Raw genomic sequence first — 141,069 nt, 5'->3', positions numbered from 1 at the left:
ACTTTCCCAGATGGGATCCATATTTTTGGAGCATTTTCTGCTGGCAGTGATGAAGGTTTTTCTTATGACTAGATCTCCGGGCTGGAATTGCCAGATCTTGGCCTTTTTGTTGTAGCTGGAGAGGAGCTAATGCTGGTAGGCTGCAATGCGAGTGATAGTCTGTTCGCGCCTCTCTTCTGCCAGATCTAAGCTTATGGCCATCTCTTTTCGGTTGCTCGTCTTTTGGTTGTGCGATATGCCCATAGACATCCTTGGAGTTCGTCTGGCCATTTTCTTTTCTTATTGGTGGGGGATTTCTTATGGCAGTCAAAGATCATCTTAGTGGATGCTTTGGCCCGTCTATTGCTTTGAGGATATCTTGGCGTAGACATGTGCTGCTTGATGCCATATTTTTGGAAGAACTTTGCCAAATCTTTACTCACGAATTGCTGGCCGTTGTCGGTGACGATGGATTAAGGGATGCCAAATCGGCAACTGATACTCCTTCATATGAAGCGCTCTATGTCCATCTGAACCATGATCGTCATGGGCTCTGCTTCTACTTATTTGGTGAAGTAGTCGGTTGCCACGATCATCATACCTTTGCCCCTAGTAGTCTGGCTGGTGATTAGCTAGGACTCGGAATTAATGGAAAGTTTTTTCACCACCAAGTCTTTTGTCATTTGAAGGCCTGCTAGTGGGGCTTCGTACTCTGCTTCGTTGTTAGATGCTTTAAAGCTTAAAGTGATCGCCTGCTTGAGCATTGAAACGTCTAGGGTGGCAAGAACCACAGCTGATCACGAGCCTTCGTAGTTGGATGCGCCGTCAACATGCAAACTCCAGAAATCTCCATTGAGGGAGCAGGTATGGCTAAAGTGTGCTCGGCTGCCTTCGGGGCGTCGTTGGGACAAGTTGTTACATTCGTCAGAAAAATTTACATCTGCCAGGGTCTACGCCTTTATCGTCGCCGGTTTGGATTCGGCGGAATAGTGCGTCATGATGATGACTGTTTGCGTTTGAAGGTAAAACTTAAGCTTTTGGGTTACAACAATTATCGCCAAAGTTAGCTTTTGAATTTTTAATAGCATCGAGGAAAGCTTTTGAACTGTAGAATACAGGTAGTCGGGCCCCCAGCTCTTCTCGCATGATGGTAGAGCTTATTGCTACTTTAGATACCGTCAAACATGCGAATAAGTCCTCCGCTGCTTCTAGGGAGGTGATGTCGGGTACTTTTTCAAGTCCTTGAATGTGCATTGGCGAGTTTCATCCCAAAGTGCATGCTTCTCTGCCAAAGCAAAAGAGTCTGCCAGAGTTAGATCTTCTTTCATGATCAATTTTTTGAATAATTGGTGGTCTGCTGGAAGTCATTTTTGGAAGGCTGCTCTAGCTATCGAGTCGTTGCATCCGACTATTTTTACCTTCTCTACTTTGAACCTCCTCACATAGTCGCGAAGTGACTTATTTGGGTTCTTCTTGACGTCGAACAAATGGTCAGACTTCTTTTTGATCGAGCGATAGGATGAATATTCTTTGGTGAAAACCAAAGAAAGTTCGTAGAAATTCCGAATGGATTGTGGCGGCAGGGTGTATAACCAATCTTGCGCCTCGCCTTGTATAGTGGTGGCGAATATCTTGCACATAAGATCATCGTTGTTTCGATAAAGGATCATTGCGCTTCAGTAGCGCTTTAAGTGTCTCTCCGGGTCTTCATCCCCTTTGAAAGATATGAAATGTGGCATGCTGAACTCGCGTGGAGGCTCTGCCTGCTCGATCTCGTCCGTGAAAGGTGACCTGCTTATGTTGGTCATGTTCCGTCGTAGTGCCTCGTCGGTGACCTTGTTGCGTTGGAAATCATGCAATCACTTGGTCAATAGTCTCTCTACTTCTTCCTGAATTTACCTTTGTTGGGGTAGCGGAGCTCTCGGCTGCCCCCAACCATGACTTGCTAGTCTAGGATGCTCTTCCATGTGTTTGGCTCGTCTATGCCGCGGATGCAGTGTATGTGGTGCGTTCTTAGCAGGTGAGCAAGTTCTTCGTAGGCTGCTGGTTGAACTTGAGCTGGATTGAGTGACTGCTTCTCTCTGTCCGTCGTGCTGCCTACTCTGATGTGAGGTGGATGATACTCCTTGTGGGCTTAGCTGCGAATGAACACTTTGCCCGGAAGGTTGCTCATGTTGACTATCGGAGTATGACCCCAACCATGAATGTATGCTCATCCGTGGGCCTAGTCGAGAGTGCATGCTCCTCCGCGCGCTAAGACGGGAATGTACACTGCCCAAACGTTCGGCTCGTGGCTGGTCGAGTGGCTGCTTGTCGGGACGCTGCTGGAAAGGTCCGTTTGCCCTTGTCCTACTTCGGGATACCTCATCCGGGGCACGTTGGATGCCGATGCGTTGCAAAAGTTGATTCACCAAGGTTGTCTGTTGTGCAAGGGCGCTCGTCAACTCTATGACTTGTCGAGACAAGTGTTGTTCGCCATTTGGATTGGAAGAGCTTGGAAGGAATGCGCCTCCTTGGGCAGTGGAAGGGTGGTAGACTCCGGGCGCAAGATTTGAGTTGGGAAATGTCAAATCCGCGAAAAAATATGGTGAGAATGCCCCCGACTCGATGGTAGGTTTAGACAGTTGAGATAGTCTTGGGCCGACTTGGGCTGCTTGGAAAGCCACGGGAGCAGGCTGGGCCTTGAGAGTGGGCTGCTCGACGGGAGTGGGCTGTTCGTCGGGAGCAGGCTAGGTCATGGGAGCAGGCTAGGTCATGAGAGCAGGCTGCTTGGCAGGAGCAGGCTGTGCCGCGAGAGCAGGTTGCTTGGCGGGAACAGGCTGGGCCACGGGAGTGGGCTGCTCGTCCGGAGCAGGCTGGACCACGGGAGTGGGCTGCTCGTCGGGAGCAGGTTGGGCCACGAGAGTAGGCTGCTCGTCGGGAGCATGCTGGACCACGGGAGTAGGCTGCTCGGAGTGTGATGCACATGGGTGCGAGACTTGGGCTTGGCTTGGAAACGCGTTGAATTCACGTTGGGCTTGGAGTGACATGGCTTGGGTTGTGGCTTTGGTGCTGTTAGCCTTGGATGACACGGCTCGAGCCGTGGTGAAGGCACCATGGACCTCGCCACCGTGGTGGTTCCCATGGTGGAAACTCGTGGTGGTGGTGCTGCTCCACTTATTGTCGCATTTAGCCTCACAGATCTCCGCAATCCCATTTCTTGAACATTAGAATTTTCACTTGTGGAATTTTCTAAATTTCTAGCCATTATATTTTGCTTATACGTTTTATCAAAGAACCCTTGCAAGTAAAAAATTCTAATAATAAGAACGTATGAAAAATATTCAAATGGACTAGAAAATAAATAAAAAACCTTTTTGTGCGAGAGTCTTCTACAAGTATAGATTTCAACTCTCAATGAAAGCACCAATTTGTGGATGCAAATTTCTTCCTCCTTGATCTTGGACAATTTTGCACCTACAAAACAATTAACCCCTTAGGTTAAGGCCAAGAGCCTCACGCGCCCACGATGAAAGAGGGGGCTTTGGCCGAAGAACCTCCGATGCCAAAGTTAGAATTTAGAGAGAAAGAGTGTTTAGAGAATTTTTGGATTTTTGCCAAAGTGTTGGAATTGATTTTTGGTGAGAATAGGTGCCTATTTATAGGGTTAGGCCTTGCCCAATTTTGAATAAAGGTAACCGACCACTAAAGGGTTTTTTTTTTTGGTTCAATTTCATGTTTAATTAGCCAATTTATTGGCTAATTAAATATGAAAAGAATAAATGGGTGGTTATAAAAATAAATTACTATTTTAATAAGGAAAATGGGAAAGGTGAGGATGGGAATGGTGGCCGGCTTTGACTATTAATTTGGGTGATTTTATTGACTATTAAGGATGATTTTAGGAGATATGGTAGGTATATATTATTTAGCTAATTGATTAGCTAAATAATGAAATAGAAAATACTAGGTTTTGGGAAATACCTTATAGAAAGGATTTGATGAAAGAGGTTTTTAATTGTTACCTTTTTTGGGCACTTTTGACTTGATTGAAAGATGATTGCCCACTGCTCGCGCGTAGGAATCCCGGTATGCCTCAATGGTATTTTTGTTATCTTTTGTCAAAAAAACCACGTAGCGCCTAGTGAATATTTTTGGCTCCACAAGTTCCACATTGACCCAGAATCAAATCATGCAAGGACTTATAAGAAGTTGAATTACTTCCTATATTATCAATAAGTTTATGATGAAACCCAACCTTCTTCACCGATACTATATTCAATTGTGAACAAGCAATTTAAAGTAATTGAATAATGACTCAAGAGATTCAAAGTTTTTATACACTCAAACAATACAAGACTTTCATTCTCGAATGTACGATACTTCGCCATTCAAATAACTTGTAATATTCTATAACTGATATGTGCACTGGGGTTCTTGTTCATTAAATCTTTAATCAACAGATATTTGACTCCCTTCATTATTCATCGGGATCATACACTGAAATATAATAGAATTTTTCAGATACATATAATCAAAGAAAAAATAATGAAAATTATTTGAAAACTTTAAGTTTTAACGAAAATGACAAAAATACGTTGTAAGTAAATAGTATCAGTGTTGACTTTTTAAAATTAAAATATAATTTTTTATTAAAATAAATAGTACCGGGAGTTTTTCGTTAAAACTATATGTAATCAAGAGGAAAGCTGGTTTACAATCACCCACGTCAAAGAATAGCTCAGTCATGGTGTCCGTTCTTTAGGGGCTATCTAACTAAACGATCGGACTGATGTCCCTGCATGAATGCCGACAATGACAGCGTACTTACAAACACAGTACAAAAATTCAGCAAGCTACTTTTACAGGATAAAAGATCCAGAAATGATCTCTTTCCTATATTTGGAAGGAAGGTAGATTGTCTGCTCTCCTATTTGGGTGTCTTTTCCGACTTCTCTTATTTGTACGGTCACAGTTAAGTTACGTTAATATTTTATATTCTTATTATTTTTTGTCTTATTATTTCTATAAAAAAAATTAATATAAAATATTGACGTAATTTAATCGGGATCGTACAAAATAAGATGGGATAAAAAAGACATCCAAACAGGAGGACATACAATCTGCCTCCATTTGTAAGTGTGGTTACAGGCTGAACACGAAGATATGGAACACGTGGCTTCAACTACAATGTCCCATGCAACTACATTTGAATTTGCTCAACTTGGATCAAGTTGTTCGAAGACAATTTATTTCAAAAGAAAAATAAAGATTGGGGTTTCAAAATTTTAAATTTTAATAAAAAATCATGTAAAATTTTTATTTAATAGTTAGAACAAAGTTCAATCTAAATCAGTCCAATCAATATACTCCAACCAAAATACCTTAATGAATTTTCAGTTTTATCCTTGACAATTTTTAATTCTTCTGTTGTTTTTTTATAAAAAAAAACGATATTATCTACTCTAACCGTTTGATACGTGGAACGGGACGGAACGGAGTGGGACGAGTTGTTCCATCCCACGTTTGGTGGGCTTAAAACGGGTGGAACACGCTATTCCACATGACGAATTTTGGATGAATTTTCGTTCCACCTCACCTCCCTGGAACGATTCGTTCCACATCCATGGAACATAAAATTATAACCTCTCCGTCTCCTTCTTCTTCATCCTTGTTTCCATTCGAGGGCATCTTTGCTCCATCTCCGTTCCGTTCCGTCTCGTCTTATCTCGTCCCGTCCCGTCTGCATACCAAACAATAGAAAGGGAATGGGCCTAGCAGTACAATGAGCTAGCAATATTGTGCTTCAAATTTGCCTTTTTGGTGAGAATCGAATTTAAAACCTCTCACTTATAAGTAAAGAAGAATATCACTAGACCGTAATACTAAATGATTTATATTATTAGTTTTCCGTACATTAGTCTTCCATTTTAGCTACTGCAGTAATCAGCACCATCTTCCACACAAAGGCCCAAAGGCCAACCCGACTCATATCAAACCCTTATTTTATATTTAAAAGCAGAGGATATGATTTGCGGGAAAAATATAGAGTTTTAACGAAACACTCTCATTACTGTTCATTTTTTAAGAAAATGATATTTTTACTCTAAAAAGTCACTCATGTTACTATTTACTTACAACACTTTTTGACATTTTGATTAAAACTCAAAGTTTTCAAACCCTTTTCATTAGTTTTCCTTAAAAAAAAATCAATCAATCATATTATACAATTGTTGCTTGCTACCTGGCATCTCATGAATGGCAAAGGCCAAAGTCATTAGATTATTAGGTTTCCCCTGTTAACCCAATAACATAATATATATATATATATATATATATATATATATATATATATATATATATAATCAATACAAAAATTTCATCCAACATGCCCTAACCAAAATCAATGTGAAGCATGCAACATTTTGTCAACGTTTAAACTAATAAGCTCGATTTTGATCCCTAAAACAACGAGGTTTCAAATTATAAACTCGGGTTTGAAACTTGAAAATTCTTATGATCTTGCACCAAAACACCCTGCCTCACTAATTTGGTATTTGTTTATTCAGAATTCAGTAGATTATAATTAACGAACTTTATTTAACCTTAGATTAGACCTACCTATAAGAATTGCTTTGTCTTTTGATTGTGTATCATATGAATTGGTGAAGAAGATCAATGAAATCTTGTTGTACATGTCAAGGTTTTGGAGGATGTAGTAGAAAACAACTTATATAAAATGAGTTTATTTTATCGTAGCTTATCATATTGTGGTTTTGTTTGGTTGCTACAGTCAATCAATTTTTTTTTTCAACTCGTGCATTAACCAATTGGTCCTTTCATATTCCAGTGTTCTTTAAACAATCAATTTTGTTTTTAGTTTGATCTGCATTTATAATTGTGAACTATGATGAGTATAGCTTTTTTTTTCTTAGTATACGGATGAGTATAGCTTGTGTAACTTAAAAAGTTAAGAGATTGATTGGTTTTTTCTTTGGTTAAGACTAGTGCTTTTATTTCATACATATATACATTGTTCTCAGTTTTTTTTGTAGTTTTTGAAAACAAGTTCGAAATATTCACACTATTTTTGAAACCGAACCACAATGACCTGCACTATTTCTATAACTACAACAAAATTACGCACTATTTCTGAAAATTGAACCAATATAGCCCAAACTATTTCTGAAACTGAACCAAAATAACTCACAAATTTGAAATTACTGCAAAATAACTCACACTATTTTTGGAATTATAGCAAAATAACTCACATTATTTCTGAAATTGAACCAAAATAACCTACACTATTTATAAAATGGAATAAAACAAACATTATTTTTTAAACTACAGCAAAATAACCAATGCTATTTCTGAAACTAAACCAAAATAACTCACATTATTTCTGGAATTACAATAGTGATAGTATGGTGTTTAGTTTAAAAAATAGTCATTTTTCAGTTCTACAAAAAGTCAATGTTAATTAGTTCTAGAAATAGTGGTAGTGTCAATGCTAAGTCTAAAAACAGTGGTAATGTTCAGTTCTAGAAATAATGTTCATTTTTAAGGTTTTACATTTTGGAGACATTTCATGTGTTTATAATTGATAACTTTATTTACTTATAGAAATATATTTAACTATTTGATTTTTTTTCTTGAAGAATTTCAAAGTATCAATTTTGTATAGTTAACCCAAGAAAAAATAAACATAATTATTCAAGATGATTAAATGGATAATCCTCATCACATCTCCACCACTTGGCCTCTTCCAGAATTTACTTGCACATAACCAAAAAAAATAAAAAATTGAAACAGAAATAAAATGGAAAAAGGAATCAGAAATAGAGACAACCATTAACAAGCATCAAATTTGTTGATGCTTTCTACTCATGAGGCTTTAATTTTTGTCTATCCATCTTGTATTTTGTCTTTTTCAATAACTTTCAAGTCCTTTACATTAAATAAAGTTATTAACTTATTAGATGGTTTTTTGTTAAAACAAACTTAAGCCAAGCTCTTTTCATTAAAACTCAATTCTTTTAATTGGTTATGAGGCTTCAACTACAACGTCTCAATGGAACCATTGTCTCTCCTTCGAAGGCATAGCTTGTATTCATGTGTTTTATATTTGTTTGGAGTTCGCTTGACTTAGTTTGATAGAGTTTTATTGAATAATCGTGTAGAGAGTTTGCTCTAAGATTTAGCAAACCCATTACGTTAGTTATTTAGGATGGTCGTATCAATCCTATAAAATATTTTTGGCTATAATCATGGTAGTTGTGGTAAAGTAGGCATGGGTTGAATGTACAAGCCCACAAAAAATAGATGATGTGCCCAAACAAGAAATCTAAGAACACCTGTAATGATCAAATGTTACTTATCACATATTACATATCTTATCTGTATCATTATAATAGAGATGAAGCCCACCAACGCATTTAAAGGATAAAGCTTAAAAGTTTAAGCCATAGAGGGTTATCTACATTTTTCATGACAATTTTGATCAAATCTAAAAACTCTACGCGGCAGAATATTAGATATTATGTAGCATTGGCAACTCATCTTCCTTCACTTATTTCTTCATGCTACTCTCGTGGGACCAAATCACTAGATATACAATTGACAAGAAAATAAACAATTCCTCTAGTGTTGTAATAATTGTGCGTATCAACTCGTTCAGTGTTATAATTAACACGTCAAGTATCCCGCTTGAAAAATACTTTCCCAAGAATAAAACTCAAAAGAATTAATGAAGCCACACATGTGGTGGAGCATTTGTTTATTAACTTATTTCTGCCATATGGAATTAATGAAATTAACTTGCTTCTAAATTTATTAATTTAATCAAATAAGGTCCCTTTATTGTGTTCAAGTGTGAAGAAATCCAGCTAAAAAAAGGTGGACTGCATATAACATAAATTTTAGCATACATTCTGACGAATCACATATGAATTTTAGTCGTTAAATCTTTGATCAAGTCCAATAACAAAAGGACATAACTAAATTTTGTCAAGTCCAATAACAAAAGATATAACGACTCAAAATTCCGGCCACATAAGATACACCGAAGCACAAAAAAAAAAAATCGTAAAGATTACGAATACAAAGTTTTTATTATACAAGAGAAACTCAAAAACAACACTCTTAAAACACTTGATGCCGGAACTGTTCTGCATTTTTCACTATCTTTTCACGAGTTTAAGACGGAAGGTTTACTCATCCATGTCAACATCTTCATCAATTTCCTCAATCTTCATCTTCTTAACAGCCTGTTCTGCATCAGACCTTGGCCCGTTGGCATTCGAGACCTGGATCAACACATCCGACTTCTGCCCTGTCGCCGCATTGACAAGCCCTCCGTTCTTCTCAACCCGGTACACCAGCCCAGTTCCCGTTGGCGCTACATCTACGAACACGGTCGAGTTTTCATCTATTTCTTCTCGCACAAGCATCCGCGACAACTCCGTCACCACCCTCTTCTCGAGCCATCTCCGAATAGGTCTAGCACCGTAAACCTGGAAGGGGAAATGGAGTACTTGGTTAGTATTACATATCATACAGGAGTGAAGCAGAAGAAAAGGTTTTGGATTCGCGAAGCTGATACTTACGGGATCATAACTCTCGTCCAGAATGTAATCCAATGCTGCGTCTGTAACTGCCATCGCGACGCCCCTCTCAGCCAGTCGGACTGCAACATCTTTCATTTGCAATCTGGCAACCTTCCTCAGTTGATCGCGAGAAAGAGGATCGAACACAACAATCTCATCGAGACGATTCAGCAGCTCAGGCCTGAAGTGCTTTCTCACCTATTCAGGAACCAAACTTGTTAAGTATTGAAAGAACGAAGCGAAGCACGATAATTCAGAATTATGGTAGCCAAAGATGATACCTCTTGCATAACTCGATCACGCGCAACCTGCATCGAACACTTGCCCATCAAACCGGAGAGGAGATGTTCTGCCCCCAAATTCGAAGTCATGATGATCACCGTGTTTCTGAAATCAACTGTACGGCCTTGTCCATCAGTTAGTCTTCCATCATCCAGGACTTGGAGGAGAGTGTTGAAAACGGCGGTGTGGGCCTTCTCCACTTCATCAAACAACACAACGCTGTAAGGCCTCCGCCTCACGGCCTCTGTGAGTTGCCCGCCTTCATCGTGACCAACATACCTGTAAAATATGAATGAGTCGGAGTTCATAATGCTGCAGCTGAGCTCACAAACATGCTTGAGTGAAGAAAACTACAAATGCACTTACCCAGGGGGAGCGCCAATTAAGCGCGAAACGGAATGTTGTTCCATATACTCGGACATGTCAATTCTGACGATCAGATTTTCGTCATCAAAAAGTTGTTCAGCAAGCGCCTTCGCAAGCTCGGTTTTACCAACACCAGTTGGACCCAAGAACAGGAAGGAGCCGGTAGGCTGTTCTGGCCTTCCTAGCCCCGCTCTTGACCTTAAAACCGCCTCGGCGACAGCTTCAACTGCCCTGTCTTGCCCCACTACTCTCTTATGCAACCTTTCCCCAAGTCCAATTAACCTTTCTTTATCATTCTGGCCAAGCCGCGTGACAGGTATGCCAGTCCAACGGCTTACTACCTCTGCAATTTGTTCTGGTCCAACCGTCTCCGTCAAAATCAAGTTCTCGTCGGTACTACCTTCAAGTTTTGCAATGGTGGTTTCCACCTCCTGAATAGCGCCATAACGCAAGTCTGCGGCCCTAGCTAAATCATATCTTCTTTCGGCCTCTGCTAACGCTACCAAGAGCTCTTCACGCTTCTGCTTAAGCTTTCGAAGCTCATCAACCCTTTCCTTCTCCTTTCTATACTTCATCACCAGCGGCTGTAGCTTGTCTCGCAGTTCATCGAGCTCTTTTCGCACCTGAGAATAAAATGGTAGAACAACCCACGTAAGAACAAAAACCATCAAGAAATTGAATAGAAAAAAATATCTGCGACTTCATCAGACAAATGTTCTCAAATCATTAAGTTATGGATGAAGTAATCACCTCGACAAGACGAGCTTTGCTAGCTTTGTCCTTCTCTTTCTCAAGTGCGTGAAGCTCAACTTCCAGCTGCATCCTCTTCCTTTCGAGGTTATCAATTTCTTCAGGCTGGCTGTCAAGTTGGACTCTCACATTCGCACAAGCTTCGTCAACTAGATCAATCGCCTTGTCAGGGAGATGTCGCCCTATAAAGCAAAAGGAAAAAGGAAAACTTCAGAACCAAGTAATTTTACACAAAATTAATGCTTCACAATCCCTAAACATAGAAAATTGACCACAATTATTAGCTATTTTTTATTCATACCTGTGATGTACCGGCTAGAAAGCTGTGCAGCAACAACAAGAGCTCTGTCCAGAATTCGAACACCGTGGTGACCCTCATACCTCTCTTTCAGTCCTCGAAGGATGCTAATTGTGTCCGGAACACTAGGCTCCGCCACGTAAACCTGCTGGAACCTTCTCTCAAATGCAGCATCCTTCTCCACATATTTTCTGTACTCCTCAAGAGTTGTTGCGCCAATGCACCTCAGCTGCCCCCGTGCGAGCATTGGCTTGAACAGGTTGGCTGCATCCATAGACCCCTCTGTCCTTCCAGCGCCAAGAACAAGGTGAATTTCATCAATAAACAGAATCACCTTCCCCTCAGCCTCTTCCACTTCCTTCAAAACTGCCTTCAACCGCTCCTCGAACTCCCCTCGATACTTAGCCCCGGCCACCAAAGCTCCCATATCCAATGCGATGAGCCTCACATCAGCCAGATTACTAGGGACATCACCACCGACTATCCTCTGAGCCAGTCCTTCCACCACAGCAGTTTTTCCAACTCCCGGCTCTCCGATCAGAACCGGATTGTTCTTAGTCCTCCTCGAAAGAATCCTCACCACCCTCCTTATCTCCTCATCACGGCCAATAACCGGGTCAAGCTTCCCAGCCTGCTCAACAAGGTCCCGTCCATAAGTCTTCAATGCCTGAAATGTAGTATCCCCTGAAGCACTCTCCACCTTCTTCCCTTCCTTCCCACGAAGCTTTTCGACTTCAGATTTCACTTTGGCCGTAGCAACGCCGGCTTCCTTCAGCAAGTCCCCAATCTGGGAATCCTCGAGCAGACCGAGAATCAACTGATCAACGGCCAGGTGTGTGTCCCCTCTTGTCTTCTGCGCCTTCTGTGCTCTCCTAATCACTTTGATGAGGGATGAACTGGCTGGGATTTCGTCCGGCGGAGGTGATTGAGATGGGAGCTTCTTCAGGGCCTGGTTGAACACCCTCTCCACGGACTTTGGAGCATCGGGATTACCAGCGCCATTGGCGATGGCTTGGCTGAAAATGCCGCTGGGATCAGATGCCAACGCGGTTGCAAGATGGAGTGGCGTGATCTGCGCGTGGCCGGCTTCCATGGCCAGGCCATGAGCTCCGGCAAGAGTCTCATTGGTCTTGTGAGTAAAGCTATCAGGATTCATTTTCCTTCACCAATTAATTGATACCTAACAAACACTGCAAAACATCATATGTGAGAAAATGAAAAAAATCGTCGTAAAAATTCAAACTTTTCATCTGGGTAACTTCCAATTCAAATAAAAATTAAAACTTTCAATCTGGATTTCTTTCATTTCAACTAAAAATTAAATTATTTCATCTGGGTTCTTTTCAATTCAACCCAGCAACACGTAGAATCATTGTTCATACTTTCCTCAATTTACGAAATTCAGATTTTCATCTGGGTAACTACGCAATTCAACTTAAAATTAAAACTCCCTATCTGGGTACCTTTCAATTCAACTCAACAATATTGAAATGCGAAAACAGAGCGTACAAATAAAACATAGAAACACTGATCATATTTTTCCCAGTTTACGAAATTCATCATCCTCTTCATTTCTTTTTCCAAAATTTAAGAAATGCAGAGGCTATGCAACTTAACAAATATAAATTCGTTCAAAACCCATGTGAAAATCAACTCTAAAAACTCAAAGATTCACAGAAAGAAAGAGAAATCTTGGACGTACCTTGTAAGGAGGAAGCTGAAGCTTTTCTGCAACAATGGCGGGTAAATATATACAATTGCGTTTGAAGAATTTGAATTGGTATTTCTTCTGGTTGATCGATTGCTTTGGCCTGTCTGTGTTGGTTGTAGATAAACAGAGACGGGAAGTCGAAACGTTCTGATTTTTCTGATGGATGCTTGGGAGAGTGTGGGAGAGATTTTAAGGACGACGAAACGACTGGCCGACACGAAAGTAACTAGAACATACCAGAGTCCAGACGAAGCGGGAAGCTTCCAAGGCGTTTTTCGTAACTTCCAGAATGTTCTCTTTTTATTTTATTTATTTTTTTTTTTTTTTAAATGTAAACGTCGGCATACGGCGGTGTGTTATGTGACCGCCGTATGCCACTGAAGCTCAAGGGAAAATTTTATAGGACGGCAATAAGGCCGGCGATGCTGTATGGCACAGAATGTTGGGCGGTGAAACATCAGCACGTACACAAAATGGGTGTAGCGGAGATGAGGATGCTTCGTTGGATGTGTGGGCACACGAGAAAGGATAAGATTAGGAATGAGGATATCCGGGGTAAAGTAGGAGTAGCCGAAATTGAAGGAAAGATGAGAGAAAATCGGTTACGGTGGTTTGGACATGTGCAAAGAAGGCCTACTGACGCTCCGATTAGAAGATGCGACTATGGGACAGAGGTTCAGGGCCGAAGGGGTAGAGGAAGACCTAGGAAAACTTTGGAAGAGACTCTAAGAAAAGACTTAGAGTACTTGGATCTAACGAAGGACATGACACATGATCGAGCACAATGGCGTTCTAAGATTCATATAGCCGATCCCACCCAGTGACTTGGATTTTCCAAGTCTCCAACCGAGAAGTTTTCCTCACTCGGAAAATTAAGGGAACACTACCCCAACCTACATGCTCCACTCAGAAAGCTTCAACATACAAGCTTCAACAAAAGAAAATTCAAAGAACTTAGCGAATAAGGCTTTGGTGTATTTAACACAATACGTTGAAATGAAGGAAAGCTTATTTATTGATATCCCCGATAAGCTACAAATATGTACATATACATGAGTCAAAATAAACACACAAGAGGGAGCCTTCACAAAGGTTGCTTAGGAGAAGTCTCAGCAGTCGGTAGAGCCTCAGAAAGAGAAGGCACCGGAGGGGGATCATTTGGAGCCTCAGTACTGGACAGAACCCTAGAAGGAGGAGGCATCAGAGGTTGATCATTTGGAGCTTCATTACGCGGTACAGCCCCAGAAGACGAAGGCAATAAATGCCTTTGGAACAAACCCACAAATCTCTGATGATCAAGTAAAACCTGACCATCAGTTTCCTTCATCTGGTCAAGCTTCCTCTTCATGTTTGTAGCATAGTCATGTGCGAGCCGGTGCAACTGTTTATTCTCATGCTTGAGCCCTCTAATCTCCTGTTTGAGACTCATCACTTCAGCCGCCAATGATTCAACTTGGCGGGTTCGAGCAAATAGGCGTTGGGCCATATTAGACACAGAACCTGCACACTGAACACTGAGAGCCAGCGAATCCTTAACAGCTAACTCATCAGACCGTTTGGAAAGTAGTCTGTTATCTTTGGGAGTGAGAAGGTTCCTGGCCACCACCGCAGCGGTCATATCATTCTTCATCACGGAATCCCCAACGGTAAGAGGACCAGTGGGGGAGACGAAGGATGGACGCCATATGTTGTCTGGAGAAGGCGGGGCTGCCTCTTCAACAAGGTTCAAGTCAAAACGACGGTCGGAGGGGCCAGACATTTTCAAAGGTGTTGAAGAGAGAAGAGGTCGGACAAATCAAGATCTTAGAAGTGCAAGAATGAAGCTTCTACTGGTGGAGATTCAAGTGTGCTTTGGAACTTAATGCCAGCCCCTATAAAAATCTGCACTCGACGGAGCTTCAGAAATCGAAGAGGCGCCTGCTCAGAAATCGAAGAGGCGTTTGCTTTCTCAAAAGCTGGGCTGCTTAGAGATCACGAGGGTTGATCTCAGAAATCGAAGAGGCGTTTGCTTTCTCAAAAGTTGGGCTGCTCAAAGACCACAAAGGCCGATCTCAGAAATCGAAGAGGCGCTCACTTTCTCAAAAGCTGGGCTCCCCAGAGACCACGAGGGCCGATCTCAGAAATCGAAGAGGCACCTACTTTTCCAGCCTTGTCAGCACCTGTCACACGCACACTCAGCTTTGCGGAAATTATGGGCATTCTATCGAAGACTTCTGGGGAAGTAGAAAACACATGAATCTTACTGTTCAATCACCCACTTGCCACACGCAACAATAGCTCATGGGTACCACAGAAAACTTTGCCAAAGTTCTCTGCCAAAGTTGAGCACGTGAAGCTTGCAGCTCCCACTACATCACTCTGACCAAGAAGGGTAAAAGAATAGCAAATAAACAGCACTAACAAAGTTTAAACCCATAAATTTTGAAGGTCTAGCTACCATATTATTACCCACAAGGGTAAAGGAACAGTACCACTGCTGGATAATTGGAAAGTCCCTGTGTGTCAACCTCTGTGCTTCGTGGCAAGGTAGACTAGCAAACATGCCCAACCTTTACTCACATTCGAGAAAACACTCCCAATAAGATTGCTTGCTCCAAAATCGAAGAGGCACCGTCCTCCGAATCTCGAGAGCCAGACTCCCAACATGACTACTTTCTTAAAAATCGAAGAGAAGCTTCGTGGCAAGGTAGACTAGCAAACATGCCCAACCTTTACTCACATTCGAGAAAACACTCCCAACAAGATTGCTTGCTCCAAAATCGAAGAGGCACCGCCCTCCGAATCTCGAGAGCCAGACTCCCAACATGATTACTTTCTCACAAATCGAAGAGACGCTGCTCCCCGAATCTTCGAGAGCCAGACCCCCAGCATGATTGCTTTCTCAAAAATCGATGAGGCATCGTTCTCCGAATCAATCGAAGAGGCGCTCGCTTTCTCAAAAGCTGGGCTGCTCAGAGACCACGAGGGCCAATCTCAGAAATCGAAGAGGCACCTACTTTTCTAGCCTTGTCAGCACCTGTCACACGCACACTCAGCTTTGCAGAAATTATGGGCATTCTGTCGAAGACTTCTGGTGAAGTAGAAAGCACATGAATCTTACTGTTCAATCACCCACTTCCCACACGCAACAATAGCTCATGGGTACCACATATAACTTTGCCAAAGTTGAGCACGTGAAGCTTGCAGCTCCCACTACATCGCTCTGACCAAGAAAGGTAAAAGAATAGCAAAGAAACAGCACTAACAAAGTTTAGACACATAAATTTTGAAGGTCTAGCTACCATATTATTACCCACAAGGGTAAAGGAACAGTACCACTGCTGGATAATTGGAAAGTCCCTGTGTGTCAACCTCTGTGCTTCGTGGCAAGGTAGACTAGCAAACATGCCCAACCTTTACTCACATTCGAGAAAACACTCCCAACAAGATTGCTTGCTCCAAAATCGAAGAGGCACCGTCCTCCGAATCTCGAGAGCCAGACTCCCAACATGACTACTTTCTCAAAATTGAAGAGAGGGTAAAGGAACAGTACCATTGCTGGATAATTGGAAAGTCCCTGTGTGTCAACCTTTGTGCTTCGTGGCAAGGTAGACTAGCAAACATGCCCAACCTTTACTCACATTCGAGACAACACTCCCAACAAGATTGCTTGCTCCAAAATCGAAGAGGCACCGCCCTTCGAATCTCGAGAGCCAGACTCCCAACATGATTACTTCCTCAAAAATCGAAGAGACACTGCTCTCCGAATCTCGAGAGTCAGACCCCCAACATGATTGCTTTCTCAAAAATCGAAGAGGCATCGTTTTCCGAATCTCGAGAGCCAGATACCACAGACCACTTTTTCAAAGTGCTCTGACAGAGTTAAAACATGTGAAACTGGCAGCTCCCACTACCGTGCTATGACCAAGCAGGGTAAAGGAATAGCATTACTACTTGTTGTTAGGGAGACTCCTATATATGTCGACCTCCATCCCCAACGGACAGGCAGACCTGCAAAAATGCTCAACCCTTCATCATATCTGAGAGGGCACTCCCAACGAAGCCTTTCGAAATATTCAGCTTTCTTTCCCCCCGATAATACCTCTGCAAACAAGCTATACTAGAGCAAGAATATCTCATATCATCAGGGTTAAAAGCAAGAGTATCCCATATCATGCTTTTTCCCTGTCTTTTCCTTTGGCCTTGTTTTTACCTGCAAGACAAGGAGAAAGAGAGCAATCAGTCAGCAGTTGGAATCAAGCTTCCAGCCAGGAACTGACTGCCTGGAACCCCTTACCTGATTACTTACCTGGCATTGCTCTCGAGTACTCATCTTCAACATCTTATGTTTCCAGGGAAGATTCCGCATCTGCTTGAGGAACAGATAGGGCAAGTGCGAAGGATACAAGGAAGCATGTGGAGACAAGCGTAACAGCACACGTGCCGATACATCCATTACTCTGTCAAAAGCAAAAGTATCCCATATCAGCAGGGTGGAACGTACTCTAGATTTGATGGACTTGTTTTGACCCTCAAATTCTTCAGTCGGCCTTATACTCTGGAGGAAACCAGAAAACCCTCCAGCTCAGTTCAAGAATAAGCCTGTGGAAAGTTACTTCTTCAAAAGCAAAAGTATCTCATATCATCTCTTCTCATTTTTCTTCTCTTTATCCTTCATGCTGCTGCAAGATGGGGAGAAGGTGAACAATCAGTCGGAGCTCTGATTGCTTACCTTGTCTGTCACCTCTTTCAGCAGACCCCCTAGCTCGGCGACTTGGGGGACTCCTACTACATGGTTTGTATCGCGCTTGACCAAGCCTGAAACTACAAGTAAGCTTCAAGTGAAATTGATACATTACCTTGTGCATCTCCACCAGTTAAAGATACCACCCCTGGATGGAGGAAGAGTACTTCCAGAGAAGATGCCACATCTACCTATGAGACAGATAAGGCAAGTCAAGACGACACCACACTCCGATACTTAGAAGTTTCGTGATTACGAGATCATTCTCCCACAATATTTCCTAATGTCATTTGTACTAAATCATTCACTTGTACTCACTAAAGGAGAGCTTGAACCTATGTACTTGTGTAAACCCTTCACAATTAATGAGAACTCTTCTATTCCGTGGACGTAGCCAATCTGGGTGAACCACGTACATCTTGTGTTTGCTTTCCTATCTCTATCCATTTATATACTTATCCACACTAATGACCGGAGCAATCTAGCGAAGATCACAAAAAGCGATCGTTTTCGCTACCTAGGATCTATCTTGCAAGAGAACGGAGAATTAGATGGAGATCTCAACCATAGAATACGAGCTGGATGGATGAAGTGTAAGAATGCATCCGGCGTGTTGTGTGACCGTCGTAGGCCACTGAAGCTCAAGGGAAAATTTTATAGGACGGCAATAAGGCCAGCGATGTTGTATGGCACAGAATGTTGGGCGGTGAAGCATCAACACGTACACAAAATGGGTGTAGCGGAGATGAGGATGCTTCGTGGGATGTGTGGGCACACGAGAAAGGATAAGATTGGGAATGAGGATATCCGAGGTAAAGTAGGAGTAGCCGAAATTGTAGGAAAGATGAGAGAAAATCGGCTCCGGTGATTTGGACATGTGCAAAGAAGGCCGACTGACGCTCAGGTTCGAAGATGTGACTACGGGACAGAGGTTCAGGGCCGAAGGGGTAGAGGAAGACCTAGGAAAACTTTGGAAGAGACTCTAAGAAAAGACTTAGAGTACTTGGATCTAACGGAGGACATGACACAAAACCGAGCGCAATGGCGTTCTAGGATTCATATAGCCGACCCCACTTAGTGGGAAAAGGCTTTGTTGTTGTTGTTGTTGTTGTTGTAATCAATTTTTTTAATTATTTTAATGTCCATGTAGATCCAGATTGGCATGTTACGCCTAGTCATTGTCCATGTTGACGCCACATCATAAGTTAACTGCCGTTTTAACATATTGTTTAATGAATATATGGAAGTGTTCTAGAATTATCACTTTAAATACTAAATTGAGATTAAAAGAACTTTATGTGTGTAATGTTGAAAATCAATAAATTTTGGGGTGTGATATCCACACACTTCATTTTACTTCTCACACACATTTTCAATTTTCGACCGTCAGATTTGATGAATTGAAGAAGATCAACGGACATAAATTATCAAGGGGTGTGTGAGAAGTAAAATGGGGTGTGTGGATAGCACACCCCTAAATTTTAAGGTAGTAAATTGAGAATTACTTTAGTTTTTATTTTTTAATTTTTAACTAGATGAAGCCCACTAAATAAAATAAAAATAAAAAGAGAAAATTTTGAAATGTCACATGAACATGTACACATTTTTCAATTTGTCATATAAACTAAAACTTTAAGTAATTTAGCTTTGAAATTATTAATTTGTCATCTTTCCCTAACTCCGTTAAGTTTTCCATTCAATATAAGTCATGTGTCTCGCACATGGCTTGTGTTTAGGGTTATTTCAATCATTTAATACCTTACTTCCCTTTTATTAAGTTGTATTCGACAAAGAAACTGTAATGTTTCGCAGGCCATGGAACAATATTTTTTATATGATAGCAATGAAATGATCATGCATAAAAACTCTCTTCTAGCTGTTTCAAATATGTAATGATACACAAGTGGGAGTTTGCATTTTAGCATGCCACGAAGACATAATTTCATACGGACTCTATAAATGAGAAATAAGTTGACGTTTTGTGTCATAAATGGAGTTGTAGATGCATATGTGCTAAAGAAAAGTAAAAAATTTAAGTGTTTGTACTAAATAAAAGTAAAAATAAAATAAATAAAAAAATAAAATAAAAACTTGTGAAAAGATGTTAAATGACCTAAATAACCCTAAACACAAGTCATATATTTGATAAAAAAAACTTAACGGAGTTAGAGTGAGATGACAAACTAATGATTTTGTAAAGTTGGTATGACAAATTGTTTAAAATTTGGGATGTGATATCCACACACCTTTTTTTACTTCTCACACACCCTTCTAATTTTCAGCCGTCGAATCGAATGAATTGAAGAAGATCAACGGACAAAAATTAACAAAGGGTGTGTGAGAAGTAAAAAGGGGTGTGTGGATAGCACACCCCTACAATTTTAGTTTATATGAAATTGAAAAATATGAACAAGTTCATATGACATTTCAAAAAATTTCCCAAAAAAAAATAGAGAAATGTGAGTTTTTTATGTTTATTTTTTAATTAGAGATGCTATGATGATATGTAGGTAAGGTTTGAGAAAAAAAAAATCAATAAAATTATGTTTGTGCGAGATTACATTCCTGCCAATAATTTTATTTTTGTGATTGAAGACCAAATTATCTTTTCACTCTTTTTTGTTTGACAAAAAAAAAATTTATTAATAGGCAATTTAGATTATTTTGTTTCATGTTTTTACTAACTATACTATTAACATTACGAAAGCGTCCTATTAAAAAAAAGTGTTTACTAATATAAAATACTTTTAGAGATGTTTAATTCAAATACTAATTTTAAGGAAATTTAGGCTAAGTATCATATTTTTAGTTTAGGTACCAATAAAAAAAATCAACTAGAAACAATTATATACTTACTACTATAATTCAAAATATTTACATGATTGACAATCCTATCACGCTTTTCGACTGGCCAACTTTTTCTTGCGACCGCTTGAACAAATTTTCTAATGACTGGCCAATCAAATTTTTCGATCTCAATGTTACTGTTCAATAGTGAACTCAAAAAAAAAAAAAGTAATGAGATCAAAATACAAAACATATTTATGTTTTTTTGTTACGCTGCGTTACGTATGTGTTACAGATGATGTAATCCAAATGTCCCTTTTTCTCAGGCTATCTCCAACCGAAGGGGTGACAAAGGGCTCCCTTTAGCTCTATAGCTTTACAAGAAATTATATTCTAATAAACAATGTTAGACTATATTTTATTCCATCTCCAACCTAAGAGGCCAAATGGTCATAGGCCAAATATAGCCCTTTGACAAAAAATCTTCTGCAACTGAGGGGGCCAAAGGTCATAGTCAAACATAATTTATTATTTTAATTAAATTAATATGGTTAATTAAATTAAACTACCATATTAAAATAAGGTTTTCGGACATATTTTGAGCGTCACTTATCACCAAATGAATAAGCCTCCGGATTTCTTATCTTTATATAATCTCAATAATTTTTTGGATAGAATTTCGAGTAACACGGGTCGGTAATGTGAGTAACTCTCCAGATTTCTTATCTTTATATAATCTTAATAATTTTTCGGATATGATTTCGAGTGATACGTATCGCTAAAGTGAGTAACTCTCTAGATATCATATCCTTATGTAATCTTAATAATTTTTCGGATAGAATTTCGAGTGCCACGTGTCAAGTTGTAATTGGTTGTGCAAATTTTATATAGGATTCTTATCTACGTGACACTTTTTATCTTTAGCTTTCAATGTTGTAGGAATGGTGGAGGTATTTATAAGAAAAAAAAATTAATTTTTTTTTAATTCGTCCAAAAAAAAAATCAAATTTCAATGGTAACCTGATGGCAGCATGACATTAGGTAGCCCTTGGCATTCAAATGGACTAAGCTGGAGGGTTGACAAATGTCAAGCTTGACATTCTGGAGCTGAAGGGCTGACAAAATGTCAAGCTTGACATTCTAGCACTAGAGGGCTAGCTGGCTAGAAATGGCCAGTTCGTTGGCCTGATTTGGGAGTTTGGGCCCGATGAGACCCACAAGCCCTTTGGTCTAGTCCTCAGTTAGAGACGGTTCTGAACTATTTTTAGCCCTATGACCCTTTGACTAGATCGGTTGGAGATGGCCTCAATGGGTCTACTTGATGGGCAAGGCTTAAAGCAAAACACAATTGGAAATTTCACGGCCATAATAATTCACCTCTTCTTTTTTCATGAAGCAATTTGCTATATATAATCAGATTATTCATTTCAAAGGGGCAAAAACTGTTTGACAGATCTCCCGAATTCACATCAATTTTGCCAATTTAGCAAACTACTTGTTGCTATATACACACAGACACAAAACAAAGTTCCGACACCAAAGCAAACATTTGAAGAAACATAAATCCGACCAACTACAAGTTTGGCTCCGAGGACCCAATTTGCGATGAACAATTCACATCATCTATGAACCTATGGCATTTTGGTTTCGTCTCTGGATCATCCACCCGGGATGACCAGGCTCAGCCTAGCCGAGTTCTCTGCAAAGTAATGTGAGATAGTTAAAAGAGCCAAAAAATTCATGATGTCTTAACGGTGGCGAAGAACTCACTGGAATCATCCAATCGAAGGTTTTATTCCTCATCACTATCATAAACAACAGCCATTCTGCGATGTGGTGCGGCCTTCCTAGGAGGAGAGTCTTCATCTGATTCAACTGCCTTGCGCTTGTGTCCAGAGTCCTTAACCTTTTGCTTGGGCGCCTACAAATATACCGAGAACCAGGTGTAAAAGTAGAAGTATATAGGTTGAAGAAGAGTAGACCAAGACCATAAAATTTGCCCTCGTGTCAAACGACATTATAGGCAAACGAATTCCACATAGTAACAACTAAAGAACCAAAGAAGCTTTTCCCCCCGTTTGAAGAATTAACAGCAAGTAGATATCCACTTAAAAATACGGAATGGTAATTGTCAAGGGGAAAATCCAACTCGGAAGCAAGATTAATGGTGCCATATTCTTCTATTTTATATCTTAGTGATATGTCACTATGATTCCTATCAACATAAATTGTAGACATATGATAGACCAAACTACGAGAAACACTTGCGTCTATGGTAACAACATAACAGATCCACATGATCAACAATATATATAAACATTTTTACTAAAAAGAAGAGGGACATACCTCAGCCTCCTCCTCTGATGCATCATTAACCTCGGCATCATGATGCTCTTCCTCATCTTCTTCTTCCGAATCTTCATACTCTGGCTCTGAATCCTCAGCCATCTTACGTGGAGGCTCCTCATCTTCCCCATCAGTCTCATACTCAGACTCGTCTGACAAACCCATTGAACGCCGATATGAATTGGCTGTTGGCAAGGATGACTTGCGAGGGATATCTTTAGGTCCCTGTGACTAAAATTCCAGGTGTGAACACTTTTGCCAGAAAAGATACAATAAAATTATGTGGAAAATGTAAGAAACAAGTTGTAGGACCTTCTTAGCATTCAAAATGCGTTTCTCTCTTCGAGCTTCCATTTCAAAATCCTCCTCCATATGGCGGCGAGAACGACGAGAGTCATGATAATTTGGTTCTTCATCCTGAAAATCAGAAGTGATCAGCTAAGACACTTAATACATAGGTAATAAATACAAAATTCCAGCATGTATTAGAAAATGACTATAGAGGCTTCCACACCCATAAAAAGGTGAAAAAGAGAATTTTCTTCAAATGTCATAAACAGGAAAGCTATATGTCTTAGCATTTGATTATGCTTTAAAGGAACAAAACCATGAAAAATAGAGAGAATACAAAGGAAATTCCCACCGTGCCCACCCTCCACTCCTACCCCAATAGCAAGACCATACCTCATCAAGAGCATCTTCCAAGAAACCAGGTGAAAGCTGGCGCCTCCTGTCCCCAGTTGTTGTATACTTTCGGCTCACCTTCTCCTTCTTCCGATTAAGAAGTAAATTAGCTCTGATATTTTGACTTTCAGCCTACAGAACCAAACATAAAATCAATCTACATGTTCCTTGAAGAAATAATAATAATAATAAACAGATACAACTAGATTGTGCAACAACTTACCCTTTCTTTCTCCTCCTTTTCCCTCTCAGGATCGATGTCAGTAACGCAGTTCTTGACCTTGTATACTTTTTTATGTCGAGAATCAACCAGAGCAGTCAGCAAACGATGTGAATTTGATGTCAAGGACGATGGCATGAACCTCATCTTCTTCAGAACCTTTCCTTGTGACTGGAGGATTCCCTGTAAGAACAATGCACAGGTATTTATGAACAATTTTTTGTGACGACCGAGCTTTTTTAGCTGCTTAGTAGACAGTTGAGAATTCTTTTCAACCACTTGTTTTTAGCTGTTTTTCCAGATTTATGATGGAAACAGACCGTTATGTATATATTAATGGATTCCACAACGCCAACAATATAGAATTTTACCTTTTCATGCCTGAGAAATAGGTGCGCTTGATCATGCTGTGCTTCTTGCACAGATATATCTAGAACTTCATTCCCAATTAATAGCTGCAAACTGCCATCAGACCATCTCACAAAGCGTGCATTGCTTTCACTCTACAATCATAGGAATTAATAGTTGAAGCACTGAGTGCATATATTTGTAAGCAATGCAATGTAAAATGGGTGTTGTGGTAAACTCAAATGGATAACCCACTACAACATTGATCCAACTCAGTGTCATAAGTAACACTTTGCAGACAAGGAAAAAAGTACACAAACACAAAGTCCACCCACTGCAATTCAATGACAAATATATGCAACCATGGATCTTTGGCACAATAATGACAAATAAAGTCTGCAGCAATCCATCGCATTGCACACATGCACGAATATATATAACAGAATATAATAAAGATGATGACTTACAGTTGTCGTGCCATCTGGATTTCTAACTCTCCTCCAGCGCACAATGTTGTTCTCCAAACGTATACGCTTCTTGGATCCTGATTCATCCGTCACAAATGTATCCTCTTCCACATATGTCTTTGGATCAAACGGTTTGGGGTCAATGCCCATGATATTTGAAACTTTGATCATGTTCATCTACATCAGGACAAAATTTGAATATTGATATAATTTTTCTTCTAACTATTTTATATCTGATGGTAAACAGACTCAAATCATTCATAAAGTATCCCAAACGATGCCCAAATGAAATAAATGAGGCTGGACAAATAGATCATCCCAAGGTACATAGACGATGTTTCTACTAGGTAGCCATATCATAGCTTACACATCCATTACTTCATTGATGACAGTATATGTTGGCAAATCCTCCTGTAACACATCCAACCGTTTGAAGAAATAGCACAGTGCATTCGCATCGTACTTTTGAGGTCCGTAAAAATAAATGGTACGTAAAATACGTATTTTATCTGGTTGCAGTCAGAAACTTATTGTTTCCATCAATAAAACTGACAAGCTATTTTCTGGAAGTCATTTGGAACCAAACTACAGTCCATGTTCCCAACAATTATGTCTCTTCAACATACGCATATGGGATTATTCTTTATACCCAAAATTAACTACAGTTTGTTACTGTTAATACAACAGCAATCTTAAACTCTATCACCACCAATTTATATGTCATCTTACACAATTAAATCAATTTTATATGGTCTTAGAAGCTGATACACAAAACAAACAAATAATATTTTAAAAAGAAATTCCACCATGTAGAACAAGAACTCAAACCTTTTCTGGACGAGCAGGAGGTGGACGTAGTGGAATCTCTAGCTCCAATGGGGGGCCAACCGGTTTATCTCTAGGTTTAGCCTCAATATTGTCCTCTTCTGAATCATACCTAGCATCTTCATCAGGCATCACATCCTCTAGTCTTGGACTCTTTCCATAGCTGCCTTCCTCCTCCATTGGTGATCTCTAAGACAGGAAACGACATCACATCATTTTAAACACCATGACCAACTGACAGCATTTACAAAAGAAAGATTTAAGGATATTGCTTTCCAAATTGGTACTAACATTTGATTCATGCTGGATGTCATTCCGAACAGCATAATCTGTCTCCTCTTCTTCTTCTTCTTCATCAGAGTCACCAAATACATTACGAACAGCAGAGTGTGCGATGTTATTATGGTCCTCTTCCTCCTCAGGGGATCTACTGTTGGCAATCAAGAGAATTGTCCTTAAAGTCAAACTAGGTAGTTGCTTGCTCTAAACAAGTCTATGTGCAAGAAGCATACAGTCATCTTTAAGTTCTTCTCTTTGGATACAAAAATAAAAAAGACTGGTGAACAAACCATCATGTGCCCCACTCCCATAAAAATCCAATAAGATATACGAGAATAAAAAATGTTGCTTCAGATACTGGACAAGAGTGTGTGTGAGAGAGAGAGATAGAGAGATGGACAGATGGAGACAGAGATTTACCTTGGACTTCTGGCCTGATTAACCTCATCTTCAATGTCAGGGTAATGGTTTTCCATAGACCTCTCAGACCCACTTTCAATCACATTTCGTCTCCGGCTGGTTAACTCTTCTTTTTCATCAGTATCTGTATATTTTCCTTCACTTTCTTCTCTATGATCACCAATATCTACTTCTTGGGAACTTTGTTCTCTTTCGCCCTCACTTTCTCCGGGATCAGGATCAGCATTACGCTGCTCACCATCACTCTCTGCTTCTACCTCCCCCTGGCCCTCTACTTCACCTTCACCCTCAGCCTCCAAAGCGCCCTCTCCTTCATCCTGGAAACAAAACCATTACATAGATGTTTAAGCAAATCACTCTGCTAGCGATATAGTTGTCAAAAGTACTAAAGGATCATTTCGACATAAGCATAATCACGAGACATTAGAGCTAACTACATGTTTCCCTAATAACTTACTATCACCGCATCATGTATAAGATATACAATCTTTAAACGCTCCCAAGTTCCTTATGATAAAAAATTTCCTCAGGTTCAACCTTCCACACATTTTCGCCTCTAAAGACAAAAAAGTTTCGCGATTCCCTTCAGCGCGTAGCTTACATTCCGACTGTCGCGGATTAGCAAGTAATACAATATAAGTTACAACTATTATCCTCCAGCTTAAATTCTGAATCCTTCATTCTTCCACAACAAATAGCAAACCTACACAATTCCAAACCCTAGAAACAACCACAACCAATAAAATCCCCAAGATACATTCTTTCATCCTTATTCCACCGCCATTAACAAAAGCACAACCTATATCTTCCTTCAGCTAAGAATATAGCAAAACTGAAACCCTAAACGTTCCCAAAACATGCAATTGGAATCTGAACCAAAAGGAAACGTGAAATTAGAGGATCGTACAGAATTGGGCTGGGGATTGGACTCGTGCTCGGAATCGACCTCTTCTTCCTCCTCTTCGGATTGATCGCCGAACAGGTTCTGCATCATCTGGTGCCGCTTCTCCTCCCCCATCGCTGCTGCTGCGTGTTGCGTCGGAGCTCTCGGGGATTTTTACTCGGCCGCGGATCTGGGCCGGTTCTCCTGCACTCACTGATTTTGTTGTCTCTGCGTTTAACCCAAATTCGAATTTATTCACAATTTTATGTATAAAGTAAATAAAAACTAATTTTAAATTAAAATACCCCTTTTCTTATAGGGTCAGCCAGATTTCTTGATATATTTATCTTCTTTTTTAAAAAATAAAATAAACAAACTCTTATTCACTTGTGACTCACTAGATATTTTTGCTCGTTCAAAGGGGAGAGACCGGATCCGAAAATATGAATTAGATTTTGATATGGGATTTCAAACTGAAAATGGTATTTCAAAATTTAAATCAAAAATTTTTGGGATGGAAACTTGAAGAATAATAAAAAATCGAAATTTTGGTATTCCCAATTTTTCGAGATTCTCGAAATATTTTCGATATTTCGGGATGGATTGGGACTGGATTTTGAGTTTTGGGATTTTGGGTTTAAGTTTTATATTTTTGAGTTGTGGGCTAAAATGTGACGATTCATCCCTAATTTTCTATGTAATTTCTCCTCGAGTATGTGAATTTACTATTATGCCCTTAATGGCAAGTGGTGTGGACGTGTTTATTCGCTCTTAATTATTTTTCTCGCTATCGTAATTAAATAGTACTCGTTGATACGAACGCGTGTGCACGCATAAGGCTCGAATCGAACTTGTAACGTTAAAGTTACGCTCTGTCAAAGTACGAAGAAAACAGACATAATTGTACATGCGGGTGTACTAATTGATCAATGTTGGGAACATTGAATCAGTCAAATGGATAGATTTTTTAAGCACTTTCCTCTGTGCAAAATCTGAAAACCCTATCCTATTTTCTTTTTAAATTGGATTCGTGCTTTCCCATTTCTCCACTCTCACCAATCCCATCATTTCCCTCTACACGACACCCAATCAGAAATTAGAAAAAGGTTACTGTCTCTTTCTCTTTCCCGAAGCTCTTTCATCTCTGCAACTGCCTTGAATAAGCCTCAAACATCGCAGATCGAACTTGAAAACCACCTCATCGTGTTCATCTCGCCTCCACAAGCACAACCATACCAACCAAACCCTCAATGGATGAGTTTTCGACGTCGAACTCGAAAGGTCCGAACTCAGTGATTTGAGTTCAACGTGTTTTTGACCGAGTTACAAGTTTCTGGGACTTGGGAAGGCTTCTACACAACTCTCTAAAGGTCCTAGACTAGATTTGGAAGAACGTTGACGTTGAAACAGACAAGTTTTGAGGAGCTCAGTTTTGGCCAGATCTTTCGAGGCATTGTCTGGCCACCTCCGTCGACTTTTTGGACTCCAAAGAGGTATAACGTGATTCTACACTTCATAAGCTTCATTTCTAAATAAATTTCGTGAAAAATGGTTAAGAAATGAAAAGGTTATACAAGTTTGAAATTTTTTCAGTTTCCGGCGAACCAGACAACGGTGACCGGAGAAGACGACAAAATATTCAGTCAAAGTTGACGGAATATTCTAACAATGTCAGGTAACGCTGTTAACTTCTGTTAGGTTTTAACAGAATATTCCTAACGTCGTTAGGCACACGGACGGCACGTGCTACGCGTGAGGGCGCGTGCGGTGTCCAAAAGTTTGAGCAAACTATTAGGGTTTTATGTATTTAAACCCTAGGTTTGAGCAAACTATGGGGGTTTTATTTAAGTTTCCGTATATGTGCTTTAATTAATTATATTATAGTTATTTCACATATTGGGGAAACGTATCCCGAGGACGTACGGCGCCAGGCTAGGCTCGGAGGCTACGACCTAGCGACGTATTTGTGAGTGGGTAGTTTATTTTATACCTATACATATGTAAAACCGCACCCCCGTTTTATTTTAAAAAAATGGTTTTTGGGTCTTAATTTGTGAGCCCAAGGGCCCTACCCATTGTGTCCTCCGGCCCCAATCTCTCTTCATCATCTTCTTCTCTCTCTCACCTTCGAATCCCTATCTCTCATAGCTCACTTTCTCTCTTCCTCTCAAACTCTCCCGAGCTCTCTCTCGGACCTCACTCACACTCTTCCCGGAGAACCCCACCTGAACCACCATCGTATCACTAACACATCACCTTGCCTCTCTAACGAAACCTCAACCCACCACCAGCTTCTCTCATTTCTGCTTCGCACAGTAACACCCTTACTGTGCAACTTCCTTCTCCGACGAATGTCTCGTCTTTCCGACGTGAGGTAAGCATCAGGAGACTCATATATCTTCTTCTTATGTCATGTGGCATCAATTTATGGTGTTTTGAGTAAGGTTTGATCGTAGTTTAACTCGGGGAATGCTTTCCGAAATTTCGACGAAGACCAAAGGTTTGCAGGCTTTTTCCGACCACCTTCCAACCACAGTTGGCCACGAAGAAAGTATATTTCGAACCCTTTCATTCGTAGCTTTATTTTGGTATAAGGGTTGATGGGTTTTTGCTGAGTTGTGGGTTGACCGGAGCTTCGAAGCTCTAACTTTCTTCTTCGGCGAAACTGGCCGACTCACGGCCAAGGAAACTAGCCTTTTTGGGCAGCCCAATCCTAAGCTTCCCAAACCCGTGTCCCTTAAAGCTCAACCTTTTAATCCACCAAACCCGGGCCCTTGGGCTGTGCATCAGGCCTTAAGCCCGTGCATCAGGCTTTAGCCCTGTTTACCAATTACCCAAAATCCTTTAAGCCTTAACCCAGCCCAGAAACCTTTTTAAGCCTAACCCGTGTTAAAACCCAGGCCTTTGGGCCCAAACCTACCAACCCAGATCCGGCTGGAACCTTCCAAGAATATTCTTGCCCCTGTTGACTTACACGAAATTTACCCAGGACCATTCTTAGGGTAATTCGACGTCTTGAATCCGTTTTTTGACATCTGTTTTCCCAAATTAAATCGTTTGAGTGGAGTTTTATTAATTGGACCCTTTATATGCTTAGGGGTAATTATTTGGGGCGTTTCCGTCTTCGCTAGTTTGCGTGGCTCTTCGATGGTGAAGTATCAGTGAGTAGACCCCTTCTAAAATGCTTGTTTTAATAATAAAAATGCATACATGAAAATCATGATTTACTGAATACGTTTTGTGAACGTTTTATGAGAAACTGATTATCATGTTATACTGAGCTTATTTTGGAATACCATATTTTCTATCGAACCTATGTTCTTTTAGGGTATCTGATGGATGACGATATACTATTTAGAAAATGTTTTTACAAACTTCTTTATAGTATAGATGATGGATGACTTTATACCATAAAGTTGCTTTTGAGGTATATATACCTATGTTTGGAAAGATTATTTTAAGTGGTTTTGTGCGTATCTAGCAATCCCTATTATTGACCTTCGGGTTGGGTGATGTAAGAGCTTTCGGGTGATTAATACTTATATTGACCTTCGGGTTGGGTGTTGTAGGAGCCTTCGGGCAATTGATACTATTATTGACCTTCGGGTTGGGTAGTAGCCTGCGGGCGATTGATACTTATGAAGGAAGTGTTCTGAAGGAAGAGTTCTATGTTCTACCTTTGGGCGATTATGATACCACTAGTTAACACATTATATACGAGATATGTTTTATGAAAGGTTTCATGGCAAGTTAGGGTTTTTGGAAAAACCTATTACATATATCACTATTGAGTTTTCATAAAACTTTGGGGCTTAGTATGTTGATAATTATTTTATTATATATGTACATCAACTTGGTTCACTCATGTTTGTTTTGCACCCCCATCAAGACTTAGAATCGAGTCATACAATCCCTACATCAAGGCACTTTTGCATCGGCATCTTCGAGTCATCTCGGTGTAGGACCCATTCTTTTATTCATTCAATTTTATATTACTTTCCTTTTAGTGTTCTAGATGAGTGTATGCTCTGAACTTGTTCCTTATTTGCATAATAATTATAATTAAATTTCCATTATCTTATTCATATTTAATCCTCATGCATCATAAATGGCTTGCGTCACCTTCGAGTGTCGACCAGCACGTACCTACCCTGGTATTCGAGGAATATCAGGATCGGGGCGTGTCAACATATTTATAGTTTCCCTAAATGCGTAGTTACTTCACTTTTACGCTTATATTGCTAAGTATTCGTTATTGTGATATTAATTTTGATAAATGTTGTTATATGGTTGAGATATTATTGTCATGTCATTCATACATATTGGTACATGCTCATCTTGCTACACCTAGTGTTAATACTCGCCCCAGGGCCAGGGCCAGTCCTTCACGTGTATGTTCACATTTGCACCGTTCGCTCGCCTTGGATCCAAGTTAAGTACTAGTCTTGTTGGGTAGTTGCATTAGGCAAATTCTACTCGTATGTGATTGTGTTTCTGCACCAGCCTTCATGTGATCTTAGTACTAGAGCGTATTGATTACATCCAGTCTTGTTCATGTCAGAGATTATATGTTCGAACTCGTGTGTCAGCTTAGATGGATGAGCACTTAGTTATACTTGATTATCACATGATTATATTACTGTGGCATGATATTACTGTGGCATTGATATATCATGACTTGGCATATTTCTGGTTATATTGTTGTTGTATTATTGTTTACATACATATGTAGTATGTTTTAAGGAAACTATACTTGTTTTACGGCGAGGGGTTAGTATATTCGAAAATAAAGGATTTTCTTACAATCGTTGTTTTACTGACCTACTCAACTTTGTTTTTTGCCCTTCCAGGACCTAGATAGCTGCACTCTTTATGGCGTTCGAGGAACCTTCGACAGTTTTGACATTATCCTCTTTTTAGACATATGAACTTATCCACTGTTGCGTAATAAGTGTACTTTAGCTACTTTGACTACCTTATTGTAGTCTTATTGTTTATTATGCTTTGAATAATTGTAGTGGGTTCTTCCCACGAATGCGCACTCTTTCATTGTTTAGTGTAATTAGTTCTAATTAGTTTTAAATTTATTCACTTTTTCACATCATTTACCCTTATGGTTATGTCATCTCACGATGACGGCCTGCATGCTTCGACCTTCCTAGGTCGGAGAGTGTCATAAAATTTGGGCTTTTGACATAAAAAAATTTTGTCTAATTTTAAATCAATTGAATTTACTTTTTTTTACCTCTTACCAATTCTAAATTTCATACCAAGTCAAATTGACATTCCAAAGTTCCAAACTATTTAATATCATACTTTTATTTCTAATATTAGTCTACTATCAAACTAATTAAATTTAACTTTCAACATGCATACAATCAATATATATATATATATATATATATATATATATATATATATATATTTGGTTCACTTCGGGATTCCCAAACCATGAATATGTAATCCCGATTCCCGTACCAAAAAGTTCGTGATCAGTTCGGGTATGGATCCTGAAAATTTCGGTATTATCAGTTTGGAAATTTTTTTGATTTGGTTTGAGATTTTCAGAAAAAAAAGTTGGCAGTGATTTGTCTAGAAACTAATGCTAGATGACAAAGATCTGGCTGAACCCACTACTACCAATTATATGTGTAATTAACAGACTAAGAGCTCGTTTGGATGTACTTTTAAAATGATTGAAAACGCTTTTGGTGAAAATATTTTTACAACAAATTATTAGTAAAGATGCAAGTAAATCATGTAATTCCAGCATATAAACAACAAAACAAAAAACCAGAAACCCCCAAATTTATTCATTTCTTAATTGAAATCCAGAAAAAAAAATGCAAAATTTAAGCAAGGCAGAGAAAACCCAAATCCCACCCCAAATTTATCCTTGAAGGTTTTTTATAAATCGACCAACCATGAATCAAAGAAGAAGCAGAGGATTGAGTAAGGGGAGGAGAGAGTTCCACTGCGAGAGAGAGTGTTTAGCACAAAGGTGCTGTCAGAAACGGCCTAAAGGGACAAACCCAGACCCCTAGCCACAATCCCTACCCCTCTCCCTCAAATCCCTACGTCCCCCATGCTTTTCTCTGACTGTCCCCCTTCTCCCACTCATGAAATCGAGGATGTGCAGCAATGGCGATGAGATCCCCACTCCTCCCTCTCCCTCTCCCTCTCTCTATCACTCTATCTCTATCTCCATCTCTTCCTATCCCTCTCCCTATATCTCTATCTCTATTTCTATGTCTATCGGCATGACCTCCCATCCTTGAAACCCTCACCGAGCGATCCTTACTCCTCCATCTCATTTTCCCTCTCTCTCTATCACTATTTCAGAGGCGGCATGGCAGAATGGTAAATAATTTGCACAAAACAATGCACTATAAAGGCGATATGAATGGAGTCACCACCTAAAATGTACCAATGCAGATAACATACATTTCACAAATCAATATAGGCATCTCTAAAGAATTTAAATAACCAAGAGATGGGTGAACCAAGCAAAGCAGTTTGATTTTCCCTTACATTCAATTCAGCTAACATCAAGAGCCATTGTACAATCAAATGGATGAACTTAAATGTTCCTATTCACAAAAGTTGTATTCTAAAAAAATATTGTTTGTTTGCATAAGAAACATAAGTGGCATGCAGTTCACTCATGGTCTGTAAAACCACCAAAAATTAAATAAGAAAAGACTAAGAGAATCCACGGTAAACAAAAAAGAAAAGAAATCCAACAAATCCAACATTGTTTCATAAATATAATATTTACTCAGTATCACTATTGTGACAAATTTTTATGACACTACGACACATACTATATGACTAACTTCATTTCTCACTCCTTTTAGACTAAAGTGATAATTTTAAAATGAAGGCTTACAATTTATTGAACTAACAAATATAAAGCCATATACATATATGCAATTGAAACTATATGGAACGTACCCAAGAGAGTATCTGAGTTCCATGGTAGAAGCCGCTGAACATAGTTGGACACAAAGGCCTATCAAGCAATCTATAAATGAAAACCTGCACAGAACCAGATAGATCGATTCCATCAACTGTAGTACACAACAATGATCTCTCAAATAAAGCTAAAGCAAATATATAAAAAAAAATTAAAAAAAGGGAGAATGTTGAGTTATGTACGCAACAACCCATACCCATACCTCCCTTTTCGCTTTAACCCTCGCAAAAAATCCTCCCATCACTCTCTCACCCTTGTCCCATCTCTTTGTATCTGTAAATCGCAGAAAACCTAAAACAAATCTCCTGAATTCTATCTCGGACACCCTCATCTCTCTACAAATCGCACAAACAAAACCCCAAACCTAATCCTAGAAACCCCACCCAAACCTAATCCCTGAAACCCCTTCTCTCGGACACCCCATACCATAGAAAATGCGTCTGAACTTTAGTTTATAAAATCGCAAGCCGTCTTCTCTCTTCCTACCTTTTAACAATTCACCAGTAAGATTATCTCACTAAAAACTTATATTAGCAAATCCAGTGACAAACAATGTGAAATTGAAGCTGTAATGAAAGCTTATATTAAGAAAGAATGAAAAGGCGTTTTTTTACAACTTGAAGATAATGATTTCAAAACTCAAAAGCCCACCCGACAACAAAAAATGCATAGCCATCAAATGGTAATTCTGAACAGTGGTGTCATTGTTCTGAAAGATGACTTCCATGAAACCTTTGAAAGTACCATTAATCAAAGATGTGTCTGCTTTGGCAGGTCTCTTCATCAGTTTATTCGGGAAATCAAGCTTGTAAACCCCCGAAATGTTGAACTGTTGGGTAAGCTTAAGGGGCGTTGAAGGTGGCATATATGAAATACCATTGAGGGTAGTGCGCCACTTCCCATTTATAAGTTTTCACTACAAGAAAAATGAGTTTTTGGTACAAAACAAAGGTCACAATTAAGAAGGTTGTGTCTATTTGACCACTAAAAAGCTTAAACAGTTCTCATTCCATAGAGGGCACCATCTATTGTGCTCAATGTTAAAAAAAGAAGACACAAAACGATAATGGGCACGAAACCGTGCTGAGTGGGGCTAGATGACAACTTTTTTATTGAAGATGGGCACAAATTTTTTATTTTTTTTGTGTCTATAAAAATTGTTTGTCAGCAACACTTTATGTGTTTTTTCATTTGTCTTGACCTCTAGCGGACCAAAAAAATTAAATTTATAAAATTAAGGTAAATAATGGTATGGAGCTATTTATTACTATGCAATGTTATAGCCTCAAAATATGTTAGCAATACTGTTCAAAATCGTTTTTGACGACAACCGAACCTCAGATCTGTCACTTACAAGTAAATAAGAATACCACTACACCATAGTATTAAGTCGCATGTTTTAGATTTACAATGGATCATTTCCATATGCAATGAATGTTTGTTAGATTCGTATCTTTTTGAACTGCTTGTTAGATTGTTAGTAGGTTTGTTTTGATACTTGGTGATATGGTTTTTGACATTATCGTAAGTGTTTATTTTTTTTACTGTGTTAAAAGTCCTTCCTGAAATGAAACATAACCAACAATTGTGCCCTTAGGGTCATCGGTCTCCGTGCAAAAGTTAATCGGTCTTCAGATATACAAATGAGTTAATAATTATAGGGGTGTACTATCTACACACATTTTTTTACTTCTCACACACCCCTTGTTAATTCTGTCCGTTGATTTTCTTTAATTCATCCGATCCGACGGCCGAAAACTAAAAAGGTGTGAGAGAAGTAAAAAAGGGTGTGTGGATATCACACCCCTAATTATAAATTCCTTTTTTTGACACAAATCTTAGATATTGTGTCTAGTAAATATTAATAAATAATAAATCACTGAACGTCCCATTGGGTCTTTAGATAGACAATATATCTTAGTAATTAAAAATTATTTTTTATGACACAAATGTTTGAAATTGTGTCCAGTAAATATTAATAAATAATAAATCACTTTATAGTAAAAGAATATGTTGGCACAATTATGGATTTGTGCCTTTATTTTAGTATAAAATGTCCACAATCCCTTACTAACTTGTCTATGGAAAATTAGAAGGTTGCTTCATACACTTGTGTTTCTTTTGAATTTGATCAAGTTCTACATCATTAAGAATGGGGGGCAAGCAACGTCGCAGAGTTAGAATTGGAACCGAATATCCAGCATCACATTCGTCTATTGCTTCAAATATTACAACAGCAAATTCCACAACGAATCCTCCAGCTCAGCGTCCACGAAAACCTGTTAATGTTGGGTGCATAACTCATTCTATCGATAATCAGTACATTCTTACTACTGTTGCTGATGGTCGCCTTGAATACGCATCACCCTCCAGTAACGGATGCGTACGCGCACCTCAAGGACGTGTGTTGCCAGCATGGGCATCCCCGGGTAGGACAGAACAATACCTTATCAATTTGGTTTCTACTGAAACAACAACTGAAGAGTCTACTAGTTTTGTCGTTATTATTGAAGAACCACACTTATCAAGCACAAATTCGTCCTACATGCCTGTCTCTCCCACAGATGAACTCAGGAAATATGCAGAATGTTACCGTTGAGATTTTAAGTAGTGACGACGAGGACAACTAATATATTTTGTATTATGTCATATTTTGCTGGTGTGTGAAAATATAAATATCTTATGCTATGTTGAACTCGTTTGGTCATTTTATCAACTTATGTAATATTACAATATAATAATGTTTTCTTTATAATTGGCCCATGATATAGATACTCCCAACATTATATATTTTTTGGTTTATAATTATGTTTCTCGTCTGGTTCATACCGCACAATTAAGTGAATTCATAGTGTAGCAACGTAAGCCTTATGACACGATATATACCAGTAAAATAAAAGAAAAAAAGAAAATATAAAAAATGCTTGCACATCTGGGCAGAGGAAAAGTCCTAATCCACAAAGAAAAGTGCTTTCATACTTCCGTTTCACCCACAAAGAAACAAGAAAACAAATTAAAAAAGGCTTTCATACTTCCCCTTCACCCACAAAGAAAAGTTCTAATCCAAGCATGCACATCTGGGCAGAGGAATCATAACTACAAACACAAATTCTGAATGGGTGGTGCCTAGTTCCTACCCAACTCCTCATTTTGCTCCAAATCGCACATTTGATGTGGCTTTCTTCAGGTATTTGAATTTTATATATATATTTTTTTTGTCTGTTCTTCTTTGGTGGCTTTAATGTCAACAATGGAAATTTTTTATTAATTTGCAATGACACTGTAATTGTTATTATGTCCTATAATTTAATATATTTAAAATAATTCATTTGGGTTTATGTCCCGAGAAGGTTTTTATCGAGGGAGAAGGATTGTCTGCCCTCCTCTTTCCATACTCTCCTCATGCCCTCCTGTTTTGTGCGGTCACGGTTAAACCATGCCAATATTTTATATTAATTTTTATATAAAAATAATAAGACAAAAAGCAAATGTTGACGTGGTTTAACCGTGACCGCACAAAACAGGAGGGTATGAGGAGGGTATGGAGAAAGGAGGGCAGACAATCCATCTCCTTTATCGAGACCTATTGTTAGCACCCCTTACATCTACGTTGTTCTACCATGAAATGAATATTGTACTTGATTTCAAAAAAAATATATTTAAAATAAAGGTAGATTTTTTGTGCCCTTTGTTTAAAATAATGTTTTAAACAAAACACTTTCCTCAATCTTCACGCCTCACTCTCTCCTCATTTCCTTCATTCGGCATCTCTGTGTTTCCTCATTACTAGGTATGTGATTAAAGTAAGCAGCTCACTTTTACCCTAAATAATATGCATACTTACATATTTCATTGATTCAGGTCATGAACTGAACTAATGCGTTATCTCATACCTAGAAGTTAATTTTACAACCCGGAGTGAGGAATATGAATCTTTGATATGGCTGATCTGGAATTTGTAGGTATTGATTTTAATTAACTCTTTTTAGGTGTAATTTTGGACTGATTGTGTTTTGATTCGACTATATTTGTTTTGACTTCTGATGACTATATAATTAGTGTGTATCTGATGAACGAATATTGTAGTCTATGTTAGCTGAGTGGGTAATATTACAATATATGTTTGTGAGATTGGGATTGTGCTGTAGGTATAAAACCGGCTCCCTTACATGATCAGGCATATTTATTCAATGACTATTGGGAGGATATTGGAACTGTAAAGTCTTTCTTTGATGCAAACTTGGCCCTCACAGAACAGGTTGGTAATACTTGCACTGATTCGTTCCTGCTCTTCGATTAGATTTTTTTCTTCTCTACGTGCATATGTGGTAACGGTTACTGATTACATTCTTTCTTTTGTGCAGCCTACGAAGTTTGAATTCAACGATCCAAATACACCTTTCTCCACCTCTCCCAGATTCTTGCCACCTACAAAAGTTGAAAAATGCAGGGTATGATTGCAAGCTTAAATTACTATGTGACATTGGCTGTAATTTTCTGATCTCATGGCCAAATGAATATTGCAGACTATGGATGCAATTATTTCTCATGGTTGCTTCTTGCGAGAATGTAGCGTTCAACACTCCATTGTGGGTGTGCGCTCACGTCTAGAGTCCGGAGTCGAACTTAAGGTGAGCTACCCTTTCTACGCATTGGTAACAACAGGCTACCAGATTCCAATATGTCAATCATGAAATATTTCAAGCGGCAGTTAGAATATGCTTGAAAACATAAGCATGCTGGTGTTACGAGCTCTGATCACATTTGGTTATTTTAAATTGATTTTCAGGATACTATGAATTCTCAATGTTGATTGGATGTTTGGGTAGTTAAACATCACTGGAAATATGTGATCCTTTCCCTTTTTCATTTTTCCTTTGGTTTGGATTCCAGGAAGGTTATTGCATAATCCACCGAGCTGGGAAAAAGGGTAAAATCAGTTATGAGTGGCTATATGTAGGAATGCATGGATGCATTGATAGGAAAACCTCATTATTTTGTTGGTCTTTTGTCTTGAACACTTGTAAACATGTTCTTTATGAGGAATTTTTCTGTAGTTTCATTATAGACATTCCATTTCTACTATTAGATTGCTTTTTACAGCCAAGACTGCCATCCTTGATTTTATGAAAATTTTAAATTTTTGGTTTTATTTCAAAATTTTACATTTCTATTTTTTTTAAATAGAACCTACTGGGCACAATAACAAAAATAGTGCAAACATGGATGGAGAAGGTCATTTGACAAGTTTGTCAGAACATAGACACAAAAAGGCCTTTATTTGTGTTTGCCTCTTTGAGCACCAAACAGTCTATTGTGCCCTTTTAGCATAGGTGACGCCCATAGAGGGCACAAATATAAATATAGTTGCTGCACTGTTGCTATTGGTCTATGGGCACTTATGTTGGTGCTCTTTGGCCTCAAAGGGCACAAATAATTTATTGTGTGCATTGCTCATATTTTTTGTAGTGTCTGCAGGTCTATCGAGGATAACATAGACATTTGTGACAGTGATTTCACCATATTTAAAAGATCCTTGTGAGTTTGGACGAGCAGCACCAGCAGAAACATTCCACCTGCAATTGTACAAACCGTCACGGAGAAGATGTAACAATAGTCAGCAAGCATTTGAGAACTATATACCGTATGGACTTCAAGGTAAAGAAACAAAATATCAGGCAGATGAAACTTTCCCAAGATATTAAATATCGTTCAACCTCCTTGTATGTAATATAAAACAAACGCTTACGAAAAAAGAATATTTTGTAAGCAATTTCTGTTCATATGAAGGTTATCACCATTGCCATTAAAATTTAGGGAGTAACCGAATGAGTGTTTGTTAGTAAACCGAAAAGAAACATAATCAACTACAACCTCATGGATCTTGCTTGATTCATTTGAGTAATATGTATCGTAATCATTGGGAGGATCAGGGAGAGGACCTGATGCAGGTCCTTGAGAATTGGAGTAGTGCAATGAATAATTTCCATAGAAAGTAACTAAAATGACGGTCTAGCACTTAAGAACCAATGAAGTGAAACTTTGCTTGCTATATATGGATATGCATGCTATAAGAAACCAATAGTATTTCTTTTGAATAGTATTTCTTGTGGCTTTGGATCGACAATAGTACTTACATAAAGAAGATTACGAAACATTGTTTTATTTACCTAAAGAAAAATGACAGAATATTGTATTACTTAGTTACCTTTCATAAAATTAGAATGACACTGAAAATGCTTCTGCTATTCAAATATCATATGCCAGATTGAAATCGAAAAACAAAACTTTGAATTCAAAACTATTCACATGTGGAATAAATTGAAATGCCTCAAAATATTATCATGATCCAATTGTATATGGAAAATGCCTAAAAGTAATCCATGCCCTTCTCAAAAATAGGTCATTCAGCGTCGAGCACCAAGTAATAGCCTCTAATATCAGATAAAATACCCGCCAAGAAAAGAAATTAAAATATTAGGCATATAAGTGCAAGCTTATAGAAACTTTGTTTTTGTACACTTTCTTCTCTCTTCAATGACAGTTTGTTTCTTATCCAGAAAAATAAAATGAGCAGGTCAATGATACTCACATGTGCAAAATGCTAATCCTATGGTCTAAAGCTAACTGAGTTTTTTAAGTGTAAATGGCTATCAAGCAGAATGAAAAAGAAGTTTAAGACTTCCAACAATGGAGAGCATCCATCATGTGATCAAGGGCAACACTATAAAAGCATGCTGGAATTACCCAATTGCAAATTCTGCAATGAAAAGGACCAAAATAAAATAAAACTTTAGTTAAACTAAAACAATTACAAAATCAAAAATTCAATTCTTTCTTTTTTGCAAACTCTGCAATGAAAAGGACCAAAATAAAATAAAAACTTTAGTTAAACTAAAACAAGTACAAAATGCAAAATTCAATTCTTTCTTTTTTATTGTGTCAAAATTAATTTATAATAACAAACCTTCATAAATGCATCAATTTCTGGATCCGGCCTCAAGTTCCTTTCCCTCTCCAATTTGTGGAGAAATGCTAATAGATTCATTTCCAACCCTCAAATCTATTTCCCCACAAAACCAAAAACAAAAGGTTAGTTTGCTCCCCTCGAAAGCAAAGGGAATGAAAGAAAGGAAGAGCAAAATAAAAGAAAAGGGGGGAGTCTAAACCTGGACACCAAGCATAATGAGTACAACTACTGCTAAAACCATTTGTCAGATGATATGAAATATGAATCATGAACATATACGCAATAAAGTTGAATCCTCAAATAATCTGGTACAGATTGGATCACGTAAAGATGAAGAAACAATAGTCTGTTGGAATTTATTAGGTTTATTTAGGAAATTAATTAGATATTTGTTTTGATTTTGTAGTAGGGTATTTTTGGCATTTACGCATTAGGGTTTCTTAGGTTTATTGCTCTATAAATAGAGCTTGTAATTTAGTTTGAGGATCAAGTCAGTCACAATGTAGTCTCTAGGGTTTTTGTAGCCGTCTCGGCATTCTCAGTTTGTTCAATAAAATTCCTATTATTTTGTAGTCTTGTTTGTTCCGCACTCTGATATTCAACTTGGTATCAGAGCGGGTTCGATCCTTAGGGTTCAATCCGTTCTTGTTGGTATCAATTTGTTTTGTCGCATTTTGTTTTTGGGTTTACTTTTGGTCTCGTTTAGGCTTCACTTCCGCTTTGCTCTGTGTCCCTTGTTCTTGGTCACTCTGTTTGGTCTCGTTTAGGCTTTCCCTTCTGCAGTTTGACTTTTCACTAGAGTTGTTCTGTCGGCTGCAATCCCTTTATTTTGCAAAACTTGTTTGCTGCATCATTTGGTTTTGCGATCTGGAGAAGACCCCAGGTCATAAGAAAAGGAAAAAAGTATGGCTGGTTTGAGGCTTAGGCCCACACGGGCAAAGAAAAAAATATGGTTTTGAATATGGTCTTTTGTTTGTTTGTTCGGAAGTTGGAATCTGCACTGGCATTGGAATTTTGCACTTGCATGGGTGAAATTTCGTATTGAAATTGGCATCGGAAATTGGCATCGGTATTGGCATCGGCATTGGAATCGGCATCGGCATTGACATCGGCATTGAAATTTGGAGGCTTGCATCCACATCTGCTTGTTGGCAAACTCATGTCGTGTACCGCCATGAGTTTGACGGGGGGTGTTGGAATTTATTAGGTTTATTTAGGAAATTAATTAGAGATTTGTTTTGATTTTGTAGTAGGGTATTTTTGGCATTTACGCATTAGGGTTTCTTAGGTTTATTGCTCTATAAATAGAGCTTGTAATTTAGTTTGAGGATCAAGTCAGTCACAATGTAGTCTCTAGGGTTTTTGTAGCCGTCTCGGCATTCTCAGTTTGTTCAATAAAATTCCTATTATTTTGTAGTCTTGTTTGTTCCGCACTCTGATATTCAACTTAGTCCTACCAGTATAGAAGCATGCAAAAGAAGCTCTAAGAATTAGAAAAACATCGCAAAGAATGTATCCTCCTCTACCATATTGAACACATTACAAAGTTCAATCAAATAATTTACCGGCACTGATTCTTGAAAGACTGGAATCGATTATCGGCACCACCAATCCAAATGTTTGAATAAACATCTGTTTTCCCTCAAGAGTGAACTGCATTGTAACAGAATCATTTCGACTTAAAAGGATGTTTCCCCTGCAACAAATGCATATTCCCAAGTCAGCAATTCCAGTGTCACTATGATAGAGCATAGACACAAAAATAACCATACCAGCGAAGATCATGGTGCTCAAACTTATATGCAGCTCCAGCCACGGCAAGGGGAGCTGTAACCTGGAACGGTAATGCAATCATTTAATAACAAATCAAACAATGTTCAGAAGTACAAAGCTTTCAAGATGTTCGCCACCATTTTCTAAAACAAACACGACATAGCACTGTATGCAAAATTGTGAGTTGCAATTTAAACCTACGTAAGTAACATTAACCTCATAATATAAAATTTATTTTTACTCTAGAAGATCACCAAATCTTATGAAAAATAACTCTGACGATGGCTCAAAATACGTACTGTATATCCAAATTTGAAATTAATTGCTTTATCTCCTTACCCGATAAAGCCAGACGATTACTGATCACTAAGCATGCAATTCTTGAAAACCACCGAAATCTTAACAACAACTTCCACTCAATTTCTCAGCAACAGAAAGATCAAGCCAAATCAAAACCAGCAACTTTCAACTAAATTGCACAAAAGAGTCAAAATTTAATTGCTATACAGAACTATTGGTTCAATCGAAAACATTACATCTAACTGAAGAAACTAAAACAAAAGTATAGCAAATTATTTACCTAAAAATGTCAAGCAAGCAACCAAGGCCATAATTAAAATGTTTCGCTTTAAGCAGATAATAGTGAAACGGTGAGGATGAACCTGCTGCTATGAATTGCAGATTCAAGTGGATGAAACTCTGCGTTTCAAAAAAATACGTTCATATAGTTCACCTGCAAGTATAGCAAATTACATTCTGGGTCAGGGTGTGTCAATGTGTGTTGCCCTGTTGTTTGTTTACTTTTTGATTAGTTGTTTTATGACACAGAATTGGATTTTAAGGAATAGTGTTTAGCTTCTTCAATTTCTATTGTTTTTCATTCAGCTTTTTTAAATTATGTAACTATAGATTTTGTTATTTTGTTACTATAACTTTAGAAGATGAGCATGATACAACGGCAACCTGAATCACAACTAATGTCATTACAAAAGCCTACAGGTATAGCACAAGTTGTTACACTTTATAAGTTTTTACCGACACTTTATAACATTTTCTTATCAAGTTTTCCCTATTTTCAAATACTTGAATGTAGGTGAGGATGGGAATTGGAACACATGTCTATATGTTGTTTTACATCGAATTGGAACACATGTCTATAAGTTGATGCATAAATGTCGTTCATGCCCAACGTGACAAGAGAGTTGTAGAACGCTTGACTTGCAACAGCTTTAGTTAAGATATCCGCCAATTGATCCTCTGACTTTACGAACGGGAATTGAATAATATTCCCATCCAACTTCTCCTTAATGAAGTGTCTGTCAACTTCCACGTGTTTTGTGCGATCATGTTGAATTGGGTTATGTGAGATATCAATAGCTGCTTTATTATCACAAAATAAATCTGAGGCTGAATTCGAAAGATACCCGAGTTCACCAAGTAACCTTCGAAGCCATAATAGTTCACATACTCCTTTTGCCATACCCCTGTATTCCACCTCTGCACTTGATAAAGCAACCACTTTCTGTTTCTTACTCTGCCAAGTTACTAAGTTTCCTCCCACAAATGTAAAGTAACCAGATGTAGACCGACGATCAGTAACGTTGCCTGCCCAATCTGCATCGGTGTAACCCTCTATTTGGCAATGATCATTCTTGGAAAACATGATGTCTCTACCTGGTGAGGACTTCAGGTATCGTAAGATGCGTTCAACCACACTCATATGTGTATCACTTGGGGAATGCATAAATTGACTAACAACACTTACTGCATATGCAATATCAAGCCTGGTATGAGATAAATAAATTAACCTTCCAACTAACCTTTGATAACGATCTCGGTTAGTGGGAACTTGATCAGGGTGCACAGCAAGATGGTGATTTTGGACTATAGGGGTGCTAACCGGTTTACAATCGAGCATTCCGGTTTCGGCTAACAAAGTCAAGAACATATTTTCTTTGAGATAGAAATATCCTTGTTTGGATCGAGCTACTTCTATACCCAAGAAATATTTTAATCCACCAAGATCTTTCATCTCGAACTCAGTTGCTAAGTAATCTTTTAGCCTTGAGATTTCTTCTTTATCATCACCCGTAACAATCATATCATCCACATAAATAATAAGCACCGTCAATTTACCCATTCGACGTTTCAAGAAAAGTGTATGATCAAAATTACTTTGCCTGAACCCATACTTCTTCATAGCCGTCCAGAACCTACCAAACCATGCTCAAGGTGATTGTTTCAATCTATACAATGCCTTATTCAACTTACACACCATTCCGGGTTGTGAAACTGATGCATAACCAAGTGGAATATCCATATACACTTCTTCTTTAAGATTACCATGTAAGAAAGCATTTTTCACATCAAATTGCTGTAATGGCCAATCCAAGTTAACCGCCAATGAAAGTAACACTCGTACCGTATTATTCTTTGCTACTGGAGCAAATGTTTCTATATAATCCACACCATACATTTGAGTGTATCCCTTGGCCACCAATCGTGCTTTGTATTGTTCAATCGACCCATCAGCTTTGTACTTGATGGTGTACACCCATTGATATCCCACTCTCTTCTTTTCTCGGGGTAGCTAAACTAAATCCCATGTTTGATTTTTCTAAAGTGCATCCATTTCTTCCTCTATTGCCTTGGTCCATCGATCCTCAAATAGTGCCTCCTTCAATGAACTTGGTGTGCTATTATTGGATATTTGTTGTACAAAAGCTTTGCCAAGTTCTGATAATTTATGTGATGACACATAATTGGCAATGGGATACTTAGAACCTTTCGTTGTTTCCGGTGAATATCGATTAGGTGGCTTTCCCCGATTGTGCCTGAAAGGTAACTGATAATTCGAAACATCGGATACGTTAATAGGCATAGTAGATCTTACCTCAGGAATATTCTCTGGATTATGGTCATCTGGTGGTACTATATTTTGAGACGATGAGGGAGTAGTATTAGTAGAAGTCTCAAGATCGGCAAGTGGCAGCACTGTTGCCATGGGTGAGAACGACACTGTCATGCATGCAGCTAGTTTTGTGGGCAGCGATGTTGCTTCTGTTGGCTGGGCTGATAGCGTAACCATTGCGGACTCGGCTACTGGCTCAGCTAGTGGCAACGAAAGATCAGTGGTAGTAGCCATGGTCCAAACCTGCTTGTCATGCAATGTCTACCCCTGAAGAGAAGGGTTGGAAGAAGCCGAAGAGTAATACATCTCAAACTCAGAAAAAGTAACATCCATGGTAGTATACATCTGACGTGAAAGAGGGTGGTAGCAACGGTACCCTTTTTTATGTATTTCATACCCCATGAAAACGCAACGGATAGCGCATGGGTCAAGTTTTGTCCGTTGATTGTTATGTAGATGAACAAAGGCAACACATCCAAAAAATCGCGGTGGGAGCACCAAAACAGACAGGAGAGGCATGAATGTAGCAAGAACTTGCAAAGGTGTAAGAAAATTCAATACTTTTGATGGCATGCGATTGATAAGGTAAGTGGCAGTCTGAAGAGCAACATCCCAAAAGGAGCGGGGAACATACGCCCCAATCAATAACGATCGAGCCGTTTCTAATAGATGGCAATTTTTACGCTCAGCCACCCCATTCTGTTGAGGAGTCTGAGGACAAGTAGTCTCGTGGAGGATTCTGTGATTAGTTAAATAATGTGTAAAATCATTATTAACATATTCACCCCCATTATCAAAACGCAAAATCCGGATTCTAGTAGAAAATTGTGTCTGAACCATGGTGTGGAATGTCTTAAACGCCATATACACATCACTTTTATGCTTCAAAAGGTATAACCATGTCATCTGTGTGCAATCATCTATGAAAGTTACAAATGACCTAATACCAGATGAAGTAGTAATTAGAGATGGTCTCCAAACATCTGAATGAACAAGACCAAAAGGAATAGCACTGTTATGGGAATTCAATGGATAAGAAACACGGTGACTCTTGGCAAGTACGCAAATGTCACATTTAAAATCTGAAACCGAACAACCAATAAATAAATCCGGAAACATATGTTGTAAATAACTGAAAGACGGATTACCTAAACGGTGATGCCATAACCATATCTGATGCTGTTTGTGATCAACGGCTCCTTGGGCGAGATTGACCCGTCCTGTACTGACATCGTCCACAAAATAGAGATCCCCCCTCTTAGTACCACGACCAATTATCTTCTTCGTGAGAATATCCTGAATAAGACAAAACTTCGGATACAATAGTACACAACATTTCAATTGCTCAGTAACTTGGCCATGAGACATCAATTTATGCTTTAGTGAAGGTACAAGTAGTGTATTCGGCAAAGAAAAGGTAGGCGTGAGGCGTACAGTGCCAGCACTAGTTACCGGTGAGATGACATCATTAGCATTGGTAATATTTCGTCGAAGAGGAACAGTATCACAAGCTAAATCAGTGGGGTCATAGGTCATATGGTCTCTGGCACCGGAGTCAATGATCCAACCAGACTAAGTATCACAGTTATTCATATTAAAAGCATAACCATAGTTACATGAGGACTCCGGAGGCATGTCGGAAGAACTCGAAGCAAGAGGAGGATTCATGGTAGGGTTAGTTAGGGTAGTAGTGTTTAGTATAAGGGTAGGATCGATTACGATGAAATTGTTTCCACCGTAGAGTGGTGGTAGGTTCTTCATGGGAGGGTTGAGTTTACTTGAGGGAACGGGCAGAGCAGAAATCCTAGGATCTCTGCTCTGATACCATACTAATTAGGGCTTATTTTGGGGTTTAATTTTCTGATATTATTCTTCTCACCAAGGAGGAAAATATATAATGTACAAGAGTGATTTACAGGGAAAGAAACATCAAATAACTATAAGGACTCAAATAGGTAACTAAACTAATTACAAAAGGTCAACTCTCCAACATCAACTATTGTTCTTATTAAAACTATTACAATTTATTAAGTTCATCTATAGTCACTTTTATTTTTAATCCCGCAACAATGTGCGGGCATTACTATCTAGTCTTCATCTATTTCCTCAATCTTCCATCTTCTTAACAGCCTGTTCTGCATCAGACCTTGGCCCCGTTGGCATTTGAAATCTGGATCAACACATCTGACTTCTACCACGTTGCCGCATTTGCAAGTCCTCCGTTCTTCTCAACCCGATACACCAGCCTGGGTTCCGCCGGTACATCTATGTACACGGTCGAGTTTGCATCTATTTCTTCTCGCACAAGCATCCGCGACAACTCTGTCACCACGCTCTTCTCGAGCCATTTCCGAACAGGTCTATCACCGTAAACCTGGAAAGGGAAATGGAGTACTTGGTTAGTATTACATATCATACAGGAGTAAAGCAGAAGAAAAGGTTTTGGATTCGCGAAACTGATACTTACGGGATCATAACTTTCGTCTAGAATGTAATCCAATGCTGCGTCTGTAACTTCCATCGCGACGCCCCTCTCAGCCAGTCGGACTGCAACATCTTTCATTTGCAATCTGGCAAACTTCCTCAGTTGATTGCGAGAAAGAGGATCGAACACAACAATCTCATCGAGACGATTCAGCAGCTCAGGCCTAAAGTGCTTTCTCACCTATTCAAGAACCAAACTTGTTAAGTATTCAAAGAACCAAGCGAAGCACGGTAATTCAGAATTAGGGTAACCAAAGATGATACCTCGTGCACAACTAGATCACGCGCAACCTGCATCGAACACTTGCCCATCAAACCGGAGAGGAGATGTTCTGCCCCCAAATTCGAAGTCATGATGATCACCGTGTTTCTGAAATCAACTGTACGGCCTTGTCCATCAGTTAGTCTTCCATCCAAGACTTGGAGGAGAGTGTTGAGAACGGCAGTGTGAGCCTTCTCCACTTCATCAAACAATACAACACTGTAAGGCCTCCGCCTCACGGCCTCTGTGAGTTGCCCACCTCCACCGTGATCCATATACCTGTAAAATATGAATGAGAGTTCATAATGCTGCAGCTGAGCTCACAAACATGCTTGAGTGAAGAAAACTACAAATGCACTTACCCAGAGGGGGCGCCAATTAAGCGCGAAACTGAATGTTGTTCCATATACTCGGACATGTCAATTCTGACGATCAGATTTTCGTCATCAAAAAGTTGTTCAGCAAGCGCCTTCGCAAGCTCAGTTTTACCAACACCAGTTGGACCCAAGAACAGGAAGGAGCCAGTAGGCTGATGTGGCCTTCCTAGCCCCGCTCTTGACCTTAAAACTGCCTCGGCGACAGCTTCAACTGCCCTGTCTTGCCCTACTGCTCTCTTATGCAACCTTTCCCCAAGTCCAACTAACCTTTCTTCGTCATTCTGGCCATGCCGCGTGACAGGTATGCCATTCCTACGGCTGACCACCTCTGCAATTTGTTCTGGTCCAACTGTCTCCTTCAAAATCAATTTTTCGTTGGTACTACCTTCAAGTTCTGCAATCCTGGTTTCTGCATCATAAATAGAGCGATTTTTCAAATGGAACATCCTAGGAAGATCATATCTTCTTTCAGCCTCTGCATACGCTACCAAGAGCTCTTCACGCTTCTGCTCAAGCTGTCGAAGCTCAACAACCCCTTTCTTCTCCCTTCTACACTTCATCACCGGTGGCTGAAAAAAATTGGTGACAAAAATTCAAACTTTTCATCTGGGTAACTTCCAATTCAACTAAAAATTAAACGGTTAATCTCAATTTACAAACCTAAAGTTTTTTGTTTTTCTACGTTTAATAGATCAAGTTTTTTTCTTTCCAAGTAACTAAAGTCACAATTTTGAGAAATTTTAATACATCAATTAAGTTTGCTGTTAATTCAGCTGTTATCTGCTAATATACCGCCACATGAATATTAAATGAATTAAATAAATTAAAAATTAAAAAATTAAAAACTATTCCCATACCGACCTCAGTCCTCCATCATGCCCAATTTTGAGTTTATGATTTGCAGAAGCTGTTGGGTAAGTGGATTTTGTTTGACTTTTTGAGTTTGATTTGCATGTGGCAGTTGCGTATTCTTCGTTGGAGATTAGAAGCTTAATTTGTTTATGATTTGCCTAAACCCTATTTTTTCCACCTAGAAGATTAGCTTTGTTGAAATGATAAAATATTCAAAATGATTTTTTAATTTTTTAATATCCATGCAAGTTCATATTGACACGTAATATCCAATCACTATTCATATGAGCACCATTTTACTAATTAACGACTGATTTTACAACAAACTTAACAGATGTATAAAAATGTTCCAAAATTATGCCGTCCAATCTGGATTTCTTTCATTTCAACTAAAAATTAAATTATTTTATCTGGGTTCTTTTCAATTCAACCCAACAACACAAACATGCAGTTCAAATTAAAATTAAAACTCTCTATCTGGGTACCTTTCAATCCAAATCAACAATATCGAAATGCGAAAATAGAGCGTACAAATAAATCGTAGAATCATTGATCATATTTTTCCCAGTTTACGAAATTCATCAACCTCTTCGTTTCTTTTTCCAAAATTTAAAAAATGCAGAGGCCATGCAACTTAACAAATATAAATTCGTTCAAAACCCAAGAACCCATATGAAAATCAACTCTAAAAACTCAAAGATGCACAGAAAGAAAGAGAGATCTTGGACGTACCTTGTAAGGAGTCTTCACAAGACTACTCCTACTTCTCACTCTCACTCTCACTTGATTGCCTACTTGCTTCTTGGCTACTTGATCGTTTGGTTTCTTGTTTGATTGGTTCTTACTTGATTGTTGCTCGCAAGCTTACAACATCACATATTTATAGGTGAGCCAAACCTAAGTCGGTAAGTCGGTTAACATGGGCTCAAATTCATTCTAGCAAAAAATTATTGTTATCTTTGATTTTACTACACCAAACAATTTTTCTAGATTTTTTTATAGCCTAAGTCGGTAGATTTGGCCTTTTTGTTCAAGGGGTGTGATATTCATACATCTCATTTTACTTCTCACACATTTTTTTAATTTTCGACCGTTTGATCAGATGAATTAAAGAAGATCAACAAACAGAAATTATTAATGAATGTGAGAAATAAAATAGGGTATCCTCTTTTTCAAATTCATGCACGAACAATAGATTGCTAGACTTGTCTAGCATATTCATGCGAACAAGACTTTGCTGCTCAACATTCAGCAGGAGGTCTTGCTTACACCCAATCCAGATTCGACACGTGTCCAAATTTTGATTTTTTTAATCAAAACTTGGACACGTGTCCATCCGGGATTGGGTATAAGCAAGAATTCCTACTGAAATGTTGAGCAACGAAGTTAATTCCTATTCATGCACCGGCCACCTTCAATGTTGCTAGCTAGAATCTTCTAAAACAGTTTCATGCATGTTTGAACTAAAATAATCTAGTTCCTTTGTACTGATTAATCTTAATGGGCTAATGTTGATCTTTAACAGAAACATTCTGAATTTTCTGATCGATGCTTGGGAGAATGGGGGAGATATTTATAGGAGGATGAAACGACTGGCCGACACGAAAGCAACAAGAACGAACCGGAGTCTAGACGAAGGAATGTTCCAAAGGCATTTTCGTAACTTTCCATTTCATTTGTAAACGTCGGTAGGTCAGCATGGAACCCAACGTCGCTGATTACTCTGCCCCTTTTTTTCAATTTTTATTAATTAATTAATTTAATTTTTTAATTTTTTTAATTTTTTTAATGACAACATAGATCGAAATTGACACGTGACGTCTAGTTATTGTTCATGCCGGTGCCACGTCACAGGTTAACAACTGTTTTAACAGATTGTTCTAACATATGTATAAAAGTGTCCTACAATTAACACTTTAGGTACTAGTCTAGGATGAAAAAAAAAACTTTACTTCTGAAATGTTAAAAACCAATAAACTTCACGGTAGTAAATTGAGAATTACTTTAGTTTTTATTTTTTAACTAGATGAAGGCTGAAGGCCACTAAATAAATAAATAAATAGAGAAATGTGAGTTTTTACTACATCTCATATTTATAGGTGAGCCACTAAATAAAAAAAAATAGAGAAATGTTGATTTTTGCTAGCAAGCTTACAACATCCCATATTTATAGGTGAGCCAAACCGACTTACTAAGTCGGTTAACATGCTCAAATTCATCCTAGCCACAAATTATAGTTATCTTAGATTTTACTACACAAAACAATTTTTCTAGATTATTCTATAGCCTAAGTCGGTAGATTTGGCCTTTTTTTTTTTCAAGGGGTGTGATATTCACACACCTCATTTTACTTCTCACACATATTTTTAATTTTTGACCGTTGAATCAGATGAATTAAAGAAGATCAACGAATAGAAATTATTAATGGGTGTGTAAGAAATAAAATAGGGTGTGTGGATAGCACACCCCTTTTTCAAATTCATGCACGGACAATAGATTGCTAGACTTGTCTAGCATATTCATGCGAACAAGACTTCGTTGCTCAACATTCAGCAAGAAGTCCTGCTTACATCCAATTCCAAGTGGACACGTGTTCATTTTTTTTTTTAATCAAAACTTGGACATGTGTCCATTCGAGATTGGGTGTAAGCAAGAATTCCTACTGAAATGTTGAGCAGCGAAGTTAATTCCTATTCATGCACCAGCCACCTTCAATGTTGCTAGCTAGAATCTTCTAGAACAATTTCATGCATGTTCGAACTAAAATAATCTAGTTCCTTTGTACCGATTAATCTTAATGGGTTGATGTTGATCTTTAACAGAAACGTTTTGAATTTTCTGATGGATGCTTGGGAGAATGGGGGGAGATATTTATAGGAGGATGAAACGACTGGCCGACACGAAACAACAAGAACGAACCAGAGTCTAGACAAAGGAAAGTTCCAGAGGCATTTTCGTAACTTTCCATTTCATTTGTAAACGTCGACAGATCGGCACGGAACCTAACGTCGCTGATTACTTTGCCCTTTTTTTTCAATTTTTATTTTTTTATTTATTTTTTTATTTTTTTAATGACAGCATAGATCCAAATTAACACGTGACGTCTAGTTATTGTTCATGCCGGTGCCACGTCATAGGTTAACTATTGTTTTAACATATTGTTCTAACATATGTATAAAAGTGTCATACAATTAACACTTTAGATACTAGTCTAGGATGAAAAAAAACTTTACTTCTGAAATGTTGAAAACCAATAAACTTCACGATAGTAAATTGAGAATTACTTTAGTTTTTATTTTTTAACTAGATGAAGGCTGAAGCCCACTAAATTAAAAAAAATAGAGAAATGTGAGTTTTTTTATTTAAAAAAAATAGAGATGGTATGATGATGATGATGATGATATGTAGGTGAGGTTTGAATTAAAAAAAAACAATAAAATTATGTTTATGCGAGATTACATTTCTGCCCATAATTTTATTTTGTGACCGAATACCAAATTGACTTTTCACTCTCTTTTAATTGACAAAGAAAATTTTATTAGGCAATTTAGATTATTTTGTTTTATGTTTTTACTAATTATACTATTAAGCAAACATACTCTAAAGATTAGTGGTTGGAACAAAATAAAGCTAGACCAATGGCATGTTTTGTTGTTTACAAACATTACTAAAGCGTCCCATTAAAAAAATGTGTTTACTAATATAAAATACTTTTAGAGATGTTTAATTTAAGGAAACTTTAATTTTAAGAAAATTTAGGCTAAATATCATGTTTTTAGTTTAGGTACCGATGAAAAAATCAACCATAACAATTCTATACATAGTATTATTACATGATTGACAATTCCATCTACATGATTAACAATTCTATCACGCTTTTCAACCAGCCAACTTTTTCTTGCGACTCCTTGATTTTCGGACAACTGGCCGATCAATTTTTTTCGATCTCAATGTCACTGTTCAATGACCTCAAAAAAAAAAATATATATATACATATATATATATATATATATAATGAGATCAAAATACACAAAATCTTTATGTTTTTTGGTTAAACATCCGTTACAGATGACGTAGTTGGAGTGTCCCTTTTTTCTCAATAGGACTGGTTGCTGGGCAAGGCTTAAAGCAAAACCACTTTGAAATTTCACGGCCATAATAACTCTAACTCTTCTTTTTCTCATGAAGCAATTTGCTGTATATAATCAGATTATTCATTTCAAAGGGGCAAAAACTGTTTGACAGACCCGAATTCACATATCAATATTGCCAATTTAGCAAACTACTTGTTGCTATATACACACAGACACGAAACAAAGTTCCAACACCATAGCAAACATTTGAAGAAACATAAATCCGACCGACTATTAAGTTTTGGCTCCGAAGACCCAATTTGCGACGAACAATTCACGTCATCTTTGAACCTATGGCATTTTGGTTTCGTCTCCTGATCATCCACCCGGGATGAACAGGATCATCCACCCGGGATGAACAGGCTCAGCCACTCCGAGCTGTCTGCAAAGTAATGTGAGATAGTTAAAGAGCGAAAAAATTCATGAAGTGTTATTGGTGGCGAAGTACTCACTGGAATCATCCAACCGAAGGTTTTAGTCCTCATCACTATCATAAACAACAGCCATTCTGCGATGTGGTGCGGCCTTCCTAGGAGGAGAGTCTTCATCTGACTCGACTGCCTTTCGCTTGTGTCCAGAGTTCTTAACCCTTTGCTTGGGCACCTACAAATATACCGAGAAACAGGTGTAAAAGTAAAAGTATAAAGGTTGTAGAAGAGTTGACCAAGACCTTAAAATTTGCCATCGTGTCAAACGACATTATAGGCAAACTAATTCCGCACATAGTAACAACTAAAGAACCAAAGAAGCTTTTCCCTCCGTTTGAAGAATTAACAGCAAGTAGATTTCCACTTAAAAATACGGAACGGTATTTGTCAAGGGGGAAATCCAACTCAGAAGCAAGATTAATGGTGCCATATTCTTCTATGTTATATCTTAGTGATATGCCACTATGATTCCTATCAAAATAAATTGTTGACATATGATAGACCAAACTACGGGAAACACTTGCGTCTATGGTAACAACATAACAGATCCACATGCTCAACAAAATATATACAGAAACATTTTTACTAAAAAGAGGAGGGACATACCTCAGCCTCCTCCTCCTCTGATGCATCATTAACCTCGGCATCATGATGCTCTTCCGAATCTTCATACTCTGGCTCTGAATCCTCAGCCATCTTACGTGGAGGCTCCTCATCTTCCTCATCAGTCTCATACTCAGACTCGTCTGACAAACCCATTGAACGCCGATATGAATTGGCAGTTGGCAAGGATGACTTGCGAGGGATATCTTTAGGTCCCTGTGACTAAAATTCCAGGTGTGAACACTTTTGCCAGAAAAGATACAATAAAATTATGTGGAAAATGTAAGAATCAAGTTGTAGGACCTTCTTAGCATTCAAAATGCGTTTCTCTCTTCGAGCTTCCATTTCAAAATCCTCCTCCATATGGCGGCGAGAACGACGAGAGTCATGATAATTTGGTTCTTCATCCTGAAAATCAGAAGTGATCAGCTAAGACACTTAATACATAGGTAATAAATACAAAATTCCAGCATGTATTAGAAAATGACTATAGAGGCTTCCACACCCATAAAAAGGTGAAAAAGAGAATTTTCTTCAAATGTCATAAACAGGAAAGCTATATGTCTTAGCATTTGATTATGCTTTAAAGGAACAAAACCATGAAAAATAGAGAGAATACAAAGGAAATTCCCACCGTGCCCACCCTCCACTCCTACCCCAATAGCAAGACCATACCTCATCAAGAGCATCTTCCAAGAAACCAGGTGAAAATTGGCGCCTCCTGTCTCCAGTTGTTGTATACTTTCGGCTCACCTTCTCCTTCTTCGGATTAAGAAGTAAATTAGCTCTGATATTTTCACTTTCAGCCTACAGAACCAAACAAAAAATCAATCTATATGCTCCATGAAGAAATAATAATAATAAACAGATACAACTAGCTTGTGCAACAACTTACCCTTTCTTTCTCCTCCTTTTCTCTCTCAGGATCGATGTCAGTAACGCAGTTCTTGACCTTGTATACTTTTTTATGTCAAGAATCAACCAGAGCAGTTAGCAAACGATGTGAATTTGATGTCAAGGATGACGGCATAAACCTCATCTTCTTCAGAACCCTTCCTTGTGACTGGAGGATTCCCTGTAAGAACAATGCACAGGTATTTATGAACAATTTTTTGTGAAGACCAAGCTTTTTTAGCTGCTTCGTAGACAGTTGAGAATTCTTTTCAACCACTTTTTTTAGCTGCTTTTCCAGATTTATGATGGAAACAGGATCCATTATGTATATATTCATGGATTCCACACCGCCAACATCATGGAATTTTGCCTTTTCATGCCTTAGAAATAGGTGCGCTTGATCATGCTGTGCTTCTTGCACAGATATATCTAGAACTTCATTCCCAATTAATAGCTGCAAACTGCCATCAGACCATCTCACAAAGCGTGCATTGCTTTCACTCTACAATCATAGGAAATAATAGTTGAAGCACCGAGTGCATATATTTGTTAATAATGCAATGTAAAATGGGTACTGTGGTAAACTTAAAACTATATTGCCTTTCAAGATGAAAAGAGAATTGTAAAATCCAACAACAGATACGAGAAAAATCGAAATGTTAAAGTTCAAGGAACTGCAAGTCTACAGAAACAATCTAATCTTGAAAAAAGAAGCCCCATCTCGAACAAATAACAACCCATTTATACATGGGAAGTTTTACTTGGGACAAGTGATACTCAAGTACTCAAATAGATAACCCACTACAACATTGATCCAACTCAGTGTCATAAGTAACACTTTGCAGACGAGGAAAAAAGTACACAAACACAAAGTCCACCCACTGCAATTCAATGACAAATATATGCAAGCATGCATCTTTGACACATAAAGTCTGCAGCAATCCATCGCATTGCACGCATGCAATAATATATATAACAGAATATAATAAAGATGATGACTTACAGTTGTTGTGCCATCTGGATTTCTAACTCTCCTCCGGCGCACAACGTTGTTCTCCAAACGTATACGCTTCTTAGATCCTGATTCATCCGTCACAAATGTATTCTCTTCCACATGTCTTTGGATCAAACGGTTTGGGGTCAATGCCCATGATATTTGAAACTTTGATCATGTTCATCTACATCAGGACAAAATTTGAATATTAATATAACTTTTCTTCTAACTATTTCATATCTGATGGTAAACAGTAACACTCAAATCATTCATAAAGTATCCCAAACGATGCCCAAATGAAATAAATGAGGATGGACAAATAGATCATCCCAAGGTATGTAGACGATGTTTCTACTAGGTAGCCATATCTCATAGCTTACACATTTATTACTTCATTGATGACATTATATGTTGGCAAATCCTCCTGTAACATCTCCTACCGTTTGAAGAAATAGCACCAGTGCATTTGCATCGTACTTTTGAGGTCCGTGAAAATAAATGGTACGTATTTTGTATTTAATCCGATTGCAGACAGAAACTTATTGTTTCCATCAATAAAACTGAAAAGCTATTTTCTGGAAGTCATTTGGAAACCAACTACATTCCATGATCCCAACAATTAATGTATTATATCTCTTCAACATATGCATATGGGATTATTCTTTAAACCCAAAATTAACAACAGTTTGTTACTGTTAATACAACAGCAATCTTAAACTCTATCACCACCAATTTATATGTCATCTTACACAATTGCATCAATTTTATATGGTCTTAGAAGCTGATACACAAAACAAACAAATAATATTTTAAAAAGAAATTCCACCATGTAGAATAAGAACTCAAACCTTTTCTGGACGAGCAGGAGGTGGACGTAGTGGAATCTCTAGTTCCAATGGGGGGGCAACCAGTTTATCTCTAGGTTTAGCCTCAATATTCTCCTCTTCTGAATCATACCTAGCATCTTTCACCCGGCATCACAGCTTCTAGTCTTGGACTCTTTCCATGGTTGCCTTCCTCCTCCATTGGTGATCTCTAAGACAGGAAATGACGTCACATCATTTTAAACACCATGACCGACTGACAGCATTTACAAAAGAAATATTTAAGGATATTGCTTTCCAAATTGGTACTAACATTTGATTCATGCTGGATGTCATTCCGAACAGCATAATCTGTCTCCTCTTCTTGTTCTTCTTCATCAGAGTCACCAAATACATTACGAACAGCAGAGTGTGCGATGTTATTATGATCCTCTTCCTCCTCAGGGGATCTACTGTTGGCAATCAAGAGAATTGTCCTTAAAGTCAAACTAGGCAGTTGCTTGCTCTAAACAAGTCTATGTGCAAGAAGCATACAGTCATCTTTATGTTCTTCTCTTTGGATACAAAAATAAAAATGACTGGTGAACAAACCATCATGTGCCCCACTCCCATAAAAATCCAATAAGATATACGAGAATAAAAAATGTTGCTTCAGATACTGGACAAGCGTGTGTGTGTGTGTGTGTGTGTGAGAGAGAGAGAGAGAGAGAGAGAGAGAGAGAGAGAGAGAGAGAGAGAGAGAGAGAGAGATGGACAGATGGAGACAGAGATTTACCTTGGACTTCTGGCCTGATTAACCTCATCTTCAATGTCAAGGTAATGGTTTTCCATAGACCTCTCAGACCCACTTTCAATCACATTTCGTCTCCGGCTGGTTAACTCTTCTTTTTCATCATTATCTGTGTATTTTCCTTCACTTTCTTCTCTATGATCACCAATATCTACTTCTTGGGAACTTTGTTCTCTTTCGCCCTCACTCTCTCCGGGATCAGGATCAGCATTACGCTGCTCACCATCACTCTCTGCTTCTACCTCCCCCTGGCCCTCTACTTCACCTTCACCCTCGGCCTCCAAAGCGCCCTCTCCTTCATCCTGGAAACAAAACCATTACGTAATTGTTTAAGCAAATCACTCTGCTAGCGGTATAGTTGTCAAAAGTACTAAAGGATCATTTCGACATAAGCATAATCACAAGACATTAGAGCTAACTACATGTTTCCCTAATAACTTACTCACATCATGTATAAGATATACAATCTTTAAACGCTCCCAAGTTCCTTATGATAAAAAATTTCCTCAGGTTTGACCCTCCACACATTTTCGCCTCTAAAGACATAAAAGTTTCGGGATTCCCTTCAGTGCGTAGCTTACATTCCGGCTGTCGCGGATTAACAAGTAATACAATACAAGTTACAACTAATATCTTCCAGCATAAATTCTGAATCCTTCATTCTTCCACAACAAATACCAAACGTACACAATTCCAAACCCTAGAAACAACCACAACCAATAAAATCCCCAAGATACATTCTTTCATCCTTATTCCACCGCCATTAACAAAAGCACAACCTATATCTTCCTTCAGCTAAGAATATAGCAAAACTGAAACCCTAAACATTCCCAAAACATGCAATTGGAATCTGAACCAAAAGGAAACGTGAAATTAGAGGATCGTACAGAATTGGGCTGGGGATTGGACTCGTGCTCGGAATCGACCTCTTCTTCCTCCTCTTCGGATTGATCGCCGAACAGGTTCTGCATCATCTGGTGCCGCTTCTCCTTCCCCATCGCTGCTGCTGCTGCGTGTTGCGTCGGAGCTCTCGGGGATTTTTACTTGGCCGCGGATCTGGGGCGGTTCTCCTGCACCCACTGATTTTGTTGTCTCTGCGTTTAACCCAAATTCGAATTTATTCACAATTTTATTTATAAAGTCAAAAAACTAATTTTAAATTAAAATACCCCTTTTGTCTTATGATTGAGGATAGATAAATAATTTTAAATACTTTTATTTAAAATTAAATATGAATAGTATTTGATAAAAATTGATCGTATACTGTTTAAAAATTCTCGAGATCCCCACATAGAGGATCTGGAGAAGATCTCATTCTATTTTTTTTTTTTTTTGGGTAAAATAGAGGATCTCATTCTTGTCATAGGGTCAACCAAATTTCTTGATATATTTATCTTCTTTTTAAATAAAATAAAATAAACAAATTCTTATTCACTGGTGGCTCACTAGATATTCTTGCTAGTTCAAAGGGGAGTGACCGGATCCGAAAATATGAATTAGATTTAGAGGTGGTTTGGTATGAGATCTCAAACAGAAAATGGCATCTCGAATCCTAAATCAAAAAATTTTGGAACAAGAATTTGAAGAACATTCCCAAATTGAAATTTTGGTATTCCCAATTTTTTGGAATTCCCGAAATATTTTTAGTAATTCAAGATGGATTGGGACTGGATTTTGACTTTTAGGTTTAAATTTTAGATTTTTGAGTTGTGGGCTAAAATTTGAGTTTTTGACCTGAAATATTGTTGTCCAATTTCATATCAATTGAAATTTACTTTTTTTACCTCTTACCAATTCGAAATTTCATACCAAGTCAAATTAACATTCCAAAGTTCCAAACTATTCAATTTCATATTTTTATTTCTAATATTAGTCTACTATCAAATTACTTAAATTCAACATTCAATACGCATGAAAAAAAAATATATATATATATATTCGTTCAATTCGGAATTCCCAAATCATGAATATGTAATCCCGATTTTTGTATCAGAAAGTTCGCGATCGGTTTGGATATGGATCCGAAAATTTCGGTATTATCTATTTGAAAATTTTTCGATATGAAATCCAAATTTTTTGGTTTGGTTTGAGATTTTTAGAAAAAATTTGGTAATGGTCTGTCTAAAAACTGACACTAGACGACAAAGATCTGGCTGAAAGCACTACCACCTAATTATATGTGTAATTAAAGAGACTAAATTTACCAGACAAAATGGCTACTTCACGGTCGCACTCCAATCAATCAAATCAAAGTCAAAGAACATACGAAGAGGAAGTGCACAAAAAGAAATGAAAATGCAAAAATCATTATATATATATATATATTTTTGTTAGAAAATTCAATTTTCTTTTACTAACTATGGATGGTAATTTAGATATCCAATATATTTTACACCTTGTTATATATACCTATATTAGAAAAGAGGAGAACGCAAATAAGATAAAGAAGGTAAAATATAGCTACACTTAGTAAAATAATAATAGACTTTGTTGGTTTTTTTTTTTTAAATAATAGATTTTGTTAGATTAACCATCAATGATATTCGAACCCATACCGTCATACAAGGGCTCAACACATTTTCACCACTAGATTTTGTTAGATTAGATGTTAGATTGGTCACCGATGATGTTCAAACCATCATACAAGGGCTCAACACATTTCCACCACTGTAGTAAAATGCCATTCCTTTCCACCACTGTAGTAAAAGGCCACTTGCAGACCTTTTTGGTTGAGTAAATAAGTACTCGTTAGGAAATGATTGAAAGCAATTTAAGAGAAAATGTTTTTGATTGTCAAATGTCACATCCTAGTCTCAGCTCGGCCGTAGCACGATATTGTCCACTTTGGGTCTCGGGCACGCCCTCACATTTTTGTTTTTGAGAACTCACAAGCAACTTCCCAATGGGTCACCCATCTTGGGATTGCTCTCGTCCGAGCTCGCTTAACTTCGGAGTTACAATAGAATCTGAAGCCAGTGAGTTCCCAAAAGGCCTCGTGCTATAGGAGGTGGGCATGTACATATAAAGCACATCACATCCTCTCCGTTGGTTGATGTAGGATGTTACATCAAAAGCACTTGAAGTGCTTGTAAGAAGAAGTTCCAATTACGTGCTTATTCTAGGAAGCCTTTTGAGTACCTTTTTAGGATTCAGTTGCATTTTTATTAAGGACTAATTTTAAAAACATTTTATCACAAAAACATTATTAGTCATTTTGAAAACACTTCAAAACGACTTATAAATGGATGATGTGGTTGGATGTTTTAGAGTCGAGACAAATGAATAATTGCTTTGATACAAATAAGTGTTTAATTGGCAGATAAAAAGTCAATGTAATTTTCTTTCAAATTTTATTTAATAATTTTGTTTTAATTAGTCTAATGAAAAAAAATAAAGGAATTTCGAAACCATTAGTTATAACTTATAAGATCATTTTGCTATATACATAAAAACATCACGTCAATAATTTATGATTACTTGTTTAACGACAAATCTATGCACATACTCATTTGAATACGTTTTTGCCACCCTCTTGTGAATGCGATTTTTAGATCTTTTCGATACTCCTAAGATATAGAAGTTTAAAATTAAATTCGGTGTGTAAATAATAGATTATGAAACTTAAATTTTATATCTATCTATATTATTAAGGCTTAAGACCATATGGTTTAAACATTTAAAAATCCGAAAAATGTGATTGATGGGTGAGCCTAGGTCAAGTGAGGCATGTTGTTTGAAATCTATTACCACTATATGATGTTTTGGGATCACTTTAAGCACACGCGTAAGCTACTGTTTGCTTGAGTTAATAAGATACCTCACCTGAAAAATGAGAGATTATTGTAAAGAGGTGACTACCCTTTTTCTCCACGTTTCAGCATTCAAAAATCACAACACACATCATTGTAGACTTGGATTTATACGGAGGAAGAAAACAACCTTTGGCATTTTGACAAAACCTATCTCTATCAATCTATCTCTTCTATTTGATTTTTGTCTCCAAAATAGATTCCTTTATTTCGAGAGATTACAATGCAAAAAACTTCTTTGATGCGATATTTGTGATTTCCGAATAAACGAAAGTTGAGAAAAATGAAGAAAAAGAGACAATTATTGGCAAGTACAATTGTTTGCATTAGGAAAAAAAATAGTTTAATTGGGGTTTTCGTGATGATTCAACATTTGATGCAACTTTACACAAGCCCTTGGTAGAGACTTCGATTATTTTTAGTGCTACTTTACTTGTGAAGTGATGGCATATCATATGAGTGAATTATATAAATTGGAGGGAAATAACAAGTGTTCTTTTTGTACTTCCTATATGGTGAGGATCTTTCCATACAAGGGAGTGGAGGAGTCAAAGATTGTGCGATGTACCTTCTCATTTGGATTTTATTACGAGCGAAATTCAATTCTCACTTTTACTATTTTAAGTATTGTGAAATTCGTATTTTGCTAGGTCTATTTTTTTTCGTCTCATTTTCATACCTAAAGTTGTGATTTGCTTCCAAAATCATACTTCTGTTAGTTTAGGATTCGTTTTGATGTGCTTTTAAAATGATTGAAAGTTTTTTTAAAGAAAATATTTTTAGGTTCCAAAAGCAGTTTAAGTGCTTTATACAAGAAACACCAGTTATGTGCTTCTTCTAGGAAGTATTTTAAGTGTTTTTTCAGAATTTACTAACATTTTTACTAAGGATTGTTTCAAAAAATATTTTCACCAAAGACCATTTCAATTATTTTAAAAGCACATCCAATCTAAACGAGTTATTAATTAATCTCTAGACAAGTTTTTTGTTAAACAATGACCTGGTAGGTCTTTAGCCCATCACAAAAAAAAATTAAAATCATGAAAAAAGTTTGTGCAATAAAAACATTATAAATCCAAAAGAAAAATACAAAATTGAAAAATCTTTGCTTGCACTTTACAATCCCATCCTTTGTCTTTTATGGGTGGGCACAACATCTGTTATCGGTTTTTTTTTTTTTTAACAAACGATATTATTTATACTAAACCAGTAATAATGTGGTTTAAATTCGTTATTAACAAGAATTAAACCTAAGATATCTCACTTATAAGTGAAGAGGAATACCACTAAACCACAATATTAAGTGACATATTTATGTTTCTTTTAGTAACATTTTTGTTCATTAATTTTAAATTTTTTGGTGAGCCAAAGACCTGCCGCATCATTGTTTAACAGAAAACTTAACAACTAAACTGAAGGAAGTATAATTTTGGGAGTAAATCGTAACTTTTAGTATAAAAGTGAGACAAAAAAATAAAAATATCAAAGTGTGAATTTTACGATACTTGAAAGTAGTAAAATAAAAATTATCCTAAAATTTATCGGAAATAGATCTTCTCTGGATCTCTCCCTCTAAAGCTTAGGGATTAAGTGATCCGGATCTTTAGAAATTTGATCAAAAGACTAAAAATTATTATAGCTTTTAAAGGTTTTTACTAACTTATTTGTTTTTAGCCGTTAAATCAAATTTTAAAGATCTGGATCACTTGATCCCTTGATCCCTTGATCCCTTGATCCATAGACTTTAGAGGGAGAGATTCGAAAATGATCTCTTTGCAAATTTATCGTCATGCAGGCTCCACACTCCATAATTCCACGTGGCAGAAAATAATTGCAGGAGTACCTAACTCTCCCTCTACCCTCAACAACTCTTCAGAAATACCCACCCGACGCATTCGCCAAAACGCCTCTCTTTTCCTGCACCTAGCTTCGGATCCGCATCACCCAGCTTCGGCTGCCGAACCTCGGTTTTGTTCCTCAGTTCGTTGAAAATTTCGCAATATTTCGATCACTCTCTCTCTCTCTCTCTTCCCTTTCTCTCTCTCCCTATCTGAAGCTGAAAGACACACATTCCTCTCTTTCTCTCTCTCTCTCTCTCTCTCCGATTCGAACCCTAACGCTTCTCAATCTGGCAGTTTCGGAGGATCAGCTTCCAGCTTCAATGGCGGCCGCGCAGCGTCACTGTGAGTTTCCCCATTTTTTTCTATAAAAAAACCCTAATTTTCTCTCCGCACGAACCATCTCTGCTGGTAATTCAAATCTAAGCTAGGGTTTTGGCATGCCATGGCTGGGCAGCTCCGTCTCAGCTTGTACAGTTGAAGTGTCGGTGCTTTGCTTTCGATCTTATCTGTTTTTGCTATAAATGTGGCCTTAGCATTGCTTTTGGTTGCTCATAAATGGACCGGAAAGGAAAGAATTAACAACTCAAATTTTAAAACTTTCTGTTAGTTTTTTAAATTTAATACATTACAATGAAGCATTTTGGCTGGATTAATTTAGTGTGGTTTCGTATGAGAAATTCCGGAAAGTTTCGTTCTTTTGCCTGCTACTTGCATTATAGGCAGCCAATTGGAGCAACAGGTTATAGTGTCAGATTTGGGTTGGATTGATGAATTTCACATATCTGATTGCCTCCGGTTTTCCCCACTTGACGATTTTTTCGAGTGAGGCACTCCAGAGTGCAGGGAACACTGTCAATTGTATATTCCTTTTCGCTTGTTTGTATGACTGTTGTTTCTGTGAAACTGTCTTTGATTTTAGTTAATGCTTTAATGTGTTATCATAGGATACACAGGTTTGTGTTGTTTACATATAGGTTTGAAATCATTGCTGGATAGCAGTCCATTTCCCCACCATTAAGTTTACTTGAGATGTAATGAGCAAACCATATGAACTCGTCATGGAATTGAAGCCGAGTTTTCTCAATACAAATATACATGCACAAGATAATAGAGTATTCTGAAAAGGGTCCATATATTGCAGTCCTATAGTGCAACTTAATCAAACCATATGAATTAGAGATCTACCAAATATCAGTTCTGGTATTTTGATTGGGAATTTTTTTAACAGGAATTATCATGATGGATATCTGATAGCTGTTATTTTGCCTCTAATACATGATGTACTTGATGTGTGCCTAACCGTCACATGGTTATATTCAGGATAAGTAGTTTGGGCGGGGAACATGGCAGTTGGATTGGCACTAAATTATATTGGAAAAAGGTGTGTTTCTGAATGGGATTTTGTTTGGTCGAACTTCATATGATTTTCTGGTATCTTAGAATTGTTGGAATATGGTAGCTCTGAACTCTATTCATATTTTTTGTAGGTAGTATTTTTCTTAAAAGAACATTAGCTGCTGCAAATTTGTGGCTGGATTATCTATGCCTGGAAACGAAGTTGGAGACAGGGTCCATAATTTCTTTGGCCAAGAGAACTTGTCACAGGGTCAGCATCATCCTCAGGCTGTTGATGGGAACTGGCCAGGACTTAGCAACAACCTGTGGGTTGGGGGCCAGAGACAAAGTGGAGCTCCTGTTAATTCAAGTTTAAAGAATTATAATGTACTGCAACCAGGTACTAGTCATTTAACTTCTTGATTACTATAAAGTTGTAATGGTTTTTGTGTTGCCTTCACCTGTTTCTAAACATCTCTATTCTTTTATTACAAGCAGATTCGGAGAGAGGGCATGGGGGTCAGCCATACCATGTGCCTCATGGTTTGAATTTTATGCAATCAAATGTGAGACCCGAGTTTGGCAGAGCTCAGTATCAAAATCAACAGGCTAACCTGAATGGCTATGCGCATGGGCACCAGATGTTTAGAGGAAGGCAGAATGAAGCTAACTTTTTGGGTGTGGATTCAGAATCTGATCAGCAAAATGTAACATCTAGAGGCTTGCCGGTACATGAATCACAGAGAGGAAGTGGCCCTGAGCATAAGAGTAATTCGGTGAGATTAGAAGCTTCAGAATCCCCAATTGGTTTTGATTTTTTCGGTGGTCAAGAGCACATGAATGGTCCACATCCCAGCACGATGCAGTCTTTGCCTAGGCAGCAATCAGGGATTAATGACTTGCAGCAGTTACAGCGACAGGTTATGTTCACACAAATTCAAGAATTTCAAAGGCAGCAACAACTTCAGCAACTAGAAAGGCAACAGGTTTTTGCAAATCAGGCTTCCTCCATTACAAAACAGGCTGCTGGTAACCACTCACCAGCTCTGATCAATGGTGTTCCCATCAATGAGCCATCTAACAATCAATGGCCACCTGATCTTCTGGCTGGTAACACAAACTGGCTACAGCGTGGTGCTTCTCCTGTTATTCAGGGTGCATCTAGTGGACATGCATTGACCCCTGAACAAGCCCACACACTACGCTTGATGGGTTTTGTTCCTCAACATGCTGATCAATCTCTGTATGGGGTTCCAGTTACTAGCACAAGTGGCTCAACAGGTTCATATCCTCATGTTCAAATGGATAGATCGGCAATGCAGCAGATGTCGGCAAGTAATAATTCCTTTCCAGGTAATCAATATTCTGCATTTCCAGATCAGGTTAGCATGCAAGATGGATCTCGGATTTCTAGACAGGATTTTCAAGGCAGGAGTGTGCCTGGGCCTATTGCTGCTGAAGGTTTGAATAATGGGTTTAATTTGGAGAACTTGAATCAAGGAAATCCCCATCTAAGAAATGAACCCGTGGAAGAATTCCAAGGGAGGCCACAACTAGTTGGATTGTCAGAACCATCGCAAGAGAAAGCAGTAACACAAGTTGCACCCGCACAGAGCGTGGCTACACTAGATCCAACTGAGGAAAAGATTTTGTTTGGTTCAGATGACAATCTATGGGATGCCTTTGGCAGTAGCACAGATTTGGGAATGGGAGGTTCCAATGTGTTGGATGGCACGGAAAGTTTTGGAGGACTTCCTTCTCTGCAAAGTGGGAGTTGGAGTGCTCTTATGCAATCTGCAGTAGCAGAAACTTCTAGTGCTGATATAGGGCTACAAGAGTGGTGTCCTCCAAGTTTTGGAAATCAAGAACCTCCAATTGTGAATCAGCAGCGCTCAAATGTTGGTGATACTCGCAAACAACAATCTGGTTGGGCTGGTAACAACTTGCACTCTTCCTCCGACTTGAATTCTAGAGCTTCTCCACACTCTGCTGATGCCCATAGGACGAATACTACTGGTAGTTTTTTTAATGTTCAGGGATTTCAGCAACCAGGACCCAAAATTTCGCATGAACGAGGTGAGGTCTTTCAGAACGATTCTCCTCAGAGATTTGTTCAACAGGTTCCTGAACAAGGAAGTAAATGGTTGGATAACAGTCCTCTACAAAAGTTGCCTGTAGAAGGTAGTCATTCATCAGGTACAGAAATAAATGCAAATAGCATTTCAGGTTCCTGGAACCGTCAACAAAGCATTTCGTCAAATAATGGTGATGGCCAGCCGTTCAATATGTTAAATGGTAGGAAATTTATGGAATCTATGCCAACAGATATGGGTAATAATCTCAAAAGTCATGGGAATCAAATTTTATCAAGATCAATACCAGGTAGTGATCGTAAGAGAGGCATCCATGAGGAAATGAGCCATGCTGCTGGTATATGGAAGGCTGATTCTGTTCAGAATTCAAATTCTGAAGTGGAGCATGCAAAATATCCCATTGGAAGTCCACAGATGAATAGAGTGGGTTCAGCCACAAACAATATAGGGAAATCAAATTCCAGCAGTGCAAGAGTCAACCACGAAAGCGAGAAACAACTCACAAACAATCATGAATTCTGGAAATCAGTTGATTCTCAAATGAACTCTCAGGGAAATGAGGTTGAGAGGAAAAACCAGCATCATCTGGATAAGAATCATCTAATCTTGGAGTCATCAGGGAACAATGGCTTAGAGAAGAGAGCAGTTGAGATGCATGATATGGAGAATGTGAATAGAAAAGAGAATTCTAATGATACTTTTTTCTCTAATGCACATCACCCTGCTCCAATTGGTGGTTTGAAGGAAACCGTTGCCTCTGATGCTGGTGATTCATTTGCTTTTCCTGGAAGTAAACAAAAATCATCTAGTAATGCTGCTCGAAGACCCCCTGCAACTCGCAAGTTTCAGTATCATCCGATGGGGGATGTGGATGTTGAAGTGGAACCATCTTATGGGAAAAATCATGTGACACATTATTCACAAGCTGTGTCCCAGAATTTACCTCCAGGTTTTAAAAGTTACAACCAAGGGGGGCAGTCAAACTTTATTGGTCACACTGATAGAGGTTCTATGGAAATTGAGAAGGTGATCAATTGGTTTTTTTTTTTTTTTTTTAATCTTTGAGATCGATGCCAGAGTTTTTAGTTTTGATTTTCTTGATTCATCTATATATTTTTGCTTTAGGTCTTCTTATTTGTTTTTCTTTCTTTCGTAATCCTAAAATTAACATTTAGTTGACATTTTCTACCCACTTGTGCGTTTACCTGGTTGTCAGGGTGACACAAAACATTTAGATGAGACACCTTCCAAAAATTTGCTTCCAGGTTTTGTACCAAGCACGTCTACTCCCTTTGACAGATTCCCTGGTAGAAATGCCCCAATCAAGGCTGCGCCATCAAGGTAATTGAATAATTTTATATTTGCCTCCATTCTTATTTTTGCTTTAGTTGAATACTGCATATGTACAATGCATATATAAATAGATTTGCTTGATGATACGAGGCTTTAATATTTTCAATTCCTTGCAGTCAACATATGCTTGAGCTACTTCACAAGGTGGACCAACCAAGGGAGGGTGGCAAAGCTACACACTTCACCTCTTCGGATCACAACACATCATTGGAGATGCCTGAAGTGGAAACTTCTGATGGATCTGTAGGTCAATTACAGAGAAAACAGTCATCTGTTTCTCAAGGTTTTGGTTTACAGCTGGCTCCTCCATCTCAACGTACTCCAATTGCAGATCATACCTCATCTTCTCAGTTCTCTTCACAAGCAGTTGTCAATTCATCCCCTGTCCATTCTGAGATAGGAGAAAAGGGTCGTACATGGTTGGCCTCGGCAGCATCTGCCCAGTCCTTGCCTTCTTCCCGTGAAGCATCTCAAGGTGAATTTAGAAACAATCTCTCTGGTACCTCAGGACAGATAGGGAAAAAGGCTTCACCATACAATATTCAGGGAAGTTTTCCTACAGCTTTCAAATCTGGTTTTCCTCTATCAAGAAGTCAACTAGAAAATCAGCACATGATTGGTTCAAGTGGACAAGCAACAGCAAGCCAGTCTGTGAACATTCCTTTTGATAGGCATGCTTTCCGATCGAAACAAATGGGTGATTCTCGTGACATATCTCAAACTAGCCAATCTGCCCTGCCATCAGTGCCAGATTTGTCTGGAAGTACTTCGCAGAATAACCTTGCCTCTGCTTTTGCAGAGGCATCCCATCTGAATGTTGCTGATCAATCCGGTTCACGTGTTGCTGCCCCGAAAATCCCTGAATCAGATGTTCCGCCAGGCTTTCAGCCTTCTGTTGAATCGGGTATGTCCCATCAAGGTGCCATTTCTCAAGTGTTGACTAATGTATGGACCAGTGTTCCATTTCAGCAACCTTTTGTAAGTGCTGAGTCACCAAGGCTCAATGAGCAAGATACCCGGGAAAGAGGGCATGGCTTGTCTGCCTTTGGTGCATATTCTTCGAACATACAAAGCTTTGTTGGGAAAGAGCAACCATCCAATCTAAGTACTAGGCAACAAGCATCACCTGAGAACATTACGAATGCCCAAAATATCAATGTCTCGCAGGCAAAAGAATCCATTGCAAATAATTTGTCAAGCTCTGTTGCTACCCAGAGAGATATTGAAGCTTTCGGTCGCTCTTTAAGACCAAATAACAGTTTGGATCAAAGTTATTCCTTGCTGGACCAAGTGCAGGCTATGAAAAGTAAAGACGTTGATGGAAGTGATCAGAGTGTGAAGAAGTTGAAAGGTGCAGATTCTGGTGTGGAGACTCAGCAGGTGAGTCCCCTGGGAGGATCACAATCACCTTATGGATATAATAGTATGGTAGGAGATTCATCAGCTGATCATACTTTAGTTCCCTCTGGAGATCCTAACATGCTTAGCTTTTCATCCAAGCTTGGGGATACTCGAAATTCAAATGCATCTAGTCACGATATGTTTGCTTTTAATCAGAAGAATTCCCAGAATTTCTCTAGTAGTAATGCATTTTCTCTTAGAGGTGAACAGTCTCAAGTTAGCCCCCAGATGGCACCATCCTGGTTTGAACAGTATGGAACCTTTAAGAATGGGCAAATATTTCCAATGCATGATACACTAAGAACCACTATGAAGGCTATGGGACAACCTTCAGTTGCTGGAAGGGCAGGTGATGATCTGCATCCTCGGGAATCAATGGAGCAAGCAAGTGCTGCTTCTGATGCTAGTAAGCTTGTTACCACCCCACAGAGTTCAGCTCCCGTACCTATTCCCAGGGAGCAATCACCTTCACCTCATTTATCGCATTCTGATGTAGCTGATCAAAGTTTAATTGTTGAGAGACCAATGAAGCGTAAAAGTGCTACATCTGAACTCTCACCTTGGCATAAAGAGCTGACCGAGCTTCCCCAAAGGCTTCTGAATATCAGGTGGGTTGCTTGACCCTCTGCTCGATAATTAAAGATGCCCCATTTTAACTTTAGTTTCTTTGTTATTTTTATGTTTCAGGGAAAAATATTAATTTTTTTTTCTTTCATGAATTTCTGACATATGGAAGGTTTATACTTACAGTGCAGCTGAAGCAGACTGGGCTCTCTCAACAAACCGACTGGTTGAGAAGGTTTGTTTCAAGTTCACCCACTAAGCTCACAATTAAGCTTTGATGTACTGTAATTCTATTTGAGAGTTTTAATTTCTAATTGCTTCATATTGGGTTGATAGGTGGAAGATGAAACTGAAATAACTGAAGACGGACCGCCAATACTTAGGTCCAAAAGAAGGATGGTCTTGACTACACAGCTTATGCAGCAACTGCTTCGCCCTCCTTCTGCAGCAGTTCTTTCTGCAGATGCTAGCTCATGCTATGGGAGTGTGGCTTACTTTGCATCTAGATTATCCCTGGGTGATGCTTGCAGTGCAATCTCCTGCTCTGGAAGTGATGCTCAAACTCCATTGCCTCTTGACAATATAAACCTGTAAGAGTTGTTTAAAATTTATGTTAAGTTTTCCATTAATGAATTGATGATTGGTGGATTTTGCATTATTCATTGCATTCTAACATTCAGTCTTCATTATATGTTTTATAGTTTGCCGGAGAAGCTTAGAACACACGAGAAAATTGGCAATAAAAAATACTCTAAAGTTGTGGAAGACTTTATTGATAAAGCAAGGAGGCTGGAAAATGATTTGTTGAGGTAGCCTCCACAACCTTTTCCTTTCCTTCACGCCTCTGTATTTTATTACTAGTTTTGACATTGTAGTTAACTTTAATCTCTATGTTAGATACTAAATATTATCTTCTTATCGTTCTTATGTATGTTCTCTCTCTCTCTCTCTCATACTCTGGTGTAATCTTCCATTCATGCAGACTGGACAAGAGAAGCTCAATCTTAGACTTGAGAGTGGAAAGCCAGGATCTTGAGAAGTTTTCTGTCATCAATCGTTTTGCTAAGTTTCATGGGCGGGCACAAGGTGAGGGGCCGGAGGCCTTATCGTCTTCTGATGCTCAAAAATCCAGCCCCCAGAAATATGTTACCGCACTTCCAGTGCCTAGAAATCTGCCAGACAGGGTACAATGTCTTTCACTTTGATTATTAATTTATTATTTTTCCCTCCTCAGCCATTTGTCTCCACCTCCCTTGTGATCCTCTTGTCAATTATCTTTCAACTTATTTATTGGGACATGGTTCGCAACAGCAGTTACACAAATCGGAATGTAGGAGAAGAATGAATTCTAGATTGTCTCCTTTAATAGCAAAGGAGACTTGTAGTTCTTTTCACTATGGGCCATTGATGCCATTTTTAAGAAATATAAGATGGTCTCTGTATACTCTGAAAGTTTAGAAAGGAACTGTGATGCCCCATCAATTTTTTGGCTAAGGGGGGAGGATAGAACCGCAGTCCCATGACTCAAAATTGTACACACTTCTATAATTCATGTAATCATGTATTCTCGTTCATAATCCTAAGCCTGTGAAATCCATTGATTGAGGTCTTACAACTGAGATTTATGAGAAGGGGACTCTGTGGTCTTAAGTTCTGAAATCAGTTGAGAAATTTTGCCTTGATTTTGGTTCAGTTGTGTAAAAGTCAATGGGCAGTTATTTTTCTTGGTAGTTTATGACGTCCACAGGAGGCTTAGTAAAATGGGGTAGTTGAAATTTTGCTGCCCCGCACTCGTGCTACTAGTTTGAGTGTCAAAAGATTACAATGGTGCCTGGTTGTTATCCTTTGATCAGTTGTACCGTGAAATTCACTTCTAACGGTGAAACAACTCCAGAAGAAAGTTTGAAGCACCGTTTAAGCTCTTTATTAATATGTTAGCTTTGTGTACTGCATACATTATGTTGGTTTCTTCTTTTGTTTTACTTTCACGGCTGATTTTCACACTCCCATTTTCTTCGCGTGCACTCCTCCCTACATTTCTACCCTTTGGATTGAATAAATGAAATGAGAATCAGGGCACAGAAACAAGGGGAGGAGTGCAGTTGGAGAAAAAGGAAGTGTGAAAATCACCACCCTTTGGAAATATGGCCTTTCTTTACTAGATGTTTTGCTTCCTTTATCCTTTCATGTGTGTTTTAGCACTTTCAGAGATTTCGGCATACTCAATGTCCGTCATTTTTGAAAATACCGTAAGCAAAGTATCGTGCTTGCTGAGTTGAAACTGGTCCATTTTGTACTTGTTCTATTAGTTTGTGTGTTAAGCATTTGTTATTGCATAATGTTGAAACCCTCGAGGGGACCTCGAGGGAACTGTGCATGTGTGGAGTGTGACTCATTGCTAGGTGAGCGTTGGCCTGAAAGGATTCTTACATGTATCGTTGAATGGTATGCTACGTGACATTCAGTGTACCGTGAGTATATTATCGAAGTTTGTAGGATAATTCTAGCTGAATTTTAAGCTTTGAATGACAATTTTGATATTTTTCGATGGATATATGTGTTCGAACATGCATCTGGAAATGTCTTGTTATGGTGTATCCAACTTAAACTTTACCAAATATATGCTATTTTGACTCACTGCTTGGAGAAGAAAAGGATGCATATTGCTTGGAGGCTTGGAGCATGTTTCAGGAGTGCTTCGTCACCCGTGGGTTGACGGGTTGTTGGAGCTCCGAAGCATGGCCAATAAGAAAATACTTCTCTCACTATGAACTAACAGTTATATTTACCAAATTCCTTCATCTATGACGGCCATTGGCCGGAAAAAAGAGGCTACACTCGGCTGAAAATTGCAGTGCGGCATTCCAAGCACCGGATCTCAGGCAATTCCGAGCGAAAAGACCGAGACCAAATCATCCTGTAGCCCTTTCTGCCCTTTGGCGACGGTTCTTTCTTTTCCTTTGGGTCTTTCGGGGGCGCTGAGACTCGCAAAATCGAGCGTCTGCGTATTTCTTCACTTGCAAGTAACGGCGGACACTTCGGAGTAGCATCAAAACTTAAACCCTAACAGCTCAAGAGAGCTTGACATGCATTCCCTTCTCAACTTCCGCAAACATATCAACCAAGCATATTACTTGGTTGGGGAAAATTGTGTTTTTCTTGTCACATTAAAGGTTCCAAAACTCATACAATTACCATCTCAATTCCGATTTATGTAAATTCATAAACATCTCATATGAACCACCACAAGGTGACCAATGGTTGGAGACGAATTCTAGGTCCGTATTTCACACAACACGTCTTTGGTTCGATTCATGGCACCGGGAGTCATACGATGATGGTTAGGAGGGGTTGAAATGTCTCTATGAGTTTTCTCAGACCCTAAAAAGGGTTGACTGCTCGAATTCTACTCGAATTCTATGTAGCGAACAACTTTGATGAGAATTCAATTCCTCCTCAATCAAAATTGTTTTCAAATCCAACTCCTCGTCAAATCAATTATAAAATGTCAATTTTGGTTGATCTTCCAAACAAAAGGTTCTGTTTGAGTGAAGTGTGTTTTTCTTCAGTTTGGGTCCTAATAATTTAACTCTGTTTTCCTCTTCACATCCAACGTTCAAAAACTCGCGCGAGAGCCAGAGATCCATCAGATCACTCGCCGATAGAGAAAAGAGAGATGTCATCGCCGGTGAACGACCCGCGCCAGCCTTCCGCGGCGAAGCGCTACGTGCCGTCCGCCGTGCCGCCGCAGGATCTTCCAGTCGATTACTCCGGTCTCATCGCCGTCGTCTTCGGCATCGCCGGCGTCATGTTCCGCGTCCGTACTCTCTCTTTCTCTCGATTGCAATTTTGCTACTTTTGATTGGAATTTGCTGATGTTTGAGGTGTGATTAATTATTTGAATGTATGAATTTGCAGTACAAGTTGTGTTCTTGGGTTGCGATTATATTCTGTGCTCAATCGCTGGTGAACATGAAGAACTTGGAGAACGACCTCAAACAGATCTCCATGGCCATGATGTAAGGTCACAATTTACTTTTTACTTAATTACTTAAATTTTTCCTTGTAATTTCTGCATGATTACCGATTTACCAAAGCATTTGAGATTTGGAAGTTGTAAATTTCAGCTTTAGCTGAAAAATAATGACTCTCAGCATGTTTGGAAGTGCTAAATCGCTTTTCAGATAAACAGAAGCGCTTCTGACAACGTTTTACTGTAAAAGTTAAATGCTTTTGAGTTGGAAGAACCCTGGAAGTGCTTTCTAGAAAACCACCTACTTCATGAAGCACTTGGATTTTTATTAATTTTTTTTTACTTGCATTGCATCTAATAGAAGCGATTTCAGTAAAAGTGCTTATGGTCGAAAGTGCTTTCGAAATAAGTATTCCCAAATGGGTGTTGTGTTAGGCTTAAGACTTAAGTGCTACTTGTATTCACCATAATTTATGGGTTTATTTTATTATCCTTGAATGGATGTGATGCGATTGTGAAGTTTGTCATGTGTTTTGTTCTAAGATCTTTCCTGTTTCATGTGTTTTGTCTGACATACCAGGTTTGCTATTATGGGATTGGTAACCAACTACTTCGGACCTGCTCGACCGGGGACACAAAAGAGTTGAAATTTCTTGAAAGAGAATTGAGATGTAATGCTAAGCAGTTTCGCTTTATCTGATTATCGTTTTGTTTTTCATAGATGGAAACTGTCGTTTAAGTTTGGTGTCATCAATTTTAAGGAATAGTGTGCTTCTTATATCAATTCAATTGAAGTTTTTAGTTATTTCTTGATCTGCAGTCAATCTCTCTTTTGTTGCTTTTTCGTGCTAATGTTCCTGTTTATCTCAATGAGCTGGGCTATATATAGGCTAAGAGCTGTACTATGGTGAAACTGTTTCTGACAGGGCTCCTAATAGCAGATGAATTATGTAAAACTAACTGGCAGTTTATGTTTTGGGAATGTATTACATTGTAGCAGGGATGCATATTCGTCAAACCATTCTATTGTTTGGAATTGTCTGCATATTTTCAATTCTATATCGGCATATACTTTGGGATTATAAAGATATGTAGAATCATGATTCCAATCTCTTGACGTATTTTGTTTATTTAGTTTTTTTTACAATGCGTATCAGGTGACAGTGATAAGTTCCTCAACTGTTACAAAACGTTGTTGTCACAAATCTTATAGCAGTGGAAGGTGTGGCTGGCCTTCTGTTATATAGTTCTTGTTTTCTTTTTTGCACTTTATTGGATGATAGTTTATAGCCAATCATGCTTGTACTGTAAAACAATTCTCTTCCCTTTGTGCCAAATCTTGCATTTGATTCAACATGGAATTTTATGGCCATCTCTTGTCGTGCTGATCCCATGAATTTTGAGCTTTCAACATATTTTTCTGCAGAAAATCTGGAAGGGAAAATCTTCATCAAAGATGAATGACTGCTATTAAGTATTATTTATGTTCTTTCATGCAAAGATGATGTTGGTTTTTCGCATAACCAATGCCGAAAATGGATGAATGCTACTTTAAAAACTAATATATATTCCTGAAAATATTGCAATGCTTACTGGAGTAGTCTTTCACTTTAAGGTTGTATATATAGAGGAATGAAATATTTTCTTCGTCCTCGCTTTTACTTGTGAATTACTTTTCTGGGAAGAATTTCAGAGAGAAAGTGTGTGGAGATGGAACACAGACAGCTAACTTCCTCCAATCTGGAAAGACCAGAACAAGAAAAGGCTACCCGTGTTGTACTTGTTTCATACCCTATACAAGGACATGTTGCACCATTCATAAAGTTGTCGTATCTACTTGCCAGTCGTGGAATAAAGGTCACACTTGTGGTAACAGAGTTTTTACATGCACGTCTGATGGCTTCCCAACCGGAGTTGGATGGCGAGCAGTGTGATCAGGTCAGGCTTGTCGCGGTCCCTGATGGGTTACCAGAAGAAGATCCGCGAAGTGATGAACGCAAAGTGGGTGAGAGTATATTCAAAGTCATGCCTGGCCATCTGGAGAATTTGTTAAACAAGGCCAACCTGGAGGGTAATCAGGTGGCCTGTATCATAGCTGATGCAATTTTCGGTTGGGCTTTAGAGTTTGCTGAGAAAAGGGAGATTAAGTTGGCGATGTTCTGGCCATCTACCCCTGGAGGTTTAGCCTTGGCACTCAGCATTCCGAAGCTGATTGAGGCCGGGATTATAGACTCCAACGGTATGTAATTAAGTCTTTCAAAGCTTGAACTACATATATTTTAGCCTTTCTACTGTTAGCTAAAGTAGTGAACTAATTTTGTGATTTATTTGAAAATTGACTTCACAGGAACTCCAACAATGAAAGGGAATAAGATTCAACTGTCACCGGACCTGCCACCGCTGACTGATGGTGATTTGGTGTGGAGCTATCCTGGAAACCAGATTGCGCAGAAGATGATATTCCAGAGCTTATTTTCCATTCAACAGAACTTAGAAAAATGCTGCTGGATTCTGTGCAACTGGTTTCATGAGCTCAACCCCCTTGTTGGTGATACAATCCCAAACATTCTCCCACTGGGTCCATTACTTGCAAATGGAAAACCTGCCGGGACCTTCTGGCCGGAGGACTCTACTTGCTTAAGCTGGCTGGACAGACAACCTCCCAGATCAGTTGTTTATGTTGCATTTGGCAGCATTGCCAAACACAGCCAGCACCAAATTGATGAATTAGCTCTAGGCCTTGAACTTCTCGGCCGGCCATTCTTATGGGTTAACCGTTCAGCCCTCACCAGCGGCTCTTCTTCCAAATTCCCAGACGGGTATGAAAAGAGAATACCGGCGAGTCATGGAAAGATAGTTCCTTGGGCGCCTCAGGAGAAGGTTTTGGCTCACCCATCTGTTGCTTGTTTCTTAAGTCATTGTGGGTGGAACTCAACCATGGATGGCATCAGCACGGGCGTCCCAATCCTGTGTTGGCCGAATTTTGCAGATCAGTTTTATAACCGGAGTTGCATCTGCGACGGCTACAAAGTCGGATTGTGTTTGAACCCGGATGAGTATGGGATTGTTACAAGGCATGAAATCAGAAGAAAATTGGAAAATTTGATTGCTGACGAGGGCATAAGAGGAAATTCAATGAGGCTCAAGGAAATGGCTGAAGAGAGTTTGAGGAAGGGAGGGTCTTCTGCAAAGAATTTGGAAAGCTTCATTGAACACATCAAGCAATGAGGCATATTAACATATTAACCTAATGTTAGAGCATTGAACATCTGCATCTAAAGTCTTGAGTTTGATTCTCCCCCTCCTTCAGTACCGCTGGTATAAAAATAAAATAAAATAAAATAAAATAAAATAAAACAAAACCTAATCTTGGTCTTTGTTTAAAATGCATCCTTCAGCCTTACTTGGCTGCCTTCATTATTAAAAAATAAATTATCAAATGGGATATTGTTTTAGACACACAAAATTAATGTCATTGTTAACACGCTTTCAAATTTCATGTATAAAGGTCAGGCGTAATTGTATTAGAGTGTAAGCAATGATGTTAGTTTTGTGTATCTAAATAGTGCTCGCATGTTGTGGTGCTAATAAGATGTTAGTTTTGTGTATCTAGAGAGTTCAACTTGTATCGTATCGTATGACGTTGGTACACTACAACGGTGGTGTTAGGTGTCAATAATGTATGACATTGGCACGTTTTATGATAATTATGTCACGTGCCAATAATATAAGGACATGCAGAGAAAAATTAACACGTATTCTTATATTATTGGCACGAAACGGTTCCGCAATGGTGTACTGGTGACGTTAGTCAAAAGAGCATGGTTGATTATCGTGGTTATGTGCGATTTCACCATAACATAGTGTGTTCCTCGTAATTTCAATGTCCCTTCATAGGTAGAAGACTCTCTTCACTCATTCAATCTTTTTTTTTTTATCTTTTGGTTTTGGTAAAAAAGAAAATATTCAATATTTTTATTATCATTAGGGTTCTACAAAGAAAAAATCAAGTGCATGCACATGTTTTTTAATTTTTCTTTATGTGTAGTGTAGTTGTTATTATTATTTTTATTTTAATAATAGAATTAGTTGGTGACTTCATCACGACAGTCCACTTTTCTGAGAGTCAAGAAGATTCACATAGGCATTTCAGCCTCCCTTTAACCATCATCATGTGAATCACATGCGATAGGAATTGATTCCAGAACATGTCGCGTAGAATACGTGCCTGAAATTCATTCTCAACCACTTTTTTATGTGTAGTTATTAGTTAATGCATGAAGTGCTTTTTGAATGAATATTTTATGACTAGTGGTCCATGAAATGTCCATCTCCAATTTTCAATGCTAAAATCATGAATTTGTGTACATTTCTATCCTATAACATTGAAAATCAATATGGTATGTTATTTCAACCTTTTATCTCATCAAATGTTGGGTCAGATGAAAAATACATCATGTCTAAGTTTTTATCAATTAAATTATTGAAAAAAATTTAGACAATAATGTCATATACAATATAAAAAATTTCAGTTCACTTGCTATTATATTTATGTTAAGATATTGGAGGAAACTAAAAAAAATAAATTATAATACAAACCAAAGCCCACCGTGAGAATACTATCTTACACTTAATGAATTTTTTTTATTCCATCAAGTTCTAATAAAATAATCTTTACTTTTTTGACATATGCAGGTTTTCAATAACTCTTCCGACCAGAGAAACCTACCTAATCGGTGAGAACTCAGAAGCTTTTGGTTTTAGATGCAAACGTTGAGTTTATACATCTTGACAAATATGTTTTCAATAACTCTTGTTTGGCTTATGACGTAATCATGCGCTCTTTATATTTCCTTATATTTGTTGTGACGGTTTCTCAACTAAAAAAAATCTAAAAATAAATGTGATGTCCTTTTTGGTGGTTTAAAAAAATAATTAGTATTTCTCTAATTGTTTGTTTTTAATTTCATTTTGGTGTATGAAATTTTTTGGGTAAATTACATTTTACTTCCAGTGCAATAACAATCTCATACAACATGTTTAAACATTTCAATTCCACACACAACCTTATATTTAGTTACAATTTCATGGAAAAAGATCAAATCATCGTTGGATCCTTTTCCTGGGGATCATAGGGATCTCGTGATCGGGACCGTCCATCGTGCAGTCAGAAATCATTTTAAATTTTAAAATTTAAAATTAAATATAAATAGTACATAACGAAAATTGACTGCACAATGTACGATAAACGGTCGTGATCACGAGATCCTTATAATTCCCAGAAAAAAGATCCGACGAGAATCCTTTTCCCGATTCATACATCTGTCTCATTTTCCGCCGATTCTTAATTGCCTACATAGGGTCCCACTCTATTTCCAACTAGACTTCCACAGTCTCACAACCCAAATAAAAAACACACCTTCATCAATAACCAATTTAAAAATCAAATTACTATTAAATTTTAAAAATTAAATTAACATGATTTTTTTTAAAGGAAAACTAATAAAAATGACTTGAAAACTTTGAGTTTTAAACGATAAGGACAAAATAAAAGGTAAAGTAAATAGTTCCATGATTGACTTTTTAGTGTAAAAATGTAATTTTTCGTTAAAGTGAACAGTACCGGAGCTTTTCGTTAAAGTTCCATTTTTTGAGTTCTTGTGTCTTGGGCTGATGAACACTGAAACTTTCTTGGTTGTCTCTTCTTCTTCCCGTCATCTTATGCACATGTCACAAACTCTGTCTCGAACTATAAAATTACTTCAATCCAATATTCATTCATCGCTTGCAGATGGTAGCAGTGGTGTGGCATTGCTAATGAGTCCTAGCAAGAACATGGTGCTTGGGCAGGATCAGTGTGGGAGTGGAAGACGGTTGCATCAACGAGGGAAGGGGACTTGGGCATCATTTTCCTGTGCTTCCCATTTGTCTATCTTCCTCTGCTTCCCCATTTTCCTATCAACATCAATCGTGACTAAAACTAGATACAGAAGTTCGACGGCGATCGGAACGTGAATCTATATTTGCATAATAAGAAAGGAGAAGGTGGCTAATTTGTCCAGGCTCTCCTCATCCCCAAATCTCCAATTTCGTAAAAAAATCAAAACCCTAGAATTTATCAGCAAGCAAACCAATCCCAATTTGTCATCATCTAATCATTTAATAAATGCAGTTCCCCATGTATAAGGCGGGATAGAAGTGCGACGCCGAGTTCTGCTTCTCAAGGAACAATTTGGCCCTCGCCCATTAAGCAATTGCCATCCAATTCTGAAAAAGACATGGAAGACTTAGAAATAGACTCTAAAAGACATTGAGTACCAAAAAATCTGCTCCTCCAAGCAACATGAAAAAGACATGGAAGACTTAGAAATCTTTATATACTAAAACTCAGTCCCCCGGGGCACTGTGGATGACCAGTGTGCTGACCATTTTGCCCCTGGGTTTCTCCTTGGTTTCCTCCTTTGTGACCTGCTTTGCACAGTGAGATTACGTTTTTCCCCATTGGATGCACGTGTCGACCATCGCTGTGCAACGCCTGCTCCTCCACTTTTCTTCTCCCTTTTTCCCTTCCGTTTTCATTTTTCCCACGCGTCGATCATCGATGGACCTGCTTTCGCGTCTCTCTCTCTCGCCGTTCTCAGTTCTGCTATTCTCAACTCTAGCGTCGTGTCTCCAAAACGGCGAATTTTCTCGCCCTCCAACCTTCCATCTTTCTCTCAGGAATTATCGACAACGGTGCAATTAGATCCGATTCAATTTGTTACCCAGAAACGTTGGCGTTTCCTGGTAGCTTTCTCAGTGTGGGTGTTTTAATTTTTCTTTTGGGTTTTAGATTTGCAGATGGGTTTTGTGTTTATGTTTGCTTTTTGTGATTCTGTTTGTAGGCTTGGATCCTCCTCCTCATCCTCCTCCTCTTCCTCACCCAAACCAGCAGTCCCAACTTCGATTGATACTGACGGAAACACCACGAATTGAGGCGCAACACCAATACTGTAACAATTATAAGAAAAGAGCTCCAAACCCGCAAAGGTTTTTTTTTTGGGTTCTGGGTTTTGAGCTGTTTGGATACTGAGAATCAGTTTTTCATTTTTTTTTGTTTCTGGGTTGCCTACAATTAAGAGAATTAGGGAATGGATATAGCGTGAATTTAAATTCTGGGATATTGCTTGAGGAAAATCTTGGATTTTTTTAAATTTTTTTTATTTCAATGAATATTTGTATTGATTCACTGACCTCTTTTTTATTTAGTAGGGGAAAAGGGAATAAGGCAATTGAATGAGCGGTTTGTACAGTAGCTAAGTACATAAAAGTATATATTTTCTCTGTGTGTGTTTGTATCGTTTGTTTTGATTATGATTCCCTCCCTATTTCTGCAATTTTGTGCATTGGGCTTTCTGAGATTTATGATTTGATATTTTTGGTTAGTTTTTTTTTTTTTTTTAATGGAATTTGTTGTTTGGTCATTGCTCTAATTACAATTGATATACGTGTAGAAGTAGGATTACAAATAAATAGCAGCATGTGAACTAAATACAAAACAATCAAGATTGAACTTGATCTGCAACAGCCGCATCGTCTGAGGAATCCGTGTTGGAACAGAACTGTATTTGTGCAGGTAGTATTGTAGTCGGTTTATCGTTATTTGTACCCAGTAAGACCTAATGGACAATAAATTCTCTTATAAGCATGGGGAAAGTAGCGAAATCCAAGTTTTATTCTCTTACATCTGCCTGTGTTTCCAGATCTTGCAAACGTATTTGAAGTGTTGTTGCCACAACTTCTGTTGTATCCCAATCCTTTTGACGCTTTATACGGAGAGGCTACAGCTTTAATGATGTTTTACCAAGCTGCTTATGAACAAAGAGTTAAAGGTCTTGATTGCTTTTTAGGTACGTGTCTCCCTGTCATTATGCATCTGTTTTCCATCGTTTTTTACTTAAGTTTTGACTTTAGTGTATTCGTGTCGTGATTAGTGCTAATTAGAACATGGATTCTTCAACAGCAATCTTTTGAGTAGTGTGAAGTCTTTTGTTACATTATAGTGCTACTCTTACACCTGCAGATGTTAAGTGTGTTTGAGTTGAGAACCTTGCATTCTGTTACGTTTTGAGAAGTAAACTTAAGTTGACAAAAACAGAATGGTTATCAAATGGGACCTTGATTTCTGCATAAAAATGAGTTATAATGTGCATTATCGAATACTAAGTTACATATTTTCTTTAGTTGTTTCCTCGAGAGCATTCCAATGCATCACTAAACATGATTATGCAAGCAAACATTGTATTGTATTTAACTAATGTTACTAAACTCAAGCAGCAATTGTCATTGGACGTGCGTTCGAGCCACAGGTTTTCCCAAAATTAGATCGTTTCTAATTCCGTTCTGCAATCATGTTGTGTTTGTCTGTTTTTAATTGTTGGTGCAAGCTTGAAGGAGATTGTCAAAAATTGGACTGACTCCTCCAACAAAGCTATCAACCGCCTCCTTGCCCAAGGTGCTCCCCCCTCTCTTCTGTCCTCACTTTGTCTCTAAAATCTTCTCTCTCGATACTCAAGATATCATTCCTCACTTGGCCAAAAATGATAGATTATCCCTCATGATGTGTTTTCCATGTTTGAATATTTTGTTCATTGAGCGTCAAGTGTTTTCTTTTTGTGTATAAGAATATCTCATTAACTCATTGTTTTCTCTTTCCTGTAGGTGGTACAATAGTTCTATCCGATCATGGTCGCTATTTTTCAAAGGATGCTGTGGAATTTCAAGATTGAAAACCGCTGGCTTTCAATCTTTTAAAACAAATTACCTTTGTAAGGTATCAAAACTATAATTTTTCTATAGCAAATAAAATTCTTTCCTTTACTATGGTAATTTTATTTAGATTAATTAATGTTACACTGATACTAACTCAAATTTATACACTGCTATAAGATCAATTTGTAATCCCGCAGCAACGCGCGGGCATTAGTTGCTAGTAGACTCTAAAAGACATTGAGTACTTGAAGCTAACTAAAGACTTGAGGCAAAACCGAGCATAAAGGCGCTCTAGGATTCTTTATTGTTATTGTTGTATATAATCAAATTTTACCTGGAACAATCGATCGATCATCATATAACTCATGGATCTGATCGGATCATATAACAGATTTTATAACAGATTTTAGAGTGTTAATTATGCCATGCATATATACATACATCATGTATAGACACTGAGCAAACAAATTAACCATACGAAAATATTTGTTCTAAAAGAACCAAATATAAACCATCACAAGTATATATACCTAGATTCTTAGGATGTCCGCCATAGAATCCAAGAATCCAGCCGCATCGACCTCTCGAATTTCCTGTGCAGCTGGTACAGGCCGATGAAATACCTTGTTCATTAGATAATGAGTGACCAACTCTTCATCCGTTGGCATAAACCTAAAGCCGACCGGCAGCTAGTCTGAGTTGATGATCATTTCCGAGTCCGATTAGCCGACGACGGATCAAATAATCTGTGATCTAGCTTGGAAGAAATGATCTCGGAGGTTGTGGTGGCACAGAGAACTCAAGTAAGTTTAAGCTGGAATGATGCATATATATAGCTAGAGAGATAGTAGCTTGTGTAGGTGGCAGGTTTGGAGCTAGTGAAGGTAATTGAATCCTAGTATAACTTTGATTACAAAGACATAACCAAATACACCTTTTTTTCTCTTAATTTTGTTGTCATTTTCTTGTGTCTCATCTCCGAATCTCAAAATCCAGGGTAGACGGACTCAATAATCCGGATCATTTAAGAGAGAGAAATGAGGGTGTGATTTTTTATGTGAGGTGAGCAAGTGAAATTAGGTTAATGAGGACCGCATGATTTAAATTGAATGTTCCAAATTCTAAGTCCATCAGCTTCGGAATTTGAGATTCGAAGATGATCTCAATACGCATATACTTGGAAGCTTTTGAGCTTAAAGTGGTGTTTAGTTTTTGACTTTATTTTTCAGTGGGATGGATATATCTTGAGAAAAGAGACCTAGTCAATCAAGTCTTTGTTATACGTACATTCTTAACCCAGGAAAAATGAAATCCTACCAATACACAACCAAGCAGAAGCTTTCAAAATTTGAATACATATTTTTCTTAAGCGTGTTTCTTCTTATTCCATCACATTTTTACCTGATAAGTTTTTTTTTTTTAATTAATTAATTAAATTTTTTTAACAAACGTTCTTATATAGTTAAGTCCCCCGTACAGATAACTTGTATTATTCGATTAGCGCTTGGAGTTCAATGGCGGAGTTAGAAATTTTTCATCGGGTGGGCTAGGTTAAAGATTAAAATTTTATAAAAAAAGAAACTTGATACTGCATTTTTCACATTATCAACTAACTTAAGAAAATTTTCACAAGGTGAGCTAAGAATTTTCGTTATTCAAACAAATTCAAATTTGTACATGTACAAGAAGAGATGAGAAAAAAGATGTGAGAAAAAAAATGGTTTGTAAACTGTATTATATAATTGAACCGAGAGAATTCGAATCAGTAACTAAATATATGATGGACTAGATTCGAAATCAGTAAAAATTACATGTAAAATTTTATTTTTTATCGAAAGCTACCTGGGCTACAGCCTTGGGTAGCCCTTAATGTGTCTCCGCTAGTGTTGGGGCTAAATGGCAAGGCCGTCCTTTTCATTTGGTTGACCCAATATAACCGTGTCGAGGTTGAGTTGGTAACAAACAATGTTTGGATGTAGTTTTAAAATGGCAAAAAATGCTTTTGATGAAAATATTTTTGGAACCAATCATTCGTAAAAATGCACGTGAATTATGAAAAAAAAACACTTGAAGTGCTTCTTGCAAGAAGAACTAGTTGGAAGCACATAACTGGTGCTTCTTGTAAGAAACAATTTAACTGTTTTTGAAACCCAAATCATTTTATCTAAAAACACTTTTAGTCATTTTAAAAGCACTTCCAAATAAGTCCATATGATTCATGACTTCATAGGCCAATATGAGATTTGATTATAATTTTAAGGACGCTAGTATAATTACAGGGTAGAGCTGTCCATACACTTCTTTTCACCTCCCACACACTTTTCTTAATTTTTGCTCGTCGGATTGATGAATTGAAGAAGATTAAATGATATAAATTAACATGGGGTAAGTGGAAGGGTAAAAAAAGATGTACAAATAGCACCATCCTTACAAAAATGTTCTTTTAGTCACTAGGTGATGAATGAATGCAAGGTCACTCTCCATTAAATTGGATATTATGTTGAAAAATAAATTAATACTATAATCTCAAATCTTAATATCAAATTCAAAGATAGGTGATAAAAAAAACCTCGATAATATGTAAGCCTATGTTTTTGACCCACAATACTTGGGCTTGAGCCTACCGTAGTACCAAAAACCCAAAACTGATTTAGTTGGGCTCAAATATGGACAATGTGAAAGAAGCCCAATCTAAGATTCTAAGAAAAAATAACGGTATTCAGCACTACGGTTTGATGATATTTCTCTTCATTTGGAAGTGGGAGGTGTTATATTCTAATTTCATGGATGGTGAATTCGATACCAAATTAGGTTGCCCATTGTGTGGCTTAGTCGAACTTCCCTTTTCCTTAGTGTAAAAATATCGATGTATTCAACAACCAAAAAAAAAAGAAAAAAAAAAACGAACGGGGTTGGGGCTAAAACTGTACTTTCCAATTGGGATTAGTATGCTTCAACAGCGGAACCACATAAAACCCTAATCCCAAACCCTGGTGGCACTCCTCTCATACGCACAAGCCAGAGGAAGACTCGGACGTGCTCCGCCGCAGCAGCCAGCAGCAGAAGGAGAAGGTGAAGCAGAGATTTACGTAATCGGAAGATGGAGGCGGCGAGAACAGTGAAGGACGTGTCCCCCCATGAATTCGTCAAGGCCTACGCCGCTCACCTGAAGCGCTCCGGCCGAGTCAGTCTCTCTCTCTCTCTCTCTCTCTCTCTCTCTCTATATATATATATATATATTTATGTATATATGTGTGTGTGTGTGTGTGTGTTTATATATATTGTAGGATCGATATACTTGTGAGATTCATAGATTGCAAGCTTAGATAATCGGAACATGAGGTTTGGATTTTGGTTCTGCAGCATTCGAATTTGTTACTGTTTGTATACTGAAATAAGTGTAATTTGTTAAAAAATAGGGGGCTGCGTTTGTTGTGGAGTTTGTTGGATCTCATGTATCGGTCAATTTGTGTGTGATATGAATAGAGGAAACTGAATTTTGGCTTGTAAGGGGAACACGAAACTGTTGAACTAAAATGCTTTGATTAACATCGAATTCGATATATGTCATCTTCGCTATCGAGCGGTGCTTTATGGAAACATAGTAGAGCCTCTGAAATTGCTTTTATATTTGTGTTGTTTTGGTCTTTGAAAGGCTTGCTAGCAATTAAGCATGTTATAGTTGTTTCTGTTTCTCAGTTTCTTCGAGTGAACAAAAATTGCATACAATGTGCGTAAACTATCCTTACGTAGCCCCTTTAGTTGCGGCCATCAGTAATGGATGCTAGACGTTATATCTTGCGCTCGCTCTGGCTCAAGTTCTTTAGTTTTGTTGCAAAAAAAAATCTTATTTAGCTGGTGTTTCGTTTTTTTTTTCCATTTCTGAAAACAAAAACGGAAGTTCTTATAGTCACGTGATATCCTTGAAGGTAGAAACGTAATTGCCAGCAGGTTTACTTTGTTTGATGATTTTTTGTATATGATATCTCTTCACTCGCTAGTAGGTTTACTTTGTTGCCCCTTTTCAATGAGGAGTCTCTTCTCATTTTGTTTTGTATCGCCTGATAGATTGAGCTTCCTGACTGGACCGACATTGTGAAGACCGCTACATTCAAGGAGCTTGCACCATACGACCCTGATTGGTACTACATCAGATCTGGTATGTGGAATTCTCTATCCCTTTCTCCACGTATGCACAAAACCTTCCACTAGTTTTGGTGTGATAAAACTGTTGACTGTGTGTAGCTTAATCCGAATTTAATTATCTTTGCAGCATCCATGGCAAGGAAAATCTACTTGAGGGGTGGTCTTGGTGTAGGTGCCTTCCGTAGGATTTATGGAGGAAGCAAGAGGAACGGCAGTCGCCCGCCTCATTTCTGTAAAAGCAGTGGCGCTATTGCTCGTCACATCCTTCAACAATTGCAGAGGATAAACATCATTGACGTTGACGCCAAAGGGTGAGTTCCTTTCACATAACCCTTGGTTTCATTATGACAAACGACAACATGAATTGAAGTTTTTGGCAACTAAACTACTTGTATTCCTGTGTTTTAGTGGAAGGAAAATCTCATCTAATGGCCAGAGGGATCTCGACCAAGTTGCTGGACGGATCGCTGTCGCAATCTAAGCGGGTTACGTGAAAGTCTTGATTATGGATGCAAAACAAGTTAGAGAACTTTTTACAGTTTTGCTTGAATGAGTAGATATAGGAAGGATTTTGATGTGTTGTGTCCTGGCACTTTTATGATCATGAACATCGCTTCCTTTGTTAGTCGGTTTAATTTTGAAGTGCTATGTTGAAATTGGCTTTCTAGAGGTCGCACTTGGTGCGATGGCAAGTGCCTTCGTCCATGAGCGGTAGGTCTCAGGTTCGAGACTTGGGAGCAGCCTCTCCATAAATGGGGGTAAGGCTAGCCGACATTCACCTCTCCCAGACCCTGCGTAAAGTGGGAGCCTTGTGCACTGGGTACGACCTTTATGTTGAAATTGGCTTTCTCAATTTTAAGTTTTGTTACATGAACCCTTCCTACTCACCTACACAGTTTGGAGATGCATCTCTATAAAGTGCTTTTGCTAAGAAGTGCTTTTATTGGAAGTGTCTTTTACTTAATAAGCGACTTGGAAATTGAAATGGGAAGTTTTGTTTGGAGCGTCTATTTTAGAACACTTTTGCTCATAAGCATTTCTAGTAAAAGCGCTTCTATTAGAAGTATATTGAAATTTTTAGTAAGAATGAAAGTGCTTCTTCAAAATGCACTTTCAGTCTTTCTTGAAAGAAGCACTTGTGTGCTGCTTCTTAAAAGTTTTGGTACTATTTTAAAAGCATTTTTAAACATTGGAATTGCTTTGAAAATAACACTTTCAAATCAGTACAAGCAGTCCTAATAATGTTTGCAAAAAAAAAAAAAAAAAGTGATTCTGTGTTGAAGAAACACCTGAAATGCTTCTTGAAAGAAATATTCGTCTTGTGTTTTTTACATGAAGCAGTTCAAGTGTTTTTCTAAGAATATTGAATGTAATCCAAATATAAGCACCTGAAATTCTTCCTAAAAATTTCGTTATACTCTAAATATAAGAGCTTACTGGAAACTGCTCATGAGCAGAAGTGTTTTTTAGATAAGCGTATTCCTCTAAAATATCATTTCGTTATACTCCAAATATAAAAGCTTACTGTAAAACTGCTTTTGAGCAGAAATATTTTTTTTATTCGAGAGCTTATTGTGAAACTGCTTTTGGGCATATAAACGTTTTTAAAAGAAGCGTATTCTCCCAAAATATCTTTGATGTCGATTAAAGTGTCTAAAAATTTTGGAATTCGTGAAACAATCAAATTTCATGAGTAACTAAAATCAAATTTAAAGTTTAATCCTAATTTAGGTCGGTAGTTTAATCCTAATTATTTCTATATTTTTGCTGAAAAAAATAAAAAGTTTACACCATGTTGTCGGCCCGAAAAAGACCGGAGCCCGAAGAGTCAAGTAATCGAACAGCCAGGGCGAACGGAGGTCCCGGGTCCCACAAAAAGTGCCCCACGTCATGCCCTCTGCGTCCGCCACGTAGCTTACGCGCCATCTACACTACACCAGCCGACCACTTCACCTCATAATCTTAAAACTATAAATAAACAAAAATTAATTAATTAGCGCTCAAGAAAAACAAAAAAATCGAATTCGAATTGGCATTTGCTTTTCCTTGGATTCGAGGTTTTGCTTCTGATTCCTACACTCTCCAAAGCTTTGCCTCCCGCCGTGGATAAAGCTAGATCGGCGGATCGCACCTCCGTCCTCCGCCATCCCTCACTGTAAGTCCTTTTTCTTTTTCCAGTTTCAATCCTTTCAGGCCTCATTTTCTGAAATCTTCATGTTTCTGTGCGTATATAATGTGTGTGTGTATATAGTTAGATATTGGAATGTATGTATGTTGATTTGTGTTTTGTATTTAGATTTTCTGTTTGGTTGCCGAGAAATTGGAATAGAAAATGAAGTGTTCTAGGAGGTTAGGTTGGGTTGTTTGCTTGGTCTGAAAATATGGAAGTTTATTGGTTTGACTGGACTATCATTTATGTTTAGGATGTTTATGTATATTTTTCTTTCAATAAGCTGCCAATTTTTCTGTTTTAGTTTCATGATAGAATTATGTGTTGAACAATCAAATGTTAGCAAGTACCAAGTGCTTTGTGGAAACATTTGGAAAATTGGAATAACAATCGTTTTATGTGTTGAACAATTTTTCTTATTTTTACGAACTAGCTTGAAGCAATTATTCTAATTTTCACCCATGAAAAGCGGGTTCCGCTCTCTGTTGTGAAGTATGAATTAAGTAGGATGATGAGTTGGGTGTTGGAATGAGTTTGAGGGTTTTGATAGTGTTACTGAATGATAAAATCGTGTTGGAGGATTTATGACTTTGATTTCTAATTAAATTGGGTTTTAGGCAGTTTACTGGGTACGTCTATGTAGATTTGAAGAGGTAGTCACTGAGGATGGATTACGAGATGTTTTTGCCCTATTGGAACAACAAGAATCCAACCGATCGCCTTTTCATAGTCTCTAGCTTTATTGCAGCCCTAGTTGGAATTTTTACCATAGCCTACTCCGCCTTCCAATGGAGGAGAAATATCAATTTAAGTTGGATGAAAGCCATAGCCAGGTCAAAGAAAAACCCGAAGGCACGTCAGAAGGTTCCTATAGCTCCTCATACTTGGGTTCTAGAATCTATATCTCGTGGAAAGAACTTGAATTGCTGTGTTTGCCTAAAATCCATGAGCCCTTCTCAAACTCTTGGGCCTATGACAGCTTCAGATAGTTTTAGTCACCATTGCAACATTTGTGGTGCTGTGGCTCATCTGAGCTGCTCTTCTAGTGCACATAAGGATTGCAAGTGTGTTTCCATGATGGGGTTTGAGTATGTGATGCACCAGTGGGCTGTCCGTTGGACAGAGGCAGCAGATCTACCTGATGAAACTTCTTTTTGCAGCTATTGTGAAGAACCATGTAGTGGGTCTTTTCTTGGTGGATCCCCAATATGGTGCTGCTTGTGGTGTCAAACAGTGGTACATGTTGATTGCCACAGTAGCATGTCCAATGAAACAGGCGATATTTGTGATCTAGGTCCATTCAGAAGGTTGATTCTGTCACCCCTTCATGTAAAGGAATTGAACCAGACTTCCGCAGGTGGTTTTTTGAGCACCATTACTCATGGAGCCAATGAAATAGCATCTTCAGTACGTGCAACTATTAGGAGCCAGAGCAAGAAGTCCAAGCATGGAAATGAAAACTCTGTTGACACGGGAAATAGTGGTAGTACTGGGGATATGTCTACAGAAAGCACAGCTGATACTTTTCAAGCTGTTAATGGTTCTCATGAAGTTGAGGAAAACCGCAATGGTACTGTGAATGTGGATTTGCAGCACCAAGATGATGATGTAGATAAAAAGTTGGATTCTAAGCCCAGTTTCAAGAGGAGCACGTCAAACAAAAAGAAGGACAAGTCTCAGGTTTTACGGATGAAACAAAGATATAAGTTGATTGATTTATCACCAGATGCAAGACCCTTGTTAGTTTTTATCAACAAGAAGAGTGGGGCTCAGCGAGGGAATTCATTGAGACAACGTTTGAATATTCTTCTCAACCCTGTTCAGGTTTGATTTCTCTACTATCTTGAATAGTTGGAAAAAAACAATTATTTGCCAATTGATATTTGAATGAGTCAAGAAAGGTTATTGCATACCATGGTGGAAAGAAAAATATTTCTTTTCGTTTCTATTTATGTGGGTTAAGTAATGTTCTTACTAAGGTTTGAGGTTTGAATTTTGTGGGAATAACTACCACTACACAAATGGGATCTAATGGGAGCAACAAAAAAATACCTGCCAGTTTAGCCCCTTAATGTAATAGGAAGCCCTAAAAGCAATATTCTAACCGCCACATTTTATCAACATTACATGCAGGGCTGTCTCCTCAATTGATGTCTATGAAGTTTGATCAACCGGTTCGTTATTAGTAGTTGTGGTATCTCATAAATTTTTGTTTATTTCTTGCATGTACTTGTGTTTCATATAGGTTTTTGAGCTGAGCTCAACACAGGGACCAGAGGTGGGTCTTTATTTGTTCAGAAAGGTGCAGCACTTCAGAGTTCTTGTGTGTGGGGGAGATGGTACCGTTGGTTGGGTTTTGGATGCCATAGAAGAGCAAAATTTTGTTTCTCCTCCTCCAGTTGCTATTCTTCCCGCTGGAACGGGGAATGATCTTGCTAGAGTTTTGTCATGGGGAGGAGGTCTGGGCTCAGTGGAGAGACAAGGAGGCCTTTGCACAGTTTTGCACCACATAGAGCATGCTGCAGTAACCATCCTTGATCGTTGGAAGGTAGCAATTGTAAATCAACAGGGGAAGCAGCTCCAGTCGCCAAAGTTTTTAAACAACTATCTTGGTATGTAATCATAGTAGCTTGTTATTATCTGGTTTATAAATGAGATACTCCTAGAGTAGTTGGATGGAATACTGGAATTTGGCTTGATCTTTCTTGTTCTCGTGCTGTTTGTATGTCTCATAGTTATTGACTTGAGTTTTAACTCAGATCAGTTCTCAAACTATATACTCAGCTCACATTAGCTTGTGAAGTCTCGGTCCCCAGTCTTACTCTGTTGTATTGGGCCAGTTATCAATTTGTTGGCTTTTACATCTTTACCTTCATCTTTTCTTTCAGTCTGTATATAGCTCACTGTCACTATATATCATATGTATGAGGTGAAATGGAATATTTTCTGTATGGAAAAAAGAAAAACTTATGAAATTTATCCCAACCTTAAACTTATGGTTCTGCTGCACGAGATTACTCTCTGATATTCCAAAAAACTCCATCTGATGAAACAATGTCAATTTGGTCAGTTGATGAGTTAGTTCTGAGTATTCTGGCTTAACTTCTAAGCCTTTTTGTGTAAGATTTTCATCACGTTGAATGAGATCTCACCTGACTTTCCATTTATCACCAACTCTGGCCTGCTTCATTTGCAGGAATTGGGTGTGATGCTAAGGTTGCTTTGGACATTCATAATCTACGAGAGGAGAATCCAGAGAAGTTTTATAACCAGGTAATATTAATACTTAACTAAAATGGAATTCAAATTATTTAGAGTCAAACTCCCTTGTGCTATATTAGACATTAGACCGATGGAGACTTGTGAGTTCAGAAAGAATAGGGGTATTATGGTGCTATATTGCATCTTCGAGTCTGAGATCACATGTCGTTAATTATAAATTAGAAAGCAATTAAATACAATCATACCACACCCTGGGTGGATCACATCACATTTTAAATCGGTTCCTGTTGTAATAGTTGTTTGTTAGTAGTTTTATTCAGATTTTACTTTGACGTGTCCTGCTTAAGGTATGGAGATTGTTATCTACATGCAGTTCATGAATAAAGTTCTTTATGCAAGAGAAGGCGCGAAGGGTATAATAGATAGAACATTTGAAGATTTTCCATGGCAAGTTCGAGTTGAAGTGGATGGCGTTGAGGTAGAGGTCCCCGAAGTGAGTATGGAAAGATTTTAACCATAAATACACAGCACAATCATTACTGATTCAGAAATCATCATATTGCTTCAGATTTGGCTGTCTGGATATAATTATGATTGACTAATTTTGAGATTATCGGCGCTTGACAATTTTGCATGCATTTTCAGGACGCAGAAGGTGTACTTGTAGCGAACATTGGGAGCTACATGGGTGGTGTAGATCTGTGGCAAAATGAAGACGAAAATTACGATAATTTTGATCCACAATCTATGCATGATAAAATGCTTGAGGTTGTGAGCATTTCTGGAACATGGCACCTTGGGAAACTTCAGGTACTCTACCTCACGATACGTGTGATGCATATATTACATATCAGAATGATGTCTTGCTAGTTAGTTTCAATTCAAAAACGGATCATAGTTTTCCATATCTAGCGTGAACGCTAGATTTGGATAGCGTGCTATTTTTCTGATCTGCTGGTTTTGTTCGGTACAGGTTGGGCTGTCCCGTGCTCGAAGGCTGGCACAGGGCCAGTCAATTAAGATACAGCTCTTTGCTGCACTGCCTGTTCAGGTCGACGGGGAGCCTTGGTTTCAACAACCTTGTACATTGGCTATATCCCATCACGGCCAGGTCTCTCTCTCTCTCTCTCTCTCTCTCTCTCTCTCAAATTTCTTATCCGATGACAATCTAATTTGTAGCTAAACCCCTCACTAAGTTTGCCATATTATGTCGTGCGTAGGCCTTCATGTTGAGGCGGGCAGCCGAGGAGCCACTAGGTCACGCAGCCGCCATCATCACCGATGTTCTTGAGAATGCTGAAACCAACGACGTGATAAACGCTGTGCAGAAGCGAGCTCTTCTTCAAGAAATGGCGCTGAAGCTGACTTAAAAACCCACCACACGTAATTTTATTCCTTTTTTTGTTTTTTTGTTTTTTATTTTTGGTGTGGTTTTAATAGCATGCTTCTTGTGGAAGCGTTGTTGTACATGAAACTTGTTCATCATCAATGGAAATAGGAAATTTTACAATTTTTCGACACCGGCCAAAAGACCAACGGTGTATCCTACTATACGAGGACTCAACACCTATACTCTCTGGTAAGTTAGTACTGTTACTGTGGCGCCTCAAATCAATAATATAGCGGTGGGATACCAAGCGGTGGATGGAAGTCTCTCGTACTATACATAACTGAAAGTACATTGAAATTAAGAAAATCATATATTACCAGGAGATCAAACCCGATTGAAGTTGGGATGCACGACTACTGAACTGCAACAGAAATGTGCTCCGGGAAGAGCTACCGGCTGACCCCTTCAGCTTCTCTGAAGGACGAAAGGCTTGGTCATGCCGGAGTTCTAATCGGAGAAGATTCATGTCAGCCTAGAATGCTATACATAAATAGTTTACAACCTCCAAAAGCTTATTGAAACTGCACATAACTTCAGGAGGAGACCTGCAAGCAGTGTAGTAGTAATCAATCCTCATTCTTTTGCTTGTTCTTCAAAAATCCTTGCTTCACTTTTCTCCACGCCCTTGCCACAAACCCCTTCGTCACCGCCCCTGCCGGCCTTGCGCTCGGCTTTTGGTCCCCGGTAGCCACGCAAGACAACCGCGGCGGGCACAATTTTATCTTCGGTTTCTTGGCACGCACTTTGACAATGCGACTTAACCCTTGTCTGTACATAGGAGAGTTGAAGCAGTACATATAACGACGAGACGAAGAAGCTTTTGAAGCTTGCATGGCCTTGTTGAGTTGGCGAGTCACAGCTTGAAACTCGTATGAGTCGTATAGCGTGCTGCCGTTGTGACTCGGGCTCAGCCGCCATACGGGGCTTATCATGCGGGGGTGAGCATGTGTCGCGGTGGCTATTTGTGGCTTTTTGTCGGCCGGGATTTCCAGGAAAGTTGCTAGGTCTATAGGCGTTGAAGCCTCTCCCATGTTTTTTGAGAGAGTTGAGAGAGTATGAGGAAGTGGGTTAAGGTTTGAATATTAGGTTTTGGGAGTGTTCATGGTTGGATGGGTAGTTTGCCTTGTAAGTAACGTTGGTTAAGTGAATGTTACTAGGGGACTTGCATTGTTTTATACGTCCTGATGGACATTCTTTTTCGACATTGAGATCATAAGTTTATAAACATCAATTATACCGTCAAAGGTCAACTAAGATTATACCATTTGTAAATTAATAATGTCACATGACTGTCTGACTGTCAAACGCGTAAAATTAATCAAAGGTGTTAGACATGAAGCATCAAGTTATTTATTTTTATTTATAGTTTTATGTCGTATGTGTGTGTGTGTAAACTAGGAAGTGATTTTCACATCTTTTTTATCTTCTTATACACTCGTTTTTAGTATGGGCCGTTGACTGTGTTTAATTTATTTGATCTTATGGCCAAAAATAAAGAAAGATGTATGAGAAGCTAAAATGCTTTCCTCCAAATTATGTATTTTTTTGTTGTCTTTTTAAAGGTTTTTGACAGTGTGGAGGTTGGGAAAGTGGTATCTCTCTTTCTCATCATATGTTTGCACATGCTTTACTTGCTTCCAAATCTTAAATTAAGTGATTAATTAGCAAAATATTCTTAACTGAAGGAATCTAATTTAAACTGTATTAGTGGAGTAAATTCCACACTCAACTCTAATCTTCTAATATCCAAGTATTGACTTTTGACAATTGTAATATAAAGTATTTGAGGTACATGCATGCATATAATCTCATAAATTAAGTAAAACTTACAACTTAGATGTACCTTTTATTTATTTATATAAAGATACTTTTGTTTCTTTAAGACACTCTTTCTTTACATTTATCTATTAATTCAAATTAAAAAGAAAAATATCACAGAATCAGTAGCTAGTTATGTTCGTAAAACAAAAACATGTAAATTAAAATCAATCATAAAGAGGTTCACCTTTCATTTACAAAACTCAATGATACTTATAGCATTTATATTTCAAATTATCCACTACAAATTTATTCAATGCATGTTAATTTATTTGAATTTCTTAATTATCTATATGAACTTTCAAGCAATGGGTCCATAAGACAAATCATATTCATATCCCATGATTGTTTAAAACTGAAACAAAAAGAAGACATACATTCCCTAATAAAAAAACTCTCCATAAGGTAAATTGGTTTGGCCTAGAAATAAGAGTATACCACATCTATGGCATTCTGGTATGCTAAACTTAATGTGTGGGCCTCATCTCATACAAAATATGTGAAGCTATTTAGAAGAGAATAGTGTTATTTAGACACAAAACTAATACATTTGTTGTCACACTCCGCGCCATCTCACTCAATGTTCTAAGAGTGCATTTGTTCGTCATCACTAGCCTTCATTGGACTCGGTGACGAAGCTAGAATTTTAACTCAGGAGGGTCCCAAAAGTCTCACCCTAAAACGCTTCTCTAATCTAAAAAATATATAGATATGTCATGTCCTAAGCTACAAATCACCATCATTTGGGTTTGGTACGACGTCGTTCTTGTCATCCTCTTCCTCAACTCAACTGCCATGCCTAGTATCACGACTCAAATTCAAAATAAAAGTCCTTTTAAGCGGAAGAATGAAGAAAGCACTCTCCCCTACTTTCTCTCTCTCCCTCTCTGATCACTTGAGTCCCCCAAAACTCACAATGACGTTGGTTAACTGCATAATAGCCATCAACCTTAAATCAAACCTAGTGAAGGAGATAAGGAAAATATTCTGGTTGGGACCCTAATACTTTGAAAAATCTTTCGAAATCAAGGCATAATCTTCTTTTTTTCTTGTGTGAAGAAAGTGTTAGAGTAGGCCTGAGACAATTCTGGTCCCTACATGGCTCCACCCATGATTGGATTAAACTAGACTGAACTAAGAATTAGTGTAGTCGTATGTTTGTTACTCACAAGAACTAACTATGTGATTAGAAGGACCTCGCCACGACTAAAGACCTCGCTAAATGGTCTTAGCCAGATACCTCGAAAAGAATAGGACTGCTAAGACCTTCGCTTCGTCTACTTCGTCTTCTTATCTTCCCTCTCTCCCTTGCTGTATCTCTTTGCACCGACAACCCCACCCACCGCCTAAATCTCAAAATTTGATTACACGGCTCGATCCGAGGCTTAGATCGATGCCAACGCCACCACACTCATCTTCTCCGGTAGTTTTAGCCTTAACTTGGGATGTGGCTCAAAGGAATTGGTAACACATTCTACATCGGAGAATTGCCTCAAGATTGGCAGAAAATCTTCTAGAGTTCCTGTCACTGGCGGAGAAGATCACAAGGTCAATCTCTGGGCCACTGGGAAATTAGGCATGTGGTACAATTAAGCTCTCCTTGTGAGGTTAATATTGATGATGCTGCAAATTTTCCAGAGATTAGGCATGTCGGACAATTAAGCTCTAGTGGTTGATGATCTTGTAACGAGGCAAAAGGTGTGAGAAAGAAGCAAAAGGTTCAAACGAGAAGGAGATTTTGTCGGCGGCGAGAAGAGGGGTTGCCGCTGACTGCGGCGTTGACGAGAGCATTTGTGGACGGTGCGAAGAAGAGAAGGGAAAGAAAAAGATGAGGAAGAAAATGACAGGTAGAGGGTGGGGGGAGAGAGAGTGACTCAGGAAAAAAAAAAAAACAAGTGTGGATTAATAATAACAAAATATTATTTAGATGAATTAAAAAATGATGAAAAATATATTTGGATTTCAAAAATAATTTATTCTGTGACTTAATCCGATATTACATCAAACATTTCATTATTTTTATACTACTTAGTCCATGTCAAACCAATCCAACTTAATTCCTGAAGTTACTATGGTCTAAGACAAACTGGTACAATAAACGCGTCCTAAAATTATTATAAAGTCAAAACTTATAACCACCACATTTGTGACATTCTGGTAAATTATAATTATTTTGTGTGCGTCATTTCATAAAAATAGAGTATTTAATTTTATTGAGTATTTATCTATGGCATTCATGTAGCTACCAAATAGGAAAAAAATTCAACGTGTCAGAAATACGGCACTGTACATCAAATGTCATGATACAATTAGTTAGAAACTTGAAAGAAAGAAAAAATTAATTAATTATATTATGACACTTAATGTACTGATCCGTTTTTGACACATTGAAAAATCTCTTATCAAATAGGCTGTCCAGGTTAATATGCAAATCCTGTTAATTAAGTAACTAAATAAATATGCAAATCCTGCCGCCTATATAACACCTTTTATTGCGATAACTGATATCTGCCTCTGGTTGCATAAACTTTACAGACTCTAAAGCAAAAGCTCCCTCCCCTTTTCAAAATTATATATATATATATATATTCATATATATAATCCTTGTGTAGTTTACTTCACGCTTTGCCATCAACCTTTTGTTTTCTTGTTTGTGCTGATTTGTGGGCATCTTCTGAGGTACGAACACGTTAATCTCATTTGTTAATTGTCTTCTGAATCAAATATCGTTTATCTGTCACTTTTCGGCAATTTTATATGAGCTAATATAAATTGCCATCACCATGGCTTTCATCTTACTCAAACATTCTCTGAGCCCCACCACACCAGTCACCAGCACATCCTTTCCTTTCTGCACTTTGAAGCTTCCTCTATTAACTAGCTATGGTGATTAGTAACATTCTGGTGTTTAATTTTTGGTTAATGCGCAGAAATAGAACCGATTACAAAATTTTATATAAAAAAAAAATTAAGGGTTATTAAACTAACAATAAATCGTGTATAAACTATGATTTTGCGCCCTTTTATTGTTTGATTCGTGTCCATATCATGTAAACATCTTTTCTCCTTCTCTGCACGTTTCTGTTTATTTATGGTCCTATGATTTACTCAATTCAAACGTCATAAATAAAACAAAACAAAGGTCAAAGAGAAAAAATATGTGCGGAAATCACATTCTCTCGATAAAAATCACGTCCCTTCGTTTAAAAGTTTGTAACCGAATCTATTTGTGCATATTTCTCGATCAAAATCACATCCCTTCATGTAAAACTTTGTAACCGATCCTGTTTGTGCACATTTCTCGCCCATGAGGTGTTTAATGATCGCATAGTGGCACATGAACCAAAAACGCGTACTGTCCAGCTTTTACTCTGATCACCCATTTGTAATGAAATTGCTGTTATATGGGTTCTGTTTGGTCAGACTCTTTGATTCGAACCCTTGTTTTTATGCCAAAAAACGGTTTTTCTTTCAATTGACTTCAATTTTATCTGTGTTTTAGTGACATGGGTATCCTCGGAAATCTGCTTTTCTCGTAAGCAGTTTTCATTCTTTGAGTTGAAAGGAAATAAAAAACAAAGTGGGTGGCTGAATTTCCCTTGTTTGTTACTGGACGCGAAAGGTGGTGTTTGGAAACGTGTTGAATGCTCCATTCCAGCTTTTCCATTAATCTGACTTTGCTTTGGTTCGTGAAAGTAACATAATTGATGTAGATCTCACAAGTGCTTTTGGGTATTTAAGCACCTCGTTCCTCTCTTTCTTTCCTGTAGTAGTTTGTGCTCTCTCTCTCTCTCTCTCTCTCTCTCTCTAGCCTACTTTACCTTCTATTTCTTTCTTCCATTTTTGAAGCCTACAGAAATTTTATCAAGGTACTGCCATGGTTTCTTGTGTAAAATTAAGTTAAAGTATTTCACCATTTTCTTGCATGTTTAGATGCTCAACTTATGACAATTTTCTTGCATTGTAGAAAGTTTTGAGCAAGTTAGTCATGTTAAAATTGTGGACACTTGGTTCATCGTCTAGATTTAGTCAAGTTTTGTCAAATTAAAGGTCGGATCTTCTAGATGTGTATTAGGCCAGTTAGTTTCCGCCTGTGCACCCAAATTCGAATCTCCTTCCATAAATTAGAATATTCCATCTTTAAGTTTTGAGCAAGTTAGGCATCTTTTAATTGTGGACACCATTTTTTTCATTCCCTAGATTTGGTCAAATTTTGCCATATCAAAGATTAAATCTTGCTGACGTAGGTTAGGCCAATTGACCAGTGCGTCCCGTCCCACCGAACCCAAGTTCGAATCTTCTCCCCGTATATTAGAGAAGCTTATAATTTCGTGTTTTTATACAGGAAGCTGCATTTTATTTTCTCTTGACAGATTGCTTTGTTTCGTGTTTTTAACAGAAGAAAAAATGGTGAAGATCTGCTGCATTGGAGCTGGCTATGTCGGGGGTCCAACCATGGCAGTGATTGCCCTGAAGTGCCCTGGCATCGAAGTAGCAGTGGTAGACATCTCCGTGCCCCGAATCGCTGCCTGGAACAGCGACCAGCTCCCCATTTACGAGCCAGGTCTTGACGAGATTGTGAAGCAATGCAGAGGAAAGAACCTCTTCTTCAGCACTGCTGTCGAAAAGCATGTCGCGGAGGCGGACATTATCTTTGTTTCGGTTAACACCCCAACGAAAACCCGGGGACTTGGAGCCGGCAAGGCTGCAGACTTGACATACTGGGAAAGCGCAGCCCGAATGATCGCTGATGTTTCAAAATCCGACAAGATTGTTGTTGAGAAATCAACTGTCCCGGTGAAAACCGCCGAGGCGATTGAAAAGATATTGACACATAACAGCAAGGGAATCAAGTACCAGATTCTCTCGAACCCGGAGTTTCTTGCCGAGGGGACAGCAATTGAGGATCTTTTCAAGCCCGACCGCGTGTTGATCGGAGGGAGGGAAACCCCGGATGGCCAGAAGGCAGTCCAGGCATTGAAGGCAGTGTATGCCAATTGGGTTCCGGAAGACAAGATCATAACAACCAATCTGTGGTCAGCCGAGCTGTCAAAGCTCGCCGCGAATGCCTTCCTGGCGCAGAGGATCTCGTCCGTGAATGCAATGTCAGCTCTCTGCGAGGCCACCGGAGCGAATATCTCAGAAGTTTCCCATGCTGTTGGCAAGGACACCAGAATTGGATCGAAGTTTCTCAATGCCAGCGTTGGATTCGGGGGGTCTTGTTTTCAGAAGGACATTCTGAACCTGGTCTATATCTGCGAGTGCAATGGCCTCCCTGAAGTCGCAGACTATTGGAAACAAGTGATCAAGGTGAATGACTACCAAAAGAGCCGCTTCGTGAACAGGGTTGTCTCTTCGATGTTCAACACTGTTTCGGGCAAAAAGATTGCGATACTTGGATTCGCGTTCAAGAAAAACACCGGGGACACGAGGGAGACCCCTGCCATTGATGTTTGCAACGGGCTGTTGGGGGACAAGGCGCACTTGAGCATATATGATCTGCAGGTTACTGAGGAGCAGATTCGGAGGGATCTTTCGATGAAAAAGTTTGATTGGGACCATCCGATTCATCTGCAGCCAATGAGCCCTGCCGCGGTCAAGGAAGTGAGTGTAGTGTGGGATGCTTATGAGGCAACAAAGGGTGCTCATGGCATCTGCATTCTGACCGAGTGGGACGAGTTCAAGACGCTCGATTACAAGAAGATTTACGACAACATGCAGAAGCCTGCGTTCTTGTTCGATGGGAGGAACGTCGTCGATGTTGAGAAGCTGAGAGAGATCGGATTCATCGTGTACTCGATCGGGAAGCCGTTGGATTCTTGGCTCAAGGACATGCCTGCTGTGGCATAAGATGTGTCGTTTTTTTCTTTCAGCTGAAAGAGCAGAAGTGATTCTTTGAACTTTTACTTTTCACCTCATGCTTTTACTTTCATCTTATCTCAGACAGTGTGGCATTTTTACCTTTTTTTCTTTCTTTCTTTTTTTGTATCCATGGGTCCTTATGAGATAATAAATAGCGAATTTTATTAATGCTTGCTTACTGCTGACAGAGTGACGAATAACTCGTTTGTAAATGCTTTTAAAATGAAAGCACTTTAAATGCTTTTTAAGATTCATTTGTACTTTTACTAAGAATTGGGTGTAATTTTTTTTTTTACCAAAAGCGCTTTCCTCCATTTGAAAAGTATTTACAAACGAGTTCAAATTAGGCATTCTAATTTTGAAGTTTAGCAATTTACACTGTTTTGATGGTTGATTAGAACAATTAAATCAATCATTAAGTGAACAATAATCCGTACTTCTGCAAAGGACGGTTGACATACTACGTATTTGACAAATGCTAACGTCAGTCGTGTATACGAGTAATTTGCAAATGCATATGCAAAATTGACATGCGCAATATTTCCGGCGGATAACCACTATTTATTTGAAAAACTGGTCCAGTCCCAAGAGCCTACTTGTAGCCTTCAGCCCGCGTACTTATGATCTTTTGTTCAACTAAAGTCAAAGGTCAACCACAATTAGGCAGAAGTAAAAACCAGAGGTCCCCTTAAAAGGAAGAACTTACATGCACTCAGGACATAAAATGACAATACATCAACCAATCACATAATATCATGCCGAAAATTAAATCATGACGGCGTATTGCAGGTAAGTTTCTCTCCTCCCGACGAACTCCTGAAAAAAACAAAACCTACCATCTTGACGAGTGAAATAAAAATCAATCAATGGATAATAATCCTTACACAAACGTTTGATACAGAATACAACTCAGCTGCCTAACTCCTCATTAAGACATCATCACTACCTCATAAACCTGCTATTACACAAGATTAACCTGTATTTAGTGTTCCTGAGAGTTTATACATGTGATCAAAACATCCTCGTTTACCTCGAACAAAATCGGAACCTGACAGTAAGAGCATCCTCGGATTCTCTTGTAGAAACAGTACCGTGACTACGAAAGGATCCATCTCTAGAAAGCCTGCATTGTTAGTTTGTCAACTACTTGATAAAGTACACAGATTAATAACAAAATTGTGCTTGCAGGCTTCAACAAGCCACCAGTGATGTATATACAATTATCTTCAAATTCTCAGCCTTCTTGCGCACGCCCTTCTCCACGAGGCATTTTCTTTGATAACGCTGCCATTGATAAAAATAGTTCAGCGATTTGAACAATCAAATGATACAAGAAATCTTTTTACTAGAGAAATCAACAGTTATATGATTGACGATAGAGGTAATCGTACATTAAAGTAGCAGAATAACAATACATAATAGAGAGAGAGAGAGAGATCATACCATCTTCAACATCCTTCAGCTGGTAATAATGCGGAGCTATTTCCACTAACCACTCTGGCTTTAATTCTGTCACCTGCAATTTAATTTGTAGGCTTTAGCTGTAAAGCAAATCACGTATACAAAATATTGATCATGGAAAATGAAAGGTACAAGGGAGCAGATACCTGTCTCATATATTCCTTGGTCGTAAGTACCAATTCATGGTATATAACCCATCTCGGAAGCACCTGAAGAGAAATAAAAGGAAATACACAATTGAGCAATCCATCAGATGAAATCTGTCATCAAATTACTATAAGATGCACAAATGTATTCAGATGCATTAAATCTCCCTTAATGGTTATCCAAATTGTACAAAAGCCTGAATTTTTTGTAATTGGTATCATGTACATGTGTTCATATGCGATATAATGAGTTAGAAATAAAGCACAGCAAGAGCGAGATCAGTTTAGATTGCGGACCAAAAGACTGAACTTAAATGGAAAGTAGCAACGAGGATAATGCAATTCTTCTTTACCTGTGACAGCCCTGAGCTCGGATGTATATGGACAGTCTGCGGATGTTTGACTGTTCTATAAGATCCATTCTTTTGAAGCTTTGCAGAATGAGGGAAGAAGCCTGATAGAAATAGCAACCATTATAGTTTAATTCAACAATGAACAAGAGTAAAAGGAAGAAGGATTTCACTTCTAAATCATTATGGTTATAACGGTAATGGTATATTTACCGGATGTAATGGCCTTCTTTATAGTCTCGTTATCACTCATATTTGAAACCAGCTCAATCTCCACCCTCTCCAAGAGTCCCTCGAGCTGGTCTCTAATATCTCTAGCACGCTTCATGCTTCTCACCTGTAAGAGGAGTGTTGATAAATATTCAAGAGCCAACATAGTGTAAATTGATATAGTAAAAGCAAGATGTTAATCAGTACCTATAAGAAAACAGAAACGCCTAAACTAGTATCAATGTTTCAAATAAAAAATACATCAAGATTTTAACAAGCATCGGTCTCAAATATCAAAATGTACCTGTATATAATTCTCATAACACCACTGGGTTGAATAATTGGTCTCTTTCCATGAATTATAAACCTATGATTATAAGACGAAAAAAACAGAAACAAATGGGGTCAATAACAACTGAAATATTACTTGACACAGTTAGTAATTTATCTTAATTAACTTGTTTCTGATTCAACGGTTCTTATATCTTTTATAGTAGACTCAGTACCAACCTCATTCAATTCATTATAAGTTTATAACTACTTAACATCAAAATATGAACTTTACCATTTTCCCATCCCCCAAGTCCCAAAGTCATGGTTTAAAGCCCTAAACATCAGACATGTTCAGTAAAGGGAATAATGAAACAAAACCATACAGTAAAGGAAGGCGAAAGTATACCTTGAGCAATGCAATGTGATCTCCAACATTCCCCATGTGAAAATTCAATCGTGCATTGTCCGCATGGACTTGCTTGTCCTTTGGACGGTAAAAGATTGAATTACCAATGGAAAGCATGGCAGCAATGGAAATGATCTCGTCTGAACACTTGTACTTATCAGAAGCAACTATCATCTTAGATAGCATGGGGTCAAGTGGAAACTCTGCCATCCTTCGACCAACTTTGGTCAACTCACCCACCTTATTTAATGCACTTAGTGCAAATAAAAGTTCCAGGGCTTTTAGTAATGCTTCAGATGGTGGAGGGTCCATAAAATCAAAATGTAACAAGTCATGAATACCAAGGCTCTTCAATGAAAGCACAACATTTGCGAGATTAGTCCTCTGCACTTCTGGTACTGTGTTGTCGTCCAAATCATTGTAATAATTGTAGGCAGTATATAAGCGGTAGCACTTTCCAGGACCCGTTCGACCAGATCGACCTGCCCTCTGCATTGCTGATGCCTTTGAGATGGGAGTGATTAACAACGACTCCATACCAGTCCTTGGATTATAGGATTTCATCTTGCAAAAACCAGGGTCAATAACATATTTGATCCCATCAATGGTAAGAGAAGTTTCTGCAATATTTGTGGCTAGGACAACCTTCCTTGCCCCTTCAGGTGTGGGTTCAAAAATTTTTGATTGCAGCTCAGTTGGTAGGTTTGCATATATGGGACAAATAATCAGCTCAGCAATTTTTGTCCCTAGACCTCGTGTTCTGTGCTTCATTATTTCTTCTGCTGTCTCGATTTCTTCTTGACCAGTGAGGAACACCAATATATCTCCCGGAGGTTGCGTCACATGGATTTGGAGTGAAGTTACAATTGCTGCATCTAAGTAATCAGCTTCTGGTGCTTTCGTGTAATGTATTTCAACAGGATACCGCCTCCCAGGAATTTTAAAAATTGGAGCAGAATCAAAATAATCGCTGAACTTTTCAGCATCAAGCGTTGCACTTGAGATAAGCAGTTTAAGATCGGGTCTAAACCGAGCAATATCCTATTACAAAAACCACTACCCATCAGATATCCGAAGAAACCAAAGGTATCTATGAGTCTTTATTTAAGTGCTTCCAGCAGGGTGGTCATTATAAAATAATTTTCAAAGAAAAACAAAACCATCAGCTCAAATTTCGGCACACATGCAGAGTTATTCCATAAAGCATGCACAATACTTCCAATAAAAAAGAAGAAATTATGCAAAGCCAAGAAAACTAAATCTGCAATCGTGGTCAACTAATCAGTTATCCCCCACAAAGGTGCACAAAAGTCACTTAAAGATTGGAAGCACTGATGGTTTGGTCCAGTCATTAACGAATAATGCTCTTCACAAAAATAACTCTAAATAAATGACTAGAAAACATGAAAGAGTTATTGCTTACCTTTACTAATCCAAATAGAATATCAGTTGACAGTGTTCGCTCATGGGCCTCGTCCACCATCACCACACTGAAACAATTGCAGACAAACAGTGAGACAAAAGTCAAAAAACCAATATTCAACCATTATGCCACTAAGTTACCTTACCTGTAGCTAGCCAGATCTGGTTCACCAAGGAATTCTCGCAACAGCATTCCATCTGTCATATATTTCAAAACAGTCTTTTCCGATGTGCAATCCTCAAAACGAATGGAATAACCAACCTGCATATGGCATAAAAAGCACCCACTACTGTTAAAAGAGGTCAGATTGCCACTACCTCTATTGTTTTTTCTAGTTTTGGGTACATTTTCAGAACAGATAAAGAAACTAGAAAAACATTTCAAATTTGTAAACAAAGAATAATGCATATCATCAAAATAAGTACCATCCATCAGAACATCAGAGTGAGTATCACCTCTATGTAGGTCATTGATGCTTCTTTTAATCCATTCGGGTTATTAACTTATTAGTTGTTAGGATAATGAACAATGATCAATTCAACAAAATGGGGATACCTCATGCCCAAGTTTGACCCCCATTTCTTGAGAAACCCTTGCAGCAACACTCATAGCAGCAACTCTCCGTGGTTGTGTGCATCCAATCTGAAAGAAAAATAAATAAGATTCCATAAGTTCGACTACCATCAGATAGTTATAGTATAATAATGAGTCCACCTTTTTAATGGTCTAATATTTTTTAAACCTTTCAGGTAGTTTGAGAAAGTTAATAGAATGTTAGAGTCTCCATAAGGTAAAGACATTAAAAATACAACGTTGCAAAAACCAAAAAGAAAAATCTGTTATTGTTTTATTACCCACATAAGTCAAAAAAAGGGCAAAAGGTTTATGACAATGAGCTATCCCGTATTACCGTCCATTTCAATAAAAATATCATACTAGAGTCGAATGTTTGCAAGATAAACATAGACAGATTTCCATCACATAACCATAAAATTGCAAGAAACAAAGCTTACACCTTTCCACGTTTTGTGTATCCGGCCTCGTGAAGATATTGGGGTATCTGTGTAGTTTTTCCAGATCCTGTTTCACCAACAATAACAAGGACCTACAAAACCAGAAGACAAAGGCATGTAATACAAGAAAATGCTTAGAGATTTGTTAATATGATATTTATTAGAATTCTTTCTGGCTTCTATTGTGAAAGTAAAACACATAACCATTTGGCGGAAGATAATGATCTGCTACAGTGCATCTGAATGAACGCATTTCTAGTAAAAAATAATGAATTTGTAACAGAAGAGATTAAACAAAAACCTGATGTTTTTCGATAGCATCGAGCAATGATTCACGGTATGTGTAGATGGGTAATGTTTTTCTATCTTCCTGAATGAGCAAAAACATATATGATTAGTAAAATACAGCAATATAATCTCCTATATATTAATACCATTAAAGGTTAATTATATAGTTAACTCATAATTCATAAAAGACAGGCACAAATTAAATTGACACTGAAAGAACCTCTATTGCTTCAATAATGTATGCATCTTTTAGTGATATTCATTCATTCTCTTCAGTTTTTTCTTTAAATGTTCTGAACAGTTTATTGGTAAAGAGAATTTTATTAAGAGAAAGAAAATAGGCAAACAAAGAGGGTGGTCCAGCGGACCAGCCCAAACAGTGAAGCCAAAATAAAGAACAGAAAACCAACCCACAGCCTAAAACAAAAACAAAGCCAGACTAGCAAAGAGCTGCCTTCCAATCTAATACGTCATACCAAACACAGTTAAATGTCTTAGCAAAAATCTTAGCAAAAAGCCAAGGAAAATATAAACAAAAAAAAAAAAAAAAAAAAAAAAATTATCAGCAACCTGAAGCTTCTCTAAGGCTGATTTCGCCCTCGACTCAACTAACTCGGAGGGTTCCCCATCATCATCAAACTGCACCCACAAAATAAGCAAATGAGAAGTGTACTGTGATACCAGAGAAATGTGTCGTCAAAACTGGTGCTGTTAATAGAAATACCTTATCACCATCCATAACCGATGCCTTGATAAACTCAATCTGGTCCTCAAATACAAATCTAAACATCAAAAGGCATATGTTAAAAAACTTAGCATGCTTATGCACAAACAAAAGAAGCTATCAATGCATGCCTCTGCTATAAATTTAGTTCACTTATTACACATTGCAACTTCAGATGGTGATAACAAGCAGGTAAAACAGAAGCAAAAGAATAAAACTTGGTAAACTTACTGATAGTCATCTGACATTTGCTTTTTATTTTTTGAACCAAATTTCAGCGTTGCCTTTCCTGCAAGATGATGACCTCAAGATGAATATTTCTGACATTTGTCTAAATTATATAAGAAGGTTCACCTAACAGACGCTAAAACTTCACCATGAACTCACCAATTTGGTGATCCTCCCAAGCTTCCTGTTCTGCAAATGGGTTCATTTTATCCCCAGCACTCTGGTCCCTATACAAAAAAATAGGTATTAGAAAAATTTCAAGAAGACAGAACAAGACCAGTATTAAGACTGAATTCATTTATGCCAGTTAGGAATATGTTTGGGTATAGTAATTGTAGTTATTCTTAACATTTCCTAAATAATTACCTGTAGCGTTGCACAGCCACAGAAAATCTCTTCTCCTGATTAACACCATTCTCGTCATCATAGGCATCCGGCATCCTGTACTGCATTACAAAAAAAAAATGAAAGTATAGCACATAATCAGATAATAACATTGATGTGTAAGGAGATCAAGGAATCATTAAAATCACTCGATCACTCCAAAGTGAACAGGAAGAAAATTCTCAGTAGAAACTCTTCTCAAAACAGCTAGGCAACATAGCTAACCATGGTTAATTATAAACCCCCCCCCCCCCCCCCCCATTTACCTCATTGGCATCCTCAGGCTCATCTGACCTCTTCCTCACAATTTCGTATATTTGTTTCTTGTAACTGTACAGAAAAAAATCCATGAATATGATAAACATTAGATTCTGGATATAGAATTGGCTGCCGATAAAACAACTGAACATATTTTTTTATTTATAGTTGGTTCATTCAAGTTATTAAATGCTAGGCAGTAACCCGAGACTGTGCAGAACAAAAAAATTCAGCAACTGCTTTTTCATTACCTTAATTCGCGATATTCTGCTTCAGTGAGTTTCACGCCATCAAATAAGTATTGCTCATCCTCTAAATCGTCTCTGAGATACATATCAAAACAATAATTAACATGGATTGTGGGAGGAGGGGAAGGAGGTGGTGTGAGCTAACTTTAGGAAAGGCAAAAAGTGGTTCTTTTCAAACCTGATTTCCTCCAACTTCTTTTGCTCCCTTTTCTTTAGATATTCTTGTCTTGAAACTTTTCTGAAGCATAGAATAAAAATATCAGACCACTTGCTTATCAATACATAAACCAAGAACCCTGCTTGGTGTCATATAGAAAACACACACATATGTATATATTTTATTTGAGTGCTTTGCTTTCTAGGGTGAATATAATAGCTCCAGCATACAAGCCATCTAAACAGACTATCGGTCTACCAAACAATCCAGAAACAGGGACAGATTTTCTGTGCGTAATTCAAAAGGTTTCAACAGGAGTCACTTACACAACAATACCGAAAGTGTCAACTCAAAATTTGTGTAGGCCAAAATCTAGAAAGCAAATGAAAGTGCACACAACCAGGCACACAAAAAAGAGCAAAGACCCTCTTTCCTAGGGTTAAAATGAAACACCAAGTTCATTTGCAATGAGAAAACACAGTTTGGAATCCTAACATAACTTGAACAGACAGTACAACACATACGTGATAGTGGATATTATAGTGCAAAAACTTAAAGGCTTTAACGAAATAAGAAAGAAAGGCAAATATGTTTGCTTGCCCAAAAGTTTTAATCATATTGAGCTTAGCAAAGTGCTAACTGCTAAAGGGGTAGAATAAAAATAAATAAGCATATTTTAACTATTTAAAAAACAGGTATTTTAAGTTTACTTTTGCCTACCAAAAGAATAGAACTTTACCTGTAAGAACAAACCCAAATAAATAAGCAGGACTTCAGAGTTAGTCAATTCATGATATATAGATAATGACATACCTTAAATCTTCAATGTCATCTTTCTCAAAAGCATTTGTTCTCCGAATAGCCTCCTCTGTTCAATAGTACAATGCATCATAATGAGAACTTAAATCCTGAATATGCATCAAGATGTATAATCGCAAGCACACAATATGCAATTCTTGACAAATATGTGTCGATGTAATTATATCCTCAAGTTGTCGTACCTTCTTCCTTTTTTGACAACTTTCTCTCTGTTAACTGTTGGAAGGGAGAAAAAAAGATGTTAGTGACGAGAAAGGAAACAAGCAGTGTCAGAAGTAGCTCGAAGCAAGATGACAATCCAAGCTGATTTGATACCAAAGAAAAAGTAGAAAATGAAAATCAGCTCATAACTAAATTTGTACCTTTCGTGTTGCTGTTGTGTCCCGCTCCCTTATATTCCGCTCCAATTGCTCCCTCTCTCTTTGATCACGCAATCTTTCTTCTTCTGACTGCATGCCATTATAAATAGAGGACATGTTAAAAACTGGTAGAGAAGAACAAGGAAAAATCGATAACTGAAAAATGAATGTAAACTTGCTACTCAATGTACTGAGATTTATTATAATAAAAGAGAGTGAGAGAGCGAGAGCACAAAAAAAATTTGTAACTATAGTGCCCATTGTGAACCATGCAGATAATATCACTGGGTAAAAAGATGTCAAAATAATCATTCAGACTACAAAGTGAGTCTGGACAAGCGTTGAAGAACTATATCAATTCAATCAAATTTATCTCTGCTCCCATCATGCATTATTACTTAACTTTGTTTTTCAATTAAAACAGCGACAAATTACGAGAAACTGAACCTATGCAGAAATTTAAAAAAAATATATATATATATATATATATATATTTATATAAGAAGAAAACCTCTGAACCATCATCTTCATCTGGCGAAGTTCGTCTTTTTACCCTTCTCTTTTCTTCCTCTTGTGCAATCCCCTGCAGCATTGCACTAAGTTAAAACAACGATTACCTTGAGAAACAAAAACAGAATATTATATTACATAAGTTTAAGGGCTTAACCTCATCCTCTTCATCTTCTTGACTCAAACCCTTCTTCCTAAACCGCTTCTTATGGGAATCTGGTTTCCTTGACTCTGAAACAACAGGGACAGATGCTCTACCTCCATCATCATCGTCGTCGTCATCTGCATCCAAAAGAGCGTATGTCTGCTGCTTCCTGACCAACATTGCAGCTTCCCTCTCTTGTTTCTGATATTGCTGATATACATAACAAACAATAGTAACAATCAGGAAAGGCATGATTTCATAGACGGATAAAACTGGGGTAAAAAATCCTGAGTCTATACATTCATTTGATTTAGAATAAGAACTCACGTTCAAACCAGATTCTTTACGAGGCACTCTAGAAAAAATGTCTTCAGCAAATGCACTTGTTTCAGCTGATGAAGAAAACCCATATTCTACAAGCTTGCCTACAACACCAGCCGGTGATTTTGCTTGTTTAGCTGCAAGAAATGTCAATTTTCCATTAGTCAAATCAAATTGCATACAATGCTGCTATCATCCAAGTTCACAAAATCGAAAGCAAATAACTGGTAAGGTGGCAAGGACTAAGAACAACTAACTAATTCCGATAATGTATTGAACTACAGTGGCATTGGAGTATCCGAGCAACGTCATTAACTTATCGGATACCCACGTCTTCAGATTGCTCTCGCTCCCCATTTTTACTGCATTGAACAACACAATCGTTCTCAAAACAACGGCGAAACATTAAATTCGGAAGAAAAAAATCAAAAAATAAAGCATGGAAATTTGGTGCCAGTTCAATTTAACACTGATTCAAGCTGCCTAAGCTAAAAAGCAATTAAATTTCAATGAAATTATCGAAAATTGAAACAAAAACGATCACACTGGAACCCTAAGTAGTGGTTTTTTGTTAGGGATTTTGAATCAATCGAGAGAGAACTCACCTTAGGGCAACAAATAATTTCTGAAGCCGGAATCAGTTTTTTCTACCCAATATACCCTTATCTCCTTCCCCTTCCAGCCTTTTCAATGGGGTCGTCTCCGGTAGCACAGCACCCAGCACCTTCAGGTTTCAAATCAAAACCCAGTGAAGAAGCAGGCATAAGAGAGAGACAGAGAGAGAGGACCAATATAATAAATATATAAATATTTGGAATTAATTGGTTATTTGGAAGAAGAAATAGTAATCAGAAGAGAAGAAGAAGAAGAAAGAGTAATCAGAAGAGAAGAAGAAGAAGAATCAGAAGGGAAGAAGATGAGGAATTTTAGAGCGCGATGAGAGGAGGGGGAGGGCCTGCGTCTCGTTGTTTTTAAATGAAGGCGTTCGTATAATTCGTATACGGTGGGGTATTTTTACAGGCCGCTCGTAATTATTTTAAGAAAACCATATTTTCACGTTAAAAAGTCAATCCTAATACTATTCATTTTACCCTTTATTTTGTCTTTATCATTAAAACTCAAAGTTTTCAAATCTTTAATCCTAATACTATTCACCTTACCCTTTATTTTGTCTTTATCATTAAAACTCAAAGTTTTCAAACATTTTTTATTAATTTTCCTATTTTTATATGGTAATAAGGGCCTTTTAGGATAAATAATTGTATTATTAAAGGCTTTATATATGGTAATTAAAGGCTTTTTTAGGATAAAATCAAAATTTTATATGGAATCTCTAAAAATCAATTAAACTTCATAAAAATTCATGGATTTATAAATCCATTAAAATCTCTTAAATTCTCAATTGAATACACCCTCTTTAGTAAACAACTTCAACAAAAATCTGATTCTAATTCTAACTCATTTCAATTCCTCTTTAATTCAATTCATCTCAAGACAATAGAGAATGAAGAGTCGTTCTTTGTTTTTTCTGGGAAACAAGGAACTTCATTCCAAGGCATGAAAGCCAACAAGAAACAAAATGCTTATCAAAAGGCAAACACCAAGAAAGACACAATGACCACCAACGCAGTGAAAGGGGATACAACCACAAGACGCATCAACCAAGTTGAGCGTCACCCCAAACACCACGAAACATATCAATGCGGACATGGAATACCATCCCCATTCAAAACATGAACCAACAAGGATAGAGGCCTGTCGACTCAAACACAATCACACATCTCTGTAAAATCACGCGACGCAAGAAAATCCGCCGTCATATTGGCTAATCTAGACACCCAAGACCAACGACAGTGCTGGAAAACCCCACTCATCTGTTTTACGCGTGCCAAGATAGGAAAAACCTCCCAACTGTCAGAATCAAGAGAATCAGAGAGATAAGAAATAGACTCGCTAAAGTCCGATTCGATAACTACATAACTAATACCCAAAGAAGTACCCAACTCACTGTTAGAATATACATTCAATGGTTCATGATTGTGACACTTGTCACAATCTTGTTGTATTAGTTAGTTCGTACTAGTGTTGTAACTGCCTATATAAGGCAAGGTTGTTAGTTTACTTGATTAATAAGAAAGATATTCTACAGAAACTCCTTCTCTCTCTATCTCTACTCTCTCTCTCTAGTTCTTGCATTGTATAGAAAGATTATAGAAAGATATATTGACTAATTCATGAAGGTTAACATGGTATCACTCGCCATTGATGCTGACGCGTGATCTTCGATCCTTCTTGCTTCCGCTTCTTCCTCCTTCTTATCTGTGATATTCTCTGATTTTCTGATTGGACTGAGTCGTCCTTGTGGTTTATACGGTTTTGTTGTAGATTCTTCATTGTAATAGATTTCTGGTTAAGTGTCCGAGAGCAGTGCTCATCAAGTGTTTGTGAAAATTCCTGACTGAAATTCACGAATCTGCAATCTTGTGTAAACGATGGTGACTGCATCTCAACTTCAGTTACTTCAATCTCCGGTTACGAATCTTATTTCGTCGATCTCGACCTCCGTTAATGTCAAGCTTGATGACTCCAATTACCTTAATTGGCATTTTCAGATGCAACTCTTGCTGGAAAGCAATGGTATTATGGGTTTTGTGGATGGCTTGAATCCTTGTCCGTCTCCAACTCTCTCACAAACTGGTGAATCTGGTATGAATCCCTCTGTTTCTTCTACTTCTACTGAGAATGATGCTTTTGTAATTTGGAGAATGCATGATAGGGCTATAATGCAATTGATTACTGCGACCCTATCACCTGTGGCTATGTCATGTGCTATTGGGAGTCAAAGTTCGAGAGATCTTTGGACTCGTTTAAAGGAGCAATTTTCTACTGTCTCCAAAACAAGTATCTTTCAGATGAAGTCGAACTTGCAGACAATTAAAAAGGGGTCTGATTCCATTTCTGTTTATCTCCAACGAATTAAAGAAGCTAGGGATTATTTGTCAGCTGCTGGAGTGTTCTTTCAGGATGAGGATATTGTAATATTAGCTCTTAATGGCTTGCCCTCTGAATACAATACCTTTCGTTGTGTCATCCGAGGTCGTGAAAGTGTCATTTCCTTGAAAGATTTTAGGGCACAGTTACTTGCTGAAGAAGTCATTGTTGAGAATCATTCGGCTGCACCCTTTATGACTGCTATGGTTGCTAATTCTCAGTCTAAAAATGCATCATCCTCGTCACAGTTGTTTAGCAATACTCATGGTCAATCCCAATTTGCCTCTGGCGGTTACAAGGTGTTCAATGGGCATAAAAATAAGGGCAAAGGCAAGTATCAGGGACACAGATTCTTCAATCCCAGACCTGTGTACTCAGGTCCAGCGCCTGTTTCATCTTCTCATGCATCCGGTATTCTTGGTCACTCTCCTATATCTTCCATGGGGCCTTCATCCACACCTTCGTTTCTTACCTGTCAGTTATGTAACAGTGGTGGTCACACTGCTCCATTTTGTGATGCCAAGCCTCCTGACCGGCATGGCTGTCAAATTTGTGGGAAAACAAATCATTTGACTTGGTTTTGTTTCTACAATGATAAGGGACCTAATTACATTGGTTCTCCTCGGGTATCACATTCATCTGGGTTTCCATCTGCCCCTCCTAACCATCACATGCTGTCTCCTTCTTCTCAGTATTCATATCAAGGGTTTCCACAGCAACATACCCCTCAGCTACAGCAATCTCCAATGCATGCTATGCACACTATGTTCAATTCTACACCTCAAACTGCCACTCCTTCTGCACCTCCACAGGTTTGGCTGACTGATTCAGGAGCAACCAATCATATGACGGCTGACATGAGCAACTTATCCCTGGCCTCCCCTTATCCGACCAATGAGACCATACACACTGCCAATGGTGAAGGTTTACAAGTCTCACATATTGGGAATTCTATCATTCATACTCCAGCACAACCAATCAAATTAAATTCTGTGTTATATGTTCCTAAGCTAACACAAAATTTATTGTCAGTACATAAGATCTGCCTTGATAATAATTGTTGGCTAATCTTTGATGCATTTTGTTTTTGGATTCAGGACAAGGCCACAGGGAGGATTCTCTACAAAGGGTTGTGTAGTAATGGACTTTATCCTATTCATTCCCTGTCCTATCTCAACTCCGGCACTTCACACGGTCCTCTACCTGCAAAAGCTTTTCTGGGACAGCTTGTTAAATCTCAGCTTTGGCACCATAGGTTAGGTCATCCAACCAACCATGTGGTTTCTCTTATGTTAAATAAAGCCAATATCCATAGTACTTCTTCTAAGTCCTCTGTTTTGTGTCATCATTGTCTTGAAGGCAAATTCAGCAAATTACCTTTTCCAATTCATGTCAATAAGTCTGTTCAGCCTTTTGAAATTGTGCACAGTGACTTATGGGGTCCTGCACCTTGTGTTTCTGTTGATGGTTACAAATATTATGTAATCTTCATTGATGAATATAGCAGACATTGTTGGCTTTTTCCATTGATAAACAAATCTGATGTGTACTCTACCTTTCTTACATTCTATTCGTTTGTCTCTACTCAGTTCTCTACACAGATTAAGATTTTGCAAAGTGATGGGGGGGGGAGAGTTTATGAGTCATAGGCTTCAATTTTTCTTGCGGACCAAAGGTATTGTTCATCATAAGTCCTGTCCATACACACCTGAACAAAATGGGTTAGCTGAACGCAAACATAGGCATATTATAGAAACCACTGTGACATTATTGCAAACTGCTAAACTGCCACATCAATTTTGGTCTTATGCTTGTCAAACTGCTACCTATCTTATTAATAGGATGCCAACTGCTATTCTTCAACACAGGTCCCCATTTGAAATTTTATTTGGCAGTGTTCCATTATTATCACATCTTCGAATATTTGGGTGTGCATGTTTCCCTTTGTTAAAACCATTCAACAGCACCAAACTTCAACCCAAAACCACCAGATGTGTTTTTCTAGGCTATGCTTCTTCGTATAAGGGGTATGTGTGTTATGATGTGCCTAAGCACCGGATTTACATTTCTCGGCATGTTTTGTTTGATGAACACCAGTTTCCTTATGGAGACTTATTGGCACATTCCACTCTTCCTAACTCTAATTCATCAGTTATTTCTTCCTCTTCCCTTCCCATTGCCGTGGTCAATACAAACAATGTTATTGTGTCTCCCTCACCAGTCTCTTCTCATATCCCGGCTAATCCTCCTGCTTCTTCACCTCATCCGCAGTCCATTACTAGTACACCTGCATTCTCCTCTCAGCTCCCTGTGGTTCCTGGTTCAAATACTATAATATGTCCTGACACCACTGAATTTCATCCTGATTCTCTGCAACCTGTTCTGGATATTCCTCCAATCAATTTGCATCCAATGCAAACTCGTAGCAAAAGTGGTATTTTTAAGAAGAAGGCTCTCCTAGCACTTGTTCAAGATTCTGAGGGGATTGATTTGTCTCAAATTGAACCAAGCACTTATAAGTCGGCTCTTAAAAGTCCTATATGGTTCAAGGCCATGCAAGAAGAATTGGATGCTCTCAAAGCTCAGGGTACTTGGACTCTAGTTTCTTTGCCATCTACTAAGAATCTTGTTGGCTGCAAGTGGATCTTCAAAATCAAACGACACTCTGATGGATCTATTGCTCGACATAAAGCTCGTTTGGTAGCAAAGGGGTTTAGTCAAGAACCTGGTTTGGATTATGGTGAGACTTTTAGCCCTGTGGTTAAACCCACTACTGTGAGATTAGTACTTGCTCTTGCTGCAAACTTTGGTTGGGATCTTAGACAATTGGATGTTAAAAACGCATTCTTACATGGGTTTTTGGAAGAAGATGTTTATATGACCCAACCACCTGGTTTTCAAGATCCTATTACTCCTCATTTAGTATGCAAACTTCATAAATCCCTCTATGGCTTGAAGCAAGCTCCTAGAGCCTGGAATGATCGATTTACAAAGTTTTTGCCTACATTAGGATTTGTTACTACATATGCAGATTCTTCTTTGTTTGTCAAACATGTTGGCAATTCAGTTGTGATCCTTCTGCTTTATGTGGATGATATAATCATCACTGGGAATGCTACATCTTCAATCTCACAGGTTATCCGTGCTTTGACTGCTGAGTTCGATATCAAAGATCTCGGACCCTTACATTTTTTCTTGGGCATTCAGATTTCCAAGACTCCCAGTGGCTTGTTTCTGTCCCAAACTAAATATATTCATGATTTGTTAGTCAAGACTGACATGCTTGAAGCCAAGGCCTGTGACACACCATGCCTTCCTTATAGTCGACTTCTCAAAGATGATGGTGATCCTTATGCTCAACCTGCTGTTTATAGAAGTATTGTGGGAGCTTTGCAGTATCTCACATTCACCCGGCCTGACATTGCATTTTCAGTGCATCAGGTATGCCAATTTATGCAGCAGCCTATGGTAGCTCATTATACTGCTGTCAAACGCATTCTCAGGTACTTAAAAGGTACTATGACTGTGGGGGTTACTTATTCTCGTGGAGATCTTCACCTCAAGGCATTTAGTGATGCCGATTGGGCAGGTGATCCCAATGACAGACGGTCCACTACGGGGTTGGTTGTGTTTTTAGGTTCCAATCCCATCTCTTGGTCCTCCAAGAAATAACAAACCGTGTCTAGATCATCTACTGAAGCAGAATATCGAGCTCTTTCTTCCACTTCTGCCGAACTGGATTGGATTCAGCAACTCCTTGCATTTCTGCATCTTCCCATGACTATACCTCCGGTTCTTTTCTGTGATAACTTGTCTGCCATTGCTCTGTCCTTTAATCCTGTACAACATCAGAAGACTAAGCATATTGAAATTGATGTCCACTTTGTTCGCGAACGGGTAGCCAAGAAACAGTTGACAGTGCAATTTGTTTCATCTCAAGAACAGTTTGCTGATATTTTGACTAAAGGTTTAAGTGGTCCTTTGTTTCGCACTCATTGTCTCAATCTCATGCTTGGTTCCTCAAAGCATGAGCTTGCGGGGGGATGTTAGAATATACATTCAATGGTTCATGATTGTGACACTTGTCACAATCTTGTTGTATTAGTTAGTTCGTACTAGTGTTGTAACTGCCTATATAAGGCAAGGTTGTTAGTTTACTTGATTAATAAGAAAGATATTCTACAGAAACTCCTTCTCTCTCTATCTCTACTCTCTCTCTCTAGTTCTTGCATTGTATAGAAAGATTATAGAAAGATATATTGACTAATTCATGAAGGTTAACATAACCACGCAGTAACGCCAAAGCTTCCGCAGAGGCAACCCTCCGCCCTCACTACCACCCCTACAATACCCAAATGTGACACCTTGGACGAGCTAGCATCAACGTTAATCTTGAAAAAGGAAGGGGTAGGACGAATCCACAAATAGGTTTAGTAAGGAGAATGTTAGAAAAGAGTAAACATCATGGATAACCTTTCAATGGAATTGGAATCGGGCTTTGGCTCCTTTTCCTGTCTGGAGGTGGAAGAGTTCCAAGACTATCACCTTCTTTTTTTTAATTGATTTTTTTTAGTTTTTAATTATTCAAAAATAAATTTAATTTTTATTATTGAAATATTTTTAATCCACATGGCAATATTTAATTAGACTTATGAAACGTAATTATGTGTCACATCAACATATAACATAATTTTTAACGTAATTGTGACGGAAATACCATATTGATTTCTAACGCCTATTTTCAGTGACTACATTGATGAATTTTCAATTTCAATGGTAATCTTGATGGGGTGAGTCAATTTCAGAGACTATTTGTGATAAAAATTCTAAATTTTTTTAAAACTCCAAGCCCAATCCGATATCCAAAGCCCAGAACTCCAAATTCGTTTGATCTAAAAAGTCCGATCCAACGTCCGTTCAAAAAACTCGCGCGAAGTCCGCCCCAAAAGCGCCAAACATTCCAAAGAGCAAAAGTCCCGATCCCCTGCAGTAGAAACCACACAAACCAATCGAACCCCCAATCAGCGTAAGCCATGTGGGAAAAAGACGCGGTTTTCCGGACCCAGAAAAAGGACGAAGTAGTCGTTGAAAACGACGACTGGACTGCTTCGTCTTCTTGGTCTCCATAGCTTCGAGCTTGACCCCCACCTAAACCTCTCTGCACAAATCTCATTTCTCTCACTACCCTCTGAAATTTCAGGGACGAGATTCTCCGCGCAGAGGAAAATTCAGAGAATTTATATACATACGTATATATAAAGAAATAAATAAATATTTTTTTTTTTCGAATTTTATTGCTTTTTGTTTGGAAATTTTGTGAGATCAATTTGGTGGCGACGAGATGGGTTGCGCTACCAGCAAAAACGCGGATTCGAAAGCGAGCAGGGCCGCCCGGTGGCGATCCACCGGCATTGTTGGCCTCCGCGACTCCAAACTGAAGGCAATTTCTCTCTCAATCTCTGTCTCCCAACGCCTATATATCTGTGTGTATTGATTGTATTTATTAGGGTGGTTGATTGAAAATTTGGTTATTTTTTGGATGATTGGTGTGGAGTTGAATAATTGGGTGTGAAATATTGGGGAGGTGGGTGGAATAAATTGATTAGTTTTGATGAAGTTGTTTCATTTGGTAGCTGCTGATAATTTACATTTTCCCTGTGTGGTTTGTGATTACAAATTAACTACGAGAATCGCATCGCGATAAAGTTCAAATCTTTTTTTAAGGGTGCTGTTGATTGAGATGTTTTGGATGTGTTCTGGTTCGAATTTTAATTGAAGTCGAAAGAGAGCTTTGAGTTTGTATGGAGATGTTTTCAATTATTGTTGGTGGTGTATTCGGTTCAAGCTCTCTTTAGTCTTTTGGTTTAGCGAGTGATACCAGTTGTTTGACATTGTGATATATTCTGTGTCGTGCATAAACACCTAGTTTCGGGTTCCATCTACGCATTTTAGATAAACACAAAGCACTACGAAGCTGGTGCTTTGCCTCATTTCATGTGTGTGCTTGTGTTCGATGCTATGTATTGATTGGTTACTTTCTCTGGAACAGACATTTCCAGCTGAAGTTCTCGACATGGACAGGTCCATACGTACTATTGATCTAACAAACAATAAAATAGGTAATGTTCTATTCTCTGTGAGGCATATTATTCACCAATTTAACAATGCAGTTTAATTGTTGGAAGGCATCTGATTTCCACTTAACCTTCTTTAACAAAAAGCTTCAATGAGTTAACATTAAAGATAAAGGTTTTTTCATGGCTTGGTGTTCAAGGTTTCGATATTTTTAGAACTTAAGCATAAACATCTAGTAGTTTACTTCTGGTTTTCTGCATGCAGTTGAAATTCCTATGGATATCAGCAAATTAGTAAACCTGCAGAAACTGGTAAGATTATGTACTTGTCTTTTGTACATGTACTATTTTTCTCATTTCTAAATTCATGATCTACAAGCAATTTGTCATACATAACGTTTTTAAGACTTTGACGTTTGCCAGCTCTGTTGAACAAAAAAGGATAAATAAATAGTGGCACAATTTTTGTAATGAAATGGTGGTCCTCTTATTGAAGGTTGTAATCATGAGTGGACTGTTGGATGGGATTCAGTTCTTTCTAAATCTGACAATGAATTGCATAAGAGTATTCGGTTCAAAATATATGAACAAGAAATAGTATTCGATTCAAAAGTTTTTATTTTATTTTTATAAACAACAAGAAGAAAGCCTTATCCCACTAAGTGGGGTCGGCTATATGAATCTTAGAACGCTACTGCGCTCGATTTTGTGCCATGTCTTCCATTAGATCCAAGTCTTTTCTTAGAGTCTCTTTCCAAGTCTTCCTATTTTATTTTCATAAACACACAGCTAAAATAGTTCGCATGAATTAAGTAATCTCTACATAAGGCAATTTGTTGATACAAGAGTGTACAATTATTCTTTCATACGTTTGGATGATCAATTGACAGTTGAATTTGATTGCTCTATTTTTTCAGATATTAGCTCATAACCTCATTGACCGACTACCGATAAATTTGGCAAAACTAGAGTCCCTAAAAGTTATGGCATTTGATGGAAATCGAGTTACTACCTTGCCTGATGAATGTAATTCTCTTCTCTAAGAAAGATAATGTATGGGACCATTGTTTCTTCAACTGCATGGGACCATTGTTTCTTTCAAAGACTTAACCATGGGATGTCTAACTAACAAGATCTATGTTTCCTATTTCTAGTGGGACAGTTGGTCAGACTTGAGCAGTTATCCATCTCCGGAAATTCATTAGAGTCTTTGCCTGCGACTATTGGAAGCTTGCGGAATGTAAGTGCATTGGCATTTTCCACCTGCTTTTCTGTTTTGCTGTTCCTGCTTTAGGAATTTTATGTCCGAGTTAATTATCAATATCCGTTTTATACGTTTGGAATTTGCCAAAACATTGGAAAATGCATTAATGAGAATCTGAATTTCACTTTTACATTTTTTGAATATCAAATATTTAGCATTCCTTGTGAAAATCCAGGATCTAATAATGGATTATTTGATGCAGTTAAAGCTTTTAAATGTATCGAAGAACAAGTTAAAGTCTCTTCCGGAATCCATTGGAAGTTGCTTCTCTCTGGAAGAATTACAAGCTGATGGTATGTTTAAATTGTTGCGTTAGTCAGCTAATTGATGTCTGTTGTATGTTTTTTTTTTTTTTTTTTTTTTGGTTCAATCTAAATAGGTTGATTGTTTCCTACTCTATGTGGTTCTATGGTCGTAATTCTTTGATTTACCACTGACAGCTTCATGATTCTGGGTTGCGTTTCAGATAATTCAATAGACGAACTTCCTGAGTCAGTCTGCAACCTTATCCACGTAAAGTCGTTTTGCTTGGACAATAATAATGTGAAAAAGGTATAGTTTTTACTACTCACAAGTTTCTTTTTACTTACTTAACTACATAAAGAATGACAAATTGGAGTACTCCTTGTTTGACAGATACCCACTAATCTGTTGAAAGACTGTAAAGCGCTGCAGAATATTTCCCTCCATGGAAACCCTATTTCCATGGATCAGTTTCAGCAGGTATGCCACATTTTCCTACGTAGTGTTTTACTTCTATCCCTTTTTTCCCGCAATATATTTGAACGTTTACCCCTTGATAAAAATCTAGATGGAAGGATTTCAAGAGTTTGAAGCGAGAAGGAAGAAGAAGTTCGACAAACAAATTGACTCAAATGTGATGATCAGTTCCAAAGGCCTTGATGAGGGTATCGATCTTTGAGAGTATGGCATTGACATTCCTGAAACGGTAAGTTCTGCACTAAAATCTCATTTGAGTTCTAGTATCTGTACTAGCACAAAGATAGGAGTTGTTGGACGAATTCCGATTCTTGGTTGTGGCCCTCTCATTACTGCTCCTCTGGTTTTGCCTACTATGCTGATATTTTAAATAAATTTTGATATTTTTCAAACAAAATAAGCTTATTCAAGCTAAATTGTTCACCGTTCCCCCATACACATTAAGCTTTTACTGTCCTCGTCGTGTTGTTCATGTGATAGCTATCAGTATGACTAGTCGACTGGAAAAGCTAAGTATCTGGTGCTATCTTAAAACAAATTGATAGTTACGTGCTGAGAAATGAGATTTGCACGTCTGTAGTCTTCGACTTCCCTAACTTCAAGACCTCTTTTCGTGTAGTTTTTCGCTTATAATAGCATGTCCATTCGACATATTTCTTCTAGCTTATAACGTCTTGCATTTAACTTGTTTTTGTAACGGATCAGATGACAGATTCTAACGAGAGCCAAAGCCATTCAAATGCAAATGAGGGGTGGTTTCTTCGCTGCTGTAAATTCGTATGAGCGTTCTTGTAGCTTCGGATGGCCATCGTTGGGACGCCCTTGTTTTTTGTGATCAGTCTTGTCAGATACAAAATAAAACGTATCCAAACTCGTTTCTGTTGGATTGTACACTTTGGTGCTGTTTTCTTTAGTACTTGCCAGACTTTGGCAAACTTGTATATGAAAGGGTTTGATTACATCTACACATTTGAACTGTAAAATGTTTCATCTGTTGATACAACATGGGGAAAGTGAATATAATGAGAACATTGAATCCAATCTATTTTTCTTTTTTTAATATAACGATATTAATATAGCCGACTCCACTTAGTGGGAAAAGGTTTTGTTGTTGTTGTTGTTGTAATATAATGATATTCTACATTACGGATTTATTATTTGACATAACAGTTTGAGTCCTAGAGACTTCGATCATACCATCAAATAAATGAGTTCCAATTTATTCAGGTGAATTCTCAAAATAATGGTACTTAAGATTCATATTATAACTCCAATTAGCAAGGTTGTCCATCGCAAAGTTCTTCTCCCGGTTGACATCAACCAACTCTCAATCCGCTAGGCGTACCATAATTTTCTGCACTGATCAATGATGTTAGCAAGAGAATGAAAGTTGGTATTAGTTACATTGTTAATTAAATTAACCACTATAGCCGAGTCCATCTCAACACAAAGGCTTTAAATACTTTTGTTTGCTGCAAGCTGTAGACCAAACTAAAGCTCCCAAATTTCAGCATCACCTGTTATTTGTCCAAGTTGACCGAATATCAAATTCACTATGATCATCTTAATATCCATGTGAGTCAAACTTTAAACATTCTCAAACAAAATAAAGACCGTGTGCTGCTAGACCAACTTGACATGTGTATCTAAAATAAATCGTTAATAACTACAATTTCACCTCATCTTTGTTGAAATTTTTTTCTCTCATGTAAATTTAACGAGTGACGTTTGCACATTCGTCAACTTAATATTTAAACGTATTTTCATTTCTGAACCCAATCCAATATGAAAACATTTGAGAGAATGGTAACAAGAAATCCACAATTAATCAAATCAAAATCCCAAACCTATGGGATTCGAGTTGGGATTGATGGCTTGTGTGGAGTTGGGACTCGAGTTGGTTCAGTTAGACACGGACTCGAAGGTTTTGGTGGAAATGCATGCTGGGGTTTTGGCCCGGAAGGCAGCTCTGGAAGGTATCCTATGGGATATGAACTATATTCGACAACAATTGAGTTCAATAGAGTTTCTATCTACTCTTCGTGTTTGTAATGGGGTTGCGCATCAAGTGGCTTTGTATGCCACGCGTGTGGGGGGTTCTCATATGTGGGTTTGTTTTGAACCAAAATAGCTGTTTAACACTCTGGCATTTGATGTAAACATTTCAGTTCATCTTTAATATTATTTGAATTTCGACAAAAGGCAATGAAAGCTGGTTATAAATTTTACTTACTGGCCAAGACCATCTTATGAACTAAAAAACTATCTCGTCGATTATCGCTGCGAATACACTCACTATTTAAAAATATTATAACTTGTGAGAAATGCTAAGGAAATTCTCCATAGACTTTCCGTCATCTCATATTTTTGACACAATATTTTATAATATTGGCACAATTCTCGTGCCAAAAATATGAGGTACACAGAATTCTAATTTTGAGAATCTCCTTAATATTTCTTATGTCTTAATATATGAGCTAATCTTTGATTCCATAACCCACATGGCCTTGGATAAGGAGGGAATATGCAGCGCAGCAATTAAATACTCTGCACTAAACTAAACCAGTAGACCCCTTGCTTAGTGAGCTGAAAAGCAACAAATAAAAAGGAATTGGATCCTTTCTTGAGCAGGAGATCAGGATCATCCAGACCTATTAATATGGACTGTTAGATTTTGATCTAACGGTTACAAACAGAAAACTCATTTAAAAGTTATAATAATTGTAGTCGTTAAATCAAAATTCAACGGTCTATATTAATGGGTTAGGAGAATCCTGATCTCCTCAGGAGAGGATCCAATTCCAAATAAAAATGGTTAAGAACTTAACACTGAATAGGTGCTAAACCCAAAGCAGAAAGAAACCTCTTCCAATCAGAAGATTTAGCAAGGTACGAGGAGGGTCCCACAAGACAATTTTAATTTTTCGCTGACATACAAAAATGATATGGCTGTTAATACGAGTTAAACTTGAGACCGACCTTTCTATTATAAATAACGAAAAATGTCAGTAAACTGTAATATTAATGTAAATACAGAATTCTTAGGTAGGTTGGATATAAGTCTTTACTGTTCATTGAAGACTTTTGTATAGGGTATAGTTCTCAAGCTCTCATCTTACGGTTTGCTACAATTTTCTTTGCTTTATGATTGTCATAGCCGCAAGATTATAGTTGTTGTCTATGTCACTTTTGCCTATACGAGTCATATTATTAGAGACGTTTGTTTTGATTTTGCTTTATTTACAATAATGGCAGCCGAATGTGGCTGGGTTGGGGGGTAATTCTAAAAAATTCAGAGGGTGATTTTGTCTTTTGAGGTCAATTCCTCCCCCCTCGATTTTGCTTTATTTACAACAAAACCGTGGGATTTGGGGCTGGGTTGGAAGGTAGTTATTAAAAGTTAGGAGGGTAATTTTGTCCTGTGCATTTGAGACGGATTGGGGTGGGTTTGGGTTTGCTGTCATTCAGTGAGGGTTTCGGGATGGGAGGCCATGCCTCCGATAGACAGAGCGAGAGAGAGAGGGAGAGGGAGGAGTGGGGATCTCAGCGCCATTGCTGCAGATCCTCGATTTCATGAGTGGGAGAGGGGGGACAGTCAGAGAAAAGTATGGGGCCTGTAGTTAACGGGACACGAGAGTCTCAGGAGTTGAACCCAACCAGCTCTCATACAAGCCTGAGGCGAGGACTCCATATTTCCCTCTTGCTTTGCTGTACTGGTCGTGTTACTTGATGGAACTGCGGCAGTGCTCTTCAGCTGCTTGATTTTCTCTCTAAAATACCCATTCATCGTTGAAGCTTCAATTTTCATTTAAATTTTTCCCTGTTGAGGTAAACTCTCTAAGATACCCACTCATCCATAAATTTTTTATGGATTTATGTTTTTTTTTTCCGTTGAATTTGAACTTGAATCTGAATTATGGATTTAGAAAAAAACAAATTGATGAATTTTTTATTTGCGTGTATGTCGGTCCTGTCACCGCATGATTTGATAATCCGACCGCGAAGCTAATCGTTTCTGTATGTTTTGGGGGTTGCAGACCTGGACTGTCGAATGGAGAGGATGAAAAGCAACTACAGGAAAGCAGCAATGGAGACCCGGCAGCAGCATATTCAAGTCGATTTGGGTAATCTCATGGCCTTCGACCCTCATCACAGCTTCCCCTCCATCCCCTTCTCTAAGTTATTTTTCTTTATTTATTCAATATATCTCTATTTTTTTGGTAATATTTTTGTATACTTCTCGGCTTTTTTAAATGATTGCTTTTGAGAAATTAATTGAAAATTTACTTTTGGAAATTGGGATTTTATTTGGATTAATCCCATCAATAAAGTGGCTATCTTTAAGTGAAATAGTGAATTTTTCACACTATGCTGATGGGTTTTTGTTCAGTGGGTGAAATTCTGATTTGTATTTTCATGGTATTTAGGGAGGAATTAGTGAAGGAATGTATAACGAAAGGGACCGAGTTGGCCTCTCCCGCTCTCGCGCCATTGAAAAGGTACTGAATTCAAACTTTTGGATGGTTGAGAATCTGGATTTTGTGCAGAAAAGAAAAACAGGGTTGTTCAGTGTTTATCTGTACTGGTTTGTCTTACGGAATTATTATTTCAAATTTGTTGTGTGCTTGAGGGGTTCTATCTTTTATTCTGGCCTGAAATTGGTCTCTCTTTGGACTGGAAAGATAAAAATTTCGTAAACGTTTTGATATTTTTGACATGATTTATACTTGGGATTTATATTTTTCGAAGTTTGTAAAAGTACTTGACCTGTGATGAGTTCCTTTGTATAGTTTATTAAATAAGTTACATATTTTTCATAAATAATTGTGTGTTTGATCTGGTCCTAGAACAAGAATGCTGTTTGAAATTTTGTTGGCGTGCTAAGTGAAACTACCACTGCTGAGGCTATTGGAGGAATGGTGTCGAAACCCATCAAATTTTCCCATACTAATTGCTTCATTTATTTTGTTAAGCTTTATTTGCCTCATTGTTCACCTGTAATGGTTTCATCAATATTGATAACATAGGATAATTTCTTTTTTTTTTTTTTTTTTCAGTTCTAAGGCATTTTTCCTTGCTTCAAAATCTTATAGGCTTCATAAATTTACTTACCTTTGTTGGGATTCTGAACTCAGGTAAGAAATACAAAGTTGAAGAATATTATAAGCAACAAGAAAGGCTTCTTAAAGGGTTCAGATTTGTCAACTAAGTAATCGAGTTTGGAAGCTAATCACTTACTTATGCTAATACATACAAATTATATTAGATTTGTGTTTGGTGAACTATATACTATATACTAACAGGCAACCCCTTATGTTTTAACATGTAATTCTATTCATAAGACGTTTCCTTTTCTGTTTGCCGGTGTGTATTTTGATAGAAGTTAACGATGAAGAAAGTTTTAATCAGTTGAGTCGGCTTTGCTTCATGCAGATAGCTTTGTTTTATGTTGCTGTGCTTGCAGGGCTTCTCCACAGGTTCCCTGCAAACTTTACTCAGGTGCGAGCCAGTGCTTTTTTCTTTCAACCCTTTGTCTCTTTCTTTTTGTTTTGTTAAACATGTGCTCTATGGTTCTCATTTAGTACACTCTTATGTACAGCAAACAGCTGGTCAGATTAGGAACAGGGAATCTGGGGGCTCTGCTGGTGCTAAAGCATCCGAACAAGGGGAAGAAATAACCTTTGCCGATGTTGCTGGCGTTGATGAGGCTAAAGCAGAGCTAGAAGAAATTGTGGTATGTTGGGTACTCCTCTGTTTCCTTTGATATCACCAAATGAATCATCACAATCTTTAGAGGATCCTAAAGGCTTCCTACTGTCCTCTGAATTTTTATTTATGCCCATGTTTTCTGGTCAGGAATTTCTTTGGAATCCAGACAAGTATATACGACCTGGTGCACGTCCTCCACGTGGGGTTCTCCTGGTGAGTTACCAAAGACTAATTAATCAATGATGAATTACACCTCAAAACCTCAGAGTGGGAAGTCAAAGGTCCCAATTCAAATGTTTAGCATTTATGATTAACTTGATGAGCCAACTATGGTATGCCTTTCACGGATATCTCCCATGCCTTTCTCGACAAGGTTTTGAACCCTTTTTTTTTTTTTTCTGTGTATGTTGTGTTTGATTAAGGTGGAGTGCATAATTCCCAAGGACGATGGAAGCCATTTGGAGAGATACTATTTGAGCACCCAAGCTTAATTTCTGTTCCACTACACTAATTTATGTATGTCCAAATCACATTATCATAGATATTGCATTGCATTTTAAACATTTGTACATTCATTTTTAATTGGTATTGACAATGAAATACAAACATCAGAGACAATTATTCTAAAACGTTGAATTAACAAAAAGCAATGATACAATTAGATTACCGATTGGTAGGCATTTAGAACAAAAATACATAAAAATGAATCATTCCAAATCTTCTTTAGGGACCTATGACATAGCATTAGAGATGGGAAAGAAGGTGATATGTCAAAGGTAATTTTCGTTATCCGTTCAATTTTGATGGTGGTCCTTATCTTAGTTGTGTTTATTTTCTATGTTGTATATATCCATGTACATATGCGTATGTGTGTGTGTAGATTGATCATCTAACAAAAACATGCTAAACCATATAGAAAATGAAAATTATACGTATTAGTGTGTAAAGGTGTTGCCCTTCTATTATTTTGTAGTACACTACTTTTATTGTGCTAGGCAGCACTCTCTATCACTCAGAAATAATTTGCACACAACAATTTAGAACGTTTTATGTGTAAATTTCCAAAATCATGGCACTATTGATGGTTGCTCTCTAAGCTGCCAAATTAGGTGTAAAAAAAATCTGAGCTGCGAATTTGTTTCTTGGTGCACTTGATGACATTACTAGGTGTACGTTCATAGTGTATTGAAGTTGGATGATTTCTTAACTGCAGTCTTGAGGTGCAGGAACTGTGGAACCTGCAATGGTTGGCAGGCATTGCGGTGTACCATGTGCAGATTATTAGGGAGGGTGCAATACCAAGTGAAGAATTACACCTTGAGAAGGTAGACTTTCCTTCATTTAGATTTTTGACCTCTATGTGGTTCTTGGTTTTAAGAACAAAAGTTACTTTTGTTTTGAAATTGAAATTTGAGTTGGTGTCTCTGTCTGTGTGTTATGTAAATTTGTTTTGAGAACAAAAGTTACATTTGTTTTGAAATGGCATGCTTGATTCATTCAAAAGTAGGGAAAAATGGGATTTTTAGTTGGTTTATATAATCTTTTACACACAATCTTAAAATGGCATGCTTGATTCATTCAAAAGTAGGAAAAAAATGGGATTTTTGCAGTGAATTTGTCCTGTTTTGGTTCAATGGTTTGGGCAATATGGAGAGCAATTTGGGAATTTGTTACCAAAACATTGATGGATAACATGTGTATCATTTTTTTTACGTAAATGTTGAATGTTGAATGCCTTATCATTTTAGTTTTTAACATGCCATTGTTTATCTATATCCAAAATGCGTGTGAATCTTTTCAAATAAATGTTACTTTCTGATTTTAGAAACTGTAATTCACTTTTTATGATCTTTTCCTATATATTTGATTTACAGAGCTCTTGGGTTGTCAATTGTGACTGGAAATTCTACTCCTCACATGGATCATAGGTAAAAAACACTATTTTCTTTTCTTATTACTTTTCCTTCAAATGTGTTTTATTCTGAGATTGTCTCTTTATATATTGTAAATTTCTAGCACTAATGCAAACTTCAGAGCATATAGGAAAGCAAATGTTTTCCATTTTAGGTACAAAGAGCCAAATATGTTATCTATGTCTTCAATGAAATGGTTTAGCGTTATTGCTTTTAATTGTTTAGTTTTAACTGATGTTTGGATGCTTATATATTATTCGTTTTGTCTTTTTGAACATGAACGGATAATCAAATTGGAGTAGATTCTATTTTTTTGTTCATTTTGCTTATCAGTTTATCTTCTTTGAACCAAATGCAAATTCCAATCTTGCATTGTTAAGCCCTGAAATTAGAACAAAAAAACTTGCATGAAATTGAAGTTTTCTCTGATTGAGAACTCATTTTTCTTCTACTTGAAGTTTTCTCTGATCAATTTCTGAATAATTTAGAAATGGTTGTTAAATTGTGGGTTACGATTTCAAAATCTACAGCGGAATGCGGCCATTTTTTCTATTATTTACTAAAATGGTGAGAAAATCCTTCCATTATATTGTCTATATTCAGTTATAATACTTTCATTTGCATACAATTGATTCCAACCCAAATAGGATATTAGTTGACTTAGAAACGATTCTAATGATTCTCCTGTTTTATTTAATTATTGTCCTATGAATTGTATTCTTCTGTTAAATAATGATTAATTAGAATGTCTAGGAAAAAAAACTTAGGCATTGTAGTGTTTGAAATGATAATATAAATCCAATTTGGCCATTTGCCAGTTAGAGAACCTAATTTGGGAAGTAGGTTTTAAAGTTTCAATAGTTTCATTGTGTGTAATTTTTTGTGCTTTGCCTACCGGGAATCTAATAACCAAAGGCTTACTTATGTTTCTCAAATGGTTTTTAACTGTATGTTTCGTTTCTTTAAGATGATATAAATGATCAGTTACGTGATGCTGTTAAGAATAAAGGATATAATATTTGATTTGTTGTCTACAGAAAGTTTTAGTTCCAGAGATGGAATAGGTATGAGTGGTTAATGAAATCTGTTTTGTTGTGTTTTTTCTGCAGGAGAAGCAAGAAATTACAATTGAAAAGGCCATGCGTAATAAGCGGAAATGTATCACCACTGTGAAAGGGCTGCAGCTTTTTGGTGAGCTATATGTTGTATTATATCCTTTGTCTTTCTATTTGGAGACTCTTATTTAAATCCTACCATAATAGGTAACTGCAATTTACTTTTGGATTTGATTCTTCACTGATGGGATGTTGTGGGGGCGTGATTTGGGGGAGATAGGGGAGGGGGTTGGGTGCAGAGAGAGGGTGAGGGCAGATGCACAATTAGGGGGACAGAAAGAGAGTTGCTTGGGTCCACCATGAAGTTCGAAAGCCCGATCCGAGATGCAATTTCCATAATCCGATTCGCCTGAAATCCGACAACGTCCTCATCTCCTCTCGCGACCTGTAAGTGTTACTCCACTTTGGTTCTCATTAATTTGGAGTTTGTAGCACTTTTGGCTTTTCAATCGTAAAAATTGATTCTTTAAATTCTTTTTGCAGATCTTAAGATTGTACAATCCAGAAGTGACGGGCAGAACAAATGGATCCATGGATGGATGAAACTCTGAAGAAGACTCATGTCAGCAGCCAAGCTACCTGAAAAGTAAGGCTTCAAATTTTGTAAAATAAAAAAATTTGTATATGGTTCCCACAGATTTAGAATGTGCAAGAAGCTAGGAAAAGGAATTTGTATACATTGTTCGTTCATTTGATTTTGCTAAATATTAATTTTACTGTAATTGTTTGCTTTGTGTTTTAGGTCTTTGGAATTTTGATGTTTGGTGGTTATTTTGTGTTTCGATTAAAGCGTTTGGTAATCTGTGACTGTTGGTGCATGATCTCAGGGTTCCAAATATAGTTCTCAAACTATATTTTGGGATCCCACTTCATATGCCAATACATTTTGTAATTAGGATCAAAGAAATTAATTGCTAATTTTTAGGGTTTTGCATAACCTGATTTCTGAGTTCGACTATGCAAATAATTATAAATTACAGTATAACCTGATTTCTTAGAGGTTTGGATTTATGTGATCTCATCATCTCATGGTTTCTTTGTGTTCAGTAGAAAGCTTGGGAAGTTGCACAGGTCCCATTCAAGAATTTGGCGATGATGGTTTCATGATTTGGATGGTTGGGAGTATAGTGCATTTGTTTAGCATTGGAATCACATTTTCCGCTCTTTGGCAACCCATAAGCACCTTACATGGTGTAGGGAAGGGTAAATGATTCTTATTCTGTTAATCGGTCTGTATATGTTTCATTCTCCACTTCAACTCCTTTGTTTGGTAGTGTTATATATTGTATTCATGCAGTATAGACTAATGCTTAAATTAGATATTGCTAAAAAAGGGTCTTTATCTTCTAAATCCTTAACTTGCTCTACCATGAATACGTTTCGAGTTCTTTTATATAAGACTATCCCTTATGAAGAAGTGAAATAAATAGGGTGATTCTTATATTTCTTAAGATTTGGTTCCCAAAATGATTGTGACGATGATGAAAAATGTTAATTATGTGATTTGAAGAAAAATGGTCAAACAAAGTAAAAGTAACTCAAACTGTGTCACTCATAGAGAGAGGGAGGGAGGGAGGGAGGGAGGGAGGGAGGGAGATGGATTTGGTGAAAGGAAGGCATGCGGCTTGCAGGCAGACAGAGTCACAGGGGGTGTATGATTCAAGGGAGAGAGAGGGGGGATTGAGTGGTGATGCTCGATTTGGGGTTAGGCGACGGCGGGAGGGAGGACAAGGGTTGTTGCATCCGTGTCATTCAGAGGGTTGCGAGAGAGTGAGAGTGCTGCGTTCTAGGGTTTGAGAGTTGGTTTCGAGAAAGTGAGGGGGCCGGAGTGGGGGTAAGGCTTGAGCTGGGTTTGTGGAATGGGGCTGGATTAGTTACAGACGGAGAAGGGGATGAGGGTGTGGAATGTTAGGGAGACCAAGGGAGAGGGAGGTCTGCCAAAAATTGGGATTAATGTTGAGGGGAATGTAGGGCAGACAGGAGGCTATGCCGCCTCTGAGATAGAGATAGAGAGAGACAAAGAGAGAGACGGAGACAGAGCGAGAGATGGAGGGATTTTAGGGATTTGCAAATTATTCCCCTTGCTGCCTGTTCTGTTCTGATTTGAAGATTTCTCAAGTGGCTATAATTTCATGGTAGGTTGGTTTAAAGTAGTTCCAAAATATGGGATCGTTTGAGATATGTTCCATTCTCTCTACATCTCAGATCTCTGCAGTTTCACAAATTAGGGTCACAAATTTCTCTCTGGCCTCTGATTTTTGAATTTATGCTCAGTTTTTTGTTTGTTGAGATTTTCGGCTTATGGTCTGATTGACGTTGGGTTTACTCGAGTTTACAGGTTTATGTTTGCAGCAAGCAAAATCCTTTCATTCATATGAGCTTCTTGGGCCTCTTTTACCTTCACAGCAGCTTACCTACCTGGGTCAGTAATCTTAAATTGATTCCTTCCAGCTTATTTCCATCTGCAGCTTTTCTTTTGGCTCCAGAATACCATATGGAGACATATCATCTTTCTCTTCTCTCTCTCTCTCTCTCTGTCTTTCTCTCTTTATGAGCGCTGTCTTTCTTTCTTTAGTTGCGCACCATCAGGGACCGTAGTTACATCTTATCTTTTTGCTATATTTCTTTTACCTTTGAGTATTATGAGGATGGGATTTTAGACTCATCAACGACAAAATAAATTGCTTTCATTTTATAGGAGTGAAAGATTTGATTTTTCATGCACTTATCTTTTAATTTTATTTGTTTATTTAGTTTTCCCAATATTTTGGGTGAAATTCTACCCCATGCATTTGGGTTTTAGTCTTTTCTAGGCCAGTTGCTAGAAAAAAAAGGTGTTTTAGAGAGAGAGAGATGACGGCTTGAAAAATTTAGTATCTTGACGTGATAAAGCAAAGAGATTTCCAAAGCTAATCAAATTGTTATCGTCAGCTTGCTCTCTTTGGATTAATTGATGTATTGAAGCTTAAATTATAGATTCCTTTTTTGTAGCAAACCTTGATTTATTAGTGTATAGAAAAAAATATCAATTCATTTCAGTTTAAATATTTCTGAAAAGTTAGAGATGGTTTTATTAGTTTCAAATTATATACTACTGAAAAGTTTAACATCTGTTGAGCACGTTGAGCGTTTGTAAATTAGCCAAATTATAGGGTCATGTGCAGGTGTTCTATTTAAAACTTCTTTTTTTCATGAGTTTTTATTAAGCTTTGTGACTTTTTTTTATGTATCTGTTGATTTCTAATTTACTATAATTAAGAACAAGATTAGTGAAGTTATAATTTGCTGCTTAGCTTAACACGATCCTTGAATAAAATTTGAGTCTTGGTTAAACTTAGGCCATATTTTTAAGAATCGTAAAAACTAAGGAAATTTTCTGGGTATCTCCTATTAAACTTTTGTTGGCAAATTGGTCTTTGCTAATCAATGTTATTTTTGGGTGCTAACTGTTTTGGTCTTTATAAATTTTGGTAGCGGTGATTTCTTCTACACTTATGATGTGACAACGTTGTGTAATGATTGTAGGTTTTTGAAAGTTTTGAGCTTCACAAACTGTGGAAAAAGAAACAAGTTTTGCTGAAATCAATTTAAAGGCACAATAACAAATGTATAAAAAAAATCTATTGAATGATGTAATTTGGTTTGGATTTGTAAATTATGCTTTTCAATGTGGATTAATTGTTTAAGTAATTTTAGATTATGCTGATTGTCTGTTTTCTCTTCTACTTATTTTGTGTTTTCCAGCTATTTTTCTGTAATTACCTTTTGTTTATATTATAGGACATGTTTGTAATTCTTATTTTGATAATTTTTTCTCCTCTCTCTTTTTGATACTTTGCATGTGTATTCACTTGGAAAAAAATACTTCAGTCTAAATGATATTAATGTTGAAGGATATATTTTCTTTTGGAGCCATAAAATCTGCAACAGATTTCCAAGAATACAATGAGGTTGCTGGCGTTTCAACGCTTGACTTTGGTTACACAAATAACATTGCAGTGTACCATACAAAAGTTTTTTTCCTTCCCTTTTGCCACTTTTTTGGGATATTAGTTACAAAATCTGTTTAGAGCATAGATGTGAAATTTACAGGACGGGTTAGTAAGTTAATTAGTTAATTTGATTCTCAATGGATATGAGTTATTGCGATTTGCAGAGATAGACTAAAGACTTAAAGAAAACAATGTTTGTTTTGAGTACTTCTCACGTCATTGAGGCACAAATGTTGTTCTTGCATTAATTAATTTTTTTTATATCGAAATTGAATAAATTTAATTTTCCTTGATATCCAAACGTATTAAAGTAATTTTGATTGAAGTTTGTTTATGTCTACTTTCCAAGATTCATTTTTTGGTTACCAGATATCTCACTTTGTTTATGGTTTGCTTTTTTTTAGTTAATTGAAACAGAGGTTTTTTATTCTTTGTGTTTTCAGGACTTCATTCATCCTTTACAAGTCAACCCTGCAATTAGACCTGTAAACGGATCGGGTTTATTGGGTTTGAGTCGGGTTCAACCTAACCCTTTTAAGTTAATGGGTCATCCGAACCTAACGCGTTAAGCTAACGGGTCACCCAAACCCGACCCGTTAAGCTAACGGGTCATCCGTTTCATCCGTTAACAATTATTATTATTAATTTTTTTTTTGCATAAAGTTTATTTTTTGTTATTAAGACTTTACTAAAATTACTAAAATATCCTCAACTAACGGGTGTTAATGGATCCTAAAGGGTCTAACGGGTTGACCCAAAGTGACCCGTTATTTAACGGGTTCACCCGTTAGCGAAACAACCCATTAAGCATCCACCCAAATACAAATATTAATGGGTTGGGTTGTGTTTAAAATGCCAGGCCTACCTACAATACCAAAGTACAAGAGAAACAAAGATTAGAGGTAATTTTTGCTCTAACTTGGAATAGTTTCTAAGATTTGTATTGTGCAATTGTCCTGTGTTAACTACTAAATCAATTAAAAAACATTTTGTAGGGGCTGCGCTGCCATTCAATTACCTATGGAATTTATAACATGCAATTAGTTTCTTTTTAGTTGAGTTCAAATAATGTTGATTGCGCTGTTATAAAGCTCTTTTTTATAGTTAGGTTGAAAATCTTATCAATATATTCTTTATTTAGTTGGTCCAATTTGTAACATATGAGATTGTTTTGCTTGATGTTTCAATCAAAATTTCATCCTTTTTTTTGTGTGAAATTATAATGGAATTGCAAGTCAAGTATATCTTAAGATTCTTGGTTGCATACCCACCTTCCCACAACTATTAGTCTCTTGATTGGATGGATTTTTATAATTTCTTGGATCTACGGTTACAATGCTTTTTATAATTTCCTAGATCTATCATTTTTGTTCGTTCATGATTATGTTGAATGTTTTTCAGGTTAAATGTGTCTTATTCATGTAGTTAAGGCTGGTGCATTCAAGTCCCGCAGCATCGCGCGGGCTTATTACTAGTTGTAACTATGAAGAGACATAGAAATACTTACTTTGCTCTCCTTACAAACAACAAACAAGATCAAAAACAGAAATTAATAGTACGAGTTTCCATTGCCTCTCTACTTCAACATTCATAGTCTGATACAATTAAGAAAAAGGGTGTGATATCCACACAACCTATTTTACTTCTCACACACCTTTTTAATTTTCGGCCGGCGGATTGGATGAATTGAAGAAGATCAACGGATAGAAATTATCAAAGAGTGTGTGAGAAGTAAAATGAGGTGTGGATATAACACACCCCTTAAGAAAAAAAATGGTATAACACATTGCTCCTGTTTCACCATGATTCCTTAAAAGGTTGTTATATATTCTCTCTCGTTTTAAAGTCAAATATTTGACTGATTTGAGTATTCCTTAAGCATTGCTGGTGAGTGTTTGCTCACTAACACATGCAGCATTATTACTCTTGAAGAAACATATGCATCTTTATGCATTGGTCCATAAATATATATATATATATATAAACAAGCTAGTGGATTTTGTAGTTGCTTCATAATATACACTCACACACTCATATATCACTATGTGAAATATATATAAGAAAAAAAAAGGATAAAACAAATCTGGTTGAGATTGCAGACTTTTTTTTTGCAGATGCACTGAGTTTTAGTTTAATCTGTCACTGTGAAGCTAATTAATCTGTTAATAATTGTGATTAATTAATAGCATTCGAGTAAACAAGCCCCAACCGCTAAGACTACTAGCTTAATTATGACTTAGTTAAAGCTTAATATGCTATAACTAATGCAACTTTTGGACCATTTTATATCCATGGCTATGATGACTTCTAATCTTTTTCATTTTAGAGATTCGAACTGTGAGCCTATTGCAATTCAAACCCTGTCTTTCTTACTGTAAATAAGTTTGTGATCGTCAAGTTCTGGTTGACGTGAAACGTTGTGATGAATGATTCAGCACCTTTTGGTTCAATTTAGCACAAAAGAGTTAATTGTAGTAATGGAAACTGAACTATATCCCAAGTTGAATTTTCGTCCTTAGGGCTGGTATCCAGCTACAAATATTTGTCATTTAACTATGTGGAGTTCATGTGAATAAAGTGGGCAGTTCAACAACTAGTGGCAACTGGACTTAAATTACAAGCCTCCTAAGAACAAAAATCAAGATGTGGCTGCCAGAAGAGATACAATTCCATGCACTTTTTCTATCATAATTCATCAAAAGTCCCTAGTGAAATCCTCCAAGCACATAACCACAATAGCAACATGTCATGTTTAGTTTATTAGGTGAGGTAGACTGGAATTCTAAAGCATTGCAACATCCCACCTAGCTAGATGTTGGGTTGAGATCACCAAACTTGTGTATGGACATCCCGACCACGCACTATTCGTAAATAAGCTCATACGAAAGCATGAGATTCTCTATATTTTGGGTTAATTCGACCCCACGATGTTCTACCTGGTGAACTGCCCTAGCCAAACACAGTATCGCACGTTAAAGTTTTTCTTTGAATAGTGAGGAGTGGATAAGATTTTTAGAATAGAATACAAGTCGGTAATGTGTCCAAAAATGAAAGTAACTCAAGGTGCGGTCTCTCCCAAGATGGTTTAAAAGATTTGGTGTTGGATGGTGAGGTAATAGGGGATGGAAAGAAGGAAGGAAGCTTGAGAAAAGCATAAAGAGCCAAAGTGGGGGCATCTTCTTATCTTATTAGCCTCTTATAACACATTACAAGGCATGGCAGAAAACAAGGAGTGGCCTGTGGCCATCCTTTCATTTGAAGAAGTCATTCTAGTCAATTTGAGCATCACTTTTGGAGGGCCATCTCTCTTCACTCTCAAGTGAAGTTTTTTGTGGGCTACCATACATATCTCACATACATTTTTACATATACATGTCGTACCTAAACGCATGCATGTATACGTACACTTGCACGTAAAAGATACATTATGGTCTCCATACTTGCTTGGATGTGTCTATAATACGACATCTCGTGGATCCTTTAAAAAACAATCGGAGAGAAAAGAAATGTAGGGTTTACAGCTAAACATTGTACTAAATACTAATTAAAGAGCCGGCAAAAGGGCACGAAGGAAGGTGAGTTATGCAGTTAACTGTGGTTAAGGATTTGCTAATAAGACATTCTAACTACGATTAGAGCAATGAAAGCCGGCTGGCTCCTCCACCACCAATAGAGGCCGGCCAGCACCGGTAGTTTGGCCATGCTAGCTGCCCCATATCTGACTTTGATGTAGGGCTGCACCCACAACCCTAGACATGCCGCATGTATCATGGGGTTAGGTTTTTTTAACTGATTAATCAAGAAGATCGACGTCTGTTAACTATCAAAACTATGGTCCCTAAGCTAGCTACTTTTGTTTCATTAAAATTTAAACTCTATATAGTTTAGGGATGATCGTTTCTTTCTAATCAACGGGGCAGGGAGATTGAAACTTGGGACGTTTTTTGACACTGAAAACAGAGATACCATTAAATTATACTAAAAATTAGTTGGTTAGGTTAGTAAGCTAAAAACTAAGTGGTTAGGTTAGCGTGTACATTGTACATTATATATCTGATATTATATATGTTGAATTGTTCTTCTAACACTGTACATATTCACAGACCTTTATAGCCTATTTGACCTCTAAATATAAGTAATATATATTTTGATCAAGTGGCTTGTGAGTAGGACATCCAAATACATCCACTTAATTAACTTTCACAAAAAAGTATAAACTATATTTGGTACTGGAACAGTATAAGATTCTAGTTGCTCCCATTCTTTATACTTAATGTTGAAAATTCAGTGCATGCATGTATCAAAGGAGAAATTTTTTAGTATACCGAGAACACAATTTGGTATACTAAGTGACATAATATAAGTGATTGGATTTTTTTTTCACGTATCCAACCATTTGTATTGTCACATCCTGGCCGGGGCGGATCACTTCCCAGGCCCGTTTTACTACCGTAGCACGATATTGTCCACGCCCTCACGGTTTTGTTTTTGGGAACTCACGAGCAACTTCCCAGTGGGTTACCCATCATGGGAGTGCTCTGGCCACCTTCTCGCTTAACTTCGGAGTTCCGACGGAACCCAAAGCCAGTGAGCTCCCAAAAGGCCTCGTGCTAGGTAGGGATGGAAATATACATATAAGAATCACTCCCCTGGGCGATACGGGATCTTACATGTATCATAACACTTGGTGTGCCCGTTTATTGAAAATGTTGATGGAATAATTTAAATTAAAACCCTTCCTCTGCATAAAAGGGACTGAATCTTAGAGGCTCTTGCATTTCATACTCTAGAAAATTAAGTGATTTCTTATGTAGTTTTTCATTTGTTTAAAGGATATATAGCTTCCAATAGAAAGAAATCTGATATGGTTTTATGCATATACGAAAAGTGTTGGTGCCAGATATGCTTGTGGTGCAAGTTATATGGTAAAATATGATCAGAATTACCTCACGTACCAGAAATATTTCATAGGTCACCTAAAAAAAAATTTGCTGCATCCGTGGTAAGATTAACTAAGGTTAATCACTTGATCATTTCTGGCCGTTGGTATAAAGTTGGTTTTTTAATATTAAGGATTGTACTGAACAATATTATTAATATTGTCGATACTTTAATTTTACAATTGTCGATATGTGGTCGATCTAGCTATCAATACTTCCCCGATAAATTCGACGAAACTCTTAAACAACTGCAATTAACCATTGCGAAGATGAACTGAATTATAGTATATAACCATCTTATCAAACTCACGTAAAGAGTGGGGAGTGTGGAATGCTATGCTTTGGTTGAAACTGAAGGAAACTGGATAGAGGATTTATCTATGGGACGGTTGGGACCGACCATGAAAATTAAATCTTGAAGTTATTTGAAGTTTATAATTAATTAATTAATTAAGAAAGATGAGGAAAACTAGAAAAAGAAGAGAGGTTCAAAAGAATAACGACCCGAGAGCGGGGCCCATTGCTTAGTAGGTAGACAAAGGAAAGAATAGTTAAGGAAGAAGGCAGTTAATTTTAACTAGGGCAACCGTTTGTAAAATGCCAATTTATTTGATGCATATGAATGTTTAAATAATTTTTGATGTGATTGGTTTTCTATTAAAAACGGTTTTTAAAGA

General features: G+C 37.8%; 11 protein-coding genes, 1 long non-coding RNA gene and 1 pseudogene across 30 annotated transcripts; 8 read left to right on the top strand and 5 right to left on the bottom strand.

Annotated features, from left to right (window-relative positions):
• Window positions 1-8,938: 8,938 nt before the first annotated feature.
• LOC126626950 (chaperone protein ClpB1-like) lies at window positions 8,939-13,140 on the bottom strand. Its single transcript, XM_050296356.1, has 7 exons — window positions 12,962-13,140; window positions 11,263-12,449; window positions 10,962-11,143; window positions 10,212-10,834; window positions 9,845-10,124; window positions 9,564-9,761; window positions 8,939-9,470 (listed from the first exon to the last, which is right to left on the bottom strand). Exons 2-7 carry the CDS (start codon window positions 12,413-12,415, stop codon window positions 9,168-9,170), a joined length of 2,739 nt encoding a protein of 912 aa, XP_050152313.1. The 5' UTR covers window positions 12,416-12,449; window positions 12,962-13,140; the 3' UTR covers window positions 8,939-9,167.
• Window positions 13,141-21,860: 8,720 nt separating this feature from the next.
• Window positions 21,861-59,352, bottom strand: LOC126626951 (protein LEO1 homolog). Of its 7 annotated transcripts, none has more exons than XM_050296359.1 (12): window positions 59,228-59,352; window positions 26,977-27,099; window positions 26,070-26,386; window positions 25,662-25,800; window positions 25,374-25,559; window positions 24,546-24,722; window positions 24,102-24,233; window positions 23,734-23,913; window positions 23,511-23,642; window positions 23,139-23,243; window positions 22,827-23,057; window positions 21,861-22,401 (listed from the first exon to the last, which is right to left on the bottom strand). In XM_050296359.1, the coding sequence occupies exons 2-12, from the start codon at window positions 27,085-27,087 to the stop codon at window positions 22,273-22,275; spliced, it is 1,839 nt and encodes a 612-aa protein (XP_050152316.1). In that variant the 5' UTR covers window positions 27,088-27,099; window positions 59,228-59,352; the 3' UTR covers window positions 21,861-22,272. The 7 variants fall into 7 exon arrangements, with proteins under 7 accessions (XP_050152316.1, XP_050152317.1, XP_050152315.1 ...); XM_050296360.1 differs by lacking the exon at window positions 59,228-59,352 and having other exon boundaries at window positions 21,861-22,177; window positions 22,247-22,401; window positions 26,977-27,215; XM_050296358.1 differs by lacking the exon at window positions 59,228-59,352 and having other exon boundaries at window positions 21,861-22,179; window positions 22,251-22,401; window positions 26,977-27,214.
• On the bottom strand, window positions 47,423-50,431 carry LOC126626954 (chaperone protein ClpB1-like). Its single transcript, XM_050296366.1, has 5 exons — window positions 50,290-50,431; window positions 48,691-49,274; window positions 48,331-48,607; window positions 48,050-48,247; window positions 47,423-47,956 (listed from the first exon to the last, which is right to left on the bottom strand). Exons 2-5 carry the CDS (start codon window positions 49,263-49,265, stop codon window positions 47,774-47,776), a joined length of 1,233 nt encoding a protein of 410 aa, XP_050152323.1. The 5' UTR covers window positions 49,266-49,274; window positions 50,290-50,431; the 3' UTR covers window positions 47,423-47,773.
• LOC126626955 (protein LEO1 homolog) lies at window positions 53,749-59,252 on the bottom strand (annotated as a pseudogene).
• Window positions 59,353-63,923: 4,571 nt separating the features above from the next.
• Window positions 63,924-72,301, top strand: LOC126626949 (uncharacterized). Of its 3 annotated transcripts, none has more exons than XM_050296352.1 (10): window positions 63,926-64,215; window positions 65,194-65,254; window positions 65,361-65,608; window positions 65,707-68,327; window positions 68,518-68,642; window positions 68,771-70,663; window positions 70,806-70,854; window positions 70,956-71,209; window positions 71,321-71,428; window positions 71,602-72,301. In XM_050296352.1, the coding sequence occupies exons 3-10, from the start codon at window positions 65,416-65,418 to the stop codon at window positions 71,822-71,824; spliced, it is 5,466 nt and encodes a 1,821-aa protein (XP_050152309.1). In that variant the 5' UTR covers window positions 63,926-64,215; window positions 65,194-65,254; window positions 65,361-65,415; the 3' UTR covers window positions 71,825-72,301. The 3 variants fall into 3 exon arrangements, with proteins under 3 accessions (XP_050152312.1, XP_050152309.1, XP_050152311.1); XM_050296354.1 differs by having other exon boundaries at window positions 65,102-65,254; XM_050296355.1 differs by lacking the exons at window positions 71,321-71,428; window positions 71,602-72,301 and having other exon boundaries at window positions 63,924-64,215; window positions 70,792-70,854; window positions 70,956-71,121.
• A 1,809-nt stretch (window positions 72,302-74,110) lies between these two features.
• LOC126626953 (protein Asterix-like) lies at window positions 74,111-77,978 on the top strand. Of its 2 annotated transcripts, XM_050296364.1 has the most exons (4): window positions 74,395-74,436; window positions 74,538-74,643; window positions 75,173-76,831; window positions 76,940-77,978. In XM_050296364.1, exons 3-4 carry the CDS (start codon window positions 76,303-76,305, stop codon window positions 77,818-77,820), a joined length of 1,410 nt encoding a protein of 469 aa, XP_050152321.1. In that variant the 5' UTR covers window positions 74,395-74,436; window positions 74,538-74,643; window positions 75,173-76,302; the 3' UTR covers window positions 77,821-77,978. The 2 variants fall into 2 exon arrangements, with proteins under 2 accessions (XP_050152322.1, XP_050152321.1); XM_050296365.1 differs by lacking the exon at window positions 76,940-77,978 and having other exon boundaries at window positions 74,111-74,436; window positions 74,538-74,638; window positions 75,173-75,397.
• Window positions 77,979-81,511: 3,533 nt separating this feature from the next.
• Window positions 81,512-83,444, top strand: LOC126626862 (uncharacterized). Of its 2 annotated transcripts, none has more exons than XR_007624794.1 (5): window positions 81,512-81,621; window positions 82,086-82,207; window positions 82,335-82,463; window positions 82,909-83,086; window positions 83,293-83,444. It is a non-coding gene; the product is annotated as an uncharacterized LOC126626862 (long non-coding RNA). The 2 variants fall into 2 exon arrangements; XR_007624793.1 differs by having other exon boundaries at window positions 82,335-82,481.
• Window positions 83,445-86,321: 2,877 nt separating this feature from the next.
• Window positions 86,322-88,155, top strand: LOC126626317 (40S ribosomal protein S19-3-like). Its single transcript, XM_050295608.1, has 4 exons — window positions 86,322-86,527; window positions 87,412-87,502; window positions 87,617-87,800; window positions 87,898-88,155. The coding sequence occupies exons 1-4, from the start codon at window positions 86,444-86,446 to the stop codon at window positions 87,968-87,970; spliced, it is 432 nt and encodes a 143-aa protein (XP_050151565.1). The 5' UTR covers window positions 86,322-86,443; the 3' UTR covers window positions 87,971-88,155.
• Window positions 88,156-89,477: 1,322 nt separating this feature from the next.
• On the top strand, window positions 89,478-94,391 carry LOC126626306 (diacylglycerol kinase 1-like). 3 transcript variants are annotated; one of them, XM_050295590.1, is made up of 8 exons: window positions 89,478-89,644; window positions 90,281-91,483; window positions 91,905-92,271; window positions 92,856-92,932; window positions 93,255-93,374; window positions 93,527-93,691; window positions 93,855-93,992; window positions 94,102-94,391. In XM_050295590.1, exons 2-8 carry the CDS (start codon window positions 90,326-90,328, stop codon window positions 94,249-94,251), a joined length of 2,175 nt encoding a protein of 724 aa, XP_050151547.1. In that variant the 5' UTR covers window positions 89,478-89,644; window positions 90,281-90,325; the 3' UTR covers window positions 94,252-94,391. The 3 variants fall into 3 exon arrangements, with proteins under 3 accessions (XP_050151547.1, XP_050151546.1, XP_050151548.1); XM_050295589.1 differs by having other exon boundaries at window positions 89,479-89,644; window positions 90,277-91,483; XM_050295591.1 differs by having other exon boundaries at window positions 89,480-89,644; window positions 90,820-91,483.
• Window positions 94,392-99,829: 5,438 nt separating this feature from the next.
• On the top strand, window positions 99,830-102,119 carry LOC126626309 (UDP-glucose 6-dehydrogenase 5). The gene is made up of 2 exons (XM_050295595.1): window positions 99,830-99,958; window positions 100,489-102,119. The coding sequence occupies exon 2, from the start codon at window positions 100,497-100,499 to the stop codon at window positions 101,937-101,939; it is 1,443 nt and encodes a 480-aa protein (XP_050151552.1). The 5' UTR covers window positions 99,830-99,958; window positions 100,489-100,496; the 3' UTR covers window positions 101,940-102,119.
• Window positions 102,120-102,791: 672 nt separating this feature from the next.
• LOC126626304 (pre-mRNA-splicing factor ATP-dependent RNA helicase DEAH1-like) lies at window positions 102,792-112,651 on the bottom strand. Of its 2 annotated transcripts, XM_050295582.1 has the most exons (29): window positions 112,280-112,651; window positions 111,932-112,036; window positions 111,681-111,811; window positions 111,366-111,563; window positions 111,210-111,281; window positions 110,702-110,788; window positions 110,522-110,555; window positions 110,334-110,388; window positions 109,542-109,601; window positions 109,367-109,438; window positions 109,124-109,187; window positions 108,840-108,919; window positions 108,633-108,700; window positions 108,477-108,534; window positions 108,246-108,303; window positions 108,092-108,160; window positions 107,535-107,603; window positions 107,236-107,325; window positions 106,776-106,862; window positions 106,366-106,481; window positions 106,221-106,287; window positions 104,798-105,838; window positions 104,423-104,485; window positions 104,122-104,245; window positions 103,912-104,012; window positions 103,559-103,621; window positions 103,395-103,467; window positions 103,155-103,235; window positions 102,792-103,074 (listed from the first exon to the last, which is right to left on the bottom strand). In XM_050295582.1, the coding sequence occupies exons 2-28, from the start codon at window positions 112,029-112,031 to the stop codon at window positions 103,186-103,188; spliced, it is 3,150 nt and encodes a 1,049-aa protein (XP_050151539.1). In that variant the 5' UTR covers window positions 112,032-112,036; window positions 112,280-112,651; the 3' UTR covers window positions 102,792-103,074; window positions 103,155-103,185. The 2 variants fall into 2 exon arrangements, with proteins under 2 accessions (XP_050151539.1, XP_050151538.1); XM_050295581.1 differs by having other exon boundaries at window positions 102,792-103,235.
• A 7,116-nt stretch (window positions 112,652-119,767) lies between these two features.
• Window positions 119,768-123,764, top strand: LOC126626313 (plant intracellular Ras-group-related LRR protein 7-like). The gene is made up of 10 exons (XM_050295602.1): window positions 119,768-120,105; window positions 120,715-120,784; window positions 121,005-121,051; window positions 121,657-121,765; window positions 121,894-121,979; window positions 122,206-122,296; window positions 122,470-122,555; window positions 122,640-122,726; window positions 122,815-122,952; window positions 123,429-123,764. The coding sequence occupies exons 1-9, from the start codon at window positions 120,007-120,009 to the stop codon at window positions 122,923-122,925; spliced, it is 786 nt and encodes a 261-aa protein (XP_050151559.1). The 5' UTR covers window positions 119,768-120,006; the 3' UTR covers window positions 122,926-122,952; window positions 123,429-123,764.
• A 2,418-nt stretch (window positions 123,765-126,182) lies between these two features.
• On the top strand, window positions 126,183-133,027 carry LOC126626316 (ATP-dependent zinc metalloprotease FTSH 9, chloroplastic-like). Of its 6 annotated transcripts, XR_007624648.1 has the most exons (11): window positions 126,184-126,551; window positions 126,761-127,222; window positions 128,157-128,222; window positions 128,323-128,457; window positions 128,580-128,645; window positions 129,659-129,757; window positions 130,307-130,360; window positions 131,455-131,536; window positions 131,681-131,847; window positions 131,944-132,046; window positions 132,508-133,027. XR_007624648.1 is itself a non-coding variant. In XM_050295605.1 (7 exons), exons 2-7 carry the CDS (start codon window positions 127,169-127,171, stop codon window positions 130,358-130,360), a joined length of 474 nt encoding a protein of 157 aa, XP_050151562.1. In that variant the 5' UTR covers window positions 126,183-126,551; window positions 126,761-127,168; the 3' UTR covers window positions 130,361-130,592. The 6 variants fall into 6 exon arrangements, 2 of the variants coding, with proteins under 2 accessions (XP_050151562.1, XP_050151563.1); XR_007624649.1 differs by lacking the exons at window positions 131,944-132,046; window positions 132,508-133,027 and having other exon boundaries at window positions 131,608-131,694; XR_007624651.1 differs by lacking the exons at window positions 131,455-131,536; window positions 131,681-131,847; window positions 131,944-132,046; window positions 132,508-133,027 and adding an exon at window positions 128,855-128,948 and having other exon boundaries at window positions 126,185-126,551; window positions 129,646-129,757; window positions 130,307-130,329.
• Window positions 133,028-141,069: the final 8,042 nt, after the last annotated feature.

The sequence above is a fragment of the Malus sylvestris genome, chromosome 6, assembly GCF_916048215.2.
Source record: "Malus sylvestris chromosome 6, drMalSylv7.2, whole genome shotgun sequence".
Lineage (NCBI taxonomy): Eukaryota > Viridiplantae > Streptophyta > Magnoliopsida > Rosales > Rosaceae > Malus > Malus sylvestris.
This window is presented reverse-complemented; position numbering and strand designations above follow the sequence as displayed.

Bases quoted from the DNA above. Each gene is read 5' to 3' on its own strand.
- LOC126626309 (XM_050295595.1), top strand. From the start codon at position 100,497: ATGGTGAAGATCTGCTGCATTGGAGCTGGCTATGTCGGGGGTCCAACC.
- LOC126626306 (XM_050295590.1), top strand. From the start codon at position 90,326: ATGGATTACGAGATGTTTTTGCCCTATTGGAACAACAAGAATCCAACC. The intron at 92,272-92,855 runs GTATGTAATCAT...CTTCATTTGCAG, and splicing joins GTTTTTAAACAACTATCTTG to GAATTGGGTGTGATGCTAAG. The intron at 93,993-94,101 runs GTCTCTCTCTCT...TGTCGTGCGTAG, and splicing joins CTATATCCCATCACGGCCAG to GCCTTCATGTTGAGGCGGGC.
- LOC126626317 (XM_050295608.1), top strand. From the start codon at position 86,444: ATGGAGGCGGCGAGAACAGTGAAGGACGTGTCCCCCCATGAATTCGTC. The intron at 87,503-87,616 runs GTATGTGGAATT...TTATCTTTGCAG, and splicing joins TTGGTACTACATCAGATCTG to CATCCATGGCAAGGAAAATC. The intron at 87,801-87,897 runs GTGAGTTCCTTT...CCTGTGTTTTAG, and splicing joins ATTGACGTTGACGCCAAAGG to TGGAAGGAAAATCTCATCTA.
- LOC126626953 (XM_050296364.1), top strand. From the start codon at position 76,303: ATGGAACACAGACAGCTAACTTCCTCCAATCTGGAAAGACCAGAACAA. The intron at 76,832-76,939 runs GTATGTAATTAA...TTGACTTCACAG, and splicing joins CGGGATTATAGACTCCAACG to GAACTCCAACAATGAAAGGG.
- LOC126626304 (XM_050295581.1), bottom strand. From the start codon at position 112,031: ATGGGGAGCGAGAGCAATCTGAAGACGTGGGTATCCGATAAGTTAATG. The intron at 104,013-104,121 runs GTAAATATACCA...TATTTCTATCAG, and splicing joins AAAGAAGGCCATTACATCCG to GCTTCTTCCCTCATTCTGCA. The intron at 103,236-103,394 runs GTATGATCTCTC...TATCAATGGCAG, and splicing joins GCTGAAGGATGTTGAAGATG to CGTTATCAAAGAAAATGCCT.
- LOC126626951 (XM_050296359.1), bottom strand. From the start codon at position 27,087: ATGGGGGAGGAGAAGCGGCACCAGATGATGCAGAACCTGTTCGGCGAT. The intron at 25,560-25,661 runs GTTAGTACCAAT...TTCCTGTCTTAG, and splicing joins ACATCCAGCATGAATCAAAT to AGATCACCAATGGAGGAGGA. The intron at 22,402-22,826 runs GTATGTCCCTCT...GTATATTTGTAG, and splicing joins CATCAGAGGAGGAGGCTGAG to GCGCCCAAGCAAAAGGTTAA.
- LOC126626954 (XM_050296366.1), bottom strand. From the start codon at position 49,265: ATGAAGTGTAGAAGGGAGAAGAAAGGGGTTGTTGAGCTTCGACAGCTT. The intron at 48,248-48,330 runs GTATCATCTTTG...GTTCTTGAATAG, and splicing joins GTGATCTAGTTGTGCACGAG to GTGAGAAAGCACTTTAGGCC. The intron at 47,957-48,049 runs GTAAGTATCAGT...TTCCCTTTCCAG, and splicing joins TAGACGAAAGTTATGATCCC to GTTTACGGTGATAGACCTGT.
- LOC126626949 (XM_050296352.1), top strand. From the start codon at position 65,416: ATGCCTGGAAACGAAGTTGGAGACAGGGTCCATAATTTCTTTGGCCAA. The intron at 68,643-68,770 runs GTAATTGAATAA...AATTCCTTGCAG, and splicing joins ATCAAGGCTGCGCCATCAAG to TCAACATATGCTTGAGCTAC. The intron at 71,429-71,601 runs GTAGCCTCCACA...CCATTCATGCAG, and splicing joins CTGGAAAATGATTTGTTGAG to ACTGGACAAGAGAAGCTCAA.
- LOC126626316 (XM_050295605.1), top strand. From the start codon at position 127,169: ATGTATAACGAAAGGGACCGAGTTGGCCTCTCCCGCTCTCGCGCCATT. The intron at 128,223-128,322 runs GTGCGAGCCAGT...TCTTATGTACAG, and splicing joins TCCCTGCAAACTTTACTCAG to CAAACAGCTGGTCAGATTAG. The intron at 128,646-129,658 runs GTGAGTTACCAA...CTTGAGGTGCAG, and splicing joins CTCCACGTGGGGTTCTCCTG to GAACTGTGGAACCTGCAATG.
- LOC126626950 (XM_050296356.1), bottom strand. From the start codon at position 12,415: ATGAATCCTGATAGCTTTACTCACAAGACCAATGAGACTCTTGCCGGA. The intron at 10,835-10,961 runs GTGATTACTTCA...TTTTATTCTCAG, and splicing joins GCAAAGCTCGTCTTGTCGAG to GTGCGAAAAGAGCTCGATGA. The intron at 9,471-9,563 runs GTAAGTATCAGC...TTCCCCTTCCAG, and splicing joins TGGACGAGAGTTATGATCCC to GTTTACGGTGCTAGACCTAT.
- LOC126626313 (XM_050295602.1), top strand. From the start codon at position 120,007: ATGGGTTGCGCTACCAGCAAAAACGCGGATTCGAAAGCGAGCAGGGCC. The intron at 121,766-121,893 runs GTAATTCTCTTC...TCCTATTTCTAG, and splicing joins TACTACCTTGCCTGATGAAT to TGGGACAGTTGGTCAGACTT. The intron at 122,297-122,469 runs GTATGTTTAAAT...GTTGCGTTTCAG, and splicing joins GGAAGAATTACAAGCTGATG to ATAATTCAATAGACGAACTT.